The sequence below is a fragment of the Nilaparvata lugens genome, chromosome 6, assembly GCF_014356525.2.
Source record: "Nilaparvata lugens isolate BPH chromosome 6, ASM1435652v1, whole genome shotgun sequence".
In the NCBI taxonomy this organism is placed as follows: Eukaryota; Metazoa; Arthropoda; class Insecta; order Hemiptera; family Delphacidae; genus Nilaparvata; species Nilaparvata lugens.
Genome location: NC_052509.1, coordinates 14,098,736 through 14,202,646, shown reverse-complemented (window position 1 = coordinate 14,202,646; position 103,911 = coordinate 14,098,736). Strand labels below are relative to the sequence as shown.

At 32.7% G+C, this 103,911-nt stretch overlaps 2 protein-coding genes and 2 long non-coding RNA genes across 10 annotated transcripts; 3 read left to right on the top strand and 1 right to left on the bottom strand.

The window, feature by feature from the left end:
- Positions 1-2,235: 2,235 nt before the first annotated feature.
- Positions 2,236-31,556, bottom strand: LOC111051240 (kinesin-like protein KIF11-B). The gene is made up of 17 exons (XM_022337698.2): positions 31,174-31,556; positions 27,216-27,336; positions 22,872-23,024; positions 22,531-22,685; positions 21,450-21,596; positions 20,501-20,734; positions 18,728-18,920; positions 17,806-17,988; positions 17,019-17,197; positions 15,653-15,804; positions 13,995-14,101; positions 13,086-13,274; positions 10,106-10,276; positions 9,515-9,763; positions 4,722-4,892; positions 3,245-3,467; positions 2,236-2,894 (listed from the first exon to the last, which is right to left on the bottom strand). The coding sequence occupies exons 1-17, from the start codon at positions 31,209-31,211 to the stop codon at positions 2,773-2,775; spliced, it is 2,787 nt and encodes a 928-aa protein (XP_022193390.2). The 5' UTR covers positions 31,212-31,556; the 3' UTR covers positions 2,236-2,772.
- Positions 13,107-19,221, top strand: LOC120351803. Its single transcript, XR_005571538.1, has 3 exons — positions 13,107-13,292; positions 18,225-18,417; positions 19,011-19,221. It is a non-coding gene; the product is annotated as an uncharacterized LOC120351803 (long non-coding RNA).
- Positions 24,535-36,371, top strand: LOC120351804. Its single transcript, XR_005571539.1, has 3 exons — positions 24,535-24,546; positions 34,584-34,586; positions 35,236-36,371. It is a non-coding gene; the product is annotated as an uncharacterized LOC120351804 (long non-coding RNA).
- Positions 36,372-36,930: 559 nt separating this feature from the next.
- LOC111051241 (vinculin) lies at positions 36,931-99,630 on the top strand. 7 transcript variants are annotated; one of them, XM_039430160.1, is made up of 22 exons: positions 36,931-37,158; positions 43,559-43,666; positions 48,229-48,374; positions 50,356-50,551; positions 52,007-52,151; positions 54,394-54,581; positions 56,447-56,647; positions 57,991-58,215; positions 62,863-62,999; positions 63,817-63,947; positions 66,300-66,632; positions 68,259-68,456; positions 69,609-69,700; positions 72,004-72,076; positions 74,136-74,204; positions 76,011-76,058; positions 77,992-78,116; positions 80,230-80,469; positions 82,288-82,378; positions 89,537-89,575; positions 93,098-93,267; positions 93,923-99,630. In XM_039430160.1, the coding sequence occupies exons 1-21, from the start codon at positions 37,102-37,104 to the stop codon at positions 93,265-93,267; spliced, it is 3,012 nt and encodes a 1,003-aa protein (XP_039286094.1). In that variant the 5' UTR covers positions 36,931-37,101; the 3' UTR covers positions 93,923-99,630. The 7 variants fall into 7 exon arrangements, with proteins under 7 accessions (XP_039286094.1, XP_039286095.1, XP_039286097.1 ...); XM_039430161.1 differs by lacking the exon at positions 89,537-89,575 and having other exon boundaries at positions 36,940-37,158; XM_039430163.1 differs by lacking the exon at positions 76,011-76,058 and having other exon boundaries at positions 37,102-37,158.
- Positions 99,631-103,911: the final 4,281 nt, after the last annotated feature.

The following is a 103,911-nucleotide window of genomic DNA, read 5'->3' as shown; positions in this document are numbered from 1 at the left end:
TCTGCGCAGTTCAAAAACCGTCCGTTACGACTTCCGTTACTTGGTACGCACGTATCTCGTGTGTTGTCACCAATTCATTTCTATGTATTTCTACAAACGGACGCACTTTGTGCACTCGTGTAGCCCTAGCCTTAAACGTTGCCTAACAATTACAAGAGGTTTACAAGCATTACTGTTCAACTACTTCACAATCATATACATACATTGAATATGGTATACAGTAGCACATACCACTCCAGTTACGGTACTGTATTCATTCATCAAAAAAGAAAAAAAATTAACAGCACATTTACTAATATAAAATGAGAATTTTGGATTTGATGCTTACCGTTTTTGAGTTGATTTCATTCAATGTTTGTTTGCGACTTTCTCCAATTGAAACAGTGTCAAAATCGCATAGAATCTCACTATTTTTGTATTGAACAAGAGCCATTATTTTGAAATTTCTATCTACTATAAAAATATTCGCAGAGCAAGCAACGTTTCAAAAACAGCTGAATTCTGATACAAATAACTGATAAGAAATGAAGGCAAATGCAAACAGCAGCAGACAAACAAAAAATCTGGTGTGGCGCACTTACACAACTTTCCTTGCCGTTATAAAAATTGATCATCTGACGCTAGTGTTCACGGGTACCCAAGTCTACTATTCAAAGATCCAATCCAGCTGGTCACCGGACAATAACGCTGGAGACACACGAAGTCTGCTATCTCTTCATACTGAATGATTTAATAGAATCAACAGTTTGCAAATTGAATAATCTTATTTTCTCGAACTTCGAGCTTATTTTCAATTTTGGGTGAAAATATTACTAAACATTAATTGTAGAAATTGTAGATTTTCATGCTCAATCTTTTCCACTTTAATTTTTTTGTTTGAATTGTATCTTAAGCCTGATAATTAGGAATCTAAAATCAAACTTTGCAAAGATGAGGCGGAGCTCCTGATTTTTACAGATATGGGACTTGTGGCAGTTGATAGAGCTTATCAATGACTATTCTAGGTATAAATCGTTGGAGCCGTTTTCGAGAAAAACGCAAAAAACCCTGTTTTTGACAACATTTTCGCCATTTAAGCCGCCATATTAAACTGCATTAGATCGAAATTGTTTGTGTCGGATCCTTATATTGTAAGGACCTTAAGTTCCAAATTTCAAGTCATTCCGTTAATTGGGAGACGAGATATTGTGTACACAGACGCTCATACACACACACACACACCAATACCCAAAAACCACTTTTTTGGACTCAGTGGACCTTGAAACGTATAGAAATTTAGAAATTCGGGTACCTAAATTAAAGCAATACTTTCCTTACTTATGGTAATAGGGCAAGGAAAGTAAAAATCAGACGTCTGCATGCAGACGTTAGTAAACATTTTGCGATGCAACATTCGAACACCTGGGAAAGAAGTTTTTCTCCGTCTGTCTGCTGCTACTGTGTCAGTTTGCCTCAAATAGTAGAAAATCAGCTCCTATGACCACTCGACAGCAGGAAAATATGCTGGACATTTTCCCCAATAATCTGCCAAGTCTAAGAAATGTTTTACATGACGCAAGCAAATATGCACTTGAACACTGTAATAAAAAATATTTCATTATAAATAAATGTACAGTACTGGAACTTATTTTATTTCCCAATCGGACTGATGAAATAGTAACACTGAAAGCCAAACTCCCTATTGAATTTATCAGAGGTGTATAATGAAGCTAATATTTATTTATATATGGTCTATAAATTAATATATTTGACACAACTATGTGCCACTTGGTTTTTGGATGAGTTAATTGGAGCTCCATAGTTTATTGTACAAAGTTGAGTGAGAATTTAAATAGTTTGACTTATTTAGATGGCTGTAACAGCACAAACCATTAATGGATGTGTTCAGCTATTGAAATTAAAAATTTATATAGATTCCAGAATAAATTTTGATTGATTCATAGAGAAAACATTTTCTATAATTGATCTCCTAGAGTAAAAATGAGAACTTCCGCCAGGCTAATCTCATATTGAATACGATGGAGTAGTTTTTAGAATAATATGTATTAATAAAATGTATTATTATTTTTTGAAGTGAAAATAATAGTTATAGAAATTTGATCTGATCTATTTTGTCTGTATATGAATATTATAGTGTGTCAACTATACTCATGCAAATCTATTCATTAGATTTGAAATTAATTCACATTTATTGTTTAATTTAATGGAACACAAATAATAATGAATAAACATCAATTATCTACTCGAATATAAAAATATTTTATTGAAAGCAATAGTTCATGAAGTAACATATAATAATTAATAAGTTTGTCAATAATCAATAAAAATTATAGAATCATAAATATGATCTTTAACATGCAATAGATTTCCTAACAATTCAATAATATGTATGGAGATGCAGAAGGATCTTCAGAATAATTAACAGGGATTACCTTATTTATATTCTGAATATCAGTAGGCCTATGCTTAAACCAATTGCTGATGAAAATAATAACTAGCCGAATGGTAGGGTTACTTGGATAATCAACAAAATTAATTGTTCACAGGAAATTGAAACTGAAAATATTACAGTCTATAATAAAAGTGTATAGTGTAGCAGCTACTCTACAAGAGATTTCTGGAAATATTCAATAATTGGTGGTCGAGGCCAAAATTATCCACATCGTTCAGCTACTTCAGTGAAGCACTCCTCAATACTCAAACTTCGTTTGATCTGAACGTTACATTTATGATAATTGTCAAGGTGATACTAAAAATATAACAGCAAAAAGTTTATTCTGATAGATCCTCCTCCTCTTTGATGCTTGTTTCAAGACGCCTTCTGTTCCTTTCATAGGGTGACATTTCTGCAAGCTTTTGAGGGAATCTGTACTCTTGACGCTGAGGAGTTTCACCTAAAAAAACAGAATTTGTTTAAAAACAATAAAAAATTGAATAAAACGACACAAATAATAACATTCAGAAAAAGACAAAAAGTTATTAAGCTACAATATTCAGCTAGTCAATAATATAACTATGGTGTCATGATTGTCTAGTAGAAATTATGTGAATAACAGTAGCGGTAATAACTTATGAGTGAAACGACGCAGGGTCGGGTCACAATATCAATGGTGATGAGAAGTTATTTAGAATGATTCTCGCAAAGAAATCGGCTGTAGTTTACGTAGCATGTTAACTTTCTTGGAAAGCTACTTGTATTGTATAATCCTTTCCAAACGAATTATATGACTACAATGATAATTACCTGTAGCTTTGTAATTTTTCAGTTCTCCGTTGAAGATGGAGTTGTGGAGACTGAGCTGATGTTGTGAATTGAGTATAATTTTTTCGTTCAGCTCGGAGGAGAGTTTCATGTGTTGCTCAATCTTTTTCATATTTGCAACAATATTTTCCTTGTTTTCTTTCAATCGATCACTGATTGCCGTTTTGCAGTTTGTTGTTTCCACATTTATAGCTTGGTCAGTGGCCTGGAAATTAAGAAGATAATCATTGAATATTTTATTTTATCTACAGAACAATGCAGGTTAAAGTTTTAATTCAAATAAGTTTGACTAGAATTAACATGTCCAAAGTTAATTAATTTGTTAAGAATAATTCATTGATAACAAAATTTTGTATGTAGGAAAGATTTCTAGAATATTTATTATAATTTTAATCTCCTAATTTAAATTCTTTAGTGCTTTTCAACTTGAAATATTCCAACAGTAATGAAAGTAGTGTGGGCGAGCCCGATCTTTTCATACTACAGCCCAAGAGAGTATTTATCTTCTTAAAAACGTTTAATGAGACAGCCGACGTAAAGCTCCATGAAATGCCGACGTTTCCAAAATTGAATTTGGAATGAAGGTTTTTCTTTGGTATATGTATATTATTTTATTTTTTGATAGAGTATTTTAAAATGGGCTACTTAGATGCTCAATTATAGACAATTACTGTAAATAACCTTATTACTAGTAACCCTAGCAATATTTTATATAAACAACACGACTAGTTTCAAGCATTTATCAAGTTCTTCATTCTCAAGTTTCAAGTTTTTTTTAAGCAACTACATAAATTTTTACATTTCAGAAAATCTATATATATATATATATATAATTTATATTCATTAACTTCTATACTTACTGAAAATTCTATAGTACATCGTGTAAATTATACACCGTAATTATACAAATCGTAATACACCGTAAAAATTATAATTGACTTGCGCAAATTACAATATTTACTGAAAGAAGGATGTTGTAATTTCAACAGACATTTTTGCGCTACTTTAGTATCATAACTAGGATTGAAATTATGTTTAAAAATCTCTTGAATTTGATGACTATATTAAATAATATATCTGTATTTTTAAATAAACTCCACTGGATGCATATTTTTATTGTAAGCATATAATATATTTTTTATTGTATCACAGCTAATCTTAATAGTCTATGTGGGTTCTAATATTCATTTTTATATTATTGTAATTGTGTTGTTAAAATTGTATATGTGAATAAATAAATTGAAATTGAAAAATATCATTGGCATTCAGAGAAATTATTATTATTCATTTGATCTACTGTATCAGGAAAATCTTGTATGTAATAAAAATACGCATTTAATTTGTTTGATTTGAATTTGTATTAAGGTAATGTACGAAGATTTATCTATTCACAGAATCAATTCAAGATTAAATGAACAGAGCACAAAGCTCCAAAATGAATGCACTTTTTTCTACTCACTTGCAATACTTTTTTCTGTTCATTCGATGCATTTGACAAATTCGAGGTGAATTCTGACGCCTTGTTCTTGACAAGTTCCAAACAGGCAGTTCGATCCTGTGATTTGATTGTTTGAATGGCTGATGACAAAGCACCGATATTCTCACCATGTTCACCCAGTCCTACTTTCATCTGAAAAATTAGATCACTTAAAAATTAGATCATATGTCTCTAGCATTTTTACTTTCCTTGCCCTACTACCATAGGTAAGGAAAGTATTGCTTTCCAAAAAAAATTAAGGTACCCCAATTTCAAGTTTTCTATACGTTTCAAGGTCCCCTGAGTCCAAAAACATGATTTTTGGGTTTTGGTGTGTGTGTGTGTGTGTGTATGTGTGTATGTCTGTGAACACGATAACTCCATTCCTAATTAACCGATTGACTTGAAATTTTAAACTTAAGGTCCTTATACCATGAGGACCCGACAATAAGAAATTCAATAAAATTCAATTCAAGATGGCGGAAAAAATGGCTGATAATTACTTAAAAACCATGTTTTTCACGATTTTCTCAAAAACGGCTCTAACGATTTTCTTTAAATTTATACCATGGATAGCTATTTATAAGCCCTATCAACTGACATGAGTCTCATTTCTGGGAAAATTGCAGGAGCTGCGTAATATTCTCGAGAAAAATGGCGGATAATTACTAAAAAACCATGTTTTTCACGATTTTCTCGAAAACGGCTCTAACGATTTTCTTCAAATTTATACCATGGATAGCTATTTATAAGCCCTATCAACTGACATGAGTCTCATTTCTAGGAAAATTGCAGGCGCTGCGTAATATTCTCGAGAAAAATGGCGGATAATTACTGAAAAACCATGTTTTTCACGATTTTCTCAAAAATTACTCGACTGATTTATTTCAAATTCATACTCCGTATAGTTATTTATCAGCCCCATCAACTGGCATGAGTCTCCTCTCTGGAAAACTAATGGAGGGTTCACCCCATCCTTGAGAAATGTACTTTGTAACCTCCTTCTCGTGCATGAGGTAGGTAGGTAGAGCAGTCTATAAAAATAACACATAGTCGAGATATTTCATCTGTAGAACAGCTGTTTTGACGACTTTTAAAAAATCATCGGATTTCACAATTTACACAAAGGAAAAAGTACTCTGAAAACAATAATTATATACACACATATACAGTAGTCCGATCGTAGTTTCAAATAATTATGTTGCCGCCAATCGTCATTATGTTATTTCTCTAAATTATTATCGTTTAAGAATGAGGCTCCCAGTTCAATGAGCAAGGAAAGTTGTGTGAGTGTACCACACCAGATTTTTCCATTTGTTTTTGTTTTGTTTTTAAGCATAATATATATTAATGATTCATGAGTATAATTTTGATGAGGTGATTGAATTGGAATGTTTTAATGCAATTGAAAGTGATGATATCTTCGGTTTTGATCCAGTGGTTTATGTGGATGGGCATGAGATGGGCAATACAAATTTCCTAAATATATTACATATGAATATCCGCAGTATTAGTAAAAATTTCGATGAATTCATTTACACTGTACAAAACTGCAAGATTAAGTACGATTTAATAGTATTAACCGAGACGTGGATGACTGAAAACAGATCTTTTGATTACGGAATAGACGGTTACTCGGTTATTGATAAGCCAGGCCAGCTGAACAAAAGTAACGGTCTGTGTTTGTTTGTGAGGGATGGCATAAAGTTTGACTGTGTCAATTGTGAGAGCTCGGAGGCTGATACCGTCTCGATTAGATTACAAGCATTCGACTGCTTCGTATTGTTGATTGCCGTGTACAGATCACCCTCTGCTAATATTGAAGTTTTCTTTAACGAGTTAGATATTATTCTGAGAAATATTGATAAGAATGAGAATGCGATTTTAATAGGAGATATCAACATTGATATCTTACGTAACAGTAGTTTGGCAAATGAATATAGCGGTCTAATGCTTGAGATCTCTTATTAATATACCTACTAGAGTAACACACAATACAGGTACATGCATAGACCACATTTTTTACAAAAATGCTAATTTTAAATATGAAAACATAATAAGCTCTGTTCAAAGGACCTGTATTACTGACCACTTCTGTACTACACTACACATAGGAAATTCAAAGCCAGTCTATATTGATGTAAAGGAGAATATTATTAAACGGATAAACTATAAGAACCTTACGGACAAGTTGAGACAGGAAAGTTGGAAGAATGAAACTACTTTTAATGAGGCTAATCTTGATTTGGATGACAAAATAAATGCTTTCTTTAATAAACTGATGGACCACATAGATTCTGCTACCGAACAAATTAAAATGACAAATAAAAATAGACCATTAAAAAAATGGATAACTTCAGGGCTAATAAAATCCATAAGAGAGAGGGACAAACTACATAAAAAACTGAAAATCCAACCATTTAATGCTACACTGAAAGCTAGATACAAAAACTATAGAAATCTAATTAACACACTAATTAAGAAAGCTAAACTAGACTACTTTAAAAATAAAATGTCAACTTGTAAACGGAACAACAAAAAGACGTGGCTCTGTATAGAGGAAATTTTAGATATAAAAAGAAATAGAAAAGCTCCTGACATCGACCCTATAATATTAAATAATTATTTCTCACAAGTAGGTAGAAGTTATGCAGAAAATCTGAATAATAGTTTGAACTCAAGTCACCCAGTACCAACTTTAGTTCCACATACTCAACATTTTCGAGATTCGTTTTTCATTTTCCCTACAAATTCCGATAAAGTTGCTGCCATGATAAATACATTAAAAACTAATTCATCTCCTGGTATTGATAATATAAGCAATGTTTGTTTGAAAAATATATTAGAATACATCTCTCAGCCTTTATCAATTTTGTTTAACAAATGTTTCGAAACAGGTCATTTTCCTTCACACTTTAAGGTTGCAAATATAATTCCACTATTTAAATCAGGTGAGAGACAAGCTCCTGAAAATTACCGCCCTATTAGTTTAATAAGTAACCTAAGATTTTTTAAAAATTGATGAAGGTACGTATAATGAAATATCTTCAAAGGCATAATTTAATAGCAGAAAATCAATTTGGTTTTCAAGAGGGAAAATGCACTGAGGATGCAATATCAGAGCTGGTGAGGATTGTGACAAATAATTTTCAGATGAACAGAAGGACCTTGGCTGTCTATTTGGACTTAGCCAAGGCCTTTGATACTATTCCTCACATCTTTCTCTTGAGAAAGTTGGAGGGTATAGGTTTTCGTGGCACAGTTTTGAATTTTTTTGAGAATTATTTGAAAGACAGATCACAAATTCTGACTATAGATGGAAAAACAAGTAAACTAACTTTAACTGAGTTCGGCCTTCCACAGGGAACGGTTCTGTCACCAATTCTATTTCTCCTCTATATTAATGACCTATTGAGACTTGATATAGCTGGTTGTCATTCGATCTCTTTTGCTGATGACACGGCATTGGTCTTTACTGGTTCAAGCTGGGATGAAGCTAAGCGCTTGGCAGAGTCTGGTCTCACACGCGTTAAATCATGGCTTGACCAACACATTCTTACACTGAATGCCAATAACAGTGTATATATGGTATTCTCACCAGCAGTGAGCTCTCTCCCCAGAGATATTCTGAATACTGGTATCAGAATACACTCTTCAATCTGTCTTGAACGGGAAAGATTGCGGACTGGTGATGGAGATTGTGATTGTCACTCATTAAAAAATGTGAAAGAAACTAAATATCTAGGAGTCTTTGTAGACTCTCATCTTAAATGGAATGCACATATAAATAACATGTGTAAGAAAATAAAACACATAATTCACAAATTCCATAGATTGAATGAGCTCAATGACCCAACTCTAATAAAGATGGCTTATTCAGCATATGCCCAGGCCATATTGCAATATAGTATTAGGGTATGGGGTGGAGCATTGGACATCCATTTTAATAAAATCTCCGTAATTCAAAGATATATTTTAAAAGCTGCACTTGGAAGACCAAGACGATATCCCAGCCATAGTCTTTTTGCAGAGTTCCCAGTTTTAACAGTTAGAGTCTACTCTATTAAAAAAAAACTTTTTTCTTTGATATTATTTTCACAAAGTTATATTTTTTTCAGATATTATATTACTACAATTATTATTATTTAACTTATTTATTTATTATTACTACCATTCAAATAAAATGTTTATCATATTTTATATTTATAATAAATTAAATGAAATCTTTTGGTACTCGTTGGTAGCACACAAACTTAGGTTTTGCTGGCAACGCCAATTAAATTTTATTCTGTATAAGTATGAAGTTGTTTTATTCATTATTGTTATCTTTATAATTGGCAAATAAATTATTTTGATTTGATTTGATTAAAAATCTTATTAATTATCTCCTGAGTTCGGAGTATACGGTCGCTTCAACTCAACATTTCAATGGAAAAGTTTACTTGAAAGTTAAAGGAAAATAAATTATAATATGAAATAATTATTACAGAAAATTACAAGTTATGAGACGTGATGAGACGACTAATGGGCGTTCTTTATCTACTATATTCTCATAGTTTAGTCGGAAATTTTTTATTTGTAAGAAGAGTAACTTATTATCTAGATTATAGAGTTGGGGCAGTATGGATTGCATGTTTTATGGTAAAATTTCACAATTTGTTGGCTACGTCTTTCTTCGTGAAAACTAAAACGAATTATCAACAAGAAGCAAATTGTTCACGAAAAATAAAGTAATGTAAAAACAAATACAACACTATTATTTGACTTTGACTTACCTTTTCAATGACACTTTTGCTCTCCTCTGAGAATCCTTGTCTGAACTCATCCATCATTTCCAAATTTTCTTCAAGATTCTTGATTAATTTTGAATATGCTTCATCTGCAGTGATTTTAGAATTTTCATTTTCTGAAATGCTCTCGGTAATATTCAAATCGTTTATAGCATCCATTACTGTTGCATCATTCAAATGGTCTTGTAATTTGAGAAGTAACTCTTCGTTGACAGTCAATTCCTTTCCCGATTCCTATCAATTCAAATAGAAAAGCCTAAGTTAGTTATTACTAGTAAGTGACGAACAATATTTTTATATGGGAAAATACAAAATTGAATTAAGAAATTAAATGAATATCATTAAATGTATCAGCACTCAAACAAATAAAGTACAAGTCATATTTATATTTCAACAGTTTTATGAAAACCAATAGATCAATTGATTTAAAATAGCAAATGGTGAAACAGCACTGGTGATGCATTCTACTATAGTAACACTATATAAACCAAATAGAATAGTTCATTGAAACACTACTTTAAATTAAATATAAGATTTATTACTACTAATCTAACATTGAAAATTAGCATAAATTACCTCAAGTTTTTTATTATTTGCAGCTCTGAGAGAAGCAATTTCTTCCATTTTACTTATGAATAGATTTTGAATCATCAGGGTCATTTCCGATTTTGATGAAGAAACGAGATCCTTCAATTCAGCTGTCGAACAATCAGTGCTTTCTAAAACCTTGGCTAGTGAAGACTTTATCTGAGAAAAAATAAAAATGTCATGAACCATACTTTTTTGACCTTAACACCAACAAGTAAGACAATTTGGAACATTTAGTCAATTGATAAATAGAATATCAAATTTCAAATGTATAAAAATTGAAACAACAGTGGTATTGCAATTTCTCAACGCCAAATTCACACGAAAAGCTGCAGAAGGACATTCATATTTTAAGTCAAGTAGCCTATTTATCCTATACTATTAAACGAGCAACTTCTGTTTATATGTTCAGATGTTTATATGTTTGTAATTCACCGGATCTCGAAAACGGCTCTAACACGAATTTCAGAACATAGTAGGTTTATAATATAAAGATTCTATTGCACTAAAGTGCGAGATAAATTTCTTTTAACATGGCTCTTTCTCAAAGACGGAGAGGTCCGATGCTCTATCCTCCACTAATCTCTCCCACTACCTAGCAGCATTCTCCTTCTTTTGTGTCTGTGTGAGAGAGCTTTGTAACGCTTCGCTCCCCTCCACTGGCAATGTTCCAAAGTGATAAATATGTTTGTGTATGTTACGGAGATGTGTTCATCACAAGAACCTGAAGCGAAATGACACGGCGCATCCAATTGTGCGCAGGATGTCCGTCTGTGACTATGCTACAAACTGTGGAGGGAGAATTGGGTTTCTCCTCTTCATGTTAAAAGTAATTTATCTCGCACATTAAGTCTCATCCCTGGGAAAACTCGCTGAAGGAAATTAAAATGATAATTATTATTCATCCTTGGAAAAACAGATGATAATAATTATTTCGTCGTCTGTTGGTGATGGAATTGAGTGAGCGAGTTCATGTGTGTGGGACTGTGTCAAAATTATGACTCAGCTGTTGAACTTTTGTAATCATTCAATCATGTACTTAGTGCCGGTTGCAAAAAAGCCGGGTTATTTTCAATCCTGATTAATTCCAGTAGATCCATCTTTTTAAATGGTTTTCTATGATTTGGTTCACGTGAAGTTAATCAGGATTAGAATTTAACCGGCTTTCGTGCAACAGGGCTTTCATGATGGAAATTTTTGCATTCATCTGGGAATTTACTGTTATTAGATAGAACATTTCTGTATGAATGTTTTGAATGTTATTATAAGTTCTTCTTTCGTAATATTTTTGTTTTGCTTTAGTACTCCAGAGCGAAGCTCGGTCACCGATATTAAAAATAACAGCAGAAAAATATAAAAAATAACATCTTCACAGATGACATTCATCAAACTACAGAGTAGGGGATTGAAAGACCTTATTCCGAAATTACCAGAAAATTGATGGCTAGTTTGATACTTGCACCACTGAATGGATGAAATGACACAATTCAATATGAGTGGGATAAATCTTTTGACAAGGTAATTTTTGTCGCTCAATTCAAATCCTTGTATGCTTTACAGACATTTTACCAAATGTAAGAAAATACATGTAAACCTGGTGAGCTGCAGTATTTTAGATTTTCTATTAAGCATGAAATTATCTAACTCAAATTGAAAATGTTATACCGGAAATGGTTTTGAACATCTGCTATAGATCAATAATTGTAGCATAATTTATTTGATGATCTTTCAAACACTTGAAAATTTCTATTTTATTTTTTATTTCTATTTATTTATTGCACATAACACTATAATCATAATATAATTATGACATTGGAGAAAAACTAGGCTGAGCCTGTACTATTTCTCTCCAAAAATTTTGATAAAATGTTTATGTTTTTCAAAGGTTTAATAAAAATGTTGTCCAAAATACATTGATTGATAATAATTAATATTATACAGAGCTAGTCATATGTATGGGAACCCTTCAATTAATTGGAGACTGTTGTGGATATAATACTATAACTTTCAGGATAAGTTATTGGTCGAATACTCCACCTTTTTACGTACAACTGAATTTCAAACCCTCATAAGGGTGTGACTTGGGGGTTGTAGCTCGAATATTTCAAATGTAAACACTCATTGTGTGGTATGTATACATCATTTTAAAGGCCTTTTTAAAACAAGAAAGATGACATCGATAAAAATGTTCTATGATACTTGTTTTCAAAATGATGGCTGATTGAAGTTATAGTTTTTAAGGAAATGAGGGGTTGTAACTAAAACATTATAAATGTTAAGACCCATTGTGTGATACATCATTTTGAAGGCTTTTTCCAAACGAGAAAGATGACATCAATAAAAATGTTCTATGGTACTCTTACCTATCCAAAATAGCGGCTAATTGAACTTTATCAATATTATATCTTTAAAAACTGAAACTTCAATCAGCCGCCATTTGGATAAAAGTATCATATAAAATTTTTTATTGATGTCATCTTTCTCGTTCTGAAGAGGCCTTCAAAATTATGTATCACACAATATGTGTTTACATTCAAAATATTTGAGTTACAACCCCTCATTTCTATAAAAAATAAAACTTCAATCAGCCGCCATTTTGGATAAAAGTATCATAGAACATTTTTATTGATGCCATCTTTCTTGTTTTAAATGGCCTTTAAAATGATGCACCACACAATGGGTGTTTACATCTAAAATATTCGAGTTACAACCCCTAAGTCACCCCCTTATGAGGGGATGAAATTCAGTTGTACGTCAAAGGGTAGAGTATTTGACCAATAGCTTATCCTGAAAGTTACAGTATTATATTATCTACAACAGTCTCCAAATTATTGAAGGGTTCCCATACATATGACTCATTCTGTATATTGTTCACATTGATTGGAAATGTGAATTATATATTATAGAACTAACGGGAATTAACAATGAACCATTATTACATTGACTGATTGATTGATGAAATACTCACTGTGTCCTCTATTTGTTTCAGTTTCAGTTGCTGCTCGGCAAACTTATTTTCTAAACTACTGTCGGCGAGAATTTCACAGACTTCGTTGTTCGCAAATTCATCCAAGGTTTTCTTGTTTCTATACAAAAGTTCTAGTATCCTGGATTGGCTATTGTCAATTTTTTCAGACAAATGGAAAATATCTTTACCCTGGAACAATATAAATAGGTACGATTATAATGTTATAATGTTCAAATAATATACAACTTAGGCTCCTATTAATAAATAACAGAATTTATAAGGTGGAAAATTGAATATCCTTCACGATATATTCTACAAGAGAACCTCAGTAAGGTTGATAATATTCTCTTTACCCCTCTAATTCCAAAATAAATCATTTTCACTTTTATAATTCGCCAACTCTTGGCTAATTAATGCTGCCCAATAGATCGGCCAGTTACAAAGCAAACGTTGGATTTCATCCTAACATGAATTTCTTAAACAATACTCTAATTTTAAATAAGATTCTTCTATTTCCTCTAAATGAGGCTCCATCAAATAATATAAAATCTTCATTTTAAGCTGTGTACGCGCATTTTAAGCTGTTACGCGCATTTCATTTTTCATCATATGATTATGTATTTGTACCGAAACAGTAAAGTACATAATATAATATGATAAAATATAATAAGCGTAGCATCAGCTGATGCAAAGTAAAATGCGCGTGTCCGTGGCGCACAAGTCTGTACACAGCTTCAAGTGCTTAATTGGGTTCAACATTTTCAAGTAGGTTATTGGCAGCTCAGGAATCATTAGTATTACTTTTTGAGTAAGAGAATAATGATAGACATCAACTAACTTAATATAGATTTTAACAAATTATTTTCAATTTTTGTACTATAGGCTATATTGTATATAATTACTACTTACAGTTTTTTCCAATCTCTCCTGGCATGGAGTCAGAATTTGTGTTTGTGTTTCTTTAGCGTCATCAACCATCAAGTTCAAAAGCTCAGATCGGTCACCTGAAGCTTTCTCTGAAAAATAAATGTTAAATTGGTCATTAAAATGAATGTGATATTGAATTAAAAAATATTTATTTATTAAAAATGTACAAATACATATGAATAGTGTCACAAAATTTTATGTAGCCTAAATACTAATTACAAACAAATGTCACACATAAATTATTATCAAACTCCTGTAATGAATATAGTGATAAGCTTACCATTGTAGGCTGTTGATATAAAATACTAATTACAAACAAATGTCACCCATAAACTATTATCAAACTCCTGTAATGAATACAGTGATAAGCTTACCACTGTAAGCTGTTGATATAAAATAATATCACTTATTATTATTATATCAAAATAATAAGTGATATCAAGTAATATGATTCACTAAGTGATAAAAAAAGTAGAAGTAACTTATTTGTTGGTTTATTTATTTGCAAGTTATATCAAAATAATAATCAGAATGAATCAACCTTCAATTTTTTCACAAGAAATGTGTAACGATACTTTATTGAGCTTCCATTCAAGTTTCTTAGAAAATAATTGAGAATTTCACACTTCTATTTATTTATTCATGTGGCTTTTATCGGCAGAGAGATCCTTTATAGAGTATTTCTATACTAAAATTAATTACATAATTATTATTATTTAACGAAAATCCTAAATAAATGCTGTAAATCACCTCGAAGACTTCTGCAACTGCAGACATTGACAACAGGGTTAACAGCTAGATGGAAATTCGATGAGAACTACTATCCAAAAATTAGTTGCCAGCCCGGGAATCGAACCCGGTACCTCCCAATTGCTAGTCAGGAATGCTAGTTCGATTCCCGGGCTGGCAACTAATTTTTGGATAGTAGTTCTCATCGAATTTCCATCTAGCTGTTAACCCTGTTGTCAATGTCTGCAGTTGCAGAAGTCTTCGGGGTGATTTGCAGCATTTATTTAGGATTTTCGTTAAATAATAATTATATATCAATTAGCATTTGAATAAATTGCATCCTCTATTTAATTCCATCTGTAACAATTAATTACAGTTTTTGTTCAATATTGTATCAATATTAAGGACAATAATATAAGTATCAATATAATCATATAAGTATCAATTTTAATGTATCAATATAAGGACAATGGGCAAAATGTATTTATAATAACTCACAATGATGTTATTAATATCAACTATCAACAAAATGCTTATTCTTATCATGTCCATTGCATCATGACTTTTGCAAATTTGAAATGAGACTTCAATTAAATTTAAATATGCTTCTCTATCAGACAATGCTAAAAATAATTTATGAACTTGAGAAAAAAAGAAACTGTCAAAAAATAACTTTGGTCGGCTACTTTACTATTCATCAACATACTATAGGCCTACTGTATAATTGTTCAATTTCTGCTATTGAAACTTTCTATGTTATATTAATTCAACACACAATATCTACTGGTAATGGAAAAGGTTCATGATAATGTCAAATCGGTTAAATTACAATATCTACAATACTCATGAGACGAAAATGGAAAATAATCAACAGTCACTTTTGTGACTGTAGCTGAGAACAGTGTATTTACCTGTATGCTTGATGACATTATCTGTCAGCTGCTCTCCTCTTAGTGTATGCATATTGTTGCAAGTTTTCAGTTTTTCACTCAACTTTGCACATCTTGAAGTAATGCGATTCGCCTCTCTTCTTATCAACGCATTATTCTTTCCTTCAGTGCCCCTGAAACAGGAATAATGCAGTTTTAATAGCAAAGTAATTTGTAATGCCCATCGCATATAGGCTATTCAGCAAAATATTATTTGGAAGTGAAAGTCCCCAATGACACCACTGTTTTTGACCCTTTGATTCATGAACCCTGCGCGCTATCAACTGAGTACGGAGTCACTTGAAGTATGCCCTGTACGGTTGGGTTTTATAGCTACGAAAAATTCAGTGTATAGAAATTTAGTGTGTAGGTTACGAAAAAGTTACAAATTGGATAAAGTTGTTTTAATCAATAAATTAGAATTATTAAATAAAAATTATTTTAAAAAAAAGAATAATTAATAGCAGTAAGAATAAACCTATGCCCATCCTCAGTAAATTCAGAATAATTTTGCAAAATTACAAGTTACAAGTTACCTGCCCTATCCCGTACAGGTATAAGCCGAATCTTTCCTTTATTATACCGGGTGTCTATAAATGAATATCGGGGTTTTAACGCTTTATACGATGTATTACATTATACTTACAGTTATAAATGATATGTCAAATGAAAGAGCAACTCAAACAGTTTTTGTTCGTTGGTGAGCAAGATGGTGCGCCACCTCACTGGCATAACGAAGTACGCGATTGGTTGAACGTAACTGTACCCGACAACTGGATTGGCCGCAAGGGGCCCAATGACAGAGCTTGCTATGCGTGGCCTCCACGGTCACCCGACCTAACGCCATGCGATTTTTACCTTTGGGGTTTCATCAAGGATCGTGTGTATGTGTCTCCTTTACCAGCTGACCTCCTTGGATTACGAAAGAGGATTGAAGCAGCTGTTGCAACAATTACAGAAGACACACTACTCAACGTTTGGGAAGAACTCGGCTATAGACTTGATGTGTGCCGTGTGTAAAATGGTGCTCACATAGAACACTTGTAAGCTTGTATATAAAACTGTTTGAGTTGCTCTTTCATTTGACATATCATTAATAACTGTAAGTATAATGTAATAAATCTTATAAAGCGTTAAAACCCCGATATTCATTTATAGACACCCGGTATTATAGATAACCCGGTATAAAGCTTGGCTGTGATAGATTTATACAATTTACATGATACTACAGAATTCTTTTCAAAGAAGCCTTGATAGTGTAGAACAGCTTTGTGACGCAAATGAGTTCATAACTGTGTAATCTTATAAGTAAATTAAATCTCTATGTTGATCTAAAATATATAATTACCTCATTTGGTTAACTTTTCCTAAAAACGTTTTATTCTGAGTTGCTGACTGTTTGAATAATGAATAAACCGTCTCTAATCGTTGTTTGGTTTGGTTGTAGGGTACGACCAGAGTCTCCGTCAGTTCATTAATCTCCTGTTCTTTCTCTTCAAGTTTCTTGCTTAACGTTTGATGTTGAATCTGTGAAATAATTTATAATCTAATGTAATGATTACACAAACGTGCAATAACTACCATCTACAATATTGCTGCTTTACATTTTAATGAAGGAAATATTCAACGAGACACAGAATGCAGGCAGCATGCTTCACATTAGTATTTATATACAACTTTTTGATTGATTTAGATTGCATTCACAGCATTAAATAATAATAGGCTACTACATTGGCTAGAGCCAGACCAAATTTATATTGTATGATTTGATTTATTTCAGCCAAATAAATACATTAAGTACATTAGGCTGTCATATTATTACAATAACATATTATTAACTTAATTTATCATCGCAGATGCACTAGTCTTTGAAAATATAAACAATAAACGCTATAATTCATGCAAAATACTTGGCCTATAACTTTTAATCCTTAGAGATTAAGTTGGTATAGTTTGAAAATGTTATGTGGTTAACTTGCGAATACAATAGATAGAATAATTACTGTACAGATGAGCTGGCAATCATTGAATTGTATGTATATTGATCACTCATCGATAAGCAACAGGCAAGAGAATAATCCTTGCTTGTACATTACGGCCGGCCATACTTGTAACGAAATCAACATTTCGCTTACCAGTTTGTTCCTTGCATCCTGTTCTAGCATTGCCTTCATTTTCTGCAGCTCAATTACAGTCCTCTCTAACGATAATATTTTGTTCTGCATTTGTTTGTAGTTTTCATCGTCGACGTACACCCCAGTTTGAGTTTTATTCGCCTCTATATCTTTGCGCAGCCTTACAATGTCTTCTGTGTATTTCTGTCAACAAGGTTAGAGAGCACTCAATAATGCTTGATTAAAATTAAAAAAAAAAAAAAAACAATCAGTGACTCTTTATTCAGTAAGGTAACTATCATTATTGAAACGTCCTAGTATTATAGTAGTTTTAGAAAGCATTTAGACTCGACAGACTCTAATAAATTGAATCTATTTGAGATATAAAATAACAAGATTATATTCTACAATTGATATTGCTGATGATTCATATTTTGCAGAACTACACGGGACACATATGCCTTACTCCTCTTACAGAAAGAATGAGGAATAAGGAAAGAAGGATTGAAATTAGATATTCCATCTATTTAAATGCTAATAAATATACAGGATGATCAAGATTGAATTTACACCATAAACCATGATATACACCATTTTTATTGCTGGGGATGGAGCTCACATGACATCTTTTGCGTATGTATTTCAAGATAACAGGGTTGGACAATGAACTAGGGAAGATTCAGAATGGCTTATTTATACCAAATCCTTCATACTTCATTGCCCAACCCTGCATGATAATGTTGATATAAATTCCAGAACAGATTTTGAAAAATACAGGCGTACAAATTAATATTCAAGGTTTTTAACACATTACTGGATTATAAAATTTATGAGATAAAGTTTTTATGAACTCATAATGCTAGTTTATGCCACATATAGTGCCATAACATGACAAAGAAAATTATTTTTGTCAGAATGATCAAGTATAGAATAATTGTACTACCTTGACAAGACTTTCCACGTTGACTTTTTCATTGATCTGTGGCTGGTTTATAATCATTTTTGCTTTGTTCATCAGGTCCAATGTATTTACAGTCTCGTCGATATCACCAACTGATGGTTTAATGCAAGCAACGATACACGTCTTTGAACACCCACCAAGCGAGTCTCGAACCAGTCTTGTCAATTTTGATTCTCTGAAATAAATCAATAAATTATTCACTTATTCTCTTAGATGCTATTGATTTTTCTTCAATTCTCATTAGATTATTCACTGTTGTTTTCAGATTTTTTTCGACAACTTAAACAACACTCTTCTTTATTTGGAAATAAAATTGAAGCATTTATAGTAATCAAGCCACAGTTCTGGAGCCTGCAAGACCTTTTAGCTGCAGAAATTTAAATTACACATCTCCATCTCAAGAATCAAAATCTCCAGTATTATATCTGTGCAGTACAACTACTGAAAATTATTTAATAAATGAACTCTGACAAGCATTTATTTGTTATTTATACCCGCAGTGCGTGCAAAAGTAGAAGTACCGGTATTAGTCTGCACTCTGCAGCACTCAGTAACATTACTTGCAACCATATTTCGGATATTATTTGAATCGACAAATCGTAGAACGTGCGTTTCCGTGTTCAATTTCTCTCTTTGAAAATTTTACGAATCCATGAGGTATTTATCCATCTATTCTGTACAACTACATTTAAATACCCTTTACCGGGAGATTATTAACTCTTTTTGAAAAAAGAAGAAAATCTATTTTTACTGTCACTAATGTCTGAAGAATGTTGTGGGAATGAAAAAATCTGGTGTGGCGCACTCACACAACTTTCCTTGCCGTTATGATCAACTGACGCTAGTGTTCACGCGCATCTCAAGTCTACAATTCAAAGATCTAAGCCAGCTGGTGACAGGACAATAACGCTGCAGATACATGAAGTCTGCTATCTCTTCATAGTGAATGATTTAATAGAAGCAACACTAGCCAACAGTTTGCAAATTGAATAATCTTATTTTCTCGAACTTCGAGCTTATTTTCAATTTTGGGTGAAAATATTACTAAACATTAATTGTAGAAATTGTAGAGATTTTCATGCTCAATCTTTTCCACTTGAATTTTTTTGTTTAAATTGTATCTTAAGCCTGATAATTAGGAATCTAAAATCAAACTTTGCATAGATGAGGCGGAGCTCCTGATTTTTACAGATATGGGACTTGTGGCAGTTGATAGAGCTTATCAATGACTATTCTAGGTATAAATCGTTGGAGCCGTTTTCGAGAAAATCACAAAAAACCCTGTTTTTCACATCATTTTCGCCATTTTAGCCGCCATCTTGAATTGCATTTGATCGAAATTGTTCGTGTCGGATCCTTATAGGGGAAGGACCTTAAGTTCCAAATTTCAAGTCATTCCGTTAATTGGGAGATGAGATATCGTGTAAACAGACGCACATACACTCACACACACACACACACACACACACACACACACACACACACACACACACACATACAGACCAATACCCAAAAACCACTTTTTTGGACTAAGGGGACCTTTAAATTTAGAAATTGGGGTAACTTAATTTTTTTCGGAAAGCAATACTTTCCTTACCTATGGTAATAGGGTAAGGAAAGTAATATAACCAACAAAGCTAAAGGACCTGGTAATACTTTTTCTAAGGGACTGTAATAATATTGACAGTTGTTCAGCGTTATAAATAACAATACAATATATAAATTTGATAACTTGGTTGGCTAATTGAGACTTACCTGTAAGGTATATGTGAACTGTGAGTGAAGAGGGAGTTGATAACACGTCCCAGAGTCAAGAGAGATAGATTCACCCGATTGGAGTCCCAGCCTGATTTGTCGGCGTTGGCCCCTTTGCTGTTGTCGCTGCCCCCCACGTCCACAAAACACAGCTTGCCCAACCGATAGCATTCTTCTCCCTGAATCGAGTTGTCTTTCACTGTTACACTTATCGTGAAGATTGAGTGGAATCGGCTGGAAAAGGAACATTCACGCATGTATTCTAAATCTGCTATCAATTAACAAGTAAATTATTATTTTGATGTAGTCTAATTGTTATAAATATAAGAAATAATAACTTTGGAATAACTAAATATTTACATCAATAATTGTAAAAATTATTATTATTCAATATAAAATCAATGCTATCACAGGTAGCGCACAAGTTTTCTTTTCTGAACGGGCCCAAATTATTTATATGCATTATAAATAATGTATTTCTTGTAGAATAAAGTGTTATTATCATTGTTATTTTTCATGTAACTATTACGTACCGTACTTGATTATTATAAATCAAAGAAGAATAATTGACTGATTTCAATGGAATTCAAGTGTGTATACAGTGGAAATAAAAACTATCTAACCCCACTCTATATTTTCTAATATTTGAGATCTTAAAAAAATGCTGAGGCTTTTTTTAAGAAATAAATTTCTCAATAAAGTATCTACTTGTTAAGCTGTAATTTATATACAAGCTAACCCAAAGTTTGTTATAAACTGACTTCGACTATTGACTCCTTGATGAGAATTTATTAATTAAAATTCTAATAAGTGATTTAACACATATTTATCAATTCCAAATCGTAATAAGTGATTTAACAATATTTATTAATTTCAAATTGTAATTTAACAAATATTTATCAATTAAAAATCGTAATAAGTGATTTAACACATACATGTAAGTACGTACCTTGAGCAAACATTGTTCGTTGAAGTTAGCTCCTCTTTCTTTGAAAGCACACGATCCATTACATTGAAGGCTTCATTTTTATTTCGTACAATGACGTTTTCCAGTCCAGGAACAACTGTCCCTTTCTTCGTAGGATCATCGTATAAGCTGCAAAAGGTGATTTGTATTTAAATTTGTGAGTGGATTATTGATTACAGAATGAACCAGTCTGAAAGTCTGAAAACTTAAATTTCAGAAAGAAAAATATTGTTGGATTTTCCAACATTTTACAATTGTCAAATTTAAATACTATATTGAAGTTGGGTGATGTTAGTTTATCACGTTCTTGTGTTTAACATGGGCAATTAATGAGAAAAAAATTATTTTCATGAAAAGGCGAGTGAAGAGAGGCTTTGAGGATCATTAATCAGGCAAATAAATTTATCAACCATACAAATTAATGTAATTCGGTCTTTCCTTATCTATTTTGAAATAACAAAAAAGTGACGGAAATCTATTCAATAATTGATTGTGATAACCATTAGGCAACCTATAATATTAACATACTCTTGACGAACTACCAACAGACACTGAAAAAGTTTTACTGGACCAAATTGCATGCAGTTTGTAACAAAACACAGGTTAAAGACCCAAGGTCGGTCAGTTTCGCCGGGAGGACTAATGCTTTGCAGTCTTCAGTCTGCTAGCGCTGCCTGGTCGTAGGTTCGAATCCCACCGGTAGGCATGGACATTTCAGTATCTCATTACATCACCCATGCACAAGCAAAAAGCTTATATGAGCATCATCCGCATTATTAAAATATATTTATGTAGATTTTATATGGAATATACACATGAAATACAGCAGACTAATCGAACGGGTTTTACAGAACTGTTTGGACAAGCTACGATGATTACGATGAATTGAAAGCTAGCAAAGCTTTGTCTTAAATTAAATTGAAATATTAAATTATGAAAATTATCAAATTCCCTAAAAATTTAATCAATAGTTATATTAAAAAAGTGGTTACAAAATGTTTTAAAAATAATTTAGGAAAGGTGTTACAGAGCATGCAGACGATGTGAGTATAATTATACACACCGGAACTTTATTTCCTCGTTGGAGGACAGAAGGTCATAAAGTTCTTCATTGTAGATGAGAATGGATGAAATCTGGACAATGACTTCATTCTGCATCCTATCAGCTTCGTCTAGAATCTGACTGAGACATCTAGGGATTACACCAGCGTGCGTGTTCTGTAAACAAAGTAATGTTTTATCTACATTTCATCGAGGTAAAGTTCTCTTGATTTGACTTGAATCATTGAAAAAATTACAAAAAATCGTAAAAAAGTGAATTATAACTAGAATCACCATGCATTTGGGACTATATTTAGCATGCTCAAGTTAATGCCTTCGACAGAATGAAGAAACATAACTCACTTCTTCCCAACCCAGGGAGGTTGCAGGAGACTTCTCGCCCAAGATGGTGAACGTTTTTCCTGACCCTGACTGTCCATAAGCGAACAAAGTACAGCTGTATCCAGACAAGATATCATTCACCAGTGGTCGGCCAACAGTTTCGTAAATATTTTGCTGAAAATTTTGAAATATGTAGCATTAAAAAGATCAAATAGACAATAAATTCTTCTAAATTTAAAAGTTATAGTTTGCATGTGTATTTTGGAATAAAAATATAACTTACTAGTCCAGTCGATATAGACATGAAAAAGAGGATATGCTTACAATAAATATTGTAGTAAATGTCAATCAAGTATTTACTGGTCATTTTTATTAGGTACTTGTTTTTATAGTTTCTCACATATTAAATTTCGTCTATTAAGGTTGGTAATAATTTATACCTTAGCATTCTCACACTTTATTAATGTAGCTACAAAATTCCTTATCTAATATCACATTGTCGGATAATTTTGCTATATTTGGACATTTCTATCGAAATGCTTGTTATTTCCAATAATGCTATTTCACTCAATGATAGCCAAACTATTTTTGTAATTTCTTATGTTAATTTTGAATATTGTTATTATATCTTAGCAGGGTTTTTGTAATGTTCGTGTTTTGATGAATATTGTTCTGTTAATCAATAATGTATTATGTATCTGGTTAGGATAGCAACTCCTATTTATATGAGTAGCCTACGTTCTCAAGAACAAATAATAGAACTATTTTAATTTGAAATATATATTGTAGTCCTGATTTTTTAATATATTGTCTGGATATAAAATAAGATAACTCCAGAATAATTTTTTTCATTCAAAATTTCCTTGTGCTAAATACAGAGTGGACCAAAAACCTCGTATTTTTGGTTCATTTTCTAGTTTTCAGCTATAATAAAATAATAATAATATCGTGTCACCTGGCTGGCTCATGTCTGGTGTCAGAGTTTTCAGGTCGCAGCTGATCAATTTTAGGGCCTCTGACATGACCTAACGACTGCTTTTTAGGCAGCCGGGAACGAAGGCTTAACGTGTCCATCCGAAACACAGGATTGGCCCGAGATTAATATCTTGTCCGGGCCGGGACTTGAACCCGGGCCTCTGAATCATAAAGCCAGCATCAGATCCACTCGACTACGGCCACTCTATTTAGCTATTTCCGCCAAATACAGTCAGAAGATTCGATCTCGCCTTTTTTCCGATTTTGAATATAACATTTTGAATATAAATCATTTGGAGCTCTCTATCTTCAATGAGTACTGAGTTACAAATTTTAAAAAAATGAGTAAATTTTCAAAATAAATTCAATTTTAATGAAGTTCAGTTTTCAATCAACAATATTTTCCTTTTGTCTCTATTTACATAATGTACAATTCAAAATCCCTCTGGGCGTAACTGTGCTCTACAACCTGAGACCAGGTAGAGCGCTCTATCTCACATAGATTTCCAGGTACACTTGATAACCATGCTTCTTGTATTTTGAAAAACAGCAAATGTTTAGTTTGAATCGTCATCACTAACATCATTGCCCTCACATTAAGATAACATTAAGCAACATGATACAACTGATACAAGACAACTGATTCTATACTGTTACTTACGCTATCTTTTCTCTACGATATAAGTTCATCATAAGCCATTTTTTGTGTATGAAAATATAGGTTACAGTAAGTTACACTCAACAATAAATTTCTAATAATTGAAACGAATTTAACTCAAGAACCATGTTTTTGAACCTCCTTGACGAGCTGAGAAGAATGAACTGTAGTACGAGGAGATCCGATCATTGTGTCGCAAGTTATGAATGTTTGAAATTTTGATCCTTGAGGTGTCCTCATGCACGCCTCTCCACTAAGAAATACTTAAATCAAGTGCATCAAACGGGTGATTCTCATAAAACATGATCTAATGAACTTGAATCATGCTGCGAAATCACAATGTGAGGACAAGGAAGTTAGTGATGGTTGAAGCTAAAGATTAGGCGTTTTTCAAAATACAAGGACCATTGTTATCAGATGTACCTACCTGGAAATCTATGTAGCGTTAGACATAGTCACAGGTTGTAGAGCACAGAATTACAAAAAACACAAAAAATTGCCAATTTTTATATATTTAATTTTTTGTGTATTTTAATGGGCTTGAGTCAGTGGCGAGGCGTGGAATACTCCACTGGTCATTGCAGCCCCCCCCCTCACTCAAGTGGGTCCAAATGCCCTCTTCAAGAAAATGCTAGAAATGCTAGCAAATTGTTGACTTTTGGAGTACAGTACCAGAAAATTTTCCTCTGAAATCACATACAAAAGGCAGAGAACTGAGAATTCTCTCCAATTTCACCTCTTGTATAATTTTCAGTGAATCCTCACTACCAACTTTCCATTACTTACCAATTCTCACTACAACTGGAATTTCTTTCAAATTAATAATATGGTTTTCATCTCCCACTTCCTCCATGTTTCACACTTTAAATTTGCAAATTCATGCACATGAAACACTATAAAAAACCGATTACTAACTCACATGAATAATACACGAATAAGAATAACCTCACTTTTAAAACAATAATACAGTATTTCAAATGCGAAAATTTCCGTTAAAGCTGTGTGTGTAGAGACTGTGGGACGTGGGGATGAGGAGAGCGCGGCTACCGAAAACTCCCGACACAAGCCGAGAGAGCGCGAAGCCTAAATTTTTTTCTCAAAATTCAAATTTATTTCTCAAAAAACATACACAATTATAATAATCTAATATTATAACATATAAAAATAATACAAGAAAAATACTATTAAATATATAAAATGATCCCAAAACTGCAGTATATTATTTTTTTATGTCCATCTATGTTTAAGGAGTAGCCTACAAGGTAAAACCTGTGCGTAGACCTAAGTTGCAGTAATATATTTATTCAATATAAACTAAGAAATTGAACCAAAAAAGAACAAAGATTAGTGGAACTTACACACAAATATAAGTTTGTAGATTAAATTAGATAAAAGTTAGTAAAACACAATAATTATTATTCTATGATAAAAAAAACAAAACATAAAAACAAGAAACAGTTGGTGCTTAGAAGATTTTTTCTTCAGTTTTATTTGATCTTATCCATTCCTCAATCTCGCAATTTAGTTTTTTGCTCCGGCTTGTATTGGCAACAAAATGAGTAGGAACAAGATTTATTATCCTCTGTGATAAGTAAGTGAATTGTCTTCTACATACATTCAAATCCATCCTCTCTTGATGGAATGTTTCTCTAATAGGACGCAAATTTAAATACATCGCAGCCGATTGACTGACAATCAGAATATATTGTTGATTAAAAACTAATATTAGGTAATCAAAATTGAATTTATCTTGGAAATTTACTCATTTTTGAAAATTTGTAACTCAGTACTTATTGAAGATAGAGAGCTCTTAATTTTATTTTATTCAAAATTTTATTATCTAAAAAAAAGACAACAGCATTTTTTTCTGCCCGATGACCGGATTTGGTAGAAATAGCTGAAAACTGAGAAATGAACTAAAAATATGAGGTTTTTTGGGCAGTCTGTATCTAGCACAAGGAAATTTTGCATAAAAAGAATTGGTTCTAGATTTATCTTATGTATCCAAACAATGTATTATTAAGAAATCAGAGCCACAATATAAATATTGCAAGCACCAATGAATGTAGATAGAGGTAGGACTATGTCATAGAAATTGTTCGCGGGAATACTAACTATATAAATAATAATAACTATATAATAAACTTGAATTGTAATTAAGATGACTCTGTCATCACCTGAATTTGGAAGAGAGAATAGCACAAGAATTGCTCATTACTTATCTACCAATGTTATTACATCAACATCAGCGTCATTTGTCAAAGAAGTGTTATGTTATTCTACTATATTTGAAGAATGACGTCATTTTTAATATAGAGTTAATCATATGTAGAACGAACTTCCACAGTAAGTAATTGGAAGTTTGTGTGAAACTGCGATGTGAAAAACAATATCAGATTAGTAACAAATCTTAGTACATGAACCATAAATTAAAGAATATTTTCTTTGTACTACTATTATACTAAACTATAAAATAGATGGTATCTTGAACTATATCCAAGTTATAAGTAAACTGAACAAGAGAAAATCCTTTCTCCAGAGAAATTCTAACTGTGAATATGATTCATATAACTTTAATTGAGATCTTCATTTCTGAAGTATTATTTGGGATTTTTAGATAGTTTTGTTGAAAGATATAAAATGGAATGAGAAAAGGAAATTCCAAATCAATTGACATTATTATAGCAAGAGCAAGTTGGCAAAATAGTTGGACCAGGTATATTATGGCTTACCTGATTTGATGTGGGAGAAAATACTTTTGAAAAAGTTAAACTTTTCTTGCCACACTTCTCTCTCATTCCGATTTCTCGATCACTGATCACTTCTATGGAACTTCTCTTATCGCCGTTTGGTCTGTAAACAAATAGTATAAATTAAAATAACATAAAAAACCGATTGTTATAACACAGATGGAAGTTGTCTCACAAGGCAAGACGTCAAACCTATTATAATACAAGGCAAGAGAAAAATAATAAAAAAATAATTAAACTATGCTAGTATAGTAAAAATGAACAAGAAAAATCTGGTGTGGCACACTTATACTACTTCCTTGCTATGAAAATATAGGCTATTTCTCACAAGTAAGCTCATGTACTTGTGCTTTACGATGGTTACACACTGGGCGGTTTCTGCCGTGGCGGCGAAACTGCCATCGCCGCCTCGAAAAAAAGTCGAGCTTACACATTCAGCGGCAAAAATACCGTGAAACATCGAGCGGCAAAATTACCGCTACGGTACGTATAAGCCGCTACGTATCAGTAGCCAAATTAATTCTTGTAGTTCTTCATCGCAAATGTGTTGTGACTTCTCTGTTTCATGAGTTAATTGTATTTTGCACATTTTGTCCCACAAAACTGGCCTCTGTTCTACAAATGGTATTAACAGCTCATTGTCTATTAACTCACTCAATCATTTTCTCACACTCGTCAACCACAAACACTTAAAACAATAAATAAATGTTATAAACAACTCACATACTTTACAACAAGACACAAATTAAAAGGCTAATTTTCATAAAACAAAAAAAAAAATAACGATGGCACAATTAAAACAATAATATATCCTATAATTCAAATAAAACGAAGCAATTTATGGGAATTTGGTGAGCTCGTCAGAATCTTCAATCAAAACGTAGAGGTTGTCCAAAAACATAAATTTCTATCACAGTCGAATATCACAGCCTTGAACAAGGGAAACAATAAAATTAAAATGTTTCCAATGATAGTCAAAAACTAAAATTCCAGTAATAACGAGTTAAAATTTCAAATATAGGCAATATTCTGTTCAAGTATCTTGCAAAATCGTTGGGTATTGGAAAACAAGATCTATCTAGTAGTCTGACCTATTTTGGATCGGTCTCAAGTTTATTTATTATAATATTACCCAAAGTCTACCCAATAAAATACGGAATTGTTTTATTTTTAATTTTACTAGTTGAGAAATAATGCGTGCACTGATATGTACAGGCAGAATACTGCATGTAAAAACCACGTCATAATGTGTGGTTTCAAAAGTTTGTGAAATGAATCAAACTTTACTAAAAATATTTCGAATCAATTTTAATATTATAGTCATATTTCCAATTTAGTATTCTGTCACTATAAAAATGATTTGTCAGTGATAAATTGTAAAGATCTCACCCGAATTCGATGTTCCAGTCGTTGCAGGTTAGCTTGGTACAGTCACGGATTCATTAACAATTTTGACAAATAAATACTCATTTTCGATCAAAATTTTTTGGATAGAATTTGAAGAAAAATGTTCAAGTTACGAAATTAAGTGACAATATGATGAAATACGCGAAAATTATTTAAGAAACACTTTATTAGTACGGAGCGGTTTTTACTTGGTATTCAGAGTTTACTTGGTACCGTATTACTTGGCATATGAACGAATTGAGAGTCGACGGAAGTGAGCTGCTGTTTGCGGATGACACAACCCTTGTTGGGAGAGGATCCTCGCCTGCAGCTGCCACCCTTGAGTTGGAGGAGGTTTTTACTTGGTATTCAGAGTTTACTTGGTATTACTTGGCATATGAACGATTTGAGAGTCGGCGGAAGTGAGCTGCTGTTTGCGGATGACACAACCCTTGTTGGGAGAGGATCCTCGCCTGCAGCTGCCACCCTTGAGTTGGAGGAGTCCTTTGCTGGTGCAGAACGCTGGTTTCAGGAGAACAAGCTGTTGCTCAACGTCGGCAAGACACAGAATATCATGTGCACTCTGAGAAACCACTTCAATCATTCATTGAATGAACCGGTGAAGCTTCCGGGATTTAACATCGATCCAAAGTTAACATGGAGTGCTCATGTGGATGCTGTATGCAGAAGATTGTCTCGTGTGATCTACCTGTTGAGAAGACTGAGGTGCTTGCTGACTGACGAACATTTGATTATGGCCTATTATTCACTGTTCCATAGCCACATTATCTATGGAATACTGCTGTGGGGACACTCTTCACACTGTGAGAGTATTCTTATGCTGCAGAAGAAGGCAGTTCGGATATTGTCATCTGGAGCACTGTAGGCCACTCTTCGCCAGACTCTGGATTCACACAGTTTTTAGCCAGTTCATCTTTGCTTCCCTGGTTGGTATTAGGAATACCAATCTGACAGTGAATTTGAGGGGGTTGCAGAGTGCCTACTCACTTCGAAATGCTCTCGAAGTCAATGTTCCTTGATGTAGGCTAAGTAAGGCTCAGAACTGTTATCCCAATATCGCTATTAAAATGTTTAATATGCTACCTCCATCTGTGCGTCATTTGAATGACAGTGAGTTTAAGAGGAGTCTCAAGTCCTGGCTGCGAGCCAGAACCATACTAGTCCTTGAGTGAATTTTTTCAGGAGTCTACAGTTGACATTTAGTGGCCATCACCGTGTTTAGCCATCTATGCCATTATGTTTTATTTTTTGACGTGACAGTGTTGTCGAAAACTTCTGTGTGAAATTGTATTTTTGACGTGATGACCTACCCAGCTCATCTGACTGGTTAATGGTCCTACAAATGAAGATTGAAGAAGAGCTGGCTACTCAATACGGTACTCAATAGCCTCAGAAACTAGAGCATGGAAGAAAATGTATGAGGCTGGAAATACCGAATTTTTGTTTGCAATTCTCAACCAAAATTACTCAGAAATTTAAGATTAGGTACCAAGTGAAAAAGCAAAAGCACTTTATCATGCACGGCAGACTGCTCTGTCAACACTATGTCAGGAATCAAGAATTCATAATAAAACCTAACTTAACAAGTAGCAATGAGTTTTTCGGTATATGTGATTAATTACGGCGCAATTGTATCTCAGCTATTTTTGAAGATTTCTCTTTCATTGAAACAAAAAATTGAGTCGATATCTTCAAAAATAACTGAGATACAAATGTGCCGTGATTAGTAACGTTAGCCCAATTAACCCTCCTATAGAACCACGTGGTTGCATGAGACATAGAAGACCAGGTGGGGTCGTTTCCAACCCAGTCCCCAATTATGATTTTTCCCTCACAAAATTTCATTTGAATTCGAATGAAAATATTATTTATTTAAACATTCATATATTTAAAAGGGAAAAAACACTTGAATGATTAAAAACTTTTTATAATATGAGTACAAAATTCCAGCTTTCCAGTGGTTCTAAATCTACATCAGTGTGGTTAAACCACGAACAAGCTTGCTGGTATTTACAAATTAAAAACTAAATCTGCATAAAAAAGGCATAGAAATATGTAATGACATGCCTAGATAGGATAGAAATAATCCATTATAATTTATAAACTAGTTATATTCTCTCTGGGAACTTCATAAGGTGTTTCTATACATCTATACAGATTTCATTTCTATCTGTAAGTTGAAATTTCATTTCTATCATTACCCACGATCAAGTATATACAAGCTGAAAGTGTGTAATAACTATTCCACTTAACGAGAACGCAAATTGAATAGTGTAATTCAAGCATTAAGCATCGAAATAAGTTGAACAAGAAAGGCCATGTGGGGTCGGAAGCGACCCCGTTCTTGACACCTAACATTTAAATTGGAGAAATACTGAAGGAAAGGTTACATAGAAGGGGGTGCCTTTTCCCCCTCCAACATGCCCACAAACCAATAAGCAATGGCGCCTGGGGTCGGTTACGACCCAACGTGGTACTAGGAGGGTTAATTACACTACTCATGGAAAAAAACAAAATTGATTAAAATACTCACTTTATGCGAATGTAAACCTGAATGTTTTCGTTTCCCATTTCTAATTATTTCTATCTAATAAAGTCAAATGATAATCAATGTTATTATTTTCTCATCACCCCTATTCAGAACTAAACAAATAAAATAATTATTTCAACATTTGTAGCATAAAACTCAAATCTTAGGAAATAAAATTAAAATCAACCGTATCCGTATCTGCAAAAATAATCACATCAACTACAAATCATATACAGATTGGAAACAGACAAATAAGTTGAAGTAAAAGTCAATTGAATCCGCCAAAACTTCTCAGTTTTTAAAATCCAAACGTAAAATCAAACTTGAAGTAATGAAGAAAAATGAACTTGAACTAACGACTAACAAGTAACGAACTTCTGAATCTGAACTCAACTTTCAAGTGCTCAGTGTTACCAATCAAACTAGAAAATGTCAAAATTTGTTTATCAATTGATTTGGAAGTAGGATATAATTCCATGTGGATTCTTAATTCTCAAAGACTTCTTATTTTTTATTAGAATCACCATTAAGTTTTGATGTTAAAAATGGAAAATTGTTTTCTTTGATACATTTTTTATAGGCGCATACTGTCTGGCGGAGTAGTTATCTTGGAAACAGATTCTACGTGAGAACGTACCTAAAAGTACAACTTGCCGAAAATATGACAGAGCCGTAGGCGGACAATCTGTTAAAGTTAGTGAATCTTCAGAATTTGACACAGTGAATAAGTATAAAATAATGTTCAGAATCAATGTTTCGCTGTCAGTGGAAACGACATTGACAATAGGTGCTAATTTCCATATTTTTACCACTTTTCCATGATGTCGTGATTCAGGAAATCTCAGTATATTCAATAAAATATCAATTGATTATGTTGATAATCATGATCAATGATAATTATTTCATTCCTCCAGGAAGAGTATTTATTTCTATGAAATGGAAGAAAAATGAAAATTAAGATTAAATTCTTTAAATAGGTCTATGTATAAAAAATATATTGAAAGGATTGCCTCTCTTACATCGAAACCCACCTGAAACTGTTTGGCAACTGCAAGTGGTTTTATTATTGTCCAACATAAACACAAGCGCCAGTGCTCAAGTAGGCATCAGCCTCAGAAAAAAGACACACCCCCTAAAACGTGATTTATATTATTTTCACTATAGTGAGGTCCATGTTTATAATGGCAGTGTTTGTTTAGCAATGGTATTGCTATCCTTTTCTATCATTCAACGAAGCGGATAGTGCTATCTCTTTCTTGCTTTGCTTTGTTACCAGATCGTCCTTTAAAAATCTGGTGTGGCGCACTCACACAACTTTCCTTGCCATTATGAAAATTGATCACCTGACGCTAGTGTTCCCGCGCATCTCAAGTCTACTATTCAAAGATTTGAGCCAGCTGGTGACAGGGCAATAACGCTGGAGACACACATGAGGTCTGCTATCTCTTCATAGTGAATGATTTAATAGAATCAACAATAATTTGCAATTGAATAATCACATTTTCTCGAATTTAAAGCTTATTTTCAATTTTAGGTGAAAATGTTACTGAACATTAATTGTAGAGATTTTCATGCTCAATCTACTCCACTTGATTCTTTTTGTTTCAATTGTATCTGAAGCCTGATAATTGGGAATCTATCTGCATTGATGGGGCGGAGCTCCTGAAATTTTTACAGACATGGGACTAATGTGCGAGATAAATTACTTTTAACATGAAGAGGAGAAACCCATTTCTCCCTCCACAGTTTGTAGCATAGTCACAGACGGACATCCTGCGCACAATTGGATGGGCCAGGTCATTTCGCTTCAGGTTCTTGTGATGAACACATCTCCGTAACATACACAAACATATCACTTTGGAACATTGCCAGTGGAGGGGAGCGAAGCGTTACAAAGCTCTCTCACACAGACACAAAAGAAGGAGAATGCTGCTAGGTTGTGGGAGAGGTAAGTGGAGGATAGAGCATCGAACCTCTCCGTCTTTGAGAAAGAGCCGTGTTAAAAGAAATTTATCTTGCACTTTAGTGGCAGTTGATAGAGCTTATTGATGACTATTTTAGGTATGAATTTGATCATTTTAGCCACCATCTTGAATCGCATTCGATCGAAATTGTTCGTGTCGGTTCCTTATAGTGAAAGGACCTTAAGTTCCAAATTTCAACTCATTCCGTTAATTGGGAGATGAGACTCATACACACATACACACACACACACACACACACACACACACACACACACACACACACACACACACCAGTTTTTGGACTCAGGGGACCTTGAAACGTATAGAAATTTAGAATTTGGGGTACCTTAATTTTTTTCGGAAAGCAATACTTTCCTTACCTATGGTAATAGGGCAAGGAAAGTAAAAATGTAGAATTGATAATTTATTAACAAAATCTTTCATCTTTATTATAAAATTATAGAACATATAATTGATTATTTTAAACGAGAATGAACAGTTAATATTACATCAATGAACCTGTATCAGCTACCGTCTATGGAAGACATTGACAAGTCGAAGGATCGGCAACATTGTTCTCCTATCTTACTCTATTATTTTTATCTTTCTCTGTTTTAGTTATAGGCTATTCATCTCTTTTCAAATAACTTTTTTAATTCTAGTTATTTAGTTATTTTATGTTAAGTCCATAAGGTGGGCATAAAAACCCCCAGGGACACGTCATGAGAACACAAAGAAGCAAGTAGGCCAGTCGACCTACTAGTCCAAAAGAAAAACAAATAAAGCAAGCAGAGGAAAGAAATTAATTAAAATAGGCGCTTACCAAGCTGCTGTCCAACATGAAAAACTCACGGAGTGAGTACAAAGGATTATTCAGCAATAAGTCTCTCAGGAGACTACATTATATCATAGATCTCTTCAAGTAAACTTTTCAGAAATTTAAAAAGACGTCTACTCACCACTCGGGTAATTCATATTTGTTGCCTACCACTAACCAAAAAAAAAGTTTGGTCAGTTTTTACGGACGCGCCAAAGTGGAATAGGGAAAGACAAAATGAGTCTATTCCTATTTTACATCTATCATTTTTTGGCAGCACTGAACTTGTATTCCTCTTAGTTTTTAGTTACATTAAACATGCTGAAAAGAAAATAGGCCTATTGAAAGTTCATTATAGGAGTTATTATTAGTTTAAGTGATATTCTTATATTGGGGAATATAAGAATATTGGTCTTGGGGTACACATTCTAAGAATCTAAGAATTGGGGTACACATTGGTCAATACTAAAATGGATTGGCAAATACCTACTGGCGGTCAGACAAACTCATGTTCTGCCGACCACACTTTACACAACATCTCAAAGAAATTGGACATATACTGTATATATATGTAGGCATTTGAGATTTATGCGCGTGTATGAGCCTTATGTGTTGTGTATCTGCCTTACCAGTATGTTAAATTAATAAGAAACTAGGTACCCTAATGTATAGGGACACCTTATGTATGAATGCATGATTAAAATGATGTGGCATTTTAAATTATTTAACTTTTCGAGTGATTTCTATCCTTCTATAGCATAGGCAGAAGCTGTAGTACCTTTTCCATGTATAGTGATGATAAATTAGTGAAATTTGTTACCTCGAAATTCTTGTTCAATTTATTGTGAATTTTATTGGAAGTTCGAGGTATCCTTGAGGAGGTCAAGAAAATCGAATGCAATTAGATTCAATGCAGTTTGCTCGGACCCTGCAAGTTACATTTTGATTTCGTGAAATTGAACTTGGCAGTTAAACTGCCAAGTTACATTTTGATTTCGTGAAATTGAACTTGGCAGTTAAACTGAAAAGCAGTTTGTATTGGCGGAAGTACTGTATCAGAAACCGAAAATATCTACATTCAGTTATAACAGTTTAATGGCTTTAAAGCTATTGCTATTCAACTAAAAACCTAAAATTAAATAAATAAATAGAACCTAAAAGTAGATTTCAACTAGTACAGTAAATATTAGCTATATAAATAACAATTATGTCGTGTCAAAAATAACAAACAATATTTATAAATTACATTTTTGTGTGATCAGAATATTCAATGATTCTTAATAGAGGAAAAGGTGGTAATATGGCCCCTGCATATAATATGGCACCCCTCTGTATTTCAATGACCAAGTGCTGAGATCTAGTTTTGAAGATGGGAACTAGCTCATTAGTTCAGTTGATGGTCACTAGGAGTCCATGGAACAAGTCTATGCAGCAGTTGGTGAATTTTGAGGTTATTTCCATCCTTGTGTTTTTTAAAAGTTTGGAAGGTATGTAAGTTTCTCAATTTTAATGTGCTATAACTAATAATTTCTCATTATTGAGCATTGTTATTATGATCTAGAAGTTATTTCCAACATTTTAACATAAACTAGAATGCTCTGTTGCTTTCAAGTTCTAACCTACAAACAACTTTGTTAAATCACAGTCATGTCTGCAATATGGCCCCCTTAGGTGAATGTAATATGGACCCCGGGGTCCATATTACAAGCAGTTTGAATATTTGTTGTTAAAAACCTGCTATTGCGGATATTGTTACAAGTTCTCCATACAAGAAAGAACTAGAGGACTTCTATGCAAATAAAGAAGCTGACACTCACAGAAGAGGCCGTGGCCGTGGACGTGGACGTGGTAGAGGTGCCAAAAGAAATTTGATTTTTAACGACCCTCAGCCTTCTACATCAGGACTCCAATCTCCTATTACTGATCAAGAGCATGGAAGATCAAAGACAATAAAAAGGCCTAAACATCAAGAACAAACCGACAGCAGTGATGATGATGATGATGAGGTGCAGCTCTCCACTTGCTCCATCGAGTCACCCTTTGACCTGCCAATTGGAGAGCCTCAACCAGACGAAAAAGATGTGGCATGTATTTTCTGTGATGAAAAATTCTCGAGTAATGTACGAGGAGAATTATGGGTCCAATGATTGATGTGTTCTCTTTGGGCCCATAATGAATGTGCAGGAGCAGAGAGGGAGGAATATGTCTGCGATTTTTGTTGTTAACTTTTTTCTACATTCACTGACCTTCAATCATCTACAAATATCTATAATCCATTTTTTTACCCTAATATAAAACTATTACTCATGCATAATAAACTGTTTTAGTGCCACAAAGCCGTTTTTAATTTTTTTCTCCTTATTTTTGTACGTAAATTACGAGGTCCATATTACAAACACCATGGGGGCCATATTAACAACACCTCCCAATATTTTCAGTATGTGTAGGGTTATGAAAATTTATTTTAAAAAAATATAAAATGAGGGTTTTAATGATTATTAATACAACATTGTGTTCTGCAACTAACTTTAGATTGTATTTCTGCAAAAAGCAAAGGTTTTTTATCAATAGTTTCCATTTTATAAGACAAAAACAAAGTGGGGGTCCATATTACCACCTCCTCCTCTAATATTGTCCTTCATAATATTCAACCAACAATATGAATCTGAACTCATTGACAAAATAATCATCTACAGCTCTGTGGAATAGAAAGATGCCACTTTGGACGAGTTGGAAAACGTTGCCTACCTTTGGTCAATAGAATTCTTTGGCCGGGGTTGGTGGATTTCCGCGAGTAAACCAAGCTTGTGTGCGTGAAGCGACAAGGTGGGTCGAAAAAAAACCTAGTCTGTCGCCGTCCCAGTTCGATGCCCAATCTGCCCCATTTTTTTGGTTGTGGTGGTTTTAAGGGCTGGCGGTTCTCTGCAACCCCTTCACCAAAGTATACAGTATTCTGTGTCTCTACGACAGCGCTCGAGCGCTGCCTTCAGTTTGTTTGTGCCTTCTGCTTCAGCTTGTCGTTTGTCGACACTGTTTTTATTTTTAGTACTGTGTACAGAGTCGTGTTATCCGTGTTTCTTGATTTTCTTTAGATTTTCTGTTTTATTTGTTTCACTACATAATTTCTGGATTGTAAAATAACTCTTCAAAATGCCAGTCTTCCACACTAAAACGATAGAAAGTATTTTAGAACCAGTCGCACAACAAGTAAGTTGAAATATTTACAATTTTACATCTTATTTGCTTTATTCTTTCAATTTAATAATTGAATTATTCATGTCAATACTATAGTGATAAAACCCAGTAGTGTGTGGAGGTGATAGAATGATTTTTGGGAGATTTTATGTGTCATATAAACTACAAATTCAAATCTAAAATATTTGAGGTTATGTGAACTTGACATTCGGTTTGTCAGAAATATTATTATCAGTGATCATGTTTAAATTACTAGGCTATCACATATAGCTGTAAACTTTATAGAGGTTTTTGGTTTAATAGTAATATTTTTAGATTTTCTCCAGTTTTTCGGTTACTGTCAGTTACAGCTGATGCTGATAGCAACATGACGTCACTTTTCCACACACCCAAATATGGTCATAGGAGTACTCTTGTCGCTGGCTGCTGGAAGCAGTTTGATTTAAAATGTTTGAAAAGATCTCAAGGTATTGCCTTTTATGACCGCAATAAGAACATTATGATAAGACAAATTGATAAGACAATTATCGTAGACTAATTTCTGTTCTGCCTGTTGCTTCCAGAATGTTTGTCATAATTTTGCTAGATCTAGTGACTCATGTCTTATTTTTAGATTCAAAATAAACGAACTTGATACACCTGCATATTTCCATGTAACCGATTCTGACCTTGTTTCTGTCAAATCGGCATCGAATTGAAAGATAAATTATTTTCCTGAATGAGAGTTGTCAATGATCTGTTTGTCCTTGAGCTTTCACAACAACGATAAATAAAAATGTTTTGAATACCTACCTTACCTTATCAACATTTGTGTTGTGAAAACTAACTTATCTCGCAACCTAAATTTTTGGCATAACTTAACCTATAGCTATGACATCTCACTTGAGAATACAGACTACGGTATTCATCAGTTGCAGTATGCGTTTTATCAGTTATACACTGTAGAACTGATTTCTTATATCTTTATAATAAATTAATCTTATCTTTTAATAAATGAATTATAATATAATTCATATAATATATGTATCAACTCTTATTTCATTTTTAGTGTCTCATATTCAGATCAAACTGCATTGTACTCGTAATAATTAATATCGATGTGTAGCCTATATGCTTTCATAATAAATTTCAACTTATCTATTGTAGAAATATTTCAGTTTTGAAATCCTCCTAGGACTACAGATCCACAATCATAAAATATCAAGTCATACCCTATGCACTTTTTGCAATCATGCGACTGAATTTTTTTAAATTATTGTCTTGGATGCACAAGAAAGGATCGGATCCGAAATTAAAATATAAGAAGAGAATGTGATGTTCAACCAGTGTTGAACTTGATGGAAATATATATATATATATAATATATATATATATATATATATATATATATATAGTGGTCAGATCAAGTCCTTAGAATGCCACAAGACCGTCTCCTTTCGAATGCCTCACTCCACAAGTAAATAGGCGGAAGAAGTATTGGTAGACCGAGGAAGAGATGGACGCCGGAACAGGCTTGAAAATCCTAATACATAACGATGATGATGATGTACCGAGAATTTATTTATTTATTTGTTGATATAATATTACAAATCATATGAATATAATGTTGTTTTATACCTTAAACCTACTTGTTTATCCATTACCCACACTTGTAGGATCGATGGTATTATGACGTAAATAAAAACAAACGAAAATCACTAATTGATCGAGATGGCAGTGATCAAATTCAAATCGAAAGTTTATTATCATTCAAGATATTGCTCTTCAACTTAGCACTTCAGCCAAACAGCATTTCAGACAGGTCATTATCCAGAAATTCCTGGACATCGTAATAAATCCTGACTTTGAAGAAACTGGTCTCAATTATTGAGCACGCTGAGGTCCAACTGCTTCACCCCTGCAGGCAGCCTGTTGAAGTAGCGTAGTGCTGAACTCCTATAGAATGGACCTATGGTTCCATAGGACCATAATTATAGACCAGGGTTCTGGAATACTACTACATCGCAAGGAGTGCTGACTATGTCATTCTAAAGGTGCGTACAGACTTTCGCTCTGCTCCGCAACCGAACGTCACTCCAGCAGAGCGATTGATGATCGACCGGGGAACGCGAGAAGAGCTAACATCTTCCGTAACGTTCATGATGGGTGCGACTGCCGAGCGGGGGCGGAGCGACTGCTGTGCGATGGAGAAACGAGGGCGGAGCGTGCTCGGTGCGGGTTGGAGGAGCGTATATGTGTTCGCAGCTTTAAAAAGGATCAATGTAGTCTCATGTACAGGCCTGTACATGTATATGTAGTATATAATTATATATAGTATAAATGCCAAGTAGTGTCATAAATGCTATTTGTCTAACTTTGAGCTATGGCTAGATTTATCGGCTTCACAATGAAATGTCTGTCTCTTGTGATATTTCGTTCGCTTTATATAATATAATTGTGAATCATCTCTGCGCTTCTTACTTGTTACTTGGCAAGGAATTATAAAAATGGTGATAGATCGTTCAGAAAAATAGATAAATAAATGTACAGAGGGAAATGCATTAGGTTTTAGACATTTTATATAGACTATGCTTATAATAGTAAAAAATAATTATATAAATGAATAAACATGAGTAATTCAAATATAATATAAAATAAAGTAATTAGATTAGAATTGAATAGTGAAATATTAAAAGAAAAATCAAATTTATGAAGAAACTTTTCTTATAAAATTGAGAGCCTGAAAAATGTGAATAATTTCATTAATATGACTTGAATGTGATGTAGCCTGAATAAAGGTAATAAAGTGTAATATAATATAGGGCCTAGCCTCTATGTAATGAAGTAGAGGGCAGGAGAATGAGAAAAAAAATTGAAATTGTAGGGTCATTTTGAATATGAGCTACAAAGCAAGTAATGTCAAATATCTCTGGTAGACACAGAACAGGAAAAAATTAGACTATGGAAAAGAATTAATAGAATGAGGAAAGTGAAATGGGAATCTCCATTAGAGCACAGCAAACTTCTTTCTATTTTATCACTTCCTTTTTAATAGTTCTGTCATATTATCCATTTATAAACTTGTTGAAGCCATCATTTTACATTTTATTAAAATTGTGAGATATAGTGGAAAATCATGACTGACTGATGTGACCAATAGGTGATTCTGGAATGAATGGAGGGGGTCTGGGGTTTCAGCAACAAGGGTTAGAATTTTAGGGTACCACCCCTCCACCAATGAAAAGATAACAAGCCTTGGTTCATGAAAGTGCATGCTAAGGATACTTATTTACTCGACTTTTAAAGAGGAATTTACTCCCTAAAATGACATTGAAATGTGTACAAATGTATATAAAATAGTAATGTGTATAAAAGCAGTAGGCTACAATATTACTAATTTAACAAAATTAATCAACTTATCGAACTATTCTTTTACTATGTATTTTAATATTGTTCTAATTCGACAAACACAATTCGTCTTGATGCTGTCTGATTAATAGGTAGGGGGCTATAGTGCTAGAGCCCCTAAGCCTATGCTATCTGATTAATATGTAGGGGGCTATAGTGCTAGAGCCCCTAAGCCTCTCTCTGAATTCTTATATCTGATAGGATGATTTGTTGATGCAATATATTTTGTTCTTATTGAATGAAAAAGACTAAGAAATTGTCAAAAAATCACAGATTTATTGATACTTAGAAAGACCGGTTTCGGTTATTACACCATTGTCAATCTCTGATAAACTCAGTTTCTTAGTTTTTTTCATTCAATATGAATAATTACCACAATATCAACTTCTCAACTACAAAGTGATATTTTGTTCTATTATGCTGATGTAAACAATAAAATTTGATTTGACTTTTTTTACCCGCTACTGGATTGGGGGCGGGATAGAATGGATGGGGGAGTTTGAAATTGTAGTTCTTGCAATTACATTGAATTACAGAGGTATTTTTACTGTTCATCGCCAATTTAATATCATCTCTATTCATTTCAAAATACTCCTTCAGTTTTAATTTCAAAATAGCATCCAAATACATTGTATTGAAAATGAGGTAAAAATACATTTCTGCTACTTCTTCAAAGGTTTCTTTTGATATTGAAGTAGGGTAGGTAGCTGTATTATTTGATTATTATGTATATGATATTATTATGATTATTATAATGGTAAGTTATACCATTCAATTTTAAGATTAAATATTCATTTATTCGACGTGACAATAGTTTATAGGCTTAAACCTATTGAAACAAAATTCGTTCAATTATAAATTGGTAAAGTAAATAAATAAAATAAGGTAGAGCAAATGTCTAGCTATAGTAGTCTATTGATTAGTGTTGGTGTACTAGTTGCTAGTCTAGTCAGTAGCTATGAAGCTATCCATAAAAGGAAATACATTATTTTTACACACGTATGACAGAGCATGCAGTGTGTTGTCAGTGTGTAGGTATGTCAGCATCAGCAGTCAGTTGTAGGTTTATCGACCTTGTTCCATGAGAAATGTATGTTTGGCTGCTATTTGCTTCTGTCATTACTTTTCTGTGACCTTGACGCTTCTTGTCCAATGCTCTTTGAAAGTTAATGAACTCTACATCGTCTTACCATTTATGTAAGGTGATCTTCCTGTTCAAATCACTCACAATATTGTGGTGATAATCATTGTAAAATTACGATTTTCATTAGAAACTACGTTCTTTCAATTTTTGAAATAATTTATCTAGAGTAATGAGTAGTTCAACTCAAGTTAACTAAGACAATTTTTATAAACGTCCATATAGCACACCCCGATCCATTTATTACAAAAGTGCAATTACTTCATTCCACTTATTCATTTCATTTATTGTACAAAACACTATAATCATGATAGTACAGGGTGTTTGAAAAAGAACTCCCTAGCTTCATGTATTAATTGAATGTGTAAATTGATAAAAAATTACATCAACAAGTACATACAATGAAAGAGAGAATCTTCATGTTTTGTTTCACATCAGTACACTTCAACTTGGGATCCATTTGTTGCCCTGCACAAGCCGAGACGATATTCATGTTCTCGCCATGTATTCACCAACATATCAGGTGTAACTGTCCCAACCGCCGTGACGATTCTTTCCCGTAAATGGTTTATGTCTCGGATTTTTCCACTGTACACAACATTTTTCATGTGCCCCCAAAAGGATAAGTCCAGAGGGTTTAAATCCGGGCTCCGTGTTGGCCAAGTAATTGGGTCAGCTCTACCAGAGACAATAAATATATATAAATAATATTTATATCTATATATAATTATAAATCTCTTATGCCTATCCTTTATCTATGGCTCTACTTATCCACCTTCCCGGAAAGCGAGTGTCTCGAGCCGCGCGCACATGGTTATTGTAATGATGAGGGGCGCCATCTTGTTGGTGGGACTGCAACTGCAGGGGGACAAAACTTAGACAGTTGCTGAATCAAATACCACAAACTAGAATGGTCTATATCACTTTTCTCAGATTCTATGAGTCATGAAAACTAGGGAGTTCTTTTCCAAACACTCTGTATAATCCTGACCATGGAGGAAAAACTAGGCTGAGCCTGTACCATTTCTCTCCAAAATTTTTATAAAAAATTTATGTTGTCCAAAGTCTCATTAGGTTATGAAAACACAAATCACTGCTCCGCCACTTAATTTTTGGTCGAATAATAATTATTTGAAAAGTAATACTTGCGGATAAGATCAACGAGCTGAAGCCCATAACTATTTCAATTTAAACAACACACAGTCCAAAAATATAGGTTTCACATTTGAAAATTACAATAATTCACACCACACAACCAAGAAAACAAACACATTTTGAATTTAGAAATAGTTAATATGAATTGAAAATGATAGAGATATCAGAAATAAGTAACTGAATATGTTAAGAAATCTTAATAAACTTTTTGAAAATGTATTTATAGAGCCGGTAAACCACAATCTATTATATACCTCATAATAGTACCTACATTTTTTGAGCGGTCCCTTGAGTTTTACTATATAAACTATAGAGTATCCAAATATTCTTTATCACTCTTCTATTTCACTATCCATGACAAAGTGCAAGTTAATAATCCGTTTTTAAATATTTTCGACGGCACTACAGTCTAATTTTTGAATATTAGTTTTTAAAAACTAGTAATCACATGTGGAGCGCAATTTTTAAATCCATTATCTAGTTAATTCATTCCATTTTCCAAACTAATATTCAAAAATTAGACTGTAGTGTCGTCGAAAATAATTCAAAACTGATTATTCTTTATTCCTTTATTGATTCAATGGTACACAATTATTTTTTAAAATAATTTGGTGAGGATCAACAAATTGGTATTGAGGTGGATATTAAGTGTAGTATCACTTTATTAAGTTATTCAGTATTTATTTGTGATGGGAATTTATTGTGATCAAAATGTGTTGTTTTCTACAGGTATCGCGGCTGGTTATTCTACATGAAGAGGCTGAAGATGGCAACGCTATGCCTGATCTTGAACGACCTGTACAGGCCGTCAGTCAAGCTGTTACTAATCTTGTTAAGGTATGTGCGTTTTACAAATCATCTCTTTATATTATTTTAAAAATAAACGGGAATGTTTTAACTATAGATACACTTGTTCCAGGTCTCAGCAGTCAAGGTAGTTGAGGTAGCAGTGACTTTGTCTAATTAGAACCTCTATCTAACAAATATTAATACTCAGTAGGAATTAAAAATATATTTGAAAGAATAAGACGTTGTTGATGTTGTCACACTACAGAACCAGGCTCCATGGTAACATCTTCAGCTGAACTAATGTTGATTGTTATTGTTGAAGGAACAGGAAATTCAATTTAAGATTATGTGTGGGGTTGTAAAAGGAAGGAGAATGTGTTGCCATGAAACCTGGTTCTGTATTATGAATTAGTTTTCGAATAAATAAAAGTGGTATTGACAACATCAACGTCTTATTCTTTTAATTATGGAGAAATACCACAATATCTCATACAATACAAATTATGAAAGTATATTTGCAAACACTTCAAACAAGATTAAAGAGTACAGGATACAATTTGAGAGCTGTTTTCATAGGTGTTTGATGTTTTCAAAAGGCGGTCATCCAGAAAGGAATTGGCGTGAAATTTGCAAACATATTGATTTTTTCATCTAAAATTATATTATTGAGATCATTTCACGTTGGTTTGGAACTCACCTGAAACTATGTCTATATTTATTATTCATTATCACACATCTTAGGTATTGTGTGTTAAGGGCCGTATTTATGAAGGCTAGTCCAGTATTTTCTCATCCAAGCACGCTTTTTTTGCCTAGCTGCGAATAGCACAAGCAAATCAGAACACAGTATTCTAGTACGGTAGCTAGTTTGGAGATTCTATTGGTTCTCAAAGAACTTGACTTGAAAAGTTTTGAAAATCCTTTATAAATAAGGTTTTGAATAATTTACAATATAGCTTCCTGTACCTTAAAGAGGTTCACATAGTTGATTTTATACATGTAAATCATGACGTGTAATGTATTCATAAATATTGCTACTAGACTAGTATTGTAATATTATTTCCAAGATAGTTCTCAAAATTTTGATTGTTGCCAAAACTGTTAGTCGAATTTATAAATAGTTAGTATGAATAGAAAATGATAGAGATATCAGAAATAAGTAACTAAAAATGTTAAGAAATCTTAATAAACTTTTCGAAAATGTATTTATAGAGCCGAAAACCACAATTTATTATATACCTCGTAATAGTACCTACATTTTTTGAGCGGTCCCTTGAGTTTTACTATATAAACTATAGAGTATCCAAGTATTCTTTATTACTCACCTATTTCACTATGCATGACGAACTGCTAGTAATAATCAGTTTTTAACTATTTTCAACGGCACTACAGTCTAATTTTTGAATATTAGTTTTTAAAAACTAGTACTCACATGTGGAGCGCTCTCGGATTTTTTAAATCCATTTTCTAGTTAATTCATTCCATTTTCCAAACTAATATTCAAAAATTAGACTGTAGTGTCGTCGAAAATAATTCAAAACTGATTATTCTTTATTCTTTTATTGATTCAATGGTACACAATTATGTTTTAAATAATTTGGTGAGGATCAACAAATTGGTATTGAGGTGGATATTAAGTGTAGTATCACTGTATTAAGTTATTCAGTATTTATTTGTGATGGGAATTTATTGTGATCAAAATGTGTTGTTTTGTACAGGTATCGCGGCTGGTTATTCTACATGAAGAGGCTGAAGATGGCAACGCTATGCCTGATCTTGAACGACCTGTACAGGCCGTCAGTCAAGCTGTTACTAATCTTGTTAAGGTATGTGCGTTTTACAAATTATCTATTTATATTATTTTTAAAATAACTGGAATGTTTTAACTATAGATACACTTGTTCCAGGTCTCAGCAGTCAAGGTAGTTGAGATAGCAGTGAATTTGTCTAATTAGAACCTCTATCTAACAAATATTAATACTCAATAGGAATTAAAAATATATTTGAAAGAATAAGACGTTGTTGATGTTGTCAATAACACTTTGTTCAAAAATTAATTCACACTACAGAACCAGGCTCCATGGTAACATCTTCAGCTGAACTAATGTTGATTGTTATTGTTGAAGGAACAGGAAATTCAATTTAAGATTATTGTGGGGTTGTAAAAGGAAGGAGAATGTGTTGCCATGAAACCTGGTTCTGTATTATGAATTAGTTTTCGAATAAATAAAAGTGATATTGACAACATCAACGTCTTATTCTTTTAATTATGGAGAAATACCACAATATCTCATACCATACAAATTATGAAAGTATATTTGCAAACACTTCAAACAAGATTAAAGAGTACAGGATACAATTTGAGAGCTGTTTTCATAGGTGTTTGATGTCTTCAAAAGGCGGTCATCCAGAAAGGGATTGGCGTGAAATTTGCAAACATGTTGATTTTTCCATCTACAATTATATTATTGAGATCATTTCACGTTGGTTTGGAACTCACCTGAAACTATGTCTATCTTTATTATTCATTATCACACATCTTAGGTATTGTGTGTTAAGGGCCGTATTTATGAAGGCTAGTCCAGTATTTTCTCATCCAAGCACGCTTTTTTTGCCTAGCTGCGAATAGCACAAGCAAATCAGAACACAGTATTCTAGTACGGTAGCTAGTTTGGAGATGTTATTGGTTCTCAAAGAACTTGGATTGAAAAGTTTTGAAAATCGCTTATAAATAAGGTTTTGAATAGTTTACAATAGAGCTTCCTGTACCTTAAAGAGGTTCACATAGTTGATTTTATACATGTAAATCATGACGTTTATTGTATTCATAAATATTGCTACTAGACTAGTATTGTAATATTATTTCCAAGATAGTTCTCAAAATTTTGATTGTTGCCAAAACTGTTAGTTTAATCCTTTCATTTACGGCAACTCTTTTTTATTTTATAAAGTATTGATGCAATTGATGGAGACAATCATGCTGAATGCATCCCCCGATAGTAGTAGGCCTGCATTATTATATCAATTACTGGCATTTCAAATTAAACTTAGTAACTATGGAAACTAAGTAACTTTGGCACTAAGAAAACTAAGTTAGTAAGTTTGTATCTAAGTTACTAAGTGAGTAACTAAGTTCAATTCAACATCCAATATATATGAATTTGATGGAACAAGATTAATTACAGTCATCAACAATTTCAAGTAGAGTTTTCATTAGTCTGGCTGTTAATTATGGTGTACAACAACAAGTGACCCAGTTCCAAGTCAATCGTTGCATTTAGTTTAAGTAATTCTCAAGTTCAAAAACATTTCGGTAGCAAATTGTCGTGACAAATGAGATGGAAAGTAGTGAGTCTGAGTTGGACATGAGAAGACTTGGTTGGATCTCAGCCAGAACTTTGCTTGTGTCCAAACAGTTTTGTTACTATTTCCATTACATTTTCTTACATCATTTCCCGGTGTCCGTCTCTCTTGTAACCGATTATTATTGGCTTGGGATTGTGCCAAAAGTTTAATTCACAGTTTTCTGCAATTTCTGTTCATTTGAACTTTTCCTGAGAATCCATTGTTTTGCAAATGCTGTCGTTGTATTTGAAAGAAATAACATTTTTGAAATGAATATTCATTTCTCCATTTTTTCTATTAATTTATACAAACACAATATTATTTTATTTATATATATTTTTTTAAAAAACTTTAACACACTTTAAAACGTTAATATACTGAGGATTACTGTTCCCTCATGAATCTAATTTATAAATAAGGTACTTATACGGTATATAAGTACCGTTCATTTTCAATTCAAGTTTGAACTAGTTTTTAATTGGAAGTTATCTGCCATACTTTCGATATGGAATTCTAAAGTTCCTCTCAAAATTAAATCGTTTGAATGAATTTGATAAAACTATTCCGTTCCTGAAAATTGGTAATCAAATTGTTTTACAGTCAAATCTCATGTGATACCATGTTTTTTTGCTAGAATATTACTCCATTTTTCCAACATACAACACCTTGCTATTTACATTTACATCTTAGCTTTTGAATGAAATTTAACTTCAATGAAATCATATCTAGGCTACCATTGAATAGTTTGAGCAGAACATAGGATATTATTTTTTTTACAAACTTGAAGAAAAAGTTAAATTCTATTTTTTATCCTCTCTTAGTATATTAGTAGGCTCTTACGTAGTGTAAGAATTTTCAAGTATCAAACTCATCACATATATCTGGTTGAACTTGATATCAGTATGTAAGATTACGTTTAGATTACATCCTCAAAATATTCACTACTTTCTCAAAATTCCGTTAAATTAATAAATTCAGATACATTTTTTACTTTTTTTGGAATGGTCAATGATTGATTGTATTTAGATGGAAATTACTGAGATATTGCAATTATTCAATTATTATAATTGAATTTGGATTTTCGTTCAATAATGATGATTGTATTTAGACTATTTATGCATTTATTACATAAAATTTGTATTAGAATTTATTACATAATGCATAAATTTATGTAGCCTATTTATTAGTGCAGTTTTTCTAATTGATACATTTCAAATTAAATGTTATTTTGAATTTTATTAATCCATGAAATGTTTTAAATGCAGGTGGGGAGAGAGACCATCAATAGCAGTGATGATATGATCCTGAAGCAAGACATGCCGACTGCCCTGCACAGGGTAGAGAGCGCCTCCAAATTGCTCGAAGAAGCGTCGGCCATGTTGAAAATGGACCCCTATTCCGGACCTGCCAGGTTGGTTCATTAAATTACATTTATGAGAATCCAGCTATTCATTTAAAAAGTAGACCTATATCATCCAGCTCATACGAGACTTAAAATATTCAGAATAAAATATTTTTATTTGTAATTAGATACAATTGACTGTAGTCTGTAGTGCAATACCATGAGGTTACTGGGATGAATTGAAATTTCTAATATTATAGTGTCCACAGCCAATTCTGTTTGAAATTATTTCTTAGTTAACCAACGATTAAATAATGTACTATGTAATGTACCTATCATAACTCTGGAGATAATATATTATCTCCTTATTAATGATGATGATGATTAAAGAGTTTATGATTAATGACAAATTTTAACATTACATTTTCCACAGTATTGATTTTAGGCTCACAAATTGACCTACATAAATTGATAACAAATATATGTAACATCACTGTAATATTTGAAGAAACAATTGGCAATTCAACTGATTTACATTGAAATATGTAATTTGAAGATGCGAAAATAAGAAAAGTGTTTGGTTGTTAGTTTCCTGACTACTTACTTGGAACTTTCCAAGTATATAGTGAAATTCACTGTAAACTAACAGCACTTCTTATAAATAACGTCATTGCTCCCCATAAAATTAATGCTGACAGTTTGAAGTTAATCTCACTGTAGTAATAGTCTAGTATTAACTAAATCTACGTGATTAATATAATCTATTGCTGTATATTATTATTTTATCCTATGCGTATATATCCTGCCAGGTTGGTTTATAAAATTACATTGATCAAATTCAAGCTATTTATTTACTTCATTTCATAAGTAGTATACTGAGGTACACTTCAATCTGTCAGCATTCCTTATAAGTTGCCTCATTGCTCCACATTCAACTAATGCTGACAGTTTAAAGTGAATCTTAGTTTAGTTATAATTTGTCAACTAAATCGTGTTTTGGGTGAAATTTTTATATCCTATTTTCCATTATATTTTCTATTATCAGATTTTTTTATACTAGCAGGTAACCCGTGCTCCGCAAGGGTATATTACAAAACTTGACGAATAGAAAACTTGACGTAATAAAATATTGAAGAATTGAAAATAGGCCTATAACCATCCTTGGTTAATTAAGAATTTATATGCAACATTTTAAGTTAATCAGTCCAGTAGTTTAGACGTGATGATGCGACAAACATTATTTTCCTACCAGTGTATAAGCCAGTTCTTTCCTTTATTATAGTATAGATCAGGGGTATCCAACCTTTTTTATCCAAGGGCCACATTGTTAATTCTTGGGAGGCTTAGAGTGCCAATAACAAGGATGTACGTGGAATTTTGACTTGTGGTGGCACACACGACGGGGGATCTGGGGTGTGTAAAATTATTATATTTCCATTAAAATAATATGAGGAGTTTTAAGTAGGTTTAATTAAATCACAGGAAGGAACAATACAATTCATTTCATTTTAGTACAAAGTCCATGTTATTGAGTGTAAAGAGGTCATAAGAAAACTCGACAATGCATGAATCCAGCAATTTAAACAAAATAGTAATAAGACAACTTGATAATACGCGCCTAGGGAGGCTATTTTGGTCTAGTCTCAGTTACATGCAGGGGGACACGTTCGCGTGCACGTACACAGGGACATGTAGCCTACAGTCCGTGCAGACCATTTGCTAATATCACTCAATGATTGATCGCTGCTTGTAAACAGCTAATTTTACACTTATTAAGAAATGGAGTGGCTAGTAAGAGAAGAGTACTGAACTCACAGTTGTTGTCAAAAATGTATATAAATATATATTTTTAGAAATCTGTTGCAATAACTCTCGGCGGGCCGGACAGAATCTATCCGCGTTCCGGATGTGGCCCGCGGGCCGTAGGTTGGAGAGCCCTGGTATAGATTATCCTATTATATTTTCTATGATCTGATTATATCCTATTATCCATTATTTTCATATCCTATGCGTATCCAATAAGCAATTATTTCTGGTTTACTCTTTGCAGAAAGAAACTGATAGAAGGCTCGAGAGGCATCTTGCAAGGAACATCATCCCTGCTGCTCTGTTTCGACGAATCAGAAGTGAGGAAAATCATCAGAGAATGTAAAAAGGTGCTGGACTATCTGGCTGTTGCCGAAGTAATCGAAACAATGGAAGATCTTGTGCAGTTCCTCAAAGATCTCAGTCCATGTCTTAGCAAGGTAGGTGATTTAGAGTTTAGTTAATTTGTTTAAATCGTGTTATTTCAAGCTTGACTTTGAGCCAACTTCCGCCAAAGTTCATGGAGAATAAGAAGTAGAGTGACACTACAACTTCTTTATTAAATCAAGTGCGTGCTTCCCTTTCATGATCCCCTTCTGACACCATGTAGTTGAGACAATATGAATCCAATGATAATAAACTAAAACATAATCTGTGTAAACAAACTAAAATATAAAACTATTGCTAAGTCAACAACATATAAAACCTACACTACACAGATCATATTATCTAAAAATTCTACATTTTTTCAGTCTCAAATGTCGTGAAAATGTTCTGAGGCCTAATTTGTATTGTATTCAGTGTCTAATTTTCATATACTCACTCATATTGTAATCTTATTAAGTGGAGGATATAATTTTATTGAAATCACTAAAAGCACTGCAAATATTGTAATAGTATCTTACGTCACAAGGACGGGAAGGGACCTTTTGCAGGCGAGAATGATGTTTCTAGTCAAGTCGTTAGCCGAGACTAGAATTTCATTCGAGCACTGCAAAAGATATTCGCGTCCAAGTAACGTACACTATTTTTTGTCATAATAATCTAAAGAAGAATAATAATTGAGAAATAGAAAACATTACCTGCTTGTGCTGAAGCTACTACAAGCATTCTATAAACATAACCTAGTTTACAAATTCCGAATCAGGAATTTTGTGGAAGTTGACAAAACTTCCACCTGGAGCGCTGAAGGTGTTTTTTGTAGCAGTTTTGCTGTTCCTATTTCGGAACTAGGAAACATACTCGACTTTAAAGAAAACATATGGTTTCATTACAGTAGAGTATGCTGTAATGAGAATCATATGTTTATATGTTCTGCAAACAGCTGTTTACCGTCTTGATTTCATGCATGGAAAGCAGCTGAAATTGAATGACTATGACAAAAATTCTTTTTTTTTATGAAATTTATTTTTATTTAATTAAAAATGTATGTAGCATGAGCTACGAAGATTGAATAAATGTAACATAATATTGAGTTGAGATAAAAATTTCAATGATGTCACAGTATGCACATCTCAAATATTTATTCATTTATGAAAACATAGAAGCAAACAGGATTTCTCCCGAAAATTGCCACAATGATTATTATTATACATAAGAATACAAAACAGTGATTTATTGTAATATACATTAGAAAATGTATTTGGAAATTCTAAATTGTAGAAATTTAAAAAATTTATTCAAGATAAGTTGTTCTGTTTGTAATGTAAAATGTATCAGCTTCAAAATCCTATTTTGAACTACTCAGTCATAATGGTGATGGATTGAAATTTGTTTCTGACTTGAGGACTAAGAATCTATAAAAAAACTTTCTTCAGGAAAAAATATCTCAATCGAAGTTTTTTTTTCATAAAGCTCTTTACTCAGTTATGCAAAGTTTTCAATTCGCTTTGCAGGTATCACGTGATATTGGCGCTCGCGAAAAAGAACTTACACATCAAGTCCATCGTGAGATTCTTGTCAGATGTCTCGATCAAGTCAAGACTCTTGCTCCAATTTTGATTTGCAGTATGAAGATATTCATACACATCATTTCTGAAGGTAGGTGACTGCATCTAATGAGTATTTAATCGTTTTTCAACCTGTGAACGTCAGTATAATGAGTTTCAAATGATCTGAGTGCTTTCATGCTGCTAAGGATGTGGTCTGGTTGAAAGATCTACTTGAGTTTATGCATGTGTAGAATTGGGATAATAAGCCTTAATCTTGATGGGAAACAAGCCTAACAATTTTGTCCTTCTTGGTCAAACAATATTTATTGGGTAAGTATACCATTTCATGAATGATTCAATGCTAGAATATATTTTGACAAAGTAAAATTTAGTAATATTTAGTAGTATTTGCAAAGAGCCTACAGCAAACACTGCTGACTGAGTTTGGCAAACCTCACTAAAGGCTGCTAATTCCATTTTTATCAAAAAGTTTTTAATTTTCTAGTCCTCAAATTTGCATCCTCTTGCTTTTATTTTGGCCTTAAATGCATAATTAACTCAACTCAACATTAACCCAACTCTTTGCCCATTATCTATCATACAAGGATAAAACGATTACGTAAGCAGTTAAAGAGTATATCATACAGGAAACGATTATCTCCTGGCTCCCAGAATAATACACTCATCTATTTGCCATAGCTACTAAGTTTCACCTTATCTATCTATTCGCTTAAAGCCTACAATCATTGTTGAATAAATGTATTATCTATATAATACTCATGGTACATAGAACAATACGGTAGATGTCACTCGCATATTTGGACTAAATTTTCCGTATTTGTGACGTCATTTCATATTTAATAATTTGTTTTCCAGAACTGAGAAGTCCTTCATAACATCCTTTCATCTCTCTAAACTTCCATGAATTTCCTGGTCATAGCTGGCCATGACTGAAACAACATTTAATGTATATTCCTTTTCTTCACGTTTGAACGTGTATTTCAATTATTCTTGAACTATTTTCATTGTATCATGAATGAAATATTTCCAAATTTTAAAATTAATTTTGTCAAATCGAAAACAATACAATAAATAAATACAATCTATTACATGTGAGCATAAGATAAATAATAAAATACTTAGCTTACTAAAGTTATTCCAATTAACAGATAAATATGTACTTTATTCGAGCTAAATAAAATCTTAACTAAAATTAACAAATTTTCAATCTGACAAGTTCAGCAAAACCTAGGTTTGTGCGCTTGCGTACATAGTACCACACTGATAATGTGGAGGAACAATCACAAAACCTGGCAAATCCATGAAAATAATGTGATCCTATGTGAATTGTTTACATTTACAGTGTTAATTATTATACTATGTTTACTGTGTTTCAAATCCAAAATGTTTTATAAGACGCGTGATAATAAATATGGATCCAAACAAAAACTACCAAGTAGCCCTAAAGTCACGTTTACAACAGAGTTGTCAACAAAATTTTTACAAAGTTTCTTCAAAAAAGTTGTCAATTATTCTGTAGAAAACAAGTTAAATGTTGCTGTGAAATTGGCAACACGTTGCCGAAATTTGTTGATATCTCAGTTGAAAACTCCGTTGTAGACTTGGCTTAATGTTTGTGACAAAAAATATCAATCAATAAAACAAAACTTCTATGATATGTATTTATTAATTTCTTACTCCTCAGCTCTACAGGTCTTTACTAACCTTGGCTTCCCTCACAAAGCCTCTCCATCTCTCCCGATCATCCTCTGCCTGCCTTTTCCAGTTGCGAACTCCAAGCGTTCTCGAATCCTGGTCCACATCATCCGTCCATCTATTCCTTGACCTTCCTTTTCTTCTTCTATTTTATAAATAATTTTCTGTGTATTCATTAGCTAAATTTAATAAACGCTAGCAATTGATTGTTCTAAGTAATTTTCAAGCAAATGTTAGAATTCGAGTCAGTTGTATAATGTCATTTGTATAGCTAGAACCAATGGGTCGATTGAATAAAAGCTAGCTATTGATAGTTCTAAGTCATTTTCAAGCAAATGAAATAGGAATCGAGTCAGCTGAATAATCTTGTATAGCTAGAACTAATGGCTAATTGTTAGTCACTAGATCCTAGGTTTTAATCAATCGACCAATTGGTTCTAGCTATAGAAATACGATTGTACAGCTGATTCGAATCCTATTTCATTTGCTTGAAAATTACTTAGAACTATCAATTGCTATAGCAATGTATTAGCAATAGCTAGCTTCTATTCAATCGACCCACTAGTTGCTAGTCATTAGATTCTAGTTTCTATTCAATCGAGTCATTCTGTCAGTAAATGGTGTGTGTTTTGTAGGCGGCAAGGGAGCAGAGGAAGCAGCTGAAAACCGTAACTACTTGACGGCGCGCATGACCGACGAACTGCAGGAGATAATCAGAGTGCTGCAGTTGACCACCTATGACGAGGACGAGTGGGATGCCGACAATCTCACTGTCATGAAGAAGGCGCAGAGTGCCATTCAGAGCAAGATGCGATCGGCCAAGGTACCTACCTACAACAAGTAGAATAGAGTAGAGTAGAATAGAACAAAATTAAAGAGAGAGGAATAGAGTAGAGGAGAAAGGAATAGAGTAGAATAGAGGAGAAAGGAATTGTGTAGAATAAATATAATACCATAATTATAACTACTTATTGAATAATACTGCTTGCAGGAACTGTCCCCCAATCTCAGACGCATAGTCTTACTGGGGGAATTAGTCTTACCACTCAATCAATATGTTCTTTCAATAGAATAAAGTAGAAAGGAATAGAATAGAAAGGAATTGAGTTGGAAGGAATAGAGTAGAATAGAAGAGAAAGGAATTGTGTAGAATAGAGTAGAAAGGAATAGAATGGAAAGGAATTGAGTTTAGTTGGAAGGAATAGAGTAGAATAGAGGAGAAAGGAATTGTGTAGAATAAAGTAGAAAGGAATAGAATAGAAAGGAATCGAGTTGGAAGGAATAGAGTAGAATAGAAGAGAAAGGAATTGTGTAGAATAGAGTAGAATGGAATTGTGTAGAATAGAGTAGAAAGGAATAGAATAGAAAGGAATTGTGTAGAATAGAGTAGAAAGGAATAGAATAGAAAGGAATCGAGTTGGAAGGAATAGAGTAGAATAGAAGAGAAAGGAATTGTGTAGAATAGAGTAGAAAGGAATAGAATAGAAAGGAATTGAGTTGGAAGGAATAGAGAAGAAAGGAATTGTGTAGAATAAAGTAGAAAGGAATTGAATAGAATGAAATACAATAGTGATAATCAGTCATCAGATACCAAACACCTTAAAATCAGTCTTCTACGAAACCTAAGGAATGGCTGGAGCACAAAAAGAACGGATTATCTTATGAGATAGTTAATTTTCCTCATAAATTAAGGAACTGAAGAAGAAAAAGAAGAATGTAAAGATGGAGAAGAAGACCGATAAGCTGGATTAGAGAGGTTATAATGTAGAATGTAATGGAATAATAATTTCTCTAATTGCCAATGAATTGCAACCAGAGGAGTTTATTTACAAAACATATACATAATTATTATATTATACATACAAAAGTTGCTAATACTAAACTTAGTCCTTATTATGATACCCCACTATAATAATATGTGTCGGGGTGATCACTGATCATAATATTCTTTTCTAAAGCATGCATAAAAAATTCAGTTAGTAATTTTAGTTATAAAGGTTAGAAGTAAATAATGAAGAAGATAGTACAGAATGGAATAGAATATTGTATAGAGAAGAGAGGACTTTAGTGAAGATTATTTGGATTTGTCCAAGAATTAAATTGATAGTAAATTGAGCTTTGGTTTTATCTGTTTTTTGTTGAGTACATGTTCCCTGTAAATATTTTTTCAGTTGAATTTACACCTCTTTCTAAACTTGAATTGTGCCATACTCAAGAGAGTATTATAGAATGGAATGGTATAAAATACGATAGATATTTATCATAAATTACACATCTAGAACAATGAGTGCCGGTAGCACAAATATGCCGGTTAAATTTCAATTGTGATTAATTCCACGAGAACCAATCAGAGAAGCCGTCTTATGAAAAAGGCCTTCTCTGATTGGTTCTCGTGAAATTAATCACGGTTAAAATTTTACCAGCTTTTGTGCAACCGGGCCAAATTTTTCTGCTAATAACTTTTTGATAACTTATTGAATATCTTCAACAGAGAAAAGTAACGTTATATCTGATTTTTTGCTAATGTTGAATATCTATTCTTTTTTTATTATCAAATATTAATTATTTTTTAGAATATTAATTATCTATTATATCCAAACTTTGCCACGTCAACAAAAAAAAATATTTCTATTGCACTTATATACTGCTATGTATGATAAATAACTCGTTTTCATTGTGTATTTGCAGGACTGGCTTGAAGACCCACTAGCGCTGCGAGGCGGAGTGGGCGAGAAATCAGTGAGGCAGATCCTAGAGCATGCAATGGCTGTGGCCGACCGCGCACTGCCCAGTGACCGCGAGAACATCAGGAAGCTGTGTTCGGATGTCACCACCATGACTGAGGCACTCTGTGAACTCAGGCAGGAAGGGAAGGGCACTACGCCACAGGTCAGTTTAAACCTCTGTTAATGAAATATAGAAAAGTTAATTATCAAATAGGAAATCGTTACTGTGTTGTTAATCCGTTCTTCTCCACTATTAATTTAAACGTAATATAAATAAACACTTTTGAAGTAGAATTACTTGATTTTTAGCAGTGACTTATGACTTATGCCTCGAACTGTTGTTGGTCTTCAGACTGAGGGAACGTTGTCACTGCTATGAAGTTAGTGCTTCCACTTCAAAAGTGTTTTTTATACAAAAGAGTTACCATGGAATAGACAGTTATTAGTTGATGAACTGAAGAAATTGATAACAAATTTGGAATTTAACCATTTTTCACATTCGTTTGAGTTTTTCAGTTTTACTGCATAGTAATTTGTAATAATGTGAGACTGGACTCATCAATCAACTAGATTTAGCTACTTTTAGTTTAAGTTAGGTTAGGTCATCCTTGATGGAAAAGCGTCTTTGTTGAGCTATCAATAAATTGTCTCACAAACATATTACTCATGATATAAAAAACTTGATATTTCGAATGCAAAAAAAATATTTGTAAGAAATAAATCACAATGTAAGTCAGCTACATTTCATGGAACAATATATCATGGAACAACCATTATGCCTCTATCTTATACAATAGGGTACAATATGGAATAAATACAATAAATGAATAAATGAATATTTCTTATTGTGCAATATGAAACAAATCAAATCTGTCACCAGATTTACAGCTCTTCATTCTTCCTACAATTCAAAATCTAACATCGATTGAGTTATCACGGTATTGTTTTGTTACGTTCTTTATTCCTATTATAATTTATCCTTTATTATCCTTCCCATTAATCAAGAACAAGCCCGGCGTGTTTGTGGAAACAACCCTCTTAGAAAACAGTCAAAATTCAATATTGATGGAATCTTTCCACTATTCCACCAGACACCATTTCTCACCATTCTTATAATGACCTCCACCTTTCTCTTTATTCAATAGTGACAGATATTAGTGACACTACAAATGGCACAAGACCACATATTTAGTCGAGATCTTGATAGAATACTTATTTTTGTCCTACTTATAGTCACTGGAAAACATACTTCAATATATTCTACTTGTAGTCCAGGAAATGAATACTCAAAAAAGGGTATAGATGGAAAAGTTTGGAAGGAAATTTTCACCCCAGTAGGGGTTGGGACTTTTGATAGGTTTATCTCCTCACCACCCTAAACAGAACTGTAAAAATTGTCTTCCAAACTTCTTCTCTATAACCCTTCGTTGCCTGGACTATTGAGCACTATAAAAGTGTAGTTATAATGAGGCACTTAATGACAGTATAATGCATGTGTTATTGTAGGCGGAAAGCCTAGCCCGCGGCATCCAGGAGAAGATCGGGTCGATTTGTCGTGCGGTGTCTTCTGCGGTGTCGAACATGGACAAGAGTGGCGCGCAGCTGATGCAGCCGGCGCACACGGTGAGTGGCCGCCTCGAGCAGGCCGAGCGCTGGCTGGCCAATCCGCAGCGAGACGACCGAGGCCTCGGGCAGCGCGCCATTGCGCTCATTGTCGACGAGGGCAAGAAGGTAGGCTCACGTTTCAAATTGTTTTGTTTTTTCAAATTGGTTTCTACGGATTTGACGCCTATAGTGAGGTCCACCTTATAATGGCAGTGATTGATTAGCAATGCAATGGTATAGCTATCCTTGTCTATCATTCAACAAAGCGGATAGCGCTATCTCTCTCTGCTTTTCTCTGTTGCCAGATCGTCTTTTAACAATGTAGGATTAATAATTTTTTTCTATTGGTCAATACTATAGCCATCTAGTATAAAGACTAATGAGCTTATTTTTTCTATCCTAAATTACTACTTGAAAAATTGAACAGTGAATTTCTCATTAGGAACTCTTACTACTATTGTTTGATTAATATGTACACTTATGACTGTACTATAGAAGCTAGATTCACTCAATCACTGCTCTGCTCTTTCACTGGACACTACTTGAACAAGCACTACACTAGTTCAAACGGTTTCCTCCTTTTGAGCCTCCGCACCAACCCTCCATTGTCTAGCAGGATTAATAATTAACAAAATATTTCATTTCAATTATGAAAATTAATTATGAAATTATTGAAAAATATAATTTCTTGTATGATAAAATATAATTGATTATTCTAAACGAGAATGAACTGTTGATATTACATCAATAAACCTGTATCAGCCTACGTCTATAGAAAGCATTGACAAGACAGAGGATCGGCAACGTTGTTGTCCTATCTTTCTTCACTGCTATTATAATGGGGACTTCACTATAGTGAGATCGGACTCCCCAACATATGTGCTCTATAATGAGGTCCACGTTATAATGGCAGTATTGGTTTAACATTGGTGTTGCTATCCTTGTCCATCATTCGACAAAGCAGATAGCGCTATCCTTTTATAGTTCCGCTACGTTGCCAGATCGTTTCTAAACAATGTCAAAGTATAATTAATTAACAAAATATTCAATCTCAATCGTGACAATATTTATTATTCAATTACTGAAAGACATATTTTCTTGACGAATAATATATAATTGATTACTTCAAACAAGAATGACCAGTTAATATTACATCAGATATACCGATATCATCACATAGAATAGAATAGAATATCTTTATTAGCCTCAATAGAATATGACAATTTGACATATATGCCAGTCAACACAATACAATCAATACAACACAATAAAAACAGGATTTATACAACACAACAATAAACAGCCACAGTAGGTACATTGGGCTCAAATTTGCCTTATTCATATGCTATAATACCTTATTATTTATTTCAAAATCCCTTGAATTAAACCTTTTTTCCATAAATTCTTTGACAGAGTAGAAGGAATTATTTACAAGGAATATTTCTAATACATTTCTAAACCTTCTGTAAATTAAGCTGCCTTATTCCAATGGGAAGTGTATTAATAAGTCTGATTGCGGCAATAGCCGGTATACCGGACATGTGGAGAGAAGGGAGGTCGATTATATGGAAAAAGTATCGACCACTTTAGATTTCGGAGGCTCTAGGAAGAAATGGGAAGATTGTATCGCTCAGAGCTGTGATAAACGATCCTAGCAACGATGAGAGAAGCGATGCTAGTAGGGAGTAGCGCTCAGCTTCTATCGACTGTTCATGCCGACAGTCGTGCTTAAAGCTTGATTCGTGAGTTCATGTATTGAAAAACCAATTTGTGTATGCTATAATGAGTGATTCTGATGAAGATTTTATTTTGCATCGAATACAGTAAAGCATTAACTAGGTTGTAGAGAACGTGAATATTATGCACATCCTATCAATGTGGAGAGGAATGTATTTGGGGAGTATCATCATTTGTATAAAGGTTCGAACCCACTAGAACGTATCATACCATGACCGTGCCCGTACCGACACATGCAAAAAAATATTCTTTGCATCATTTGGTATGTAATATACCCATTAGACCGTTCCGTCACCGGCCAAGCACGGAGCGTGCCATGCACGTCCAGGTCAACATTTGTCGGCCAGTATATTTTGTCTGTGACGGAACGCTCCTTGCATGGCACGTGACGCCTGCAAACCCCGTTGTAACCGCGCATGCACCGCGTTGGTAACCAGTTCACCGCTACATTCTCTTGCTAACTGACGCGTTCCCAACAACTTCTGACCGGGCATCATACGCGTATCATACGCGTACCATACGCGTAATGTACTGGCATAGAACGCTGTTGATCCGTTGTAGTGGGCATAGTTGTTATTTTACGTGCCTGGCATGGTCTGACACGGTCCGTGTCTGGTACGTTCTAGTGGGTTCGAACCTTAAAGATTTAAGACAGCATCCAAAAAATTTTTTTGACTATATGACAATGGGAATAGAAACTTTCGACTACATTTTGACGAGAGTTTCCAATAATCTCCAAAAGGACTGGAATAATTATCACATAAGTCCTATCATGGGAGAGGAGCGATTAATGCTAACATTAGGGTACAAGAAAGTTTATACAAGAAAGTTATATTCTTTGATAAAATAGAAACAATTGAATTTATTCTTGAAATGCATACATCAAGGTCTATATTATGTTTCATTATCATCATTGACAATAAGATAGAATTTTGTAATTGAATAAGAAATAGTTTAATAAAGTAAAGAAAATGTCACTTGCTTTCGAAACTCCACATATAAATCAACCCAAATCATGAAAAAAAATTGGTCCATGTTTGTACTTTGTATTCTACAACTCGATACTAGCTTCGAAAATGAACCGAGCCATTATCGATGCTCTTATCGATGGTCAGTACCCAAGATCGATTTTCATCGCAGCTCCGACATAAACAGGCCTATTAGAAAGCACGTTGGTATTATCTAGACGTTGCTAGAATCGCAGCTTCTATCACTAATCGCAGCTCCGACATAAACGTACCCTAACACCAAACGAAGCCCATGACCGAGTCTCCTGGAAGCGACTGACCCGCTACGCCGACCCCTCCTCAGTGGGAAAAGGCTGAGAAGAAGAAGAAGAAGATACTGGTATCAGCTATACTCTATAGAAGGCAGAGAATTGGAAATGTTGCTCTTCTATCTTTCTCCTTTGACATTATAACGTGGACCTCACTATAGTTATTTGTGCATCTTAGGACAAAATGATGAAACGTTTCTCTCTCTCTGAGGGAAACGTTCGTTATCCAAATGGTGTTTCCAATGACTGTGTTGATTTTATATGAACATTTATTTATTGATCAATCATGCACAAATCTGAACATGCCTAATCATTGAAGGCAAGAAGAAAAAGAAGAAGAAGGAAATGAAGAAGGGGATCATCATTCATAAACAATCAAAGTGATTGGAAAATGAAAGATTTCGCCGAAAAGGGGAATAATTACTGTACTTGTTCAATTGTTTGTCTCTTTTCTGTATAGGGCTACGTGTAATATAAATAGAAATAAAAATAAAAATCTCAGTACCCTTTTTTGAATTATTTTATCACATGTTTCAAGATTGATGCCATTTTCAAGTCTTGAAAATGAGATTTTAATTTTTATTTCTAGAGTATTATGATGTTAATAATATTTCAAAAATGACAATCTCCCATGTCAATCATTGTTTTTCATCTTAACTTATGCTATTTTGAATTCATCAAAATCTATTTATAATGCAATTATTCATTATTTCAGTTGTACTCATAATCTGAAAATTTATGTTTATCATAAACTGAACTTATAAGCTTACTAAAACATGCATTTTACTTTGTTGCTTCAAGGATCAGCGCAAGGTTAGTTTGAGTTAAGTCACATTCATATTTGCTGTTTTTTCACCCATCAGTATCTTGTTTGAATATGTTTCATTTTTTGTTCAATTTTGATCACCTCGTGAATGCTGCTCTCCATAATCTTTTTTCCAGTTTGTCAGAGATTTTGCAGCATATAATAATTCTATACTGTTTTATGAAGTTAACATTTACAATGTATTAATCATTACTTTTTTCACAAATATCAAGGTTGAAGTTTATAATTATATTTTTTCCAATAAATAAATAATGTACCAGACTTAAGTAAAGAATTTAGTAAAGAACTTACCCTACTACTTGTGCACCCTTTATAATAACAGACATACACGTTTCGAAATTTTGAGCAGTTTTTATCGTCTATGAATTATTTTCAACTCTCAAAATAGTTTTTGTAAGATAGACTACATTAAATTTAAATAAATCAATGACAGCTAGTATAGTCTGTGCAAGCCTTAGATTGGTACTTATGTGCAGATTTTTACTGAGTAGCTTAGTACTTATAAAGTACCTTGCTGCCATATAAAGCCCATGAGATAATTGTGTAAAAGAAGCCGGGAGCGTAGGTCATTTTGTTATAATCAACAGAAATACGGCAACAGTGCGCTCGCTCCTATTCTCGCAAGACATTACATGGTCATAAATCCCCGTGCTGCAATCGAAGGTTTGCACGGACTAAAATAATATCAGTAACACTTTATGTAAGTGAATAATTTTCAATAAAGTAATTATTGTTGTCAATAGAGATACAGTTCTTTTGATCTTGTAAAGCAATCCTAAATTCATTACAATATATTATTAATAAAAATAATCTATTGTATATAGACTATTAGTATAATTTTTGCTAATAATTAAAAACTTTAAAAATATAATGAAATCTAATTAATATTTTGATGAATTGAGTATTATTGTTTCAACATTTTTTATGCTGTAAGGTGGCCGATGGACTCCCTGGTGTGCAGAGGGCAGAAATTCTGACACTCTGTGATCAGGTGGATCGTCTATCAAGACAGCTGAGTGACCTATGCAGGAGGGGTATGGGAAATACACCACAAGCTCAGGAAACTGCCAGGTTAGTTATTTCTATTATTTTATTCATTATCTATATTTCTGTGTCTCCACCTTGTCATCCTCCGTCTATTCCTCCTCTCCTCCTTGTCCTCCTCCATCTTTCCCTCCTCCTTCTTCATCTTTTCCTCCTCTTTCATTACCTTGTCTTCCTCCTCATCCTCCTCTCCTCCTCCTCCTCCTCCTCTTCCTCCTCCTCCTCCTCCTCCAACTCCTCCGCTTACTCGTCCTTCTTCTCCTTCTTTTTTTCCTGTTCTCCTTCCTCGACCTTAAAGCTCCTCCTCTTTTCCTACATTCTTCTTCTCCTTCTACTTCTTCTCCTTCTTAATCTACTTCTTCTCTTCTTCTTCTTCCTCCTCCTCCTCTTCTTCTTCTTCTTCTTCTTCCTCTTCTTCTCATTGCTCTCTTTCTCTTACATCTTCCTCCTCCATCACCTCTCCTTAATCCAATTTTCCTGTTCCTTCTTATTTTACATCTTATCGTCCTGATCATCATCTTTCTCCTCCTCGTCCTTCTCCTCCTCTCCCTCATCATCTCACTCCTCCTGCTCGTCCTTCTCCTCCTCCCCATCCTCCTCTCCCTACTCCTCCCCCTATTCCTCCTTCCTCTTGATCTCTCCTCCATTGGCACAAGCATGTTACACTGAAAACTTTTCTATCAATTGTAAATATTGTCCCCAATATAATATTATGTTGATTTAAGATAGCGATTAATCTTTCAAATCCACCCCTTCCCACTTGTACTATCAAACTGAATGTTGCAGCTCATTCCGTTTTGTAAATAATTTTTTCTTCATTGACTTTACATTTTCCATTCTGCAGAGCTCTGTCGCAAAAACTGCATGAGCTGAAGGAGCGAATCCAGAACGCCGTCGTGAACAGAGTTGTTGAGGACTTTGTTGATATTGCAACACCACTCAAACAATTCACCGAGGCTGTACATGTGCCTGAAGGTATGATTCATATTTCATTCAGTATGAGTAAAGTATTCATTGTATTTATTCATTCATGTTCTATTAATATTCATCAAATCCCAGGACTTGGCTGATTCGATCGAAAGCTGGTGTAATTCAAATTTATTATGTGTAAACTCTGATAAAGTTCAGAACTTGACTATCAGTTAGAAGACTGACAAAGTCATAATAGAAGACTGACTATGAATGAGGAGAAAGAGACAAAGTTTCTGGGCTTCACACTTGACACTTGCCTTAGTTGGTCCCAGCATATTGACATTGTTGCTAGCAAGCTGAATAAGGGAGTCTTCTTAATTAGAAAACTGAGGTCATATGTCAGTTTGGATATTTTAAAGGTGATTTATTATGCTCACATCAATTCTCATCTGTCATATGGCACCATACTTTGGGGTTCCAGAGCTTACAGTGGTAGACTTTTTAGAATACAGAGAAAGGCTATCAGACTGATTTGTGGACTTTCTAAGCGAGCACAGTGTGATGAGCATTTTAAAATTCTGGGAATATTGACACTACCTTCAATATTTGTTCAACAGAGCCTTATTTATGTTAAGGAGAATTTGGAGAAGTTTGTGGAGCAGGGGGTAGTTCATAGCCATAACACTAGAAATAGGGGTAATTTGACTACTTATCGGTATACCTATTCTAGTACACAGAAAACATTCTTATTTTTATCAATAAAATTGTTTAATTCACTTCCTGAAGATCTTAGAAATATGGAGAATGGAACTTTTTAAATTCATATGAAACAGTTTCTTAGCAGCTAACCCTTTAAACAAGATTGAAGATTTTTATACATTAGCTAGGAATATTCGGTTATAAGTTGAAAATCAGGTGACATATTATCATAGGTTACTGATAGTGTAACCTACTGATTTACTGATGTAATATATTTTTATTTTGTATCATGTTGTATATATTTGACACTTGTATTGTATCTGATGACCTCAGATATTGCTGCAATAAAGATTCTATTCTATTCTATTCATCATTACTACTGGAAAGGCATGCCCATAGAATGCTATCAATCTAGTGTCGCTTGCTGACCTTTTTCACGTTGTTAATCATTCATTAATCCTGAAGTCATGTTTCTTTCCATTTTAAAGTTTTCACTTTTTTACTTGACTGTAAGCTCTTCTCATCAAAGACGCAGGGTCAATACTCCGAAAATATTTTCAAAAAATACGATTTAGAAATATTTTTTCTACAACTGCGCGTAAAAAAAGAATTTACATACTCAATTCTCCTCGTAAAACAGCTTATTTCTGAGGAGAATCTACTTTTTCGCTCGCTAACCATCCGCGCATGCGTAGAAGAGTTTCTTTACGCTCGCCAATCAGCTGATGGTAAGCAGCTCGCCAGAGCAGCTTGTCAGATCTTAACCTAAAAAGTCGGTAATTGTAACTCCGCCGATATAAGTAATTTAACAGGTTTGGGCAGTTGTAGAAAAAATTTTGTATGTAATTCGCGCGTAATGCTTCTTTATCGCTCTTGCAAAATTGTTTTGCGCGAGCGATAAAGTCGCGCATTACGCTCTTAATACATAAATAGCTATTTTTCTCATAAAGTATTTGCTATTATTTTTCCATCAACTGTACATTTCATTTTTTGTTGGGACAAATTTTTACTTGCACAATTATGTGTGCAAGTGAAAATTTAACGAAAACTGATGAAGGTTTTACTACAATCTCATTCTCAAGCCTGTTCAGTTTTCAATTGATAAAATAGTGTTCTTTTCATTCCTAAATATCGCTACCTGTTGCGCTTGTTGATTATCCTCCTTTTCACAGCAAAAGCATTGATGAATGAAAGAAGCAAAATTCATTTTATTTATAAAATTTATCATTCAAATATATACTTATGGCTGGTATATAATTACAATGATCGGCAAAAAGTGTTATCCGCTATAATTATTGTAAGAGAAGGCTGAGAATCAAATTCAAAAACCGATCCGCTATAATTATTGTAAGAGAAGGCTGAGAATCGAATTCAAAAACCGATCTATCATGTAGTTTGAAATGAAATAATATGTTTTAAATAAAAAAAATGTGTTTAAAAATCATTTTTTTAGAGCTTCAAACGCTGTTTCTAATAATTTGATACGGTATGCTACCAAAAGCATGACAAAATGTTATTTTCGTTGATTAAATATTAAGAGTGCATTGCAGTCTACCATATTGAAATATGTTCCATAAGATCAATTTAATTTTTTGGCAAACATTAGATAGCTCTCTTATTTAAGGACAGAAATTCTTGGTCTATGTGTCATTGAAAAGAGAATTCAATTTTCAAGAGCAATTTCTTTTTAATTTGTAAATTGAATTTGACTGGCAGGTACGCCAGGTCGTGACGTAAACTTCAACGACAAGGCGGCGGCGCTGAGCGACTGGTCGCGGCGGGCGGCGAGAACAGGGCGCCTGGTGGCGGCGAGCGGCGGCGGCGGCAACAACAAGAAGCTGTCAGAGGCGCTGGCAACGGCGGCCGGCCGCGTCGAGTCGCTCACGCCACAGCTGGTGAACGCCGGTCGCATCCGACTCAACTACACGCACAGCAAGGCGGCCGATGAACACTTCAGCAACCTCAGCGCACAGTATGCCGACTCCGTCAACCAGGTGCGCGCGCTCTGTGACGAGGCTGTCGATGCCGAGCATTTCATCAAGATATCTGGTGAGACAGTAATGAAATTATATAATTATCAAGGCGGCAGATGCCGAACATTTTATCAATAAATGCACTTCGCTTGAAATGAATCCGCTTGCTGTGTGTATCTGATGAGACTAAATTAGAGAATAAAACTGGATTCCCACACATCAGTAACAGTGTACAAGTACAGTACAGTGAAGTATTTACATGAGTTTTGGTGGAACTCAAGAAAATTTAAATGCGCCGTTAAAAACTGGATCACAACTGGAAGACAATATAGAAAACATAATTTCGAACAATATGTGAGCTCACTTACCCAATGTATTTGCACCCCCACTCTAAATTTGATTGTATTATTACTAAACCTGCTCTAGAACAGTGGTTTCCCATAGTTGAGTAGGCTAATTTCCGAAAAAAATGCAACCTATTTATATTTGTAGTGAATTTCATATATTGTATTTTTGAATATTATGTACATTTTATTGATTGTTTATTTATATATTGATGGAAATAAAATGTATTATTTGTATTTGTAACTATTCATACCCGCTCGGCCGGGCTGAGTGGAAATAGTCCCATTAGAACTCATAAGAATTATATTTCCATTGTACTGGACATGGTGGGAATTCACCGAAAAAATATCACTTTCCTCCATCTACAATTTTAAGTCTTATTTTACTCCCTGAAACACTATAATAGGAAGATTTCTCTCGCTAGGTATTAGCTATCCTAAAGATAGTTTCTTTCAAGACTTTCATTCCAACTTGAACTATTGGTATATAAAAATAATCTTACTATGATTCACTTTTACAACTAACTTGTAAAGTTCGGGCGTGCCTTACCTCTTCCTGGAGAACTGCCTGCATGCTGAAAATGAGTTTCAGTACCTAGAAACACATCCGGATTTGACAAGTTAGTTGTAAAAGTGAAAAATTCAATTTAATTCGAATCAATTTTATTTTTAGAAAAACGTAGAAAAATACATTGAATTTCTCTGAAAATTACTCTTTCAATATGGAATTTCTGTATTACATAATCTATTTACTATGACTATTCATCTAATGCTACTATATTTTGAAGTGAATTTCAATTATATTGACTGTTTCATAAATATATTCATGTGCTTCCTGTTTCATATTCAAGAAGTAACGTATATCTGCTGTTAACTACCATAAAAAGGTGTTGTAAACTGCAATTGGTAATACTTTATTTCTTGAAATTCTTATTGTTTTTATGGCTTCAAATTCTCTTTTGAGAGTTGTAAAGAGCAGCCATTCTTAATTGCATAACATAAATGGGGGTTGTTTCTCAAAAACGTTATTTAACATTATCCATCAAATAGAGATATCCATAATAATAGATCTTAAGTGCATTGTATTTCATTCGGTTAACCTCAGTAAACTGACTTGAAAAACTCGCGTTATTATCATCTATAATAATGAAACGAAATTCAACCAAATTTAAAAATAGGCGAGTCACAATAGATCGTAGAATCTAGCAATAAGAAAACTCATGTGTTCAAATTTGTAAGCACAATATGTTTCTATTATGCTTTAACATTACCAATTTAAATCTGTAGGGTGCTAAAAATGAAATGCACAATGCCAGTCTAGTACAGTGAAATTACTTACTGTTGTTCCATGATTGCAGAGGAGCAAATGCAGAAGTACACGATCCTGTGCGAGGATGACATCCGCAATCACGAGCCGCAGAAGTTCGTGGAGCACACGAAGGCGATCGCGCGGCTCGCGAACCGCGTGCTGCAGGTCGCCAAGCAGGAGGCTGACAACTCGGAGGATCCCGCATTCATCGCCAACGTCAACCGCGCCGCCGACATTCTCAGATCTGGTCAGTCATAAAACCATTCTCTTATTTTGTAACATTAATTAATTAATCCTACTAGTAGCCCAATAAGTTGGACAACAAATCTCTCTCGGATGGTGAGGGGCCTGCTTTATATAGAATTCATTGCTTTTTGAGGCAATAAAGATACTTTTCATACTTGAAAAATACAAAACATAGAAAATATAAAACTAAATATAAACATAGGCCTTTTTGTAACTAAATAAATATTTCATTTTCATAAAGTAGATACAATAATAAATAATTACCTAAATTGAATAATTATTATTAAACGAAATTCTATTTAAATGCTGTAAATCACCCCGAAGACCTCTGCTACTGCAAATATTGACAACAGGGTAAACAGCTAGATGGAAATTCGATGAGCATATTTGATTCTATTTCCATCTGTACCTAAATTGACTCGGTAAGTCCATAGAGAAAAGATAGCATAAGAAGATATCCCATGGTTTAGAGCGTTTGTGTTCCAAATTTCACTGTTAAATCTAGCCGATAATCCTAGTATTTATTTTTGGTGAAGCTATGTGACGATGGTAGTCTCTCTTGCTGTGTCATTCTTACCATAGAGAAACGATAGCATATTAGATATCCCATGGTATAGGACGTTTATGTCGCAAGTTTTACTGTTATCCCAAGCCGATAGTTCACATAGTTCTTTCCTATGCAGCTGTGTGACGCTGGTAGTCTCTCAAATTGTTCCGTTCATACACTATCACCCCAACAAAACAGTAAAAATTGACAATAATCGACAGTAATCGGCTTGAGATAACAGTAAAAGTTGCGACATAAATTCCCTATACCATGGGATATCTACTTACGCTATTGTTGTTTCTCTATGTTCTTACCCTCTCCCCCGGCTAAATCAATGTCAATTCAATTTATTCACAACACACAGAATTACTATGAGAAGAAACAAAATAAAATAATTACAATAACAGTAATAATAAAAATTTAACACAAAAGATATTACTGATGAAAAATCTTCAGTTTAATGGAATTTTAAGCTATTATTAATACAATGATATTGATAACTATTTCAATTACTTTATATCAGGCATATTATATCATATTTTATTACATTATGAGTCTACTCATTGTCAGTTTTTTAATCTAATTTTATAATTAATTATGTTTCAGAAATAACAAACATGGTTCAAGACGCGAAGGCAGTTGCAATGAATACTCACGACCACAACGCTGTTGCTAGGTGGAGAGATGCTAATCATGCTGTATGTATTTATTGTTCAACTTCCTACTTTTATTCTTAAGATTCTTCCACTTTCCTTTCTTAATAAAAATTTTTATTACTGGTGCAAAATTTTAGTGAAAAACATGAAAAACCCAATACATAACCTATAAACTTGGATGTAATAGGAAATGACATTGGGTAATACGGCAAGGCAAAACATCCGAAAGGATCTCTCTGCCGAAAAAGTCATATTAATAAATAATTACTGGTATGCACTCTTATTGCAAAAAGATTATTCCTCGATACTATGCGTTGTGAAAAACTTTGTTCCTTACAAACTACAATGCGATCACAGATCTATTTTTTTCTTGTGAAATTACCGACCTCAGAATTTTGATTGTGAATAGAATAAAAGGTTTCTATAGCTTATCAAATTCCACTTGTACTATGTAGTCATGTCAAATGGTCGTTTTTCAGGAAACAGCCCCGACAGAATTTTTCTCAACGGCTCTATATGTACTTTGGGGCGCTGAATTCGAATATGAAATTTGCCAAAACCCCCCAAAAACCCCTAAAATTTCGGACTATTTTAAATTTTTCATTTAATCTACAAAATTAAAGATGATAAATTTCCAATAAATTGAGTGGTCGCGCAGGATTCTACTATTTTTGGTTCCGGAGCTATGAATTTTTAAAAATTATGCAAACTTCTACCACTATACAACTTGGATATTTTTCTAGTATAGATAAAAAACCACACATCACGTGAAAGAACAATTCCTAAGGATTAATTATTAATTCTGAACAGGATTCCTTAGTAATTTTCGAATTTAATAGTGGGGGGAGGTGGAATACTCCCAAAAATAGAAAATCATGTCCTACAGCTAAAATACAAATTTTTCATTATAATACCTTTTCAAGGCCTTCCTAACAAAAAATACATATTTCGGATGAAATCATCTCACGAGGGTCATTTTCTATAAGAATCACTCGTTAGAATGCTATTTTTTATCTGAAGTGTTTCACAAAATACGCAACTTCGAATATGCGAAAAATTTGTGATTGAATTGAATTGAAAAAATCTTTATCAATAAATGTTTTATTTTCTAAATAACAGTTGTCAGCATTTAATTGGAAGCATTGGTGTTATTTTCAAAAAAATGCTGATACTTTAAATTAAATCTCACTAATTACAAATTAAACTCGAATAATAATATACGAGAGAAACCAATCATTTTATCCACATTATACTCTAAATTATAATAGTTCATACCTGTAAAAACGTTGGTTAAACGTCAAACTTGACATCAATTATTTCAATTTTCATAGATCCATTTTCAAATTGAATTGTAATCTATGTGTCATCTCATTTATGCTGAAGCCATGCTATCAAAGTTCATGAATAGGCAATGAACTAAAATCGACATCTAAGACTGAATCTAATCAAGTTAAAATTAGGATCTTCAAAAAATCCATCAGATTGTTATTGAGCTGTTCAATAAATTGTCTAGCCGTTTGTGCTAAGATGAAAGATTTTGTGTGTTGTCGAGACTGTTACGTGGAGGTTAGTGTTTAAATTTCAGTTGGTTTTTTATAATTCTTTATTGCTCCAACCAATCCCAGTTCAACAAATATTTTAGCTTTTATGTGTTTAATAGATGAAACACTTGACATTGTTGTATGTGGAATATATATACTGTAGGCTGTGTTAAAATGCTCTCATCAGTTTTGGTAAATATTCAGGGTATGGACTAATAAGTTGTACTGTATTATTAGAATCATATAATTGGGAAAATGTATCTCAATTTATATCTTATCGAAAACATTGCTTTTAACTAATGTTTTATTTCAAAAATTTTGTTTTAAATCATGTTTCATCTCTTAATATGAGTTTTAAATAAATATAATGAAAAATAAAAATCTCAGTACCCTTTTTAAAATATTTTGTCACAACATATTTCACTTATTCAACATTTTTTATCACTTGAAAATGGCATAAATGTCCGAAACATGTTTTGATAGAATATTTCAAAAAGGGTACTGAGATTTTTATTTTTCTTTATATTTATATTACAAGTAGCCCTATACAGAAAAGAGAGTTTTAAATAATATGAATAATTCTAGAATGGGTCTACTCAAACATATAAATAGCATATTTCAAACTCTAGTTTTCATCTTTAGATCAAAGATTTTCTCTCAACTGGAGTTTTATCAATTTAAAAAATCTTGCTTTCCTTGTCTTTCTATCATAGATGAGAGAAGTTTAGTGGACTTTTATATGTTTCGCATTTCCTGTAACGTTTTTTTTTCTTGAATAAATATCAATTAATTCTCAAATTTCAGTTGCTGAAATCAGTTGGCAGAGTAAGATCAGCAGTGACCGTTGTACCAGACATCTATAAACTCAGGCTGAACGGTGAGTAGCTTAATTTTTGCAGCTTCTAATGCTCCATTCATAAGCTATGAGCTTGTCGTAGGCTTAAATATTATTCAAAAACTATTTCAAGCTTTGAAAAATATTAAATCAATCAACTTTCATAGGCCTACTATAACTCTGTTAATTATATACAGTATATTATTTATTATATCAAATGCATAAATAGTACATAACTCACTTTGAATCTTGAATGATCAAGCACCAATAACACATATTTGTTGTACATAATAAAATCAGGATCTCTTAATAAAAAATGTCATCTGTTTGTAATATAAGCAACTAAATTTTCCATTTATATTGTTAAATAAGCTATCATTTTTAAAGATATATAAATATTCGCTTTTGTTATCAATACTTTAAGCCAGCTCGGCGTGAAATAGCTCAATGCTGTACGGTAGACAAGTTGCAAGAAATTGTCTAATTGACTACAATTTTTCTCTTTAGTTTGTAAATATTGATGACACTAGAACTGAAATCACTGTCACTGCTATTAGCTATACTGACGTCTGCAATTCAACTATTAACTATACAATATTTTCTAAATGCTACTTCTCAGATTTATATTTGTGCCATTCTCAAAATGAGCTAATATTTTTGTGTTGTTTTAGCTTTCATCTTATAATTTAGCTTTCTATCCAGTTGACAATATTACGATTTCAGGAGTCCTAAAGGTGTCTTATCCTGAGTTCCTGGTAGCATTAGAATCCAATCTCTTTCGATCAATATTCAATATGATTTATGCCTCTTTAATTTAGATGCAATTTCACCTGACTCATCTCATGTACAGATACATTATTTTATCACGTTACAAAGTTAGAAGCTGTAACGTAAGTTGGCAAAATATTGAAATCAGTTTGAACTTTTCTGAAAACACAAATTGAAATTATCAACCACTTTTATTAAAAGCAGAATACTTATTAAAAGTGGTTGACTATTTCAAGTTGTGTTTTCATTATGGAAAAGTACCACAACATCACACACATTTGTAAGGTTTGAACTGTTCAATATTTCAACGACTATGGTAACCTGTGGATAGAATAATTGTCCATCACGTCAATGAAAATAACTTAATGTTAACTGCCATCAATATTTATTTATATCCTGTATTGAAATGCATTTTAGGAATAATCGTGAAATACCTAATACAAAACATTAAGTAACTCATTTTATAATTAAATTACTATGGTGGATGATAACTCGTTGTTAACTTAAATAGGCTATAGTTAACTTAATAATTTCATCACTTACTCTGATACACTCATTAAATCGGGTTGGAAGGTTGATTGAGTCAGCATAAGATCACTAATCAACTTAATCTAACTATAACTAGCTCAACTATACTACAATAGGGAAAACATGGTTGGAGTTGGCAGGACTCAATAACTGGAGCTTAACGTACTCACACAACAACAAATATAATGGAAGCTGGACATTGAGTACGTGGATATTTCTTCAAGTCATGCACAAAATTTTGCAATTTCCTTCTCATTCACTCATTTGCCATTCAAAGTTAACAGTAATATCCAGATGTAGTCATCAAAGAAAACAAGAAAAAGTATTCTCAATACTCGGTTAGCTTGTGTTTTAAACTTCTCCAGGCTTAACTTTCTGCCTTATATTAGTTTTCCCTGCTTAGTAGCTGACAGTTTAGTCAATGTTGAGTTGCTGAGCCAATTTTAGTGACTGGCTTATTTTTGGTAGAGATTTTAGTGATGCTTTATCGCTAATAACCATATCATTAGTATCGGCGAGTGTTTATTATCACTAGCTAACGAACGCTAGTGACATTATAGTCACTAATCCATGTGACGAGTGTGTTTCGTAAACAATTTCAGTGAAATGCTGTCATTAATAAGAAAAATTTAGTGACAGGTGTGAGTTTGATAGAAATTTAGTAAATGTTGTCACTAAGGAGTGGCATTCAGTGACAGGTGTGAGTTTTTTAGAGATTTCAGTGAACTTGTATCACTAAAGAGTGACATTTAGTGACGAGTGTTGGCTTCTCTGTAGAGATTTGGTGGATTTGTTACTTTTTTAGATGACTTGGACAGAGAGATTTTGCCGGAATTCCCCCCTCCGCCCGCACCCATAGCTTATGCACAACAAGGTAACTCGCTTTATTAACATACTAAATAGTTACTTGATTTGCTTGAAGTTTTTGAAATTACTGGAGTAATTTCCGAAATTACGTTGTCAAGTGATTGGATTTATTTCTCAACTTTTCAAGTGTTTGGACTCACTACTATGTATTTACTGATGAATGATGATAAAAAATCACCATCATTTATGTCTGAATAAGAGTTAATCCACTATAATACTGAAATGAAACTTTGAATGCCATCAATGGAATCTAAAGATTCTATCAAGTGTTTTTCTGTGATATCATAAAACAATCTTGTTTGATTCAATCTTTTGATTCAAAACCTTGAAAATTATGCAAGAGTTAATTTTGAAATCAATGCATGAACTAATAATTTCCAAGCATTAATCATTTACAACCAAAACAATAAATATTGATCGAAATTCGTCCATTTCCATGACAAATTGAGTAGTAGCTCCAATAAAACACATTATTAAGTTACCTAAGTTCAAAAATTGCCTATTGAATTCCAAGTGATATGGGGTACTTATTTGTTTCTGGGTTTTATTTGTATTTTTATTGTATGCCTGTACTGTTTTTTTTCAATACGGCAACAATGTTTTGAACTGCGATAAAAAGCATTGATTCCCGTATTAAATTATTCTCATAAGATCAACTTACTGCTGAGTATCTTGAGTAGTATTTGAAAAAAGAATATGATGATACAACTGCAGTTTTTAAATTAAAAAGCGGTTTGAGACCTCTGTACTAATTCACCTGTATGAATTAGTAGTTAACAATCTCATTTCAGTTATATTTTCATAATATATCTGGCTTTTTTATGCGTGAGTCATCTCAAAAGTAAGTTGCACTATTAAATAAAAAATATAATAACGCACATTGTTTGTTTAAGAAGTTATATTTGGGAAACTACATGTATCAGTTATTTTTCTACATAATCTCCTTTAATTTCAATACATTTTTGGTATCGTGGTATAAGTTTTTTTAATCCAGTGTCATATCATTCTGCCGCCAAACTGGTTAGCCATGTCGGAACTTCTTGTATGAGATTTCCTTCGTTTGCAAAGCGTCTTCCCCCAAGGTGTTGTTTCAGCTGTGGAATCAGATGAAAATCGCCTGGAGCGAGATCAGAGGAGTATGGTGGGTGTCCGAAAACATCCCATCCAAACCCTTCAAGCATTGTGTCTTTTCGACAATGTTCGGGATGCGTGAAGTGGATGGGCGGCCGCTTCGTTGTTCGTCGTGTGTCGTGTGCCTTCAATAAATGATTGGCGCGAACGAGAAACCATTGGCATCAACATAACGTTTTCACCGTACACACTGCACAACTCACGATGAATTTCAGTTGCATTTTTATTGTTTCTCGTTAAAAAACGAATAATACTGCGTACTTCGAAATCGGCGGTAGAAGTAAGTGGTAGTAGCTCCTTAGTGGTTTGGTTGCAACTGACAAATAAGTCATGGCGGCCTCTTAGAAATTTTACAGTGCTATCACAACACCCAGACTCTGCGAATGCCAGACGTCTCCTGCCAACTGCGCGGATATAAAAATAGTGCAACTTACTTTTGAGATGACCAGAGTAACTCAACATTGTCTTATTAATGATAGAATTTGTATAGATTATAATTTTCTAAATAATGTTGTAATTTAGGTTTACTCAACTTTTTCAGGTTTTTTAACATTGGAAATTAGAGTGGATTTAGATTTCACTAATGTTAAAACTATAATCTAGTTGGAGAATTAATTGAGTTGTGGTGCGTGAGGAGTGGTTTTGGCTAACTAACATTATTTTGCAATTATCATTTTTACAGACGATTCGCCGTACCAGATGTTCAATGATAATCTCTATTTGGAAAAAGGTACTAACACTGTCATCATCTCATCAATCTTATTCAAAATTCAGTGACTAATTTTCATAGTAGTTTGGTAAAGTAGTGGATATTAAATCTTGCTAATAACTCAATTTCGACATAACATTACATTACAAATACAGTATAACAATATTTTCAGGTAAAGTATTCTGAATTTTTTTGTCTTTGACCAAAGCGAGAATTTATTTGTCTATAGATGAATTTTCTATTATCTATGAACTAGGTAATCAGGATAAAACTGCACTGTTGAAAAACATCCAGAGTATATTATTTTGTAAGTAATACTAAATAGCATTTGTAAGAGAAAAGATAGCATAGAAGATATTCCATGGTATTGGACGTTCATGTTCCAAATTTCAAGCCGATTTATTGTCAAGTCAAGCCGACTACTGTCTATTATTACTGTTCTGGCCGGATGAGAGTGTAAGAACGTCACAGTATGAGAGACTACCAGCGTCACATAGCTTCACGAAAAATAAGTACTAGGACTATCAACTTGAGATAACATTGAAAATTGAAACATAAACACCCTATACCATGGGTTTATCTTGTTGTGCTATATTTTTTCGATGGTAATACTTGATCATCTGCCCATTCCACTTGATGACGGTTCTCTGTCGAGTTACTAATCTCAGATAGTTATTTACACAACTATCGTACTGTATAGTAAAAGATATAGATTTATAATTTTTACGTTTTCTCTGATGTTTGTACATAACTTTGAAATTGTAAATTTCTCATAAACATCTTCATTTTGTCCAACTTATATTGAGATTATAGGAAATTTTGAATTGAAACAGCTAAATAAAACAATATTTATTATGTTATATCAATACAAAATTTTCTTCAATTCTAGTATACTTTCTATGAAAATATACTATAGTATTCCCTCTAGAAAAGCGTTGAATAAGCTCATATTGCTATTGACCTTGCTGCTTTATTCAAATGATTCTCTTCTTGCATGATGTACAAAACTGCTTTAACTGAATTGTCATAATGATTTTCATCATGTTTTTTAAAATAATAATGCTTTGAACAAATCTAGTTGATATTTTATTTGTATAGTTGTATCTTGTATGTATATATGCAAAGCTCTTGAAGTGATTCATGCCATTCCGAACTGTGATGTATACACACACAATTTTGTACTCTAATACTGACTGCAGTGAATTACAGTAAATAATTCTAATGTAAGAAAGCAGACAAATAATTGTTCATAGTGCTAAACCTGTATTGATGATAGTATGGACTATTCAAAGACATTTGAATTATCATGATTGAAAATTAATTATCTCAGATGATTATTATATATGGTTCAAAATATATTGAATAGATTATTATTACTGATCTGATCTGATACTGATCTGAATTTTAATAATAAAAATTATCATTATTACTGACGATCTTATTATCAATGATAATAAGATTACTCATATAGTTTAAGCCTGATGTGAATATTCTAGTTGTGGAGCCTTATTTTATTGTTATAACTAGGTAGGGTAGGTACTAAAGAAAATGACCTAATCCATTAAAGCAAGCTAGGTAGAGGAGTAGATTCAGAATTTTCGAGATTAGTTTACGAGGTTCACATGAGAGGCTCAAATTTCACAAGGTTATAATAAAAAGATTTTAGAATGATTATTTCCAACCCACACTATAAAAATAAACAAGAATTGAGTATGTATTTTAATGTCAGATGAAACATTGAATAGTTGATATTGATAAAAACACTTCACTTATATGGGCTACTTTTGAACAAATTAATAAAAACAATATTAAAACTATTTTTTTCTAACTATTTTAAAGTTTTTTAAAAAATAAAGGGTACTACAAGATTTTTATATTGTTTTTATTAATTTGATATTGATAATATATTCTAATTCTTTGGTTATTATTGACGGTCGGAACTGTGCATTTGCAGAAGTGGCTCCACCGCGACCCCCCCTGCCCGGAGGCGATCTACCCCCTCCCCGTCCACCCCCACCAGAGACAGACGACGAGGATGACATGTTCATGCACGCGCCGCAGCCCAATCAGCCGATCATGGTAATTTATTCCTGTTTTTAACAAAAAAGTCTCATAAATTGTTAATAGGTGTTAAAAGCCTCGGTTGGTGGCGGTGACGCAATCTAGCTGGCTGGCCACTGCGCACACATTTCTTGACCCCTACCGTTTTCATCTAAATACCGTGGTGGCTACCACAAATGGTTGATTGATTCTTTGACATGCAATGTTCTAATTGATGGGAATTTTCAGCCTCCTCTTAGCAACGTTTTCATTCAACTGGATTCTAAGAGTTTTTTTAACTTGGATAGTGTGTTGTGTGATGGTTTGGAACTGCCAGACGCAACTGTGTCACTCCCATTAATGTATGTACAGTACTACGTTAATTTTCTCAAATTTTAAGAGTTTATTAGGCTGAATTGATAAGTCAATTATAGTTGTTTAATCTAATTTACACATTATCCCATGTTATTTTGATAATCAACTATAAATAAAAACATTCTAAAGTTTTCATAATATTCCCACTTTTTATGTGTTGGAATAGCACTTGATCATTGTTTGAGTTCTGCCAGAAATTAAAAACACTAAAAATCCATATTTCGAATTATAGTCAACTTTCCAGTTTTTAATTTGTTTCTGTTTTATTGGAACTATTATAATTTGAAATACAGTAACGTTTATCCTATGAGAACTTCACAAAACTATCCATTACTTTAAACTGTTTTTCTCTTTCTCTTGCTTTTCTTGCTCTTCATTATCTCCTCTATTTACTCCCTAACAAATCGTATTCTTTCTAACTTAAATTTTTCTTCTACAATTAGTCTCCTACTTCTCCATCCTACTCTCAACCAATCTCCTCACTTCTCTCCTCCAATGTTCCTTTTCCTAATTTCCAATCTTCTTTATCCAGTTTCATTCCCTTTTCCTTAACATCTTATTAACTTTCCTCATACATTCACCAACTATTGTAGCTTTAACTATATCTTTGAAACATTGTTATGTGATTATAAAATAAAAAACTGAAAAGTGAAAATGATAAACTCAAGTTTATTATTATAGCAAGTGACATTCGGTGTTACGGCGAGGCATAACATCCGAAAGGATCTCTCTGCCAATAAAAACAAGAATTTTATTACATTATATAGAATTCAATCACATCCTCCGCGTCCTGTTGTAGAATCTTGCTCTTGTAAAAACGTTTCTGCTTGTAGTCTTCCATCTTCCTCAAATTCTGGTGGATATAGGAATTTATTATGTTCATTTTCACAAGAAAACATTGAATGGGAGAGAAAAACTAAGGATACTCCTTGGTCCTTGTACTATTTCTCTCCCAAATTTAGATAATATTTTAAAAGTCCGAAATGAGGTTATGATTCCACTTCTCTGAAATTTAGTAATTTTTCACTCAAAAACAACAGAAACAAAGAATTTTGAATTTTGTCGAATGAGAGCCTGGATAGAAAAAAAGAATATCACACTGGAATTACTATCAATTGAAAAGTTTTCACGTAATTTTACAAAATTAGAGCCAGAAAAACACAACTTATTATTTCATTACTAGAATAAATGAAAATAATACATGAATGGTTATGAAATTAATCGTACAATGAAAATATGAAAGTATACAATAATGAGAGTTTATTATACAAAAACATGTAATGTATAAATTGATTAACCTATTACCCGAAAATTTAATTTTAGTCAACATCACTTAATCAAATATTAGAAAAAAATAGGTTAGAATAAATTAACAAATGTTCTTTACCTAATTCATAACACAATTACACCTGTCACCCGAAAATTTGATTTTTAGTCATCATCACTAAATCAAATATTGAAGATAATAGATTACATTCAAAATCAACAAATGAAAAGGAAAGTAAAAGATTTTTTATTCATCCAAAGAATAGTACAATAATGGAAGATCCTATTATCGAAACATAAAAATTTCTACAGAAATATAATGATTAAACATAATAATATGATAAGGCTCTTTTATAATAATATGAATTAATCAAATAAAATAGAAAAAATAATAAATAAATGTTGTTCAGCTAATCCACAACACAATTTGAAAATTAAAGACCAATAGTGATTGTAGCTTTATAACAGCATTACTTGTGACCTAACCTAACCATTGTTTGTCGATGTGCAGATGGCAGCGCACGGCCTTCACCAGGAGGTGCGGCAGTGGTCGTCGAAGGACAACGAGATCATAGCGGCAGCGAAGAAAATGGCGCTGCTGATGGGCCGCCTCAGTCAGCTGGTGCGGGGAGAGGGAGGCACCAAGCGCGACCTGATCGCCTGCGCCAAGGCCATTGCTGAGTCCTCCGAGGAGGTCACGCGCCTCGCCAAGGAGCTGGCGCGCGAGTGCACCGACAAGCGCATGCGCACTGTATGTACTCGAATATCTACTTTGATTTATATTCTAATTATTTCTTTCTGTCAGAAGGAACATTAATATTGACTATTTCACCAATATACAGTATAACCTCTATAATTCGTAGTTGACGGGACCAAGCGTTTACTACAAATTATGGAATTTACGAATTAAAGAGGCTATGGTTGAGGAGAAGGAGGAGGAGGAGGTGAAGAACAAGAGCTAATAATTGATGGAGATCCAATGTTTCAAAACATTGAAATTATTGAATGTTAAATATTTAATGAGCAATTTATTATGCACAAAATGGAGAATATTATGGAATTAGTTTTATTATAATGTAAATGTTTAATGAACCATTTATCATGCACAAAATGGAAAATATCATGGAATTAGTTTTATTATAAGCTTTAAATTTTAAATAATCAAATAATATTGACACATTTTTGATAGGTTTTAATGAGAAATGTTCAGAATTATTGACAGGTTTTTAAACTGAATTTTCTTCATTTAATTTCAAATTTCTGGTAGCAAGGAATTAATTTCCAGTAGACTATCGCACAACACGACTCTTAATTAAAATTCACAAACTGATTTATTTTTTTTAGCACCACAGCTCAATATGAGCTCTGGCCGCCTCCACTACAGCTCTCCACGTTTCTCGGTCCTCAGTCCTTTGTCTCCATCCTCTACATCCCATTTTTTGGAGATCGTCTCTCACTTCATCTTCCCACCTTATTCTCGGCCTTCCTCTCTTTCTTCTTGAATGCAGCCTCTCCTTAAATATTATTTTAGGCATTCTGTTCTCGTTCATTCTGCAGATATGTCCAAACCACCTAAGCCACTGTGCCTTTATAAATTTTACAATATTTCGGCCTTTTATCAATGCCTCGAGCTTTGAATTAGTTCTTCTCCTCCACTCCTCTCCTCCTTTAACTGGACTCACAAACTGGTTTACGAATTCTTTAAATTGACTTTCAATACTGTACTGGATTGAACTGAATAGTTTGTCGATAGACAATAATTTCGTCTGGTAATCTATGTAATTTCCGGTTAATGATCTCATGCCTGATGAATTAGCGATAGCAAAGTACATTGTAATTATTTTCCCCTTCAATGGTGTATGTAAAAAATCCAGAAAATACTTATTATAGGTTGTTGTCGCAGACAAACTATGAATTATAGAGATCGAAGATAATCCAGAACTCGTTTCTACTACGAATCAAGGGGACCGAAATGCATTTCTTTACTACCAAACCCAAGGGGTTTCAAGGGATAGAGCTTTCATTTTGAATTATAGAGGCCCGCGGTCTTTTTTAAGGAACCGAGCTTTCACCACAAATTAGAGAGGTTCGAATTATCAAGGTTCTACTGTAGTAGTTTCGCTACACTGCACTTGAAACATACAATTCCCGGGCGTTTTCTAGGTTGGGAAGATACTGTTTTACGAACAGTGTAAATTAAAACAGAAGACTCGAGTTCCAGACATTTCCGCGTTCCCGTAGCAACTAGTTACTGCTACTAATGTCCCAGTGAGCAGCGTGCTTGAGGCTGGGGTTAGACTAAAATCTTAATGACATTAGTGAGCATTGTAAAATTTGAAGTAGTAGTCAACAAGATTCAAAGTTACTACTTAATGTAATTTCAATTTATTTTCCAAATATCAAGGTAAGATTCGAGAAACAGACTATTTGATAATAATGCTTATTTCGTTTTCACCTGTACCGTATTTCGTTTTTAATTACCATTGTAAAGTATTATGATCTTACTCATCATTATTTTGAGATTCTATTGTGTGAAATAAGCTCAATTATTTTCTTTTGTTATTTACAGAACCTGCTCCAAGTTTGCGAAAGAATTCCAACAATTGGTACCCAACTGAAAATCTTGTCTACTGTGAAAGCTACAATGTTGGGCGCTCAAGGTATGACTATTATTTTTCCATCACATCACATAATCAAATACAATCCTTATTTTGTCATCAATCTCAATTGTTTCAGGATAATTTTACAAATTTGTAAAAGTCCATTCAGTACGTAGAATAATTCTTCATGATTGCTTTGATACAACTATACCAACTTGAATAACCTGGATTCATAATTCCCTTGGAGTATTCCATATTTCAAGAGAAACATACCTTTCACAATCGAATAAAGATACATAATTCCCATAGAATATTCTATATTTCAAGAGAATCATATATTTTTTAATCAAAATTGAACTTACTATACAGTGTAGAATATATTTTGAAATTCATAGGAATTTGTGAAGTGATGTGTTCTTTTATATTTGTCTGTTACTGATGCCTAAATTATAAGTACCACTCTACAAAAACACAGAATGTAATGTTTCCAATTATAGATTATGTCCTCAGCATTGATCCTTGCGGCTATTTTCATCGTAATGTGTAAAACCGTCTCAAATACGGTATATGATAATAATTACCAAATTAAGTTAATTCTTCATTGAACTTCTAATAGCTCTATTCACTTATATTATGAATAAAATTTTACTAGAAATCAATTTAATTTCCTTATACTTGTATAATGATCATTACAAGTTGGAGCACCAAGTTAATACACATGATGGATAGTTTATTTTTGACGGAGCTCATATTTTTGTTTTACTTTAATAATATTTTATGTTGTGTTGATGTTTTGTGTCAAATATGATTCCTGGATTCTCTGTAATTTCAAAATTCTAGGTTCAGCTCTCTTCTAGGACCACTGATTGTGCAGCACCATTTCTTATTTCAGAAAATGTTTGTCCCTATTCTTCACTCAACTATCACAAAATAACACCTAAAGCTGCGTAGCTTGAATATAATATTCATACGAAAATAAGTTTCTCCACAAAATTTCTCCTGACCACCTAGATTTTAGTGTATTTCTACTAAACAACACACTTTCATCCTACAATAATTCATTCATCACTTACTAGGAACTCCATAATTTCATAAATTCATATTCAAGAAAAATCACATTTCATTTATTCTACTCACTTAATTACACTCACAAATTAATTCTTCAATTAAGTAACATCTAATTTTATTGTTTGTGGGACAAGCAATTTCTTCTTGATGTTCTTCTTGATGCAGCCTGCTTTCTCGACACTAAAGCCTAATTTATACGATGCCAATTGGCGAGAAAATTGTCATTAGGCAACTGACTGGCATAAAATTATTGTCTTCGTATAAACACTTCGGGCAAATTGTCTTGCCAACTGTCCCGACAATTGGCCCGAAATTCAACTGTCTCCGGGAGTAGACTGAAGACAACAGGCTGGGCCCCCCCCCACCACTCGGAATATCAATTTTTGCGCCATTTGGCACCGCATGAATGGTGTAGGCCAGTGCGCTGTCTTGTTTTTGGCCAGTTCAGACAAAACAATTCATTGTATGAGACGTTTTATAGGTTAGGTTAGGTTAGTTTTATAGGTTAGGTTAGACGTCTTCTAAAGTTCCGACTAAAATAGCACCTAAATGGGGGACGATATGAATATTAAATTTCTTGAGCTTTATAAAGATCAAAGACATTTATGATATCAGAGAAACGAATTGTATAAGGATAAGAATGCGCGGCAAACTGCATTCGCGGCAATTGCCGAAGGTTCATGGCTTCGGTGCAGCTGTGAAAACTAAAATAAAATCGTTTCGTGGTACGTTCAATATTAAAATGATCAAACTCAAAAAAGTACAATCTCAAACGAGGAGCATTCGGCCATGTTTTCGCCTTACAGTTTTTGACTGTCGTGGCAATAGTTAGCCCCGTAGAAAAATCTTCTTGCTCAACTGGACTGGCCTTGGACAATTGGCAACCACGTGATGACAAATTGTCCTCGGACAATTGTCTCGCCAATTGGCATCGTATAAACTAGGCTTAATGCAATGTCAACTTTTCTGTACTATTGTAACCAACTTCAATAATTGATTCAACATTCAATGTAGAAGTGGATTTATAAAGCCAATATCATGCTCTCTTGCTACTCATATGAGCAATTTAGAAATTACGAGTTGAAAATAAAATTATTTAGATTGAAAGAATGATTCATTTGAATTATAACATGAGACATAGATTATACTGTATTGATGAGTAGCAAATATATTTGCATAACTCCTATCTGTATTTAAAAGTGAGAAACATCTATATATTCCTATTTTACAAGAGTAATAGTAATATATTGAAAGCTTTATAAAATATTGTAAGCGAAGTAGAAATCTAGTTGAATTGGTATCCTGATCACAGTATTTTACTAATAGTTTTTTCCCAAACATCAAGTGGAAATCTTCCTAGTTCCTAGTATTCTCAATCACAAATTGCATTGCTAAAAATCAAGTGGAAATCTTTATATAGCAACACTTTTGGATGGTATCTAACCTTTTTTCAGAACTCAACCATTAAAAAGTAATTAAATTGTTTTGGTTTCCAAACAATTTATTTAAAGACCGTTTTCAAAAAAAACTCAACTTCTATTAAAACGTCTACAATCGTCTTTTTCAATGAAGACGGTTGAAAAAGTTGTGAGACTTTAGACCACTGGGACCAGTTCACTTATAGATTCATTAACAGATTAATGTTATAGGTTCATCAATTCAAGTAATTTTTTCGGTTTCCGAATAACTTATTTAAAGACCAATTTCAATGCAAAAAGCCGTATTACAATATTTTCTATTATCACAATGTCTACAATCATCTTTTTTCATAGAATACTGTTGAAAAAGTTGTGACACACTTTAGGCCACTGGGACCAGTTCACTCATAAATTCATTAACTGGTGTAATATTCAACATTTCAACCCAAATAGGCTATTGAAATTTTATAAACAATTAGCTAATTTGAATCCAACATTCGAGCTTCGAAACTCGTCCTAGTGATATTTGTCAATGAAAACGGCTCTCGTAGAATCTTCATGAAATTTCACTCTTGTAACTTTTGTATTTTCTTGTAATTTAGATCACTATCAATGTAAATACCTGGCACAATGTTACTAAGACTGAAACACTTCTTCTGTAAGGTTTATCTTATTTTGTATAGTAATTTGTCTCATGTACGTACCATGTAATTATGTTCAATAACTGTGGTGTATGAGCTGGTATGTGGTAGATTTAAGCGTCACTTTCAAAGGCTAGTCACATGAAATATTCTACAGTAAGCTTAGTTCGAGGTTTGATTCTAGGATAGCATTTCCTTCCACAAATTAGAGTTTTGGAACACTACGTATTCATAATATAATGTTATTTCCTCTTCAGAAACTAGAAACTAGTGTACCATTTATCTATAATTTACTCGTACATTATGACATCAAATTGGAATTCAAATATTTTCTAAAAATCTAGTAATAATTAATCATTTTGAACAATGTGCTTTTAAACATCTTTATAAAATATTTTAATTTCTACCAGATTACACCTGTAGTTTATGAACGTTGAATAGTACCAACTACCTATTTCTTTCTTATAAAATTACAACAACTTCACCTAGTTTACTCACACGTTGAATATAGCATATTTTATTAAATCTACTAGTTTGTCATGTCAACAAAGTCTCAAACTTCACTCACTGTTCATTTGCAATAACTTTGAAAACGGTACTTCGATTCATCAACTTGGAAAATGTTTCATGTAACTAGCCTAATGTATGTAGAGAAAGGATCCCAGTGGTGCGATACGATTCGCAATGCAACATACGATACGCAACTCAACATACGATACGCAACTCAACATATGATGATACGCAACTCAACATATGATGATACGCAACTCAACATATGATGATACGCAACTCAACATATGATGATACGCAACTCAACATATGATGATACTCAACTCAACATATGATGATACGCAATGCAAGATACGATGCACATCGCAACGTACGATACGATGAGCGACGCGATCCAGATTCGACATAGATCACTCACAGTAATGCAAACATTATTAAGGCAACTAATCTAGTACTGAAAGTCGTGAAAGTATTGTCAAAAACAATAATTTCGCATTGAAAACAATAATGTCGTATTGAAAACAATAATGTCGTATTGAAAACAATAATGTCGTATTGAAAACAATAATGTCGTATTGAAAACAATAATGTCGTATTGAAAACAATATCGTGTCGCATTGCGTATTGTATTGCACTAGTGGAAGCCATACCCTAGTTTCATGAATTAAGGGGCGTTTACATTAGTCAAGTTTTCCTAAATTCAAGTTTTGTGTAAAATGAATGTATTTTGCACACTTGAATGAATGAATGAATGAATTTATTTGCCAAAAACAAAATACAAAAGAGCTTTACAAAAAATAAATATATTAAGTATATGCTACTGCACTTAAACCAAGATACATACATTTATTTAATTAGATATAATAACGAAATGATATCCTTTATAATTATAAATCATAGTTATAAAACGAAGATTCAATTTATGTTCACATGCGCATAAGTACAGTAGGTGAGGCAAAAACACCGGCAAAAGGAAGAGTCCTTGTGCGCCAGTGTGAGTCGTAAATCAGCTTAATCAGCTTGAAGTCAAGTTTACAAGAACAAAAACTTGAATTCACTATAACAATGTAGAATGTTGAACCTTCACGTTTTGTTGATTCAGCTGTGCTTTCAGTGAATTATTTTATGTTTTATTTCTGGTTCAAAATTTTTCTTAATTACTCAATATTTTCAAGTTTTGAGAGTTTATTGAATGTAATCATTCTATTATATTCTGTTTTTAATTAAATCAAATTCAAAATTTCTAGTTTATTAATTTCTGGACTGAAAAGTGGACTCAAATCAATTCAAGTGGATAGCATAACCTATAATTTTTATTCATTCATAACTGTACCTTCATTGTTGCCTTTGTAGAATAATAAATAATTCAAGTAGATGTTGAACTTGTTTGACTTTTGGATTCCACTTGAATCTTAACAATCCAACCCTCAAATGGGAAAATGAGATGAGCAGTTGTGAGTCAATGTAGAATGTATGTATAAAAACAACTAAATAGAAAAGTATGATACAAAAAAGTATGAAAAGTAAAATGAAAACTTTCAGATTAATAGGGTTTTTTAATTCATAATTATATACTTCTGAGGTTATGAAAATTTGAATTCAAGTAAACTTGACTTCAAATTTTCAAGATCGCCCATTTAACTCAACGTTAAAAAACTTAAATTCATGGACTTGACCACCAATGTAAACGCAGCTTAACGACAATCAGTATTGATCTCCGATCATTTGCGAACAAAGAACTGATTTCGATTAGCGTTTATGCAGTCGTTAGTCAGATTGTTGAAATTCGACAGACCTACAGAATTCGAGTGTTTTCAGTCGCCTATCAAAAACAACCGGTTTATAGTTCTTTAATTATTTGTTTTGCATTATTGATGCGTTTCTTGGATCCACTACGAGCTTCTTTTTGTTTCCATATGTTTGTTCTTTTATTTAAAGCTCTCATAACTTGCGGTACAAATTAATAAATTATTTAATTTGCCCCCTAAAAAAGTAATAAATGTGAAAGTAACAAAACTATTTGAATGCATGGGCTTGAATGAGGAAGTTGCAACTTACAATCTGGCAACGCCGATATGTGGTTGACTGACGACTGGAAGCTGAAGTCTCAAGTTCTTTTATTTAGAGTATTATTCATTAAACAGAGTGAGTCATATGTATGGGAACCCCTCAATAAATTGGAGACTGATGTAGATATAATACTGTTATTTTCAGGATAAGTTATTGGTCAAATACGCTACCTTTTAACGTGCAACTGAATCTCAACCCCTCATAAGGGGGTGACTCAGGGGTTGTAACTCGAATACTTTAAATGTTATCACCCATTGTGTGGTACATTATTTTGAAGGCCTTTTCAAAACGAGAAAGATGACATCAATAAAAATGTTCTATGATACTTTTATCCAAAAAGGCGGCTGATTGAAGTTTTAATTTTTAGAGTAATAATTGATAAAGTTCAATCAGCCGCCATTTTGGATACAAGTATCACAGAACATCTTTATCGGTGCCAACTTTCTTGTTTTGAAAAGGCCTTTAAAATGATGTACCACACAATGTGTGTTTACATTTAAAATATTCGAGTTACAACCCCTAAGTTACCCCCTTATGAGGGGTTGAAATTCAGTTGCACGTCAAAAGGTAGAGTATTTGACCAATAACTTATCCTGAAAGTAACAGTATTATTTCTACAATTTAGTCTCCAATTTATTGAGGGGTTCCCATACATATGACTCACTCTGTTTAATAAATAATACTCTAAATAAAAGTACTTGAGACTTGAGTCAGTTCCAGTCGTCAGTCGACCACATATCGGCGTTGCCAGATTGTATGTTGCAACTTCCTCATGCAAGCCCATGCATTCAAATAGTTTTGTTACTTTCACATTTATCACTTTTGCAGGTGGCAAATTAAATAGTTTATTAATTTTACCGCAAGTTATGAGAGCTGTAAATCAAATAAAACACACTGTAACAAAAAAAGCTCGTAGCGTATCAAGAAACGCATCAATAATGCAAAACAAATAATCACTCTGTATAATCTCTCACATGGACTTGCATGAGAAAGTCGCAATTCACACAATCAGGCAACGCCGACAACTTGTCGACTGGGAGCTCAAGCATCATACAATTTTATTCTGATTGTAATACAGTCCCATACCTGATAACGTGTCTACTTGAATCTCAAGCCTTAAGCCCCTCACACACACACAACAATTTTTGTTCGTGCGGTATTTTGCCGACATTATAAATTCTATTGGATTGAACAGATGATTTCACACAAATGATGTTTGTCAAGTTCCGTTTGATCTGATAGAATTCATGAGGACGGAAAAATATATTACGAACAAAAATCGATGTGTGTATGCGGGGCTTAGTTCAATCTTATTCTGAGTTCATACCTCCGTACCACTCCTTCGGATAGCATTATCTAGAGATCATCCATTTGATAGGTGACTGATACCTGAGGAGGGTATGTCGAATCTCAGCAATACTTATATTCACTGTAATTAACCAATAATTGTTGAAGTAACTATTTAGCAGCTGTAAATAATTGTCGCTTGGTTGTTCTTCTCTTCTGAACAGAGACGCTGCCACGTCACGAATTGGCTGAACTGCAAGGCGGTAATAATATTGGCCTCTCTTTTCTACTAGATACACTTCTCTCATTTCGTGGTGTCTGCATGTCGATGTTTCTAGTATTTTGTCTAGTAATAGATATTTGTGTCATGGATATGTTGTGTTCAAGACGTTTGAGCGGTCGTTTTCAAAACGCTTAATTTCGGTTCCTTTTAAAAGTATAAGGGAATTTCCTGAGTAGTATACTAAGTTATCTGATTTTAGGGTGGTCGTTTTTAAAGATTCCTTTTAAAAGTATAAAGAATTCCTGTGATTATGTTAAGTTATCTGAAATATGTTTAACGAATTTTGCCCATAATTTTATCGATACCTTTAAATAATTTTATTGAAGTATGAGTGTAAATTCTTTTTTAGATACACACTTTTTCAACAATACGCTATTTCTGGAAAAATTGGCTTAATTTCTGCTATTTCTTGGCAAAAAATATATACAGTAACAAAACATTTTAAATTTAAAATTATTGAATATGAACCGAACTGGTTCTTAGTTTCCTTGAAACTCAAAATGATCCTAATGAAACATTCAGATTTATAATCAATTACAACTTGATGTGCATCTAATTTTCTTGCTAATATTGTTAGTGGCTTAGAAAACGACATAATTAAAAGCACACTACAATGAGAAATCCGTGAATGATTTTTTTACTGTTTATGCTACGGTACTATAGTAAAACTAAGGTATTATCTTATTACTAAAGTATAAGTTTAAAATACTTGATGACTTATCATGTTTTTCATGTTAAATTATTATCATGTTATTGTTTTTTATGCCTAAAAATCAGCTTCCAATCTGAAAAATAGGCATACCTTAAGGCCTATCTTAAAATTTGAGCATGTATTCATATTCACCATCAACTGCCATGGAATGTTCTTATATGGAGATGGAATGTTAGAATTCACTCTTTTCCATGCTATTCTATCCTGTATGTTTTTATGTATTCTTCGTCATGTTTAGTGTTTCTTGTTTATGCTAACCGCTTTTGCATGCATGTATCCTTCCTCCTGGAATCTGTCCTAATCATCTCTTCTAAAAGCATCATCATTCATTCATAAATTCATTTGAAAACCATTAAAAAAATGTATCATTCATTAACTTCTCTCTCATACACTTGAACTTAAATAACTACATGGTACAGATACTGTGTGCCAAATACAAAATTATGGTCCTAGACTAGAACATAGGAGTGAAACAAAAAATATATGAGTATAGAAGTATAGTTAACTTACAAAAACTTATATTGACTTAAACTTTACTGGATTAGCTGGTTAGCTTTTGTTAAGTTTCATTTTGATGGTCGGTTTTTAGAAGTCACAACCCTATGATCACCCCTCTGACCAATCATATGGCTCCATTTGATAATGAAATGACAATCCTGCTAGATGATGTTCTTGATGATTTTTACATGGTTACCAACGTGAGCATGTCTGACGTAAAAAAGCAATTGCTATTATTTCCATTTTTTGAATGAATTGCATATTGTTTATTGTTGTGTGTGATGTTTTTTATGTTTCTCGTGTTTGTGTTTGTTCTCATTGTTGTATGTTTTGAATATTGAATGTTACTTTATTCAGATAAGTGATCTCTCCTTTTATCAACAGCTCTCTTCTTTTTTCTCTTTGTATGCTCTAGTTTTTGTTACAATCTATTAGTTTGTGTTTGTTTATCCATTCTACTTTTCATTTTGTGGTCTGTTTTATTGCCATCCAAGGCTTGATGATCGGGGCCAGTAAGTAAAGAAAGCATGTGAATCTGACAGACTCCTTATAGCCGTCGTATTGTGTTGTTTGTACCTATGAGAATGCTTGTAGCTTCTCATGTCTATGTAGATGCTTGTAAGGTGTTTGCATCTTGATTGTATGTTGTGTGATGATCTATTATATAGTCTACTTTCAAGACTACTGTTGTATTAATTGGTCTCATACATGTCTGATGAATAAATAAAAACAATATAAAAATCTTGTACCCTTTATTTTTTAAAAACTTTAAAATAGTTAAACAACTAGGTTCGACCCTAACTTAGGTTATTTTCAAGTTGACATTTCAACTGAAAATGACCTAAGTTAGGGTCGAAACTACTTGTTGAACTATTTTAAAGTTTTTAAAAAATAAATGGTACTACAAAATTGTTATATTGTTTTTTATTAATTTGCTAAAAAGTAGCCCATGTGAGTGAAGTGTTTTTATGTCTGATGAAATATTTAGTAGGTAACTTTTCAATATTACAATATTGTATTAATTAGTTCTAAGTCCCTCTTATTTGAGTCCAAACTAGGAACTTTGTTGTACAAAATAAACTATAACAAGCACGAGTTGTCAGGCGAGTGTGGTATTTTTATCGAGTACAGCTAGAGACATTATGAATTGAATGATTATATTAAAGTTTCTCCTTATAGAACTTGGTATTGATTAGAAGAGTACTTACAATTTCAAACTTGTAGTCTGAATAATTCACCTCGATGATGAATGCTTTGAGTCATTATTCTGGTTCAAATAATTCATTATGAAACTTTGAACCGATTGTAATGTATGCTTCTAGTTGGCATATTCCAAAATTTATAGTACGTAAATATCTCAGGAAGTATTTGAAAATATTATAGTAAATGCCACACGCTTTTATGAAGCATCAATGTATAACTTGACTTTTTCACATTCTGTACCGTACATTATATTTCATTGTATTCAGTCACTCAAAAACATTATAAAGCAAAAACAGTATACTTATTGCCTAATTCACCACTTTTAGTTCAACAGAAGAATGTGTAATTGAAGAATTTTAAGTGACACATAACCTAGCTACATTTGGACTGTTGTATAAATTAGAATTGGAACCGTTTTGGCTTATAAGCCTGTCGTACTTTTCTGTAAGTTGTGTAATTCTGAATGATTCTGAACAGAACCGTCAAGAGGATGATTAGACTTTTTTCACCAATAGTTTAGGTCCACAATTTTACAATTTTTATTTTTAATAACGTTGTTCTCTCATTAATACAAGTATTCTCTCAGTAATAGAGTATTAATTATTGAATGGACAGAAATAACAGGCGAATCCTTCACCATTTCTGCTCCGAATGGAGATGGATAACAAAGTAGTTATTGAGACTTTGAATGTATAGATTAGTCATTATATTTTCCTACTGTAATTATCTGTAAATGAATAAATTTATTCTTCTCTTGAACTTTTAAAATACAGCAAATACAACAACAAAACTTCAACTATGAATACAACAGAATTCTTTTATTCTTTCAATGATACACACTTATTCTTTAAAATAATTTGGTGGAGGATCAACAGGCACATCCCAAAACTGTTCCTCCCCCAAATCATTAAAATAGTCCAGAAAATAGATTATGTTTCTCCACTTTTTCAAAATGTTGTCCAATAAAAAAGAATAATTACAACATAACTAAGCATAAATTAAAATCAAAGTAATGGTTACTCTTATTTATAACATCTCGCAATCTATCCACGCTGCAGTTATTTTATTGTGTAATTTTGGCAATTTTAGGCACTGAAGAGGACCAAGAAGCGACGGATATGTTGGTTGGAAATGCGCAGAACCTGATGCAGTCTGTGAAGGAGACAGTGCGCGCTGCTGAGTCGGCCTCCATCAAGATCCGCACCGACGCCGGAATCAGGCTGAGATGGGTCAGGCGCCAGCCCTGGTACAGCTACTAGGTAATAATTGCCATTCTATCATAATATATTCTCAAGAATATTATTGTATTTTATTCACATTTTTCAAATCTAATTCATTTTTTACATCTTTACATAAAAATGTTAATTGTTCACCGTTTTGAACGAGCGTTAGCGAGTTCTTACTTTTAACTCAAGGCCAAAGTCGTCGACTATCTGTGTGTATGTTCTGTGTTTATAAATTCTACCATAGCTTCTATAATTTCAGATTACCGTTGAACTTATACTGTGTATTCGACCCTCAAAGGTGCTCTTGAAATTCAAAATTAGAGAGAAAAAGTCCTATGCCCCATTCAATTCTGTACTACATATTTATTTTTTTTAATTCCATGCCTAAAATATAGTTTTTATAATTTTTTCAAAGTTTGGAATTTTCCAATTATTTGTAATTAATTTAATTCAATTTAGAATTATTATTTTAATTTAAAAATGAGTTTTGTGTGTATGGATTGTAAATTGAGTGGGTAATTGAAGAATTTTGAAGTGACACATAACCTAGCTACGTTTGGACTGTTGTATAAATTAGAATTGGAACCGTTTTGGGCGTAAGTTAGCCTGTGGTACTTTTCTGTAAGTTGAATAATTCTGAATGATTGAATTCCAATTAGTGAAATTCTATTGTTATTCTTTGTTGCAGAGTCATTACATCTGAAGTTTCCGATAAAATCGTCAAATTCTTCAGAATACAGAAGCAATCTTCAATGATCTTCCTATGAAACCTCTGGTATCAGAAAATATCAACAGTCTCATGTACAGTTAAATACGTGAGTCTTCAAAGTAGATGCTGAACTTGTCTACAACATCAAGTAACATCGATATTTTGCTAGAATCATCTTCAATATCATCATCATCATCATTTACTTAATCATATCATCATCACAATCATATTCATCATCAGAATCATACTTATCATCCATGTCGTTGTTACCATAAATATCGACAAAAAATCATGAGAATGTAAGGAATACTAGAAAATGAACTGCCTCTTATAATCAAACTTGACCTTTGGTCAGGTTTTAAAATATATACGGCTAGATCGTTGATCAAAAATTGATTAGCCTTTTTACAGCTGGCTATTAGAATTTATTGCACTGTGGAATCTCCTGGGTAAATAATGCTTAAGCTTACTCTTGAACTTACTCAAATGAGCTGGAGATTCAGACATTGATTCTGATTAATCAGGATAAATACAAATATAACCACCCAACAACTTATGGGAAAACTCTTCCTAGATAACTGAATCATGGAGAATTCATTGGAAATAAATGTTAAAAGAATCATTGGATTATTCAATCTCATAGCAGAAACATATATAACCAAGAAAAGTATATTTTCAAAACCGATTTAATATTTTATGTACATAAATAAGTAGCGTAATAAAAACGATTAAAAATGAAATGATACTCAATTGCCCGTACTCAGGTATTTTGGAGTACTATAGCAAATTATATGAAACATATTTATTTTGAAAAGAGTCTATTTAGGATGCATGTGAAGGGAATACATTTTTTAGAATGTACATAAACATGAAATCTATCTAGTTAGTGCCTGCAATATTAGGAAGCTTTTATTAGACTATGATTGTTCTTGCTGGAAGTGATAAATTCAATTTCACGCAATTATTGATTGTATGCAATTATACGCAATTGTGATTTTTATAATAACTTGTAAAATGCTGGTAGGCATAGTTTAAGGAGTGTTATTCGAATCAGGCACCTTTTCCTTCTCAACATAAAATTTGTATCACAGAATAGATATCCAATGTTATCAGTTTTTTCATGCAGATTCGGGATTGAAAAAAAAATGTTACTAAGTCAATATTCTATATAATTTTGTTTTCGAGTTCAGAGTGACACAAACAATTCTTGTTGGTTCGGAAGCCACCTTGAATATTATACCCACAATTTTCTCATTAATGTGACACCTACGGTGAAGTTGAATTATCCTTATCTTCCCATCACATCTAGCTGTTAGATTAAATAATCACAAACTTCAATGTTGGTGAAATTGAATCTATCATCTTCCATGGTAAATATGCTGGAACATTATAAAAAATGAATTAACAATTGAGACTATGTTATCGATGAATATTTTCAATATTATTTCTCAATTGACGAAAAAACAATCATCCCCAATAGTGCTTAAATAATGTGAATGCTCAATAATGCTGACTGATATACAAATCAATGCTTTCTAGGTTAAAATGATTATGAATTTAAAAAATTCCTATTTTGTATACGGTTTGTCGTTATTTTAAGAATGAATTTATTAAGAATGCTTGTTAAGATGTAGGGATATGGTCGATAACTTTGAATGAAAAAACACGTTTTATTGGAATATTTCCTTGAGAGATAGCTTCAATTGAAGCTACAGCTTATATTGGAATTATTAAACACGTATTGAGATGAATTCACTTCAACTTATGCTTTTCTTGTGGGGAAAATGCATTCAATTTGTATTACCTCAATATTGATGTATTTGTATTGATGGCAATTCTTTTGATGACTTATAATCTATGGTGCTCTATGTAACAGATTTTTATGTAACTCCTATATCATTTTATAGTGGTTCGTTGTTTTTGAAAAATGTGTAAGAGAAATTCACAGGATAGCTTTTACAATAATTATTAATCTCGAACTTTTTGCCAATATTGTTATAATTGTAGGTTTTCCAAATTGTATTGTTTCAAATCGGGCAAACAAATCAAAGTTTCGTATATTCTGCAAAACCCATATATGGGAAGTGCTTTAGATACTTCAGGTCCAAAATTTTGATGCTTTAAAACTTTAGAAATAGTACATTGATAACACCAAAACTTGTTAGCTTCTAATAATTTCTGGTATGGTAGCCTAATTTACAAGGCACATCTACATTTGTATTTTCAATGAATTTTGTATATCAAGAGAGGTATTTTATATTTTCCCTGAAGTGGAGAAGTGAATGTATTTGGTAATTATTTGTGTCTTGTTATCAGAGAAGAACTATTTCAGCTTTCTCCTTAAGTACCTCATTCTCATCCTCCATTATTTTTGGGATATCTTATTCATCTTAGAATAACCTTTAATCATTCTTTGCCCTTCGCATTTAATTCACTATGAATGTTAATAGTGAATTCCATTAGTTTGGAGACTTCTATATGATATATTTTCTGATATTATTCGTGAAAAACTCGTCTTTTTTATTTTTCTGATTACTTAGTGCAGGTTGATTTCAAATGGATATAACTTGATTTATCAAAACAGGATGTTGTGCAGTATATTTTTGTTAAAACTTCTGTTTTTTTCTTTTTTGTATTTTTGTACAATATTGTGTTATATTCTGCAACAATTATGTGTTCATTTCATAATATAATATGTAGTCCCGAAAGACAACTCCACTAGTTTTTATTGTTATGTTAGTTTATCCTGTATTCATTAGTTTTTAGGATATTGTTGTTAATAATCTTTACAATCTTCTATTTAATATCAATTATTTATTACAGAAGTTGATTATTTTAATTATTATATCTTGTAGCTTCCAGTAAACCAGTATTTTTAATATATTTGTGCCATAAATAAACTAATATTATTGATAATTTAAAAAGAATTGATTCAATGTTTTCAAGCTTTTAAAAAAATTATTCAAAGATTTATTCAACATAGTAAATTCCTTCATTTTATCACTTTATCAATTTTAAAAAATCATAGTTATTTGCTAATTCAGACTGGCTTTATTGTTCTACTAATATTTTCTCATGATTTTGATAGTGATGCCAGTATTAAACTTAAATTTTATTATTTATAATTATTACTCCATAGTATTATTTTGTTGTTTCTTGTTTCTGAGTAGTCAATAAGATAATAATCATTGTTATTAATTATTATTCACACTCATTAATTTTAATAATCGTTGTTTGTTGTAATTTTTTAATGTGTTGAATATTCAGTTATATTTGTAACTACTAATTTATTAATAATTTTTATAGTTATATAATATCTAACTCAATTGTAAATTTGCAATGTAATAATATTATATTTATCACTGGTTCCATTGGTTATTTTATCAATTGTTAAACAAAAACATCACTTTTACACTGGTTTAATATATACATGGAGTTCATTAAAAATCAGTTAAATATAAATATAAAGATTACATATTTCTCTATTCAATTTCAAATCAAATCGGTTGTAACTCAATGGAAGATTTTATTTTATTATTTTAATCTTTTGCATTAGGTTTTTTTAGATTCAACTAATTCAAGTTTCTTAATCAATTCCAATTATTCAAGTAAATTTTTCAATTGAACAGTTTTACTCATTCCTGTTCAATGATTTTATGAGTTTATCGTTGATTCTAATATAAGAATTTAACCTTTATAATATTATGTTGTGATTGTTATGATATTTTGGTTGTTTTTCATAAAATTACTTATAATTTAGTTGTTCTGCTAATATCATTTTTTGAATTGTTCATAAGATGGAAGGAAGACTAGATTTTTATCAACAAAAAATATGTTATTTGCTAGTTAAACTCAGCATAATCAACGAATATAGTTGTTTTTATGGAGAGAGTCTACCATATGCGGACTACCAACAATTGCCTTTTTTTATAATATTATTTATTCCATTTTCTCACTTGCATTTTGCATTATTTTGTAACTTATTTTAACTTCCTACTCATGTTTGATGCAATCCTTTCTTTGTATACCTACAATCCCAATCCACATAATTCATCATTTAATATACGTTTTCTTTAATAAACCTATATTTGTATTTTTATGACTGACGAATGTCCTATGAAATCGTTTGTGATAAAAGCAATAGCCTATTTTAAAGTCAATTTTAGAATAATAGAAGGTTAATTGAATTCCAATTGGTGGCTTAAGAATTTGAAGTTGATATTTGTATCTGGTGGATCATTGATCTGTATCATTTTTATAATTTGTATCAATTTGTTACCTATCAGTTTATTGTCTTTGGTAGTTCGAAACCAAATGAAATAGTTGGACCATCATTTTCCTTGAACCAAGATGAATGTACAGAGAATTTGACATGCTGTACCTAAAATTGTATCATTAAAAGTCAATGAGTCGAATCAATCATTGAATAAAAAGCAGATTTCATATCTTATCAGTTACAGTTTTAATTTCCAAAATAAATCAATGTATGTAAAGCCTATGATTTGATTTAACTCCAACTGTATCATTCTATTTTCAAATTGCCAATGGTTAAAGGTTAGTCTTTTAAACGCTTTAATCACTGAATCTTATTCACTAGTCACCAATTGGAATCATTTCCTAGACTCCTAGGATATTTACAATGTTTATATAAACAGCTAATATTATATTATAGAATATTAATGCACTGCTTGCACGTTATAGAACAATCGTTTGTAAATAGTTACATAGATCTATATTGTAACTTGAATATTTATAATATAATGATATTAATCAAATAGTCAGTCGTATTGCAATCAGTAGATATTATAATAATTGTTATGAAAACTTCACTTGTAATCTATTAGAACGTAAATAGTCTTCTATTTTCATATTTGAAGTCCATTATGATTGAATTGAAGCTAATTTTAAGTTATAAGACAGAATCAGTAAAAAAGGGGATCTGCTTGAGTCTCTCAAGCATTTCTCCTGTTCATTTCCTTGTTATAATATAATTTGTTGATTTCCAGATTATATATTCAATTTGGTATTTTTCTAGAATATCTAAAATTACAGGAAAATCTGTATATTTAAGTGACTACTCCTTTTGCCTGCAAAGCTCTTTGCTCGTAATAAACTGACTGACCATTTTTTAGAGTTATCCATAATTAACTATATTTCATTGTTTAAATCTGTGTACTTACATCCATGTTAGAAAACGTTATATTGTTGCTTTATCATATATTTTTATTTGTTATATATTGATTCAATGTTAAATGTTGTTACAGAGTACATAATGAATCTGCAAAGTAATATATCAGTGAATAAATAACTGAAAACAATATTCTGAGTTCTTTTCTATTTTTAAACACGAGACGTTGTGTACGGTTTTCTACTTTTTGAGTTTTCACAAAGTTTTAATTTTAATTATTTATTTTGAAATTACTAACCTACCTAAAATATATGAATTATTTTGAAATAAATATCTTGTTTGTTTGTTGAATACACACAGTACTTCAATGTCTCGCAGTTCACAAAATATTGTCAAATACTTGCACTAATTCTTTAAACCTCAGACTTTATTCTTGCAGAAATTTGTGATTGTAATAACTTAGATTGAAAATAACTTATTCATCGAATTGTGGAATAGTTAATAACATATTGATTGGAAATTATATATTTAGTAATAATAAAATTTATTTATTTAAAGTTAGATGTTTCATTATTGAAATTGTCCTTGACAGCACCTATCTCATGCACTTGATAATCATTAGACCTATGTAGATCGTAGATTGAAAATACCAAATCGTATGATTACAAGTACTATTAGGCTATAACCACTATAATGTTATCCTGTTAGGCGTAGCCAGCAGCTTCCTTGCTATACTTTATTTATTTATTTTATCATTCAGAATTACACAACTTACAGAAAAGTACCACAGGCTTATAAGCCCAAAACGGTTCCAATTCTAATTTATACAAAAATACTTGAATACAGTCAAGTTCAATTACAGTCTTCCTTGACAAATATTAAATAAATTACAAGAGCCTTGCTTATAAACGATTCATGGTTTGAAAGAAAGAAAGAAAGAAAGAAAGAAAGAAAGAAAGAAAGAAAGAAAGAAAGAAAGAAAGAAAGAAAGAAAGAAAGAAAGAAAGAAAGAAAGAAAGAAAGAAAGAAAGAAAGAAAGAAAGAAAGAAATATTTATTGCCAAAATCATTAAACACAACTTTACAAATGTGAAAAATATAAAAATTTTCATATACAATACATTACAAAAACTTAAAATTAAAATATTTTCCATTTAAACATCGATTATAATATTATCATTGGCGTTACCAGCAAAACTAAATAGTTTGAGCGATGGCAACGAGTAATCAGTCGGCTATAATTAGTGGCTTGAGATTCAGTCGAAAATAGAAAAAATATAATAAAGAAAAAAGAAACATATGGAATGTATGAAAAACTAGAAAAAAAATAATAAAATTTCAATCCGAAAAGAAGAAGTACTAAGAGTGAAATACTAAGAGAGTAGAAAAACTAGAATGAATTCATAATAATTTAAAAACTCAAAAGAAAAAGAGATGATTCATGTAATTATTAATCTACAATTCACTGTACATATGTAATTATAGTAACATTTAGTAACATAATGTAATTCATTTGTAGCATATATGCAATTCCTTTTGTAAGCAAAAAGAGGAAAACAATACAATACAGTACACATGACACAAAAAATAAAACTTAAACTCAGAGAGAGAAAAATTAATCTGGGAGTATAGCCCTACTAATAATAAATTCAGAGGAACTGAGGAAGACAGTATATGTACATCAAATTAAAATATTTTAGGTATAATATCTTCTGTCTTTATCCAGCTTTCAATTTTTAATTTAAGTGCTTTTGTAGGTTTTCCTGCAATGAAATGTTCTGGCATAAAATTAATAAGCTTTTTTGTTGTATAGTTGAATTGTCTTCTGCATATAGTTAGATCTGTTCGAGGAACAAAGCATCTATTTACTGATCTAAAACTATAATTAGTTGAATGAGGTGTAAAAAGATGTATATGGTTGCTGATATATTTAACAAGATTTCTGATATACAGTTGCCTAACTGACAGAACTCCGAACTCCATAAAAAGTTGCTGGCTAGGGTACCTTCTATGCACTCCTAGTGCTGCCTTGAGTATACTCTTTTGAATAATATTTAGTTTATTGAAATGAGCATTAAAAGCACCACCCCAGACCCTAATTCCATACTGAAAAACTGATTGGGCGTATGCAAGATAGACCATTTTACTTAAAGATTTCTCTTTTAGTAAGCTCAGTTTATAGAATTTATGAATCATGAATTTCATCCTGCTACACATCTTATCTATATGCTTATTCCATCTTAGATTTGGGTCCAAAGTGACACCTAAATACTTTGTTTCAGTTACCCTCTCTAACACAGGACATGGACAACTCATATCATCATTGTTGGGGTCATTCAAGCAAGTCCTTTTATGTACTCTAACTGCATTTACATTATCTATTTTGTCAGTTGGCTGTGTACTCGAGTTCGGAGAAAATGTCATATAAACACTTTTTTATAATTCAATGTCAAAACATTCTTCACAAGCCAAGACCTCACCCTGCAAAGTCCACTGTTAGCAAGAGATATAACACTGTCCCACGAGGATCCAGTAAAAGCTAATACAGTGTCATCCGCGTAAGACAATATCCTACACCCCTGAATAGGAAGACTCAATAAATCGTCTATGTAAGCTAGAAATAGAATCGGGGATAATACTGTTCCTTGAGGTAGGCCAAATCCTGACAAAGCTATTTTACTCTCCCTTCCATTCAAATTAATCACTTGTGTTCTGTTTTCCAAATAACTAGCAAATAGTCTTAATACTGGACCACGAAAGCCATTTCCTTCAAGTTTCTCAAGCAGGTTTGAATGAGGGATGGTGTCATACGCCTTAGCCAGGTCCAGGAATACAGCTAAAGTTTTTTTATTTGACTTATAGTTATTTGTTATTATATTTACAAGTTCAGCCATGGCATCCTCAGTGCATTTATTTTCTTGAAAACCATATTGATATTTGTTTATTAAATTGAATTTATTCAAGTATGGAACAACCTGTTGTTTTATAATTTTTTCAAAAACTTTGGATATATTACTTATAAGGCTAATTGGACGATAATTGGTTGGGTTTGTTTTATCTCCTGACTTGTGTAATGGAATTATGTTGGCAATTTTAAAATGACTTGAGACCGTTTATCTGCATCAAACTTATATATTCATTTGATATTCTACTGTTTTGCAATAGATCTATATTCAAGTCGCCCACCAAGATAATTTTTTCCATTCTGTTAATATCTCTCAGTTGTATATCAAGATCAGATAAGAAACCATCAATGTCAGCGGCAGGAGACCTATATACGGCAATCAAATTTATTATTGAACCATTCATTTTTAATTTTATTGTAAGAGTATCCGCTTCTTTGTTTACCCCAGTGACTTCGTTAAATTCTATATTATTCTTTATAAAAACGCATATACCATTACTGTTATTCAGTTGCCCTGGTTTGCTTATTGCAGTAAATCCATCCAAACTATAGTCAAAAAACCCATTATCACTTATCCAAGTTTCTGATAATACTATGATATCATAACTCACTTTACAATTATGTAACATATAGACGAATTCATCAAAATTTCTTCCTATACTCCGAATATTCATATGAATAATATCAAAAAAATCATTGGATAACTCATTCTCAAACTGATTGGGGTGAAAATTTAATATATTATCAATCTCAGCCGTATTGTAACATTCTAAATCTATAAGATCATCGAAACTATAATTATTATTTGTCATATATCTTGAAAGATACCACTATTTTCCTCCGTTTCCTATGTATGTTGTTCCTGCTGCTTGTCCTCCGATCCGTCATTGTTGTCGGTTGATGTTAACTCCTTCAGTGTGTGGGTGTCGTATATCCGAATCGCTCGTGAAGCTTCATCCTTCTTGACAAATATCTTCCCATTCCTTATCCAGTTGAATTTATAGTTGTTCTTCTTTGCCTCCATCTTAGTTTCGTTGAATAGGTGTCTTGTGTGAGGTGTCAGATTTTCGTTTACAAATACCGGTCCGTCTTCAAATTTTTTATCAATGTGAGTGCTCCGCAATCCATTACTGTTGTTTTGTCTCATTTCTTTTTGGTATGCTTTATAGTTTGTTATCCAATTGTCTCTGGTTTTTCTTGACGCGAAAGCAACAATAATAGGAGGCACCTTTCTCCTATCTCTGACAGGAATTCTATGAGCAGCCTCAATTCCCAGATTTCCTTCATTATTTATTTTTAGGACTCTTGCCGTTTCTTCGATTATTTTTTCAATATTCTCATTATTTGTTACCGGTATTCCATGAATTTCCAGGTTTTTCATTCTTCCATATTGCTGGAGCTCTGTTAGGTCTTTTTCCAGCACGAACAATTTTGTTTTCAATACTTGGTTTTCCTTTTCCAAATTAGAGTGATCCACCTTATACTTTTCAATCATTACATTATATTCATCGATTTTATTAGAGAAAAAATCCACCGAGTTTCTTAGGTCAGAAACGTTTTCATTTGTTTTTTTAATCTCAGCTCTTATCTCTTTCATTTCTTCACTTATTGCATCTCTTATTTCTTTTTTTAGTTCAGCGATCAATTCTCTACTTAATGATACCTGGTTGTCTGGCATATTTATTAAATTATTATTCTTAGAACTCTTACATGTATTGCAACGCCACCTACTTGTAGCTTGTTTTGATAGTTTCTTGAAATTACTTTCCGTAAACTTAGCACATAGGTAGTGAAAATGAAGTTTACATGAAGAGCAAATTAATGTAGTTTTTGAATTGAAGACTCTATTACAATTGCACTCGCATCTTTGCATAGCGTGCAATCTTCATGAAACCATTTTTATCTTCTTACTTTTATTTACTATTTGTTAAAGAAA

What these genes read in the sequence shown, in the direction of transcription:
- LOC111051240 (XM_022337698.2), bottom strand. Translation starts at nt 31,211, where the DNA reads ATGGGAAACGAAAACATTCAGGTTTACATTCGCATAAA. An exon ending in CAGGTTTACATTCGCATAAA is followed by an intron (nt 27,337 to 31,173) that starts GTGAGTATTTTA and finishes ATTTGTTTACAG; the next exon opens with ACCAAACGGCGATAAGAGAA. An exon ending in CAAATAATAAAAAACTTGAG is followed by an intron (nt 9,764 to 10,105) that starts GTAATTTATGCT and finishes TTGAATTGATAG; the next exon opens with GAATCGGGAAAGGAATTGAC.
- LOC111051241 (XM_039430160.1), top strand. Translation starts at nt 37,102, where the DNA reads ATGCCAGTCTTCCACACTAAAACGATAGAAAGTATTTTAGAACCAGTC. An exon ending in CTGTTACTAATCTTGTTAAG is followed by an intron (nt 43,667 to 48,228) that starts GTATGTGCGTTT and finishes TTTTAAATGCAG; the next exon opens with GTGGGGAGAGAGACCATCAA. An exon ending in GGAAGGGCACTACGCCACAG is followed by an intron (nt 56,648 to 57,990) that starts GTCAGTTTAAAC and finishes GTGTTATTGTAG; the next exon opens with GCGGAAAGCCTAGCCCGCGG.